Below are 114,093 nucleotides of genomic sequence, written 5' to 3'. Positions count from 1 at the left end.
TATAATAAAAATCCAATAATGAAATCTTATTTAAAATATCCTACAGGAGACCTTAAGCAGCTTTATGTATATTGTGTGGATTCCATAGCCAGAGCCTTCCTTCATGTGGAATTCAAATTGTTTCATGAAGTAGGCATTGGACACATTGCAAAAACTGGATGCTGGCAGCTTGAAGCCTCAGACTGTAGTTTGAGTGTCTCCTTCCTAGGAATGGATGTTCTAGCATGTTGGAAACTCTTCAACCAAGGAAAGATTTAAATTAAACATTTCATATAGTGATATGGCTGCCTACCCTCTTTCTGAGATAAATTTTTCCTCATTAAAGCTAAATGTACTTTGACAAAATATATGTGTGTACAACTGTGTATGATGTAGAAATGAAGTTATACCATTTGAGGTGATAATGCTACCTACAAGAGTCAAAACCTAACAAAAACAATGAGGCCATTTATAAAAACTTTCCTGTTGAGTTAATGCACAGGGGACTCTAAGAGACTCTCAAACCAAGATAGGCTATTGCTGTTGTTGAAAGGCTCCCGGTGTGGGGAGACTCTCACTCAAGTCTCAGGATAACAGGAGCCCCCAAGAACTTATGAGAGACTGTCCTTGCTGCAATCACAAGAGGTTTATTGACAGGAACCAGCTCACTGGGGCCAAGACTCATATTTCACGCAGGGGTAGAAGAATTCAACCCCAAGTAGCTGGAAGAGGGGTTATTTAAGAGAAGAAACCACAACCCAAAAATGGGTAGGGATGGCATCATTGGAAAATTCTAAAAATACCAGTGATCATTGAAAAACTCTGAAAATACCAGTTATAATCACAAGGGCATAACTCCCTGTTTCTCAAGATTATTCTCAAGATTATAATCTAACTTTATGGCCAGCTACTTCCTGGAACAGAGTCACTGAACCGGCTAAACCTAGATTTTTGGCTCTTTTCTTCCTGCTAGATTTTTGGCTCTATTTTTCCTGCTAGAGGGGTCTGGATTTATCAGGGTCTTTCATTGTCATTGTTTGCCTCCCAGATCTTCAAAGTCAGATCCTATTGCTGAAGACACCATGAACTTCAGACACAGGAATTGGAGGAGTTCCAGTGTAATTGACCCGAAAGCCCCTATGAGAACTGGCCTTCACATCCTCAGAAGGCAGTGTGTAAACTGACAAGGGAGAGGAGAAATGTGTTGGCTCACCCAGCTGCAGTTCTATGAACTGCAAAAATGAATGGGCCTGCTAGTTAACTTCAATGGTGCAATAGTGGCGCTTTTATCTCGGGGAAACAAACACCTGGCTAAGGCATATATGTCTGGTACTGCAAACCTAGACAAATAACCTTGGCTGAAGACTGTTGGAGACCAGCTTCGACAAGTTTACCACTTACTATGGTAGGGGAATGAGAATGAGAAAAATAAGGAAATAGAATGAAGACGTGGGTGAAAATAAAACAGAAACAGGATAGTACTGGGAGGGAGTTCCAGTGAATATGAAAATGCCCACGTTTAATTTTCAATTGCTTAAAATACCCAGGAAAATAATTGTTTTGGTCTTGTTTTGTATTGTTTTAATTTTAGGCTATTGTGGGAGAAACAGGAATGATAAGCCATGAGGAGTTAATGATGTAACTTTTGAGTTTACAAAGTAAAGGATTTAACATAGCCCTCAGCACTGGCATTAAAGAAGAGAGAGGCCTCTTAGGGAAAGGTCAACATTTGCTCAATATGTGAATTTTGGATTGTTACTATTATTATTATTATTATTTGTTTTTTTGAGGCAGGGTTTCTCTGTAGCTATGGAGCCTGTCCTGGCACTGGCTCTCTAGACCAGGCGACTTTCTCTGCCTCCGGAGTGCTGGGATTCAAGGTCTGTGACATCACCCCCCAGCATGGATGTTGGATTCTTAAGAAAGCCTGCCTTTTTGTTTCAGAGTATTAGCTCTTTAAGGACAGGAGTTCCCCACTACTCGTTGATGCTGCATTAAGGTTTGATCACAAGTCAACAGTGTACAGATATCGACCAATGACCCTTTAACTCAGGATAAACTAGAAACAGAGACTGAACCCCAATCCGACCTTCAGAAACCAAGTCTGTTCTCATACAGAAAGAAGACCCTGGAATAGAAGAAGTGAGGGGAGATGCAGCTCGGCTGGGATGTCTCTGCACAACAGGCAGAGAACAAGCAAAACTTCTACTCTAACCCTGCTCTCACAAGACCCCAGCTCCAGTCCAGGTCAGTCTGGAATCACTATAGAGCAGACACGAGTCACATGACTACAACCTGACCAATGAGGAAGTTGTGATTGGCTACCCAATCTGATTGGCTCATTTCTGCATATATCACCAATCCGGTCGCAGATCAGAACCCACAGCAAGAGGGTTGTGGCTAAGACTCAGTTGGTGACAGTTATGTGCTGTTGAAGGCGGGGCTGTTGAAAGGGAGGGAAAAGGGAAGAGGGGGAGTGGGAGGGAAATAGGAGGTGGGGAGGAGGTGGACATTTTTGATAAATAAATAAATAAACAAACCTAGATCACATACAGGTACAGAAACTACTTTTGTTTTCCTAGAATCACATCACAGCTGTATTTAAAAGTAAAAATAGGCAAATCTAAAAAAAAATAGTGGAAAGAATACACATTAGCCACGATCCACTTTTATGAAATTATAATGTGATGTTAAAATTCATAGAGATTGCACCACAATCTTCAGTAATTCACAGTGTGCTTTCAGAACTTCTGCCCGAGCAGCAGCCTCCATGTTCTTGCCGTCTCTCTCTATGTCTCGGTCAGAGTTCCATGCAGAAGTTGATAGACATTCCTTTCATCTTCTGTCTGTAGATTTCATCAAACTTCTCATTCTGGGCCACTGTGAAGTGGTTCTTCCAATCACCCACAGTTCCTAAAAGATGAAGCCCAGACAGGAACATCAGCCTCTGATTGACAGACTCCGTGGCCCTGAGGAGAGTGTGGAGTACCCACTTTGGAGCTGTCATGGCAGTCACCCAGTTCCTCATTTCCTTAGCTCTCTTGTCTGAGAGGCAGCCCTAGTGGTCCCTGTGCAGGGCGCCAGCTTCTAAATCAATTGGACAAATAATTTAAGGGCACTTGGTGACCTGGGGTCCTGGCTCTCTGTGGTATACATATATACACAATCTCAGTTACAAAACGAATGAATGGCAGACATATAACCATACCCGGGGTCTTCAGCTGTTATTATGCTGCCAAAAGATCCGGTGATATCTCATGTGTATATTTTCCTTATTTCAAAAGCAAGCAAAATCAACCAATAGTGATAGATGAGGACTTTGTTCTCTGTAGAAAGAGATTGACTGGAAAAGACATTAAAGAAAATGTCCCAAGGTGATGGAATTCTTTGGTGACTTGATTCAGATGTTGGTTGCTTAGTTGTTTACTTTTTAAAATAAAAAAATGGTTGAACGGTATAGTTAATTTCTGTGAGCTATTTTTATGTAGATTATATCTCAATGAAAAAGAATTTGGTGATAATTACAATGAGATACTATTTTTCAACAAGCGTTGATTGAAATGATTTTAGATAGGAAAAAAACTCTTTGTAATACCTGTGATTCTTGTGGGATATTATTCAGTTTGATGAACAAAAGTGTTTATTGTAGCATTAACCATGAAAATTGAAACACAGTATTGTTTCTATAATTAGAGAAATAATTGGTGAATGACAGCATGTCTGACAAGACCGCTACAAACAGCAATAGCTGAGATCTGTGTTCTTGGACCTGGAGAGATGCTCCATATTCCCATAAGCAAAAATATATAGTGTACTTACATTTTGTGTTTGAGTGAACAATTTTCTATCAAGGCATCTATATTTGTGTCTATGGGCCAAGGCATATGAGGAGAAAGCAAATACATAGTGTGCAGAAATGGTGAGTGTGGTTGGGCATGAAGAAAGGCTACTCATCAAATCCTCACTGTTATTAAGGGAGAAAAGAGGTGGAGCTGCTTTATTTCAGGGGCCTGGGAGACTTCACAGACTGGAGGGACCATGAAATTAATGAACTCAAGCATGGAAAGAAAAAGGAAGATGTTCTAGAGCAACATGTGAACCCCAGGTCCTGGTTGTGCTGTGGTGGAAAGAAATGTGCATGCTATGAGAAGGACGGAGGGGCTTGGTGTTTCTAGTTTCTTGTGAAATGGATTTTAGTGAGGCTCTGTGTGAAATGGTCAAATCAGTACTATTTTCTAAAGTTATTTAATGTACTAATTTTTAGGAAAACAGTAACACTGTCCCCTTAAAGCTGGATCATCTGTGTCCAACAGAAATCTTCCCTCAGGAAGAAGGAGGCAGTAAGAGATGGTTCACAGCAGCACATGTTGAAAGTCATGAGCCTGAACAGCTTGGGGTATTGGTCCAAATGAAGTCAAGCACAGAAGTAGAAGCAGTGGCTATGGAGTAGGAGAAACACAGGGGTGGCACACAGGACACATGCATCAGCTAGTAGCTCTCCTTACAAGCAGGGCCTCAGAGCAGAGTGCTAACTTCCGGTTTCCAGACCCCAGGTCTGATGAGTCTACCCTCAGGCATGGCTCCCGGTAAGGTGAGCACCAGAATAGTGCTGATATTAGTTCTCTGTAAGACTTAGTTTGTAGAATCTCTGCGTAACAGGAACGGGTCTGTAGCCTTCTTAGGAGCATATTATGTGTGTTAGGGGTGCACCATCTCAGAAAGAAAGAATTCTCCACAAACCTTTTCTCATGAAAGGGGAAATGGATTGGTCCAGGAGAGATTTGGGAACCATTGAACGATTTGTCATAGGGTTCTCTTTCATTCTCTCAAATGATGTCTCCTGGACGATTTTATCCAGCACTTCTTCATCCAAGTTCTTTCCCATGAACTGCATTACCTTCCGGATTTCACGCTTTGGGTCCTGTTGGGGAAGGGTAGCATTGAATTGGACTGGAATAGAGTTTTAACATGATCCCATTTCCCCAGACATCCCTGTGAGAAACATATTCTTCAAGTAACTTCCCTGCCCCAATCCCGCAGCAGTAATTTACTTACCCTCTTCATATCTTCATAGAAGAGGAAGAGAATCTGGTATCTGTCTCGAATTTCCCACCATCCTCTTACATGGTCAAACCAGGATCCCCAATTTACTGAAACAAGAACCCGGTCAGTGGTGGCACTTGTCTAAGGAGGTGCATGACATCCTGTGGACTCAACTGTCACGAGTGGCTCTCTCCACTCAGCTCTACTGGAAGAAGAATACTGGGGCACTGAATGTTTCTATTTACCTTTCCCACTGATGAAGGTTTCAAAGTACTCGTCCCAGGTGCCTGGGTCTGGGAGCACCTGGTTCATCCTGTAGAAGTGGTAGTAGGAAACCATGCAGTCTTTGGCGTTTCGAGCCACGTAAAGGAACTTTGGAGAGGAAGAGAGGTGGTTAGAGCAGAGTGGCATGAACATGTGCTGCTTTGAGTTCTCGCTCTGGCCCAGTCCTCCCCAGGAATGCTCAGCTCTTCTGTGCTGGCTGCACAACCTGGAGGAGCGTCCTTGCCGTTTATGCTGCCTCAAGCCGGGCGCTATTAACTCATTAATGGTTAGCCCAAGTCTTGATGTCCACTTTATTATAGGAGCAAACTCTTCCTCTAGAAACTCGGCCTGTTATCCCACCGCCACGTGTCTGTCGGTGAGACTTCCAGAAACCTCAGCTTGGTTTCTGGGTGAGCAGTAGCTCTCCTGGGGTTTGCATCGTGGAACAACACCATGTCTTTTATTTTCCGGGAGCACAGGCATTCTTTCAGGTCAATCATTTTTGCATCTGTGTGTTTTTGTATACCAGGTTGTTTGAATAAGGGCCAGGCTGACGAATTCTGTTGAGAGACCTTGTCACCATCTCAGAGGTCTAACATATGCTTCCTTCAAGTCACCATGCTTCCATACTCCGATGGAGAAAGTTTTCTAAAGTTTTATGCCCCCCCTTTTTTTTCTGCTTGAATTCTGAAGCTTTAATCCTCAGGTGTTTTCACTTCCACGCTGCCTGGCATTTTGTGTCTTCCTTCCTTTTTATGTGTGTGACTTCCAGCCACACCACATCACTCTTGTCTTTCCTCGGCTCTCATTCCATCCTAAATTCATACATTTTTCCTATTCAGATGGATAATCTGAGAGTTAGGCTAGTTTTGATTTTTAATTTTAAGTGATTATATGTGTGTGAATATATTCTTATGTTCAATTTCAAAACACCATTTATTTGATGATTCTGATTACAATTGCATCTTATTTCATGTCATATTGATAAAATTTTCATTTTTGTGCAACTTTAACATTCTCTTTTCTACACGTAACAGACTTGTCTGAATTCTTTGGGCTAGCTCTGCTGTTGTGGTAGCAGACGCCCTTATGATGGTCCTATCCTTTGTGTGCTGAAATGTGGATTGTGAGTACAGTCATAATCTGGAGGCCCAAGTGAGATGACTGGTGACTCAGGCGGTGGGGGTCACCTTATACTAAGCTGTGAGTTTGCAGAGTCTTGTGTAGGGCAGGGAAAGGGAGTTTGGGAGAGGACCCATGGTCTCCTTTTCTGCCCACGATGTACATTGTATTGGTAAATTGTCTTGTGCTGTTTGAACTCACTGAGAAGCTGGCCCTGGAAGTGAGTTGTTCCACCCCCATTTCACACCCAAGCATGTTTATCTAAGTGTTCTCCAAGACCCCTTATCTTGGGATAGACTGGTCCCCTTACTCTGTGACAGGGAGGAAAGGATGCTGCAAAAGTGCCTGAGTAGAATCCTTGTGTTCTTGAGAACATCTAGAAGGGAAATTATTTCCTACAGATGTTACCTTGTTTAGTCTGTTGGGGAAGAGATGCAAGAAGTTCAGACCTGGGAAAACTCAGCCATAGGGAGAAAGCTATATATATTTACCTATCTGTCTGTCTGTCTGTCTGTCTGTCTGTCTGTCTGTATCTATCTATCTATCTATCTATCTATCTATCTATCTATCTATCTTTATTCTTATTCATTTTTTCTTTGGTTTGTTGTATATTTAAAAACTCACTTATTCAAAACCGAAAATATAGTTAATGTAAACCATTCTTCGGATCACAGAGCACAGTTCCTCCTGCTCACCTTAGCTACCCCTGCTTTCTCTCCTCATTCTTTTCTCTCCTTGTGCTTAGGCTCTGTGCCAGTTTCCTTGGAAATACCAAAGTTCATGTTGCTGAATTGCCAAGGGCATCAAATACCCTAGCAAAGCTCCATCTTCAGGCTCTTTTTCTGTCTAAATATTTTCTAAGACGCCTTATATATGGACAGATTGGATCACTAACTATGTGACAGGGAGAAAAGGGCACAGAAAAATTGAGTAAAATCCTTTTGTTCTTGAGAACATCTAGAAGCAGAATATTTCCTATAGATGTTTCCTTCTTTAGTCCATTGGGGAAGAGAAGTTTTTTATAAAATAAAATAATTTTATTTACCATCTATTTTACTGTAACTCGGGGACTTCTTTTTTTACCTTGTTTGATTTCAGTTGGACAACTCTAAGGGGCATTCTCCAGTGTCTTCATGAGTTCCAGTTTCAGTAATGCCAGAAACAGAATTTGCACACCCTCTCCAGCTTTACTGTCATGAGACAAGACCTTTGTTCATGGAAATCCCAACTCTACTTCTGTCATCTAGAAGTTTCTTACTTCTTATTAAATAGCACTTAATTTTTCAATTAGTTTTTATGTATGGGTGTTTTACCTACATGCATGCAAGTGCACAATATGCCTGTGGTACCAACAGAAACCAGTAGAGGGCGCGGAATCCCTGAGAGCCAAAGGTTCATAGTGCTATGAGCTGTCATATGGGTCTGGGACCTGGCTCCTCTAGAAGAAGAGCCAGTGCTCTTAACCACTGAGCCATCTCTCTAGACCCTTTTTGTTCTCCTTTCCTTTATCCCGGCCTATGAAAATTGTACTCTTCTCAGCAAATATTAGCTTATTGTGAGACCTCAGCTCTACCCACTATAGGATTACTCCATCCTTGTTCATGCCTAGCCTGGTCCAGCATCCTCTATGTGGCAGGAACACACTAGACTAGACATTAGGGTACTCGACAGAGTCCTGGAAAAAGCAAAATAGGCATGGAGGCTTCTGAGGCTGCAGACAATCATTTCCTCTGTGGCTCTACTTTGATTTACCCTTCTGAACAATCCTTTGCACTTTTTCTGTTCAATCTTGTCTCTGCTCCATTCTATAATACATCCTCCAGGCTATGGCTCATGTTCCCCACCCCTACCCCAGTCTGCTTCACTGAAGAGTAGAATATCTCTCAAAACTCAGTCTGGCTTCTGTCTTCACTGTGTTTGAAACTATCTAGGGAAACACTCTACTGACTCTATCTTCGTGTTTGACTTTCCCGCTGTGTGTTAGCACACAGTGGTAGTGGATGGATAGTACCAAAAAAGGTATTGTCACCCAGCATCTGGAAGCATAGTTCTCTGGGCTTCCTGCCCCAGGACCCTAGGGAGCTGATGCTGTCTTACCTTACAGTTACTTGTCCAGAAAGACGGTGGCAGCAGCTGAGTGGAAAGATGGGTCTTTAGTATCCTTGGGGATGGCATCTCATTGGCTTTATCCACACCTTGAACAGATTTCAGGAGATGACTGAACAGTATGGTCGGCACATGGAAACTTCCCCTCCAGGTGATGCTCACCTTACCCATCATCCACACATGAATCTTCTTACTTTTAGTTTTTGGGGGACCCTTAGAGGGATGGCAGGTATGGTTTTCGTGTTTGTAGACTGACATAACTTGAGAGCTGGGTATGATGTTTGAATGAATTTACTTTGTGAGTTTATAGAAGATGAGGTGGAGTCTTAGATAAGCGTGTCCAATGAGAAAATCCAAACCAGACTGGTCCTCAGGCCATTTCCACCTGAATCTGGCTTTTTCTCATATGAAGGTAACTCTGAGCCCCCAGCAAGAACTCACATGCGGATCTCTAAGCCCACAGAATAACAGATTCCTTGGGTGCCCAAATTCCAGGAGAATGGCCGAACCCAGGATATCAGAGATCCACTCCCAGTGTGTACCACTCAGCTGTGCAGTGCACACAGCTTCAATCACATGTACCCACACACATGATGAGAGCTGCACATTCCTACCCTGGAGTCCTGCTCCCCCTGCAATATAAGAACCTGAGACAGCCTGACTACAGGAAACCTTCCCCATCCCCCATGCAGTATAAGAAGGGACCCCTCCCCTCATCCTGTCACATCACCTAGATTCTTATCAGAGTCCTTCCTTCCCCGTCCCCCATGCAGTATAAGAAGGGACCCCTCCCCTCATCCTGTCACATCACCTAGATTCTTATCAGAGTCCTTCCTTGCTGCTGTCTGCCTGTATGCCCATGGTATTAAAAATTCTTTTCACAAGCCTTTCATCTCAAGTGAAACTCTTCTTCATGTTCTCTTAAACCCCAAATCTGAGAGTATTTTATGGGAGTCTCAAGAGGTTTGGTCTGTTACTTTGAGAGTAATGAGCTGGAAGCTGAGACCAGATAAGTGTGTCTTACTGAGGCAGAGCCAGTCAGGACCAGAGAGCAGGTCCTTCTCATTCCCCTGCCAGCCACAGTCAAACCGTGCTGTGACGTTTCATCTGTGGCAAAAACATGCTAGCTGACACATGATTTATGATTTTTGCACTTCTATACACAGCTCTTGTAGTGATCGGTTCTGTGAAACCGTTGAGTTAAACTGAGGTGAGGGAAAATAAAATGCAGACTCTCTAATGGGGTTTCCTTTAGAAAACCTTTTATGGAGGAGTTGGGCGTTTGCAGACTCTGCATAATGTGGTTTCCTTTCATCGAGGAGTCAGGGGTTTGCAGACTCTCCTTAATGGGATTTCCTTGCATAGAGGAGATGGGTGTCTGTACCTTCCTGTTGTCTCCAATTGCACAAGATCAGAGCAAGTGTGGGATAAGAAAATAAGAAAGAACGTCATCTTTACATACGTCTTTCTTGATTGCTGACGCACACTGGTGGGAATAAAGGCAAGAAAAGAGATGGATCTGGCCATGGCAACACATGCCTTTAATTCTACACTCAGGAGAAAGATGTAAGCAGAGCTTTGTGAGTTCGATGCCAGCCTGGTCTACATAGTGAGTTCCAGGATAATCAGGACTATGTTTAGAGATCCTCTCTCAAAAAAGGGGGGGTGGATGAGGAACAGGAGGAGGAAGAAGAGGAAGAGGAGCGATTGAAAGACAAGGCAAGGAGAAAGACAAGATGGGGGAGGAACACATAGGACGTCAGGGGCTTTTACCTAATGGCGGGGGTGGCCGTGCCCACTCAATAAAAGGGTGCCGATGCTGAATGGCTTCTCGCTGGCACTTCTCTACATCCCCGTTCTGCTCAATCATGTCTACGATCTCTTGAATCCATGTTGTCCCTGAGAAGACAGGGATGTGTGAAGGTCCTAAACCCATCACTTTCTCAAGAATCCTGAAGAAGGGGTGTGGGGGCAGGTGGATCTTGTTAGCTCTGACAGGAAGACTTAGGATCTCCATGGAGAGTAGAATCGCAGAGACAAAGCTCACCTCTTCCCAAGAACAGTGAATGGCAGAGGAGAGTGAGCTTCAGAAAACCCAGGGCTCCAGGCATCTGAGATGGACTTTACCATGGGAAAAAAGGGACAGGTTTGCCATTGCAGGGAGTTCTAACTAGGTGAGGAGTTCAGATGGCTCAGAGAGAGAGACTGGAGCTGTCACCCTGAGTTACCTGATTTAGGATAAGTACAAATGAGGAGGTCATCTGGCTTGGCCTTGAAGGCCTGAATCTGGTTCCAGTTGTCCACAGTTGCATCTCCCAGGAGGATCCCTGCTATCTCTTTCCGTTTTGCTTGTTTGCTCAATTCTGGGGTCAGGGCCATAGTGTCTCAGGGTGGAGGGTCCAGGACCTGTGAGAAAAGAACAGAATGGAATTTTTAAAATGCTGTGAGAAGCATACACTGCTGTATGCTCTTATGAAAGGGACTCTTAGCCCTAAGCACATGGCTCTGTGGCATTAGTGATATTCCCACCAGTGCACGTCCATCATCACCCTCCATCTCCAGACAACTTTTCACTTTCCTAGATGGAAACTAGGGGCCCATTAGTGCTAAATCCATGGTCCCTGGCTACCACCACTTCCCTTTCTGTTGCCTCGAATTCTAGGTGCTTTAGATGAGCAAATCGATTTTGTCCTTTTGTGAATGGTTTGTCTTGTGTAGTTTAATGTTCTTAAGCATCGGCTATATTCTATCGTGGCTTAGAGCATTAGTCTGGGGTGCGTGGAAATGGGCATGGATAAAAAGATAGATAAACGTTGTAAAGATCTTAATGAGTGTGTTTTATCCTACAGATATCAAAGAGAGCTGGTCTACACTGTATTTAGTAGTGTTTACAGTTATAGCCTGGAGGCGATGACTTAATGATGTAGGAGGGTCATCTGTCTATGTGTTAGTTTCATTGGTTAATAAAGAGACTGTCTTGGCCTTTGATAGGACAGCAGCTTAGATAGGCGGAGAAGACAGAACAGAATTGTGGGAGAAAGAAAGCAGAGGCACATAGTCACCATGAAGGTCTGGCCTAAGATGGACATAGGTTAGAATCTTCCCGGTAAGCCACGACCTCGAGGTGCTACACAGATTATTAGAACTTGCAACCCTTCAGTCAGCAGAGACCACCAGCACTGTAGCAGCTTTGTGGACTGGACAGGTAGAGCTGAGGGGCTGGGTGAGGCTATGAAACTGTGAATAGCCAGGTGAAGCCTAAGGTATAGTTCAGTAATAGAGGTTTGTCCAGTGTGCACCATTCCCAGTATGGAAAATTTGGAGCAGGGGAGGGATTCCTGAATGTTTGATTTTAGGATGATATAAAAGCCACAGCCACTCAATAGAAATCAGATTCTCAGATTTGGATCTGCTTCCAGACTTGTAGTTAGTGTGTAATCCAAACTTCTCTCCTGTTGCTGGGCAGCAACAGTGAATACAGGGGAACAGCTGATTCTCTCCCTAGTCTGGGTCTGGCAGCTTAGGTTTATCTAATGCTGGTATTTCTACTTCTGAGAACCATATGGGACAGCAAGAGGCACACAGGTGGTCTGATGGCCACAGCATGCAGGGCTGTGGGAGAAAGACAGCCATCAGAATCTGCTCCTGCTACCAAGGAGTGGTGGAGGATTAAAATACTTGATGTCTTAGTGCATTGTGTCCCCACCTGCTGTGTTGGGCCCCACATAGTAGAAGCTGGTGGAACCTGGGAAGAAGGAGGTGCAGAAGAATGGGGAGAGAGGGTGGTGCTGGAGAGGGAACAATGCTATTAGTCCCCATAGAAATTTCTAGACATTGTCACCCTCCCTTTGGGCTCTTCTTATAGTTTGCACGAGCTATGACCCCTGATAGTTTTAGAATTGGGCAGATAAACAAATGTTCCCAGGCAGCTACTTTTTCATCATCCTGCCAGGCTGGGTCAGTGTGGCCTCCTTTGTGAAACAATCTCTGTGAGCAGGAATTACTGCTCTTTTCCATTCAGTTAGCCTTTTTTGCTTCGTTTTCTAAGACAGGATCTCATGCTGTCCTCCAGACAGGCCTCAGACTCCAAGAAATCCTCCACCTTGCCCTCAGTAAATCTTCCACTGCTTATAAATTTTATAGGTCTGTGGCTACGGTCCTATGGCTGCTTGCTTATGGAAGTAACCATCTTGAGATGGAAATCTGGTCAAGTCCCTTTTATAGACCCAGCTTGAGTGGTGCCTAAAGGCTGTGGCTAAAGGAGGGCCCTGTGAGGAGAAGAGACAGTCCTAGCCAGAAAACTCCAGTTGGCTGGCAAGAGGAGAGGCTGACAGGAATGGGGTGGTCAGTGGGGGCTTGAAGATCAAGATGCATAAGGGAGGTGATATTATGGGAACAAGAGTGCATGAATTTCTAATTCGAGTACAGTTGGTGCTGGTTTCTTATGCCTTTTATTATTTTTCTCAGGTTTCTTAGAACTTAGGATTTTTCTGGCTTGGGCTAACCTACTTCTACATCAGCATGCACGCCTGAAAACTGAGAATATGCACCAATAACTTAGGTCAAGCATTTAAGATAAACTGTGTTCTTACCTTCAAGCTCTAGCTGTTAGTAATCCCAAGGCTCGACTGCCCTGGAATTCAGTGAGTTCAAAAGTACATTGAGAGGAAGCAGAAAAACAATTCTGGAGTATGGCAAGTGCAGAGGCTCAAATTCTACTGTGTCAAAAGTACCTGATCTTCAGCAGTAAGCAATCCAGAAAGCTCTGCTGTCATTGTGGTTAGCCTCAGCCTCAACCAGAAGAGTCAAGACTGCAAGAAACAAACCTGGGCATCTGTCCAAAGAGGAAGTAACCCTCATTGTATAGTGACTGCTCAAGTACAAATCTGCACTACCTTGCTTACCAGCAGACTCTAGGCTATTTAGATAAATGCTTGGAGCAACTACTCTGATCTTCCTTCTTTGTGATGACAATTGAAGTATTGTGGCCTAAATTCTGTTGCCAGAACTAGGCAAGTAAAGCTCAAACCCTAGACCAAAACATTCTGTAGGCAAACCACTCCCTGGGTGAAATCAATTGTTATCTCCCTTTTGAAGTAGGATCTTAGTTGGATCCTTAGACTTTTGTTAGAGGTAGAAAGAGATCTACTTCTCTATACCTGAAACACAAGGTCTGGATATTAGCCACACCTGTTGACAATAACCTTGAGAGAGCACAAAACTCTCTGGTCTAAATCAAGGTGGCATCTCTGTTTGAGGTAGAAATAGACAATAACCTCGAAGAAACAGAAGTAAGTTCCAACTATCTGACCATTGGTCAGGGTGGAGAGGATCTACCTCTGCGGGCCATCTTAGTGTCCAAAACACCAAGTAACCACACCCTAGGCCAGGGTGTGCAATCATAGTTGTTGTCAACAACTTTGAGCAAACTGATTCTTTGCCCTTCAGACAAGGTGAAAATAGACTCGTGTTTTTGCTCCTCCACAGAAGACGTCATGGACCAGAGAGTAGAAGAGAACCACTACTTCCATTTTTTAAAACCAATGTGATGTCTAACCGTGTTCCAAATGCATAACCTTGTACCCACAGAGAAGTGCAGCAACTGGCCCTCAGCAAAGCAGTTTCTTTTTAAATATGAGACTTAACCTGCAGAGAAGTGACTATGCCGTGCTGAATCTACACGGACGGATCTTCAGTTGTGTATTCTACGGGACATGTAAACCCGGCCTCTCAATAATGTGGTTACATGTACAATAGATACCTGACAACAGCAGTTCACATGCAAATGTGGACAGGGCTATCCCACATGGAAAAGCACTAGAAGAAGAACTACCAGTTGTCATTACCTATGAAAGGGGGAATGCATTTCCTACAGGGACAAGATCCCACATAGGTTGTTCAGTCCCCATTGGTCCAATATGGACACAGGGAGAAATGATCAAGGGTAATTGGACTCAGTAGGTTAGAAACACATGTGTTTAAGTATGTGCACAAACCACACATACACATGCTTGTTGCTCAGTAGAGTGATCATAATTTGAAGAGAAGTACATGAGGTAAATTGAGGCACAAAGGGGAATGGGCTTGGTGGAAGATATTTAGATACAGTCTTCATATGTGAAGTTCTCAATAGACCTTAAAGGAACTAGTTCCTGTTTGGGCAGCAATACTGAGAAAATGTGAAAACTGCATCTGGAAATTTGAGGACAAGTTCACCAAGTGATTGAAAATGTTTTCCCAAAGTAAAGGAAAAAACACAAGTGGAATAATTTTTGGAAGTTGTTTCAACTGAGAAATACATAATGGATTAAAATGACCTATCACAATGTAGTACAAGGAATAGTAAAAATTGGTGAAGAAAACCATGGTTTTGGTCATGATTTGTATTATTTTAATTTTAGGTTATTGAAGCAGAAACAGGAATGATAAGCCATGAGGAGTTAATGATGTAACTTTTGAGTTCACAAAGTAAAGGATTTAACATAGCCCTCAGCACTGGCTTTAAAGAAGAGAGAGGCCCCTAGGGAAAGGTCAACATTTGCTCAATATGTGGATATTGGGTGATGATGATGATGATGATGATGATTTGGTTTTTCAAGGCAAGGTTTCTCTGTACCTATTGGAGACTGTCCTGGCACTGGCTCTCTAGACCAGGCAACTTTCTCTGCCTGCTGAGTACTGGAATTCAAGGTCTGTGTCATAACTGCCCAGCATGGATGTTGGATTCATAAAAGAGCCTGCCTTTTTGTTTCAGAGTATTAGCTCTTTGAAGATAGGAGTTCTCCACAGCTCGTTGATGCTCCATTTAGGTGTGATTCCAAGTCAACAGTGTACAGATATCGACCAATGACCCTTTAACTCAGGATAAACTAGAAACAGAGACTGAACCTTAATCCGACCTTCAGAAACCAAGTCTGTTCTCATACAGTAAGGAGACCCTGGAATAGAAGAAGTGAGGGGAGATGCAGCCCGGCTGGGATGTCTTTGCACAAAAGGCAGAGAACAAGCAAAACTTCTACTCTAACCCTGCTCTCACAGGACCCCAGCTGCAGTCCAGGTCAGCCTGAAATCAGGATAGAGCAGACATGAGTCACATGACTGCAACCTGACCAATGAGGAAGTTGTGATTAGTTACCCAATCTGATTGGCTCATTTCTGTAAGTATCACCAATCAGGTGGCAGATCAGAACCACAGCACGAGGAATGTGGCTAAGAGTCAGTTGGTGACAGTTATGTGCTGTTGAAGGCGGGACTTTCAGTTGGAGGACACCAGGGGCAGAGGCAGTGCTCACAGACAATGCAGTGTGGCCCGGACTTGGAAGAGGAGTTTCTCATCTACTCAAGCAACACCAGGTACGTCCTGATTGACTGCTGTCTATCAAGACTTTTGCTTTCATGGGACCCACAATGTTATTTGTTTGTTTGTTTATTTATTTATTTATTTATTTATTTATTTATTTATGTCAAAACCACTTTGGAGTGTGGATTAGGCCATCAGCCCTTGTTCCTAATTGTGGTTAGTCAGGAGTCCAGGCCGGGATCCTGAACCACCTAGGACTCTGAGCATCACTGTTTGTCTAAAGAATCTGTGGTGACTGAGACACCCAGGCTCCTTCCCAGAACACTGTGGACAGTCCCAGGGAGACTACTGTCCTATTCTATGTCCCCCCTGGCCTGTCTTATGTTACCTCAAATTTACCTTTGGAGACTGGCAAGTCATACATAACAAAGTCATCTTCATTTGCAACTGTTTTCTGGAAAAAAAATAAATTTCATTCTTGGAACTATGGACTTTCTGTTCTGTATCCTCTTTATATGTTTTATTTGTCAAAATTTATATTAGAATTGTTCTTCTGCTATTAAGTGATGAACTCATTTTGAGCACGAACTTGTCCTTGTTTCTGTGTTGTTGACCTTGCTAGAAGGTTTCAGTTTCTTTCATTAAGGATTGTCGTATATAGGTACATAAACTCTTCCCTTACACCTCCTGTTCATTTTACACTTAGGGTTATTTTACAGTATTTATTTTGCTGTGTATGTTCATCAGTTTGTGTTACAACCCAGACACATGGAGTTCAGAGGGAAACTTGTGGCTCTAGGTGCTGTTTTCCCAACTGGGGGATAAGGGAGGACGCTGACGTCAGCAGGTCTGGCAGTGGCTGCTGCAGACTGTGTAGAACATGCTGTAAAGTGTCTCCTTCACCCTTACTGGATACTTGGAGGAACATTAGTGTTAATTTTTTCAAAGTTGGGTAGAATTTATATATGAATACATTCATATCAGTCTTTTATTTTATTGATATTTCATCACTGGAAATCTTTTTATACTAATGTATTTTGACTATTCACTCCTCCCTGCTCTATTCCTCCCTGACCCTCCTCAGCTCCCCCCCCACTTACAGATATGATTTATCTCTTTTTCAGTTAAAAAATAAATAAAACAAGAGACCAAAAAATAAAAACAACCAGAATAAGCATTCAAGACCTATAAGATGCTTAAAGGAAGAACAGTGAGCCCCAATTTTGTACCAAAATTTATTGGTTCATTTTGAGTTTGACATTAAGTTATTGCAAGGATTCTACCAAGAGGAGTAGTGAGGATACCCAGTGAGAAACCACTGGAGATAACTTACTCTTCCTTTAACATCAGGAAACAATTGCAGATGTCTTCTTGGTTAAGGTTGGAACCCTGTGTCCCCTTCCTCTTTTCAGTGCAAGAACCTCCATCTGCTTGAACCTTTGTATACTTTTGTGTATTGCTACAGTCTCTGAATCCATGTGTTCCTCAGTCGTGTTATATGTGGAATACAGGGTTTCTTTGTTTCCTTGGCATCATCTACTACCTCTGGCTCTTAGTGTCTTTCTATCTCCTCCTCTGAATAGCTCCCTCAACCTCGAGGGAAGATTTTCATGAATCCATCCCATTTAGGACTGCATATCCCAAAGTCTCACACACTGTCTACATTGTTGTGAGTCTCAGTGTTAATTCCATCACCTTCAAGAATGGGCTACACTGGAACAGGCTGTTTGAGACATACATATATACATATATTTGCATACATACATACATACATACATACATACATTCATATACATCTAGATATAGCCATATATCATTAAGGGTCATTTTATCACTGTGTCCTTTAGCAGAATAACAGTATCTGGTTTCCCCCTAGGCCCCTAAATGACCTTTTCAGTTTCTTGGCCCCTTTATCAGTGTCAGCTATGGCTTCCATCTCCTGGAGTGGCCTTCAATCCAATCAAAAAGTGGTTGCTGCCATAGTATTTGTGCCACTATTGTACCAGTCCACTTTGCAGATGGGTCACTGTTGTCCTAGGGTTTTAGCTGGATGATATTGATGATTATCTTTCTGCTCCAGTAACATGCAGAGTACATTCCTGTATCATGAACGTCAGTCAGTGGTGAAGCTTCTAGTTATACACCAGCTCAACTTCTCCGTGTTGGCTGACACACACGAGTGTAGTCTTCATCAATAGGGCATAACAGTAAGGTTGCAAAATGAGGTAGTGGGTTTTCATGGGGTCCTTTCCCAGATATTCAGAAAGATAGAATCCAATCATGTCACTGGACCAAAGCTTTTTTCTTGAGATTTTTTTCAGTGAATATTGAACTATGTTTCTCACTATTGACCTGCTTAGGTTTTTATTTGCCCTCTGTTCAGTTTTGGTAGGTTACCAAAACTCTGTTCATGTGGTAGGTTACATGCTCCAGTTTTATAATTCATATGATTTTAGGATTTAAAATAATACTTCCAGATAAGGGAACATGAGAACAAGTGTGGTCAGGGACACCACAGGAACACAGCCCAAACAATCAATTGACCAAAAATATGGGGGCCTTTGTGGAATGGGGTCTTATGTAGGTTCTCTGTGTATATGTTATGGCTGAGTAGCTTGTTGTTATTGTGAGATTCCTAAGAGTGGGAGTGGGGGACATTGGGACATTGGCTTCATGACGTCATGTTATCAGGAAACATCATGCCCGTTACATCTGCCCTCAAAGAAACATTGTCAGATTTCCAAAAAAAGCAGTAAAAGAAAAGAATGTAAATTGAATAATCATGGATGAAATTGTCACAAATATTAAAAGATTAAGAAAAAAATTTGAAAATTCAAAATAAATTATAAATGCACTTATGGCTAATATTATAGAATTAATATGGATTTCTGAGAAATGTTTCATGAATTGAGTTAGCATGAATGCAAATGACTACTAACTATTGCATCATGGTATTCTACATTATTTAAGGAATAATTTTCACTATGGTGTTAACAAGTGAGATATCATCATATTCACCAAATTATCTCTAGTAAAATATACAGTTTGGGAACAGGAAAAGTAGGTATTCTGATAGCATAAGCTTTTTGATGATTCCTTTAGAATCTGGGAATGGAAAGATTTTCTTGGTATGTAATAAATAAATTAATAATTTGTATTCCTTTCCCTCAGCATAAACAGCAGCTGCTAAACTGTGCATCGTGATCCTTCTGGTCCCTCTGATTTAGTTATGTCTTCAGGCATGTTGATTCTGTTACTATTTGTAATCTATAATTTCATTAAGAAATTATCCCAAGTATTCATGGTTATATGATTTCTAATGTTTCAGCTGTTGAGAACTTAGTAGTTAAGAGGGTGGCAAAATTTATTCCCAAGACTGCTAATGAAATTGTTTGGCATAGATTTACTAATACATTTTATCTTCAAAATCGTTTGTAGAATAGATATGCTATCTCCATGTCAAAATAAAACAACTGTTCTGTGCCAAAAATTCTTCTACATGATTCCAGTGAGTCTAGACATTTTTTTTCTGTAACAGAGTTTCTCTGGCTGTAGACTTCCACTGTGTCTTCTCCTTCTTGATCACTTTGGGGTCTGCTCTTCCTTTTCAATAATCTAGTTTTGACGTCTCTGTGTGTTCATTGTTGTCCATTTCCTTACATTCTGTTGTCATCTTCAGAATGTTTCCCAGGTACTTATTTGGATTTTAGTTTATTCTTATTTTTCTGTGACCCAAAAGTTTATTGTAAGTTTGCTTCACAAGTCTGTCCTTTTTCCACGTAGTATTTGAAAGTCATAAACGTTACCCATTGACCCAATTCTCTTTATTCTCATCTGATTTTGTCCAGTCGGTGTGGAAATTATGAAGAAACTTCTGAGCAAGAAAATAGAGGCTGTGACAATGCAGATGGACCCAAAAAGCAGTGCCCCTGAAGAGGAGATCCTCACAGATCCTTCATGACCTTGTGTGCAATGCTGTTCTCATGACTGTAGTGAACTGTGCACACCATCTGAGTGAAGATGTGTTGGGCCTGCTCCTCCTGCAGACAGCCCACTTTCTCTGTGTGGCTCACTAGATCTCCGTGAACAGCATGCTCCATCACCATATAGGTGTTCTCTTTGGTACTGATGATGCGGAACAGCTAGATGATGTTTGACTGGTCCAGCACTTTGAAGATGTTGAGTTTTGTCACATTTTTGCAGTTATTCTTCTTACTATTTCCCAGGATCTTAACAGCAACTTTCACCTTTGTATGGAGGGGGCAGGCTGGCTTTACCTCAGCAAGGGTCTCTTTTCCAAGAGTCCTGAGTATGATTTAGGGATCCTATTTAAGTGATAAGCCTTTCTGATTCTCCATGACTCTATGTATAATGCTATTCTCATGACAGTAGTGAACTGCACACACCATCTGAGTGAAGATGTGTTGGGCCTGCTCCTCCTACAGACAGCCTCCTTTCCTAATGTGGCCTCCCAGATCTCCCTCTGTTGCATACTTCATTATGTATTAATGGTCTCTATTATGTCTATTATTGATGATGTGGCACAGCTAGATGATGTTTGACTGATCCAGCACTTTGAAGATGTTGATTTCTGTTATTTTGCTGTAGTCATGTGTCCTACCACTTACCAGGATCTTCACAGCAACTCACACCTCTGTGTGGAGGTGGCAGGCCAGATTCACCTCAGCAGAGGTCTCTTGTCCAGGAGTCCTGAGTATGATGTAAGGATCTTTTTAAGGGATAAGCCTCTCTGCAGGTTGAGACCTGAAGTGGGTATTTTTGTGGTCTGACTGAGACAGCAGATCTGGGGGCCCTACAGGGAGTCCAGATGGCAGTGTGCTTTACTACAGAGATATCCAGCACAAAAAGAGTTAAAACCTCTACCGTAGGCTTCTCCAGAGGAACACATAGTAAACACGATATATATCCCACTTATGGCCTTCCCTAGCATCGTTCTAAGAGTGGAGCCTTGTGTAAAACCCCACAAAAGCTGTCCGTGAATTAGAAGAACCTATGGACCAGTCTTCATGGACCTAGAAGAGCAATGCTCATTCATCTTTCTGTCCTATCAAGGTCAAGTCCAAAGGAAAGTTCTGTCCCTTTGGGGGAGAGGTGAATCCCCTCCACCGTCTTCCTCCCAGGTCTGCTGTTGTGTTTGCATCCTGCCTTTATCCCTTTGTCACTCTCAACACAGGAGACACAGTCCCGCTGCATTCTGGTTCAGTCTAGATGTTGGAGAAAGGACCAGTTACTCTGTGATGTTTACCAGAACCGTACTTGTCTCTTGACAGGACAGTGACTGCAAGGTAAACAGAAATGGGTGAAAGTGTGGATGGGATGCTGGGAGGTTGTCTCACTTTGGAAGGTGGGTAATGCTTGCCTGTCCTGGACACAGTGGATACATGAGTCAGTCAACAGTCTGGGAACTATGTTATTCATACCTCACATACATCAATGATCAGGCTTAGAGAGAGTGTTGACTATAGAGCTGGGGTTCCCGCCCGGTTGTTTGTTTAGGAGGTCTCCTGTCAAAGTTGGCTATGGGGTTGTCATGGACATTCTCCAAGTAGGCTTCTGCTCTCTGCAATATAGAGTGGACACTCAGAAAGGAGTGAATGCCAGGACTCCAGTGTGGGTCTCAAATGCTGAAGGTATCACTGAAACTACTAAATTGAATCCTGTTGTATGAGAGAGGTTTATGTTCTCTGTTTATCCTTGACACTGGTCTATGGACAAATAAGCATATGGCTGCAAAAGCCCTTTTCAATGCTGCCCTTTTCAATTCCCAGGAAGGTGGTTATTGGGCTCATGATGCAGAGGCGTAGTGAGAGACAACAGACGAATGGACTCGGAGGGATTTTTGGGATAAGTTATGACAAGCAATGCATCTCTGTCCTCTGGCCCTCTTGTCCCAAACTATTATGGAGGAAAAGAATGTGGAGAAGAGGGTGAATATCTTCTTACACCTGTATGGGAGGACAATCACTCTGCTACAGGCCAGCTACTTAGTCTGTAATTGGCTGAAGACCATTGAGCACAAGGATGCAGACAGCCTTGCAAGTAAAAGCAGTTGTGAGACACTGATGCTCTTATGTGGTCATAATCGCTATACATCAGTGGGATGTTTCAGTCCTAATGTACTTTACTGAAGCTAAGGCCTGGGAAAGGAGACTTGGGCACTATGTCCAGGTCAGTGATTCCCAGGAGAAACAGCCCAAGAGAATCACTGGCTCCAGACCCAGGAGATGGTCTCAGTATAAAGAGATGTGAGGTATATTTCTGTTTATACTGAGAATTGCCTTGGGTCTGATGGTGACTTTGTGTGTCCCTTCTACTCAGGGAGCCATGTTGCCTTTTACCTGGGAGAATAGAAGTCAGCTAAAAACTAGGACTCCACACCCAACTCTTCCATCCTCCACTGCTGCTCTGCGGGATGGACAGGAACAGGTGCACTCAGTACCAGCTATTTGTAGCAGGAACTGAACACACATCATCCCCAAAGCTGTCCTCAGGTATCCATCGTGCAGAGGACAAAGCTGATTCTTTGAGATGTTATTTTGAACAAAGTATATTTGATTTGGAAACTGATTAATGTTTGCCCAGTGACCTATTGACTGAGCTATGATGACCATATTGGTAATGTTGGATCCTTTGTGGTCTCATAGGTCACCTCCAGATCTCTAGTCTCTGTCCTTTCTCTTCTCATATCTGCAGGCTCTTTAGGACTTGTTCTATTGTGGATGCTTATTTTCACCAAGGATGTGTCCTGTCTGATGTAGGCAATTGTAAGTGAGATAAGGTGCAGCAAGCAGAATGCCCATGTTTAGGCATGATGTTTGGATGCTGTAATTAATTCTTTGTTCTCAAACCCTCCTTCCTGCAAAATATCAGTGCAGCGATGAGATATCACTTCCTGCAGTTAGAGGTCCCTAAAGAGACCATAATGAGGTTGGCCTAGGGAAGGGTACATTGGAAGACAATGGGCATTATTATACGTGTCTTATTAGTCCCTGAACTGCATTAAAAGTGAACCTGCCGTTATCCTCCTAGGGCAGATTTCTTGTGCTTTGGGCATATGGAATCTTAGACAGCTCTCTCATTGGTCTCTAATATTCCTTCTCTTGTAGGTGCCTGATCACATCCTAAAAGACACACCTGGGGAATTCCTGACCGGAGGATGTGCACACTCAGTACTAGAGCCAGTGATGGAGGAGAACACTCTTTTTGCTGGAAAACGAGTAGGCCCTTTCTTGAGCTCTCCAATTCAGAAGGTCCTCACAGGTTCAGGAGGACATCCTGGGTAGGGCAATCAAATGAATTCTGTTGCAGTATTCAATCACAGACCCCCCCTCAATTATCTGCAAAATCTGGGGGTGACAGGAGGATCAACGTATGGAACTCACCCGGCGGACGTTCTACTGTGGAGTCCTTGTTCCACTTCGATGCTGTGCATGTTTTGACAGTGCAGAAAGGTGACCTATGCCTCTCTTTTATGACAGACGCCCCAGGAAACCTGCTTGAGCAGATAGAAAAATTGCCCCAGCAGAACGTGTGGGAACTAATGAGCCTCTTTGCAAAGTATTGGGACAGCATTGCCTGTGAAGGGCAGTGTCCAGGGGACCCTTTTCCAGGCCATCAATAACGTGGTGTACTTGAGGTCCTCCACTTGTATAATATGTCATTTGTCTTGGAGAAACAATGAACAAATACTGAAATACTGATGTAGAATTCCAAGAGAATGTATTCTAATTGACATTCAGAATAGTTTAGGATGTCTAGAAAAAGACAAAGGAGTATAATCTCTCAGACACCCCTGTTTCTCAGCACCCGTCACTGTTGTGACGGACCTACCCACATTATGTCAGCTAATTTTCTCAGTGGCATCCAGGGAAAGCAAGGCAGTGAAAATGGTCTGCCCTCCAAGGGCTGCAGGATAACTATGCAAAAGCAGTCAATAGCAAACCCATTAAAAAACTCAACACAATCTCAAATGTTACACCTGCCCCAGATCCAAACTCTATGATGTTCATGCAATAGATGCAGAAGCGGCCTACACAAGTTTCTGCTCATAAGGAGGAAGATCGGAAACAACCCAGAGAACACTAACTGTTCTCATGTGAGCTCTGCAGCCACCACACAACAAATAGAGAGACTGGAGAACGGCTTGAGGAGACAACTCCTCAGGACATCGAGAGAGAGCCTGTCCTCTGACTCACCCCAGGAGAGAACAAATTCCTGTTCCAAGCCAAGATGGTGGTTTACCGCCTAGCAGTGTCAGTGGTGTCCAGGCAGACAGGCAGATGTGCTCTGTGCACCGCTCTTTACAGCCACGCAACCCCCAAGATCACTGCTTAAGGATGTGGGACAGAAGCAGAGTGATAACTTTCCAAAGCTGGGGTCGTGCACATGTCTGACTGTCAACTTTTCCCGAAGCCCAGGAGGAGGAGGAGGCTGAAGAAAGGAAATGTATAGGACTTTCTGGAGCTGGTGAGTCTCCATGTTGCTGCTTCTGGAGCCCCCAAATCCTAGAGCTGCACATTCCCCAGCCCTGCTCCACACCCATTGCTGGATGCAACCCTGGCAGAACCAACACCCTCCTCCTTCTTCACAATGAGTGTAAGGCACCAGGCTGTGCTGTGCTAGATCTGCCACATACCCCAAAGTACTACGTGTCAGGTCCTGATGGACACCTATGACCCACATTCCACATATACATTTAGTACTTACCTGACATACACGCTCCTTCCAAATACAATCCTCTAGGTATGAAGACATTATTGCAATTCCTGTGCAGATGCAGGCATGCATACAATGCTAAGCATCAACCCTTACCTAGCCTCTCACTGTTTTATTGCCTGCATACCCTTCTAGTTGGTGGTGGGGAATTTAGCATGGCTGAAAATTAGCAGTGCATTGGGGGCAGTAACACAGGTTAGGAAGAGACACCTACTTAGCATTGCCTGATGTTAGTCACAGTCTGAGGATCAGTATTGTAGACTTCAGAGGTACGTTTTACATAGTATTACTCAAGGGCTCAGGTAGGTGGTGAGCAAGTCCTGAAATCAAAGAGTGAGTTTCAGACTGCCATGGTGATGGAAGGAGTGTCCTGGTGACTTGATAACAAGTAGAGCACTCATGAATTTGTCAACAGGATGTCATTCCATGTGCAACCATAATGTGATAGGGATTTGACAAATGGTAGGGAATGGAACACTCTGTAGTGGTGATGATCTTGTACATACCATCAAGGGTGTTTACACATATGTAAAGTGGCCAGGGAGCACGACACATAGGATGATGTGCAAGCTCCACTTATCCCCTGTCAATCTGTCATACAGTTTCCTTGTTAAGATATGTGAGGCCCAATAGAGCAAAAAGCCACAGACCTCCTCCAACATCTGCACCTCCGCAATTGAGTTGCAATTCTAAATTCACAAAGCTTGACCTTACCCACTCCATCAAGAAGGATATTTTCTATATTAATGTCATGGTGTGTGCAGTGCATCTTTGTTGGAGAAAGTGCACTATGGACACACGTTGATTATTGTTCTATTACCTTCTTATGATAGTGTCTCTCACTGAAGTACAGCTCTTCTTCATAGGGAGACGGAGACCAGGAGGGCTTCCATGGACCCTATTTAAGCTGGCTGCCTCTTGTAATGATGGCTGACCATATTGCTCAATTGGTATTTCAGAATATTGATTGTTGTTTATAGTTTGGTCACCTGGATACTGAACAGGGTATCACCTGTTCAGGTGGTACAATCTGTGGAACATGGTGTAGCTTCTGCATCTCTTACCTCTTTTTTTCCACATCCTCTTCCTGAAAGTGATCTATGCTATTGGAGAGCTGATTCATTAGATCTCTTCTTCAAGGGGAGATGGAGGCTAATAGAACCCAAACAGGCCCTATTTAACCAGGGGGTCTCATTGAGCAGATGACTGTCCCTATAGTTCAGTTGTTGTCAATCAGGATATTTTTTGTGGCTTGTTTAATATTTGGTGCCTGGGTGCTGATCAGGGCATCAACTCGAGGACAGACTCTATGTGAAGCATGGGGCAGCTTCTGCATCCCTTGCTTCTTCCCTCCACACCCTCTTCCTGAAAGTGATCTTCCCAACCTCTAGACTGAGTGAAAACCTGGTTCACTAGCTCTCTTCTTCAAGGAGAGAGGGGTCCTAAGAGGACGTATAGGGATCATATTTAATCTGGATATATCTTGCTTATGGCTGGCAAATTAGCTGAATTGATAGTTGAGAATATTATTGCTGTTATTAGTTTATTATTTAGTCACATGGGTGCTAGACAAGGCACACCTGCAGCTTGGAGTAGCTGTAGAGCAAGGTGTGGCTTCTGCAACCCTTGCCTCTTTCTTTACACAGTCTTCCTGAAAGTGACGCTTCCCAACTTCTTTGCTGATTCATTTGCTCTCCTATTCAAGGGGAGAGTGATGATAAAGGGATCTGTGTGGATCATATTTAACCAGTGTGTCTAATGATGCTGATGACTGTTGCCAATGTTCAGTTGGTAATTCAGAATATTGATAGTTGCAGTTAGTTTATTATTTGGTCACCTGAATTGTGGACAGGGTGATTCCTCCAGGGAGAAGTTCTATGGAGCATGGTGTTGCTCCTGCATCCCTTGCTTCTTTGTTCCATACCCTCTTTCTGAAAGTGAATCTTCCCAGCTTCTGCACTGATGAAATGCTGGCTCACTAGCTCTTTTCTTCACGGGTAGAGGAAGGCTAAGAGGACATTTAGGAATCATATTTAATCAGGACTTGTCATGCTGATGGCTGTCCTCAGAGCTCAATTGGTATTTGAGTGTATTGATTGTTGCTGTTAGTTTATTATTTAGTCTTTGCCTGTGTCTTAGAAATGACCCAATCTTTTCACAGGTATAGCCAATGTTGTACATATGCTGTACGACTCTGGGAATGATTTCCTTATTGTTATGTGGCACACGTTGCTGAACGTGGCACAGCCAATGTTGTTGCACAAGTTGACTTATTATTAGCCTTTACCAGATGTGGACCATGAATAATGATGCAATGATAGTGTGACAAAGTTTTGACAAATGGTAATGAATGGGACACAGTGTAGTGGTGATGATCCTGTGCATGCCATCAAGGGTGGTTTCTACACGTGTAAAGTGGCCAATGTCCATGCCATGTAGCATGATGCCCAAGCTCCACTTATCACCTGTCAAACCATCGTAGGATTTTGTTGCCAATTTCTCTTGGACCATATAGAGTAAGGAGCCACAAACCTCCTCCAACGTCTTTCCCTGTTCAAGCCGAGTGGCCATAACAAAATCACTAAGCTTGACCTTACCAGTTCCATGCTGGATGATATTCTCGGATATCATGATGTGCAATGTGTCTTTTTGAGAAAGTGCACTGCTGACATAACCTGATGGATGGTTGGTCTAGCCTCCTCCTTCTTTAGATTGCCTATCTTCATGAGGAACATCTCCAGATCTTTTCTTGGAACATACTCCATGACCACATAAGTCATTGTGTATCATTGATTTGAAAAAAAAAATGTCCTATGTAACTTAAGTGTGTTCTATAGAATGATGGATGTTTACTTCAGATAGAATGTGAGTCAGAGAACTGTGTTGTTCTTGAAGGATCTTGGCAGCCAACTGTGCATGTTTGGGTAGGTCACAGACATGCATCACGTCTGTGTGTCAATGACGTGAAAAAAATTGAACTCTGTTGCTATGTTTCAAGGAATACAGGATGTGTGCTTCAGAAGTGCTATGAGACAGAAGACTGTGTTGTTTCTGAAGGACCCACCTGTGCATATGTGGGTGGTCGCAGGCAAGCATCAACTCCCACATGAACCAGAACCTAGAGATGTTACGATCCTGACATCCTTTCCAAACCTGTCCTCTTCCATTGGCTGCCCATGATGTTGAGCTCAACTTAAGCCACTGTATTTTGTGGGAAATTTTAGGACACGCAATGCTAGAAAAAAATTCGTGTAGTTTTAGAATGGAAGATTATAGCTATGAATTTTCTGTCTTGAAATCTGAGATATGCCAAATAACAAAATGATGCCTTTTCAGGCCCTGAGATACAGGAAAAATCTGGGGGATAATTTACATAAAGAAACTGAACAAGAGTGTAGCAGCACACGTTCAGATTCTAGGGTGGAGTCCATACTTAGACACAGTGATCTTGAACTCTTCTGCTATGCACAGTGTAGCTACATCTAGAGATTTTATCATAGACAAGAAGGCTATTCCACAAACAAAAAATGAAGTTTTTGACTGTGGATATTAGCAAGAAGAGGGTGAGCATTTATAAATGAACCAATATTCGTCACAGTGATGGAGTGGAGGAAGTGAAATTGAGCAGAAGAGTATGACCACAGTGCTGTACAGGCATTCACGGGAATGTTTTGATGAACTTGCTCTGGGTAGGGTAGAGTCAAAGGTACAGCCAAAGAAGCACTCTCTTAGCAGAGCCAAAGAAACCCCGCTGTCCCTGAAATCACAGCCAAAGAGGAGAGCCGAACCTGAGATCAGAGCCCCTTCAGTGACCCTGATATTAGATTGAAAATGTTAAAAGGGGTCAGTGAATGAAACATGCTTTAGACCAGAAACCAGACGTAGAGAATGCATTCTTATTCTGACAAACTCAGCACAAAAACTAACCAGTCTCTGCACAGGAAATCCATCCAATCCCCGCGCACAAAACAAACGAATCCCTAAGCACAAAATCCAGCCATTCTCTTGAGCTGTCAACAGATCTGACATTGAATTTTGACCAATTTCTACTCTGAAAATCTTCACCCTGTAAGCACTGGGTTGAGCTCTCAGAGTCCAGCTGAAGAGAGGGAAGAGGGATTGTATGAGCAAAGGGGTGAGGTTTATGGTAGAGAAACCCACAGAGACAGTTCACCCGAGCTAGTGGGAACTCACTGACTCTGGACTGATAATCTATAGAACCTACAGAGGACCAAAGTAGTCCCTCTGATTGTGGTGGACAGTTGTGTGCCTTGGATACTTTGTGCGGCCATCGGGAGTGGGACTAGACTCTATCCCTAGTGCATGAACTAATTTTTGGAGCCCTTTCCCTATGGCGGATGCTTTGCTCAACCCTGAATCAGGGGTTGAGCCTCAACTTGTTATGCCAGACTCCCCGTGGGAGGCCTTTCTGAGGAGTGAATTGGGGTGGGGTCTGTGGAAGTTGGTGGGAAGTGGGAGAAGGGAATGGGGAACTGTGTTGGATATGTAAAATGGAAAAACTACCTGAGTAAATTGGGAGCATGAGGACCATGGGAGAGGATTTAAGGGGAGGGGAGAGGTAGGAAGGGGAGCAAAGGAAAATGTAGAGCTCAATAAAAATCAATAAAAAAAGAAAAAAAGAAAAAAAGAAAAAATATTTCATATGGATGGTCATTTGTACACATGGACCCTGAAGTGCAGTTGATGGTACAGTTTGAGGAACTTTATATTGTAGAGCCTTAGTGGCAGAAGGCTGTCCTGAGTGTGTCTTGAGATGGGCAAGCTATTCTCTGTTCTCCCTACTTCCTACTTGACGTTGGGGATGTGACACTCAAGGCTACTGCTTTTGCCTTCAATCTTCCAGCTTCTTTCTTTCCACTGTCCCACCTCCATGGGCTCTCATCCTTCCATAAATGAGCCAGATATGTTTCTTCTTATGACCCCATGGTTATGAAATTTTACCACAACAGAAATGTATCCAATGAGCATGGGTCTATCAAAGAGGGTTCCTATCCGTCCCTCCTGCACCTGAGTTGTCCTGAAGTCATGGCAGATTCTTTGCTGTCACACAGTCATACATTGAATGTGTCTCTTCTACTTATTCCCACCAGAAATTCAGTGACCCTGCAAGTAGCCTCAATTACAGATCCCTTCTTCTGTCATTGTAGCACAGGCCTGATATTAATGAAGCCTGCTTTTTGGTGGTGCTGGATCTCCTGATTCCAGAGAAACTTTGAGGTTCGTGGAGACAAGCTTTGTCTGATGGGAATGAAACTGCTTCAGACTCCCACTCAGTGTGCATCATTACTAGAGTCCTCGTGCCTGGATGGAGGATCTTTCCTCACATCATAGACCCTCTGTAACCTCCCATCTTTCCTTGCTTCCCCCTAAGAAACAAACTCATATATAAAATGAAGATTTAGAAGAATCAATGGAAAACTTAAACCTCTAAATAATAAAACTAATCAACACAATGTGAAGGAACCAATGGGTTAACATTATATTATTATCAAAAAATTCACTGATGAGGTCAGCAATATAAAAAGTAACTCATAATCCACAATTTTTTTTGCAGTTCATGAAAGTGAGGGGTGATGTAGGCAGAGGCTGCTCGTTTGTTCCTGGCCACCCAGATTGGAAAAAAATCATACAGAAAGTTTATTAATTACAACATTGCTTGGCCATAGTTGAGGCATATTCCTGACTAACTCTTATGTCTGAAATTAACCCATTTCTATTACTCTGTGTATTGGCGTGTTGTGGTGGCCTACTGATATGCTTCTGTCCAGCTTCTGTCTCATGTGATAGATCTATTGTGTCTCCTTGACTCTGCCTACTTTCTCCCAGCTTTCAGCTTAATTTCCCCACCTAGCCCTACTGTTCCCTGCTATAGGAAGAAAGCAGCTTTCTTCACTAAGCAAACACATTCACAGTGTACATAGGGGAATCCCATATCACTTCCCACTTTCTAAGTAGAAAGGAAAGTTTTAACTTTAACATAGTAAATTTACATATAGTAAAACAGGTATCAAGCAAGAATTTTAGTTACAATACTTATATCTACTTTATCTTTTAGCATATCTAAGGAAAACTATAACTATCTATTCTTCAACTCCATCAAAGACCCCAGAAGGATATAATAATGCCTAAGTTAGCAGGAAGTGCATTTTAACAACTCCAAAACTCTAGAATTGACAGAGACACCTTGCTACCTGGACAGTCACTCAAGGTTCTTCTTCAGTGTTGCAGCATTTATCTTTAGCCTAGCGAACCAGGTTTTCACTCAGTTCAGAGGTTGGGAAGATCATTTTCAGGGAGAGGGTGTGGAAGAAAGAGGCAAGGGACGCAGAAGCTACCCCATGCTCTACATATAGTCTGTCCTGGAGTTGGTGCCCTGATCAGCACCCAGGTACCAAATATTAAACTAGCAACAAAAAACATCCTGATTGATACCAACTGAGCTATGGGGACCACCATCATTACAAGAGGCACACACCCTGGTTTAATATGATCCCTGAAGGTTCTCTTGGCTCATCATGAAGTGAAGCCCAGGCAGGAACTCTAGAGAGGAACTGAGCAGAGAGCATAAGGCTACACTGCTCACTGTCCTGCTGTCCATGTGGGCTCAGCCTTAGTCATGGAGCCCAGGACCTCCTGTTTGGGGTGGCACCCACCGTGGGCAGGGCCCTTACACATCAGTCACAAATTAAGAAGAAACGCACAGTCATGCCCACAGGCCCATCTGATGGACACAATTCCTCATCTGTGGTTTCTTCTCTCAGCTGACTGTAGTTTGTGCCATGCTGACAACGCCTTTCGAGTGCAAACATTAAAATCAGCGTCTGCAAATCTTTACAGCATCCCTTATTCTGTTTACATCTGACCAAGCCAGAAATGCAGTTTTATGAACTAACTTTTACAGTTAGAGGTTGTTAAGTACAAATAATTTGAATTAAACTCTCAACATATGTCATGCTCATTCTCTATGAATTACTTAATGAATTACAACAGCAGAAACAAATTAGAGTTGTTCAGTTGATTCCCAAGCTCTTGGTGACCCATATGCTAAGGAAAAGTGCCACACACACAGTGTTGATTGAGATACTGGAATCTAGAGAAAGGATTCACCAGGAGTGAGGTTTTAGTTGAGGGTGAAGTCCCACCCACGTCCACAAATTGCAGTAGGAACCCAGGTGGGCCAAGCTTTCTTGCCAATTTTAGGCATGGTCTGTTCACCTGAGGTAGAGTGTTTCAGGGGCGTTTCTGCATCCAGGGCAGAGCTTGCAGAGATGACAGGTGTGACTCTGGGAAGGGAATGAATGCGGCCCACCTGCTTCGCTGGAGCAATGGGTTAAATAGAGCTGAGATTCCAGGCTTGATGCCTTGTGAGTGCGCTCAAGTTCGCCACGGGCCCTTCTTTCCATCTGCCTGAACCCGCAGTGGAGCCTAGAAAGGTGAAGGTTCTGTTTCCACTCCTCCAGTCTCCCACAAAAGGTATGCATCTGAGAGAGCCTGAACCTTGGTGCTAGCTTACAGGAACAGAGGGACAGAGGATCAGAAAGGAAGCTTTGTGATCCAGACTGAGGGAGCAACACCGAGATGGTGGTAGAGTAGCCTATCTGACTTCTTCAAACCATGGTGTCATTAAACCTTGTTCATAGAAGAAACGGTTTAGGATTACTTTTCCTAGAAGATTTACTCTCTAAATAGGCACACGTAGTGCAAGCCACACAAAGCAAATGTGGAAATTATTAAATGGCTGTCAGCTCATGGTCAATGTGTTTCTTATTCTGCTTAGTATTCTGCAGAACTCTGAATCCCGTGGTAGTTACTTCCAAACGTGGATTTCTGTGTTTAAATTTCAATGTATTCGTATATATTGAGTTTTGTGTGCACGAGTTTCTCTGCATAGTTTCTGTGTTTGTGTTTGGGTACGTCCATCTGCTGCAAGTCTTTAACTGTGCATCATGGCCAGGTGCGCCAGAAGGCAATGTTCTAGTCTTTATCCCATGTTCACACCTGTTCCCTGTTGACCAACCCTTTCATGCACCAGAAGTCCCTGGCAGGCGTGGGCTTTCTCAAACACAGGAGAAAGAGGTTGACGTCTTACCTCCATTCTTACACACATGTAGACAAATCCACATAAGCCCAAATAGTAGGCATTCCCAACCCCATCCACATACACACAGACATAGGCACCCACAGGCACACACAGACACACACAGAAGTGATTCGTCCAAGAATGTAGCCTCTCAATTCAGTGTGAGCATCCAGACTGACCTGCAGGCACTTCACCACTAACATTTAACACAGGACATTGATGGCCTCTGTTCGGCTGTGCATTGAGATGAATTCCTGATAAAGTCAGCGACTGAAAGGTAATCACATCTACAGGTCAAAGAAAAGTTTATGAGTTATTTTATTTCCCCAAGAAGCCTTGCAAAGAAAGTACAAATGTCAGAAGCTACACAGTAAATACAACTCAGACCATGTAAGTATTTTTATATTTTCAATTCAGAATTTAAATTCTAAAGCAAATAGTTTATGTTAATGTATGGAATCAATATTATACGTGACAATAAATTGCTGCTTTTGTTATTCCAAAGTGTTCACAAACAATGATAGGAAAATTGAGTCCCTTGTGCTCAAGGTGTTTACAGACAGGTGAATCTATTAGTCACCTTTGAGGGAGGGCCTGCTGCTGAGGGTCAGGCTGGGAAAGGCAGGAGAAGGGACTGAAAACAGCCAGAAGTGTCTTGCTCCTGTGCTTGACAGACTGTGGAGTGCCAGCAAAATCCATGGTCCTGAATCCTTCATTTCTCCCATCAATCCTTACAGTAGAGGCTATCAATCTGTGGGTTCTGACATTTTGGCACTCCTCTCTCTCCAAAAATAAATTTCCATTATGATTCATAACAGTTGCAACATTACAGTTATGATGTAGCAACAAAAATGATTTTGTGTTTGGGGATCAGCACAACATGAGGATCTGTATTAAATAGTCACAGTGTTGGGAAAGTTGAGAGCTACTGCTTAAAGTACAAGCAGGGCAAGGTGTAACATTGTTGAATTAGCACAGGACTCAGGGCTGGGACTCTCCAAGCCCTGCTCCTCACCAGCTGCTGGAGGACAAAGAAGTGGCCCTGTCTTTGAGATGCAGAGAACTGTCCCTTGGCCATTTACTTCTCCAATGCCCCATGGAAGCCTGTGTAATGTATTTGTCAATAAAGTAGAAACACAACCAAGGCATGGAGTTTAATAAGAACGTTAATGTCTTAAAATACTTTCAGAATGAATAAAAAAATAACTGAGAAGTAAGTGATTTTTAAAGGAAAATTGTGCATTTTAAATTAATAGAGATTTTTAAAACAGATAAAAGGAAAATGAAACGAAAATCAAAAAAATGTGTGTAAAAGATTTTTTTCTTACTCATGAATGGCTTCCTTTTTTTTAGTTTACTAGATTTTTTTTTTTTTTTTTAAAAATACCAATCCTACCTATCCAAGAGCATGGGAGATCTTTCCATTTTCTGGTATCTTCAATTTCTTTCTTCAAAGACTTAAAGTTCTGGTCAAGTTGGTCGTTCTCTTCCTTGGTTTTTGGTATCCCAAGATATTTTGTTATTTAGGGTTATTGTGAAAGGTGATGCTTTTCTGATTCCCTCTCAGCTTCTTTATCATTTGTATACAGGCGGGCTACTGGTTTTTTGAGTTGATCTTGTATCCTGCCACATCACTGAAGGTATTTATCAGCTGTAGGAGTTCTCTGGTTGTTTTGGGAGTCATTTTTATACACTATCATATCATCTGCAAATAACGAAAGTTTAACTTCTTGCATTCCAATTGGAATCCCCTTGATCTCCTTTTGTTGTCTTAACTGCTATTGGTAAAACTTCAAGAACAATGTTGAAGAGATATGGAGAGAGTGGACAGTCTTGTCTTGTTCCTGATTTTAGTGGAATTGCTTTGAGTTTTTCTCCATTTAATTTGATGTTGGCTGCCGGCTTGCTGTATATTGCTTTTATTATATTTAGATATGTTCCTTGTATTTCTGATCTCTCCAAGATCTTTATCATGAAGGGATGTTGGATGTTGTCAAATGCTTTTTCTGCATTCAATGAAATAATCATTTTTTATTCAGTTTATTTATATGGTGGATTACATTGATCGATTTTCGTATGTTGAACCAGCCCTGCATCTCTGGGATGAAGCCTACTTGGTTCTGATGGATGATTTTTTGATGTGTTCTTAGATTCAGTTTGCCAGAATTTTGAGAATTTTTGCATCCATGTTCATGAGTGAGTTTGGTCTGTAATTCTTGTTTGAGTCTTTGTGTGGTTTTGGTATTAGGGTAACTATACCTTCATAAAAAGAGTTTGGCAATGACTCTTCTGTTTCTATATTGCTATTATGTGGACCACTTTGAGGAATATAGGTATTAGCTCTTCCTGGAAGTTCTGATAGAAGTCTGCAGTAACACCATCCATCCCTGGGCTTTTTATGCTTGGGAGGTTCTTGATGACAGCTTCAATTTCTTTGCAAGTTATAGGTCTATTTAAATTGCTCATGTGGTCTTGATTTAATTTTGGTATATAGTATCTATCTAAAAAATTGTCCATTTCTTTTATATTTTCCAATTTTGTGAAGTACAGGTTTTTGTAGTATGATCAAATAATTCTCTGAATTACCTCAATGTCTGTTGTTATGTCCCCCTTTTCATTCACGATTTTGTTAATTTGGATGTTCTCTCTTTGCCTTTTGATTAGTTTGGATAAGGGTTTGTCTCTCTTGTTGATTTTCTCAAAGAACCAACTCTTTGTTTCATTGATTTTTGTATTGTTTTCTTTGTTTCTATTTCGTTGATTTCAGCCCTCAACTTGATCATTTCCTGCAGTCTACTCCTCCTGGGCGAGTCTGCTTGCTTTTGTTCTAGAGGTTCCAGGTGTGCTGTTATAGTCATGTGAGATTTCTCCACTGTCTTTATGTGGGCACTCTGTGCTCTGCACTTTCCTCTTAGTACTGCTTTCGTAGTGTCACATAGGATTGGGTACGTTGTTCCTTTATTTTCATTGAATTGTAGGAAGTCTTTAATTTCTTTATTTCTTCCTTGACCCAGGGGTGGTTCAATTGAGCACCGTTCAATTTCCATGAGTTTGTAGGCTCTCTGCAAGTAGTATTGCAGTTAAATTCTAAATTTAATTCATGGTGATCTGATAAGATACTGGGGGTTACTCCATTTTCTTTTGTATCTGTGGAGTTTTACTTCATTACCGAGTATGTGATTAATTTTCGAGAAGGTTCCGTGAGATCCTGAGAAGAAGGTATATTCTGTGTTTGGATGAAATGTTCTATAGATGTCTGTTAAGTCCATTTGATTCATGACATCTGTTATTTCTTTTAGTTCTCTGTTAAGTTTCTGTCTGGTAGACATGTCCATTGGGGAGAGTAGGGTGTTGAAGTATCCTTCTATTAGTGTGTGGGGTGTGACATAGGATTTAAGCTTTAGTAATGTTTCTTTAACATGTGTGGGTGCTCTTGTGTTGGGGGAATAGATGTTCAGGGTTGAGACTACATCTTGATGGATTGTTCCAGTTATGAGTATAAAATGCCCTTCTCTGTCTCTTCTGATTGATCGTAGTTTGAAGTCCATTTAGTTAGATATTAGGATAGCTATACCTGCTTGATTCTTAGGTCCATTTGATTGGAAAATATTTTCCCAACACTTTACTCTTAGGTAATATCTGCCTTTATCCAGCAGAAGGCTGGATCCTGTTTTTGTATCCGTTCTCTTAGCCTGTGTCTTTTTATAGGTGAATTGAGTTCATTGATATTAAGAGATATTAATGACCAGTGTTCGTTAATCCCTGTCATTTTTTGGTGGTAGTGTTTGTGTATTTCCCTTCTTTGGGTTATGCTGGTGAGGGGTTATCTATTGTCTGTGTTTTTGGGTGTAGTTTTCTTCCTTGGTTTGGAGATTTCCTCCTAGTATTTTCTGTAGGGCTGGATTTGTGGATAGGTATTGTTTAAATCTGTTTTTGTCATGGCATACCCTGTTTTCTCCATCGATGGTGATTCAAAGCTTTTCTGGGTATAGTAGTCTGGGCTTGATCCATGGTCTCTTTGTGTCTGCAGAACATCTTGATCCATGGTCTCTTTGTGTCTGCAGAACATGGTCTCTTTGTGTCTCCAGGACCTTCTGGCTTTCATGGTTTCCATTGAGAAGTCAGGTGTAATTCTGATAGGTCTGTCTTTATGATTCTTAACCTTTTTTCTTTGCAGTTCTGTGGAGGGCCGCAATCACATTCTCCATTGCTTCAAGGGACAAAGGTAGAGATTGACCTCTGTGACCTCAAGGTGTGGTGGTACACGCCTTTAGTCCTGATGCCTGGGAGGCAGAGGCAGATTGACCTCTGTGACCTCAAGGTGTGGTAGTACACGCCTTTGGTCCCAATGCCTGGGAGGCAGAGACAGGCAGATCTCTGTGAGTTCAAGGTGTTGTAGCACACGCCTTTAATCCCAGCGCATGTGCTTGGTAACTCTCTACTGCTGCGTCCCTGCCTACTTCCGAGGTATCATCTGGGATAATGGGCAGCGGACCAATCCAAGAGTGACATGTCAGAAGCGAGGACTGTTTCCTTTATAAGGGCTGGGTTCCCCTCATTCTGGGTCTCCGCAATGTAAGCTTATGCTCTCCCTCTCAAGACGCATTAAAGCTTTGCTACAGAAAGATCCTAAGTGTCCCGCGTCATTCTTGCGGGCGAGACGGTAGCGCGGGACACAGTTCTTAATATTCTTTCTTTATTCTGTATGTTTTGTGTTTTAATTATTATATGGTGATGAACCTTTTTTTTGTTTTTGCCAAGTCTATTTGGTATTCTGTAAGGTCCATGTACCTTCCTAGGCATATTCTTCTTTAGATTGGGAATGTTTTCTTTCATGGTTTTTGTTGAATATATTTTCTGTGCCTTTGAACTGGAGTTCTCCTTTTTCTATCCCTATTATTCTTCGGTTTGGTCTTTTCAGGGTGCCCTAGATTTCTGGATGTTTTGTGTTAAGAACTTATTTGATTTAATGTTTGCTTTTTACCAATGACTCTAGTTCCTCTATAGTCTCTTCAACATTTGAGATTCTCTCTTCCATTTCTTATATTTCTGTTGGTGATGCTTGCCTCTGTAGTTCCCATTCAGTTTTTCCATATCTAGAAATTCCTCTGGTTTATGTTTTCTTTATTGCTTCTATTTTAGTCTTCAAGTCTTGAACTAATTGAACTCTTTGCTTAACTGATTTGATTGTTTTTTTTTCTTGGTTTTTCTTGGGTTTCTTAGAGAGATTTATTGATTTCTTCCAATTTTTTTCTTTATCATTTCCTCAATTTCTTTAAGGGAATTTTTAATTTCTTCTTAAAAGGTCTCCATCATCCTCATAAAGTTACACTTAAAGGCATTTTCTTCTGGGTTATGATGACCGAGTCTTCCTGTTGTATGATCACTGGGTTCTAGTGTTAATATGTTGCATTTTAGGTTGTTGAATGAATTCTTGGATTGGTGCCTACCCATCTCTTCCTGCCATTTGTGCCAGAAATGTCTTTGCGTCTTGATCCAATCCTTGCAGTGGCTGTCTGTGTCTTTGCGAACTGTTCTTGGTCTGCTCTGTACTGTCACTGTCTGTGTCTCAGAGAACCACTGAGATCTCTCTTGACCCTCTCTGTTTGCCTGCTCTGTTGGTTTGCCCCCTTGGCCCACTCTGCTGTCACATCTTGTGTTTCAGAGTTCCTCTGTTGGTCCTCTCTCTTGATTCTCTCTGTGTAGTATCAGGCTGTGTTTCAGAGTTACACTGAGATTGTGGGGGAGATAGGAGTGTTTGGGGGGTGGAGTGGGACTTGTAGCTTACAAGGTCTGATGGATGGGATGGGGGTGTTGGAGCAGCCTACCTCTTGGTCCTCTCTGTGTAGTTGCAGGCTGTGTTTCAGAGTTCCACTGAGTTTGTAGGGGAGATAGGAGGACTTGGGGGTGGAGTAGGACTTCAATCACTGTATTTTATTTAACAACATCCTCTCAGGCTCAACCAAAGGAGAGTCATCAGAGGGAAGTTTTTACTATATAAAGGTTATTTCATCTATAAGTCTAGGACAATGAAACTCTAGGTGGCCAACAGTAGTTTGTATAAGGGAAGCAAGAAGATCAGGCTTTTGCAAGAAGCACATAGACTTCTAGGGTCATGGCCAGAATTATGCAGTGAACTATCCATCAGCCTTGCCAAAAATGGGTTAAATACTACATGGCCTTATCACAAGGAGAACTTGTTCATGCTATTCTCAGGACCTATTGCCCTAGAGAAGTCACATGGTCCCTGGCAGAGATCCTTGAGGTTTTAGTTTTTGGAAACTTTCTGTTCATTTGGGTTTTCTATGGTTTGGATTATGTTTAAGTTCTTTTGTGGAATATGTATGTATGGGTCCACTCATGCTAAGGCACACAAGTGGAGGTCAAAGTAAAACTTGCAGGAATCAGTTTTCTCCTTCTTCCATGAGGATTCTGGTAACTTAGGATGTTGGATTTATTGTCAAGTGCCATACCTTTATCCTCTCAGTATTGCTTTGGAGGATTTTTAAGCCAAATCTGCCTTCAGCCTATGAATTCCTTTGTACATAAATACACCGGTGAATTTAGCGAACAGGTATCCAGTGCCGAAAATACATCACCTACCACTCCAGAGTCTAGGACACCAAGACAATAGGCACAACCATCTCTGGAAAAGCTCATGGCAGATAGAGGCCCATTAAACAACTCACCAGTCACACATATAAATTGCAAAGTGTCACAGGATTGCAGAACAGGTGACGCTACATTCCTGCCTGCCAGCAAAAGAACGCATTCACAGATACTGTCCTGTCTTGTTAAAGGTAGCGGCTTCACTCCAGTGGTTGACAAATTACAGTAACCCTAAGAGATGTATTCTGGAAACAAGTTCCAGAATAATACCAAAGAAAGGAAATGATAGTTACATATTTGTTTCTTTTTGTCCTTTATTGATCAATTTTATTATAAAGAACAATATCAAAACACACCACTAAGAAATGTAGATTTTTAAAGGCCTGAGTGAATTTCAGATGTTTCAATGTAGACATCTTCCCCTCAAATGTCTTCCTGGAGTTGATGTCCACAGGCCGTCTTTTCCATAGGCCGTCTTCTTAGTAACTTAAAGGGTGCATCTGGCTTCTGACCCTGAACCCTAGCATAAGTCCTCTTGGGAGGTGGTTGCATGGACAACTTCAGCCTCTATCATCTGTTCAGAGGCATCTTCCACTTCCTCAAAACCCCCAGGACACCTGCAGAAAAACTCCCAAGGAGTATCGAGGCCATTTTCAGTTTTCCTCTTACAGACTGTTCTGCCAGTGTTCATCCATAGCTGCACACTGTCCACCATCTTTAGTCTAGCCAGAGACATTCTCTCTACAGTTAGCCGGGCTTTTCCTTTGCAGTCCACATAGGAGAATCATATTCTTTATTTGTATAGAAGCTGTTAACATACTTACTACATATCGCTTCTGGGAGGTATCTCTGTCACCCATTCTTCCACATCCAATGTACCCACCCCACAGTACAGAATGAACTGAACCAGCCATTCCTCACTGGCTGCTAGCTACACATCACAGTATAAACAGGCCTGTACCAGTGTCTTCAGAGTGATAGAATGGAAACCAAGATTGTGCAGCTTAAATAACAGGAAGGTTTTTTTTTCTTATAGATCTGAAGGCTAGAAGTCTACTATCAAAGTGTGCACATAGCTATTTTATCTTTCATTTCCCTTGGTAGATGTTTTATCCAAGTTTACCTGTTACACTGGGCTAGGACTCTAAAGGAGTAGCTCTTAACCCATGGATGACAGCCTGGAAAAAAACACACATCATAAAACACACATATTTACATTATGATTCATAACAGTAACAAAATTATAGTTATAAAGCAGCAACAAAATAATTTTGTGGTTGGGGGATCACCACAACATGAGGACCCATATTAAAAGGTCGCAGCATTGGGAAGGCTGAGACTGCTCTAAAGACATTGCTTTTTAACTTACTAACCTCTTAAAGGTCCCATTTCCAAACACTCTGATGTCCTGAGTTGCAAGGAGTTAGGATCTGAGCCTGAAAGTAAGTCAAACCCTGAGGAGCCCATTGCACATAGCAAGGTCTCTATCTGACTGGAAACTTGGGGAGATTTGGGTCCAGGAAAATAGCTTTTAAGACTGCACCTCAGCCTGAGATTCCTCTTGATCTTGGACAAAGGGATCCTGTCTGAGTTTATTTGTCAGTTCTGTTTTCTGCTCAACATGCAGGTGAAGTTGAGCGCTGAGAGTGAAAGGCCTTCTCCTCTATGCCCCCCTTTCTCCCCACCACCACAGAAACCAGTGCCTGTTTTTCTGCCTGACCTTACAGATGTTACAGCTTGTCTTAAAGCCCTACCTGTAGAGCTGCCACGGAAAGGACGTCTCCATCATGACTGCCCAACTGGCCAGAGTCAATTGGTTGTAGTCCAGCTCAGGATCCCTCAGTTAAAGTACTTTGGCCCAATCTTGAGGAAAGCTGATCCCACTCACACCCCTGAGCCCATGGTGCTTTCCTCTCAGACCTGCTCTTTTATCCCCATTCCAAACTCGCACAGAAAATAGGCACCCGGAATGCATGAGCAACACTCAACTCCTTGTGTCAGGACCTTCAGTCTTCATAGAACAGACTATTAAGGTATTTGAGAGAGTGTGCCCAATCTTCTGGGTATTGGGCTATTACCTCAAAATGTTTACCATTGCCTCTAGACTGTGCTTTATTGCTTGTTTCGTTTCTTATACACACTCACCTACAAGCCAAGTTCTGTTGCAGGCAACTGCATTCTTCTCTTTTCTCTCTGTGGGGAAGGAGGAAATCAGTGGGAGGTTACTCCTAGCTCTCTTCCTTCTGCCCATTCATCACAGGCTCTGATCCTGTTCTACCTCTTTTAGAGCTGGTAAACAATTCCTTAATCCTCTTGTGACTGCACGTGATACAGCTTATCTCCACAAGAAAAGAAATCCTGTAAATCCCCCAAACAACTGAGCCAATGAGTCTGGCCTACTTCGTAAACATTTCCCATCATGAGAGAAGCAAATACTCCCTGCAGGTGTCCAAAAAGTAAGTCAGTCCATGCCAACAGGTGTTTGCATGGAAAAGAAGTCCATAGGCAAGGCAGACTTGATCCGAGATTTGTTCTTGCTCATGGACAATGCCAATCTGTAATAATGTTAAATAATGTTAGTCATTGTAATGTTCCCATAGTCCTTGCCAAAATATTACATGCAAAGCATATATATATATATGTATGTATATATATATATATATATATATATATATATATATATATATATATATATATATTAGGCAAATGTCTATCGAACCTTGCTCAGGGATTGAGAAAATGCTCAAAGCAATTATTTGACTGCAAAAGAGAGTCTGAGCTGATCTCACCATTGCATTTCTGTCCCCATAAATGATTCCTCATCAGAAATCACTATGCTCTTTGTTCAGTGGAAAACAAATCCCTGATTTTAAGCATAGTATTATGAACCCTTCGATAAAAGCTTTTTGATTTAGAATGAAGCCCACACACCGCACAGCACCTCCCCCATTCTTATTTACCGTCACCTGTCTTTCTGCGCTGGATTAGAAACTGCTCATCATGACACCGATACTCACAGCATGTCTCGCATATGGAATGTACTTGTTCGTTATTACATACATAGATATGTGGAGGTCACTTGGATGGGTAGTTGGGGTTAAGATCTCATGTCTGCAGCATTTGACTAAAACTGAACCGCCCTCCAGTTTTGAACTCTCTGAGTGATGAGCATCCTGTTTGCCTCATAGACCTTCACAAGAAGCTCATTCTTTTCAGCTGTGTACAGATGAGCATGGCGGTCTAGCTACTCTGGTCTTTTCCTTCTCAAAATGCTCTCTACTTCCTCTTTGCAAGTCCAGTGGGAAGTTCTGAGGCATTTGTACATGAACAATAGAACTCACAGTTAATGGATGCTCTAAAACACTTTTTAGAATGTCGAGTGTTGGTCAACATCCACAGTGTCACTGAACAGTCAGAACAGTTTGCAGCCATGGCTGATAAAGAGAAAATATGATGTTTCTTCCACTCTCCTCCTGGAGTCGGCTAAGATCAGACACAGGTATTCTAGATGATTTAAAGAAATACTTTTAGAAAATATTTGACTTTTAAAAATGTTTAAGTATAACTTGGTAGGTTACTAAGATTATTACTAAGATTATTAGTTTAACATGGGGAATTTTGAAGTATAGTTCATTTAGATCATTATTTTAACTAATCTAATTTTGTTTTACCTAATGATCAAAGATATCAGATTTTATTTATTCAGCATAAAACTTAGAGCTAATCAAATCTAATAGTGTTACACAGAGAGCTAGAGTGGCCAAGAGACTTTGGGCCTCAGGTGTCTGTGTTCTGATCCTGAATCAGCTTCCCAACTCCAAGTGGTGTTTTGAAGTTCTCAAACCTTAGATTCCTTACCTGAAAAATCAGAATATTTAGTGGGCTTTGGTAAAGACTTTTAAGTTATAATAAAATGATAAAGCACTCAGAATCCAGGTTCAGTGTGTATCAGTCTTTAGTGGGTTTGAAGGGGTCAGTATTTGGCTTATTTTATTGGGGGATGACAAGATCTTTGAATGATAATTCTCAAAAAAAATCAACAAGAGCGGACATGGAAAAATCTTACATTACATTTAAAAGTGTAATTTTTAAAGATTTTATGTGATTTAAACTGAAAGTGGAACATCAACACAGTACTAGGAGCAAAGTGGGTATGGCCTACGACACAGACAAAGATAGTGGGTTTAGTAAATGACCTTCACAGGGGCTGGAAGCAACTGCGTCCGAGGAAGGACTTCCAGCGTGTGCATGTGCACCGCCCACTGAGAAAATAACCCATCCTCCCATCCTTGGGACATGTATTTAAGTGTTTCATATTTCTTGAAGTTACACATTTTTGAGGCACGTTCCTTCCTATCCAGGTGACTGGCAGGTTCCTTTGGATTAACTCTTTTCAAAGGCGGGCAGTGGTGTGTCTGTGTAATCGCTCACATACAGCGCTCATCTCAAAGAGAAGTAAGCACGAGTGGTGGCCACGGTCCTGGAACAGATTCAGGTCACCTTGAATTCCATGGTCCAGTACAGCAACATGTAACAGAATAAACAGAGTTATCAATCAAGGCAATTTTTGAAAATGTTGATAGAAACTCTAAGCAGACAGTTACATAAAAGGAGGAAACCTGGTGTAGACCTGAGGTACTGTATAATGGTTGGGGAAGCTGGGTGCTTTGTTGTGTTAGTGCATCCCAAGGGGGTTTATCTGTGAGTCATGGAATACTAGATCTGTCACAGATGTGGGCAAGGGGTGGTTATTTAAGGGTCTAATGATAGCCCAAGATGAATTGCAATTAGACTCACGACCTGCAACATTCCAACATCACCCCCATGGCTGAAATCCTGAGTAGTTAATTAGCCTTGGAGAAGGTTCAATAGAAGATATGGTGTCTAATATCACGACTCCTTCCAGAGCCACGAGACGACTCAGATACCATTTTTTTATTGTAAAAAATGATCTAACAGCTGAGATAAAAGCACTTAGAAAAGAAAAAAGTCTATGAAAATAGCTGTGCTTTTTGGTGAGGAAGTAGCTTTCCTTTGATGGGTGGGCCTAACAAAGCCTGTTGTGGGAGTAACTTCCGCTGCCTCAACCAATAGTAGCTGAAATACGAGCCCACAGTGCAGCGGGGAGCGACTTCCGCTCCGTCAGCCAATAGCTGCTGAAATACCAGCCCACTGGGGCGTGGTATATTTCTCTTTTAAAAAGAGAAGCATATCCGGAATAGGCCCTCTTGGTTCCGGCTCTTGGTTCCGGTGCTTGCTCCTGGCTCCTGCTCCTGGCTCCTGCTCCAGCGACTAGGCTCCCTTCCTGACGGTTTATGGTGTATGTAAGTTTTACCCCCCCGCCAAATAAATAACCCCTTAAAACATAACTGGTGTGGGATTGATTCGTTAATAAAAGCCCTGCTATCTCTACCTGCCTTTCTTTCATTCAGTATCTTAAATTTGGTGGAAGACATCTCCCTACTTCTTTCACATAGTATTTCAGATCCAAAGAGGACAGTGGTGATATTTGCTCCTTAGTGTGTTGCCAGGACACAGGAGGTGGTGCCCAAAGCTAATTAGTGGGGTCCAGTCCATCTCCAATGGACTCCAAGCCTGCCAATGTTTGACTACCTGCCTAACAAAGGACCTGGTTCCAAGGTCACAGAAAGCTACAGGGGACCTGGGGGTGTTCACACAAAGGCAGAGGCATGCCCTCCTTTCCTCCTTTCCCTCCTCCTTCCTCTGATTGCTCTGCACCTGTGTCTGTGTAGCCTGATCCATGGCCCGCCCTAAGCAGGCTCCTATATGTAGGAAGGAAAGAATAGGATTAATGCAGAAACTGCCCACAGGGTTCCCCTGCAGGTGGCATGCATCAGGTAGCAGAATTCAAGAGCTATTCTGGAAGAACAGTTTAAAGACAGCGACATCATCGGTCAACCAGCAGGGAGCAAAGGTATAGAAAACCCCTCATTTGAAATCCTGTGAGTATTAACGACTATCTTCCTGGGTTACCAGGCAAGGCTCCCTTAAGGACAGACAGCAAGGTCAGGGAGAGGAAAAGAGGTGGTCACTGTTTCTAGCACAGAAGAGAGCAATATTTTTCCAATGATAAAGGAAAAAATGTTGTTTTGCCGCTAGCCCCAAATTTTTGAAGTCTTAGAACCAAGTCATTGGTCTTATTGTTAGGTTCAAGAGCAAGGTTTACCTGAAGGATTTGGAGAAATCCCCTTGATCAAGAACTGTCAGGTACTTCTCTGAAGAAAGACCTCAAAGCTAAATCTGTCTGCCATAAAGCAGGGCCAAGATCTCCTCAGTAGAGACACTACTAGCACAGGTTTTGTCCGTGCTCTGCCAGAGGTGCCACCCTTGTGCTAACTGTCACTCTCTGATCTTGTGACGCTGTTCTGAAAGAAACCAAAGGGGAGCTCAGGCAAGCTGACTGAAGAGTCCAGGATAGACAGACACGAAGTGGCAAGGGCTGAGCCATAGCCTTCTGTGCTTCCTTCTCACTCCTCTCAGAAAGGTCTCAGGCCTTTGCTGCAGACACCTGCATCTGACCACCTGGATTTACAGAAAAGTCTGCAGAGCTTGTTCCCAAGGGTGGTATCAGGCTATGTATCTAGGGGAGCCCCTAAGTATGCTGGAGCCTTGAAAGGCTGTCAAGACATTCCGAGGCCACGGGGGAAACTGGAGAAGTATTTTTCAGAAGTACCCGGACCCCAGACTCTCTGAAAGCTTCCTCCTTTACCTCAGAAACAGGTTGACCTGCTGCAAGCCTCCTGGGGTGTTAGAGGCACTAGGATATGTGACTCATAGGGACAGGACTTTATTGCCTGACACGACTGTGTTCATGGGCATTCTTTTGATCACCTGGTGCCCTCAAAGCTGAGTGGTGTTCTCCTCACTGGGCTTTAGTAATAAGTGTGACGTGAACAGTCCCTGAACCTCCTTGAAATCACCCTCCTGGGTCACTCCAAAGAGCCTTATGGGTCTGTTATCCTGGCATAGGGACATACAAAAGAGCATACTGACATAGTAAATAGATGGATTAAGAAGCAAGACGTATCCGTGGCCTGATGGGGAGCGTTTCCATACCCACAGGAAGATGGCTTGTACCCAGCCATCTGCAGAGATGGGAGAGTCAGAGCTTCTAGAGGGGCTCAGTTGTGATGCAGGGTAGATCTGGGGGTCCTGGAACTCCCAGAGACGTTCAGGATGAATCTCTCACCCTCCCGGAGTACCAGAGAGATGGCTTTGTACCAGTGTCATTTCCCCACAGGGGAGTTAACAGGCCAAACTGTATCTGTAGATAATAGATAAAGACTGAGCAGGGCTAGGCAAGAAGCAAATTATACTTGCTTGTCATGGATAGAGCTCTGAGGTGAGTCACTTAGCAGAAGTGGCAGGAAGCAGACCCCAGTATGTGGCATTGCACTGGCAATCATTCCGGTTACTTTATGATGATACTTGTGTGTATGTTTTCAGGGTTACCATTTGTATTAAAACACCAATTAGGGAGGGTAGGGGTCTCTGAGGAAGACATTTTCTCCCACTCTTAGTATTCTTTACCAACCAGGTTTTTAATGCCATGAAGGTCAGTGCAGAAGACTTTGCAGCACAGGGAACCGGAAATAAATGGCCTGGTTCAAACTTGCATTTGTCAAAGGCCTCTGGAGAAAAGTGGTCCCTTGGAGTTGAAGAGATGGCTCAGAGGTTAAGGGCTTCCTTTAACCTTTGTAACCATTAACCTTACAATCCTTTGTAACTCCAGTCCAGGGACATTCAACACCCCTTTCTGACCTCCTCAGGCACTGAGCAAGCACATAGTGCATAGACATGCATCCAGATAAAATGCCTAACTCATTACAAAAATTTTAAATGATGCCCTAAGTGCAAAACCGGACATTCCGCTGTAGATGAACACCTCCTCAGCACTGGTAAACAAGGTCCTGGGCGAAAGCAAGCCACGCAGTTCTTCTGCCCCAGCAAACTCAGAGATAGCAGGCAGCACAAGAACAGACTGCACATTAGTAATATCCCAAGGCTGTCTCTTATCCCGAGCCTCTGTGGAGACATATGCCTTGAACCAAGCTGTAGTACTTGCTCCTTCAGAAAAAAAAAATGAGCTTACTATCAAAACCCCAACTCATTGGGGAAAAATATAGTAGAACCTTAAGACTTCCTGAAAGAGACCAAGTCGTGGTGAATGTCTATAATTCCATATTTTAGGAGGCTAAATCTTAAGACATAAAACAGAGGGATTGCAAGTTTGAGGCTACTTGGGCTCTTCAATGAGACCAGGCCAGCCTTTTTCCAATGCTTGACATTGTCTCAAAACAAAACATACTTTATTATTTTTTTTGTGGGGATAAATGTAGTTTTTAATGATGCTATTAGTCTTTCAATTTTTTTTACAGTATCAGATTTAAAATTTAGCTATTATCTTAGGTTTTTTGTTTTGTTTTATTTTGTTTTGTCTTTTTGTATGTGTGTTTCCATGTAAAGCATAAATTTGTTCTTTCATGATCAGTGAAAAATTGTGATGGGAATTGCATTGAATCTATAGATTGCTTTGGTAGGATGGCCATTTTTAAAATATTAGTCCAACTGATCCATGCATATGGGAGACCTTCCCACCTTTTGATACGTACTTCAATTTCTTTCTTTAATAACTTGAATTTTTTATCACACAAATCTTTGACTTTCTAGTTACCCCAAGATATTTTGTATGATTTGCTGTCATTGTGAATATCATCATTTCCCTTATTTCTCTCTCAGTTCTCTTGTATTTTGTATATAGGAGGGCTACTGATTTTTAGGTGTTAATTTTGGTCCAACTACTTTGCTGAAAGTATTTATCAGCTGCAGAAGTTTCCTGATATAATTTTTATGCCCACTTATGTAATGTATACTATAATATTATTTACAAATAAAGACACTTTGATTTATTGCTTTCAAATTTGTATCCCCTTGATATCCCTCAATTGTCATATTGTTCAAGCAAAGATTTCCAGCACTGTATTGGACAGGAATGGAGAAAAGACAACTGACTTGTTCCTGATTGTAGTGGAATAGCTTTGAGTTTCTTGTCACATAAGTTGATGCTGACTGTGGCTTTGGTTTAAACTGCCTTTATTCTGTTTAGATATGTCCCTTGTATACTTAATCTCTCCAGGACTTTGATCATGAAGCTCAATGGATTTTGCCAAATGCCTTTACTGAATCTAATGGATGATCATGTGGGTTGTTTTTCTCCCTGCCTTTCAGTTTGTTTACATGGTGGATTACATTTATTAATTTGCATATGTTGAACAATCTCTGGGATGAAGCCTACTTGATATTATTTTAATGTGTTCTTGAATTCAGTTTGCAAATATTTTATCAAGAATTTTTTCATCTATATTCATAAGGGAAATTGATTTGTAATTCTCCTTTTTGTTGCATCTTTATGTGGTTTGCGTATCAGGCTAACTGTGACTTTCTAAAACAAATTTAGCAGTGACCCTTCTCTTTTTATTTTGTGAAATAATTTCTTTGAAATCATGGTAGAATTCAGTGCTAAAATCTTCTTGTTCTTTTTTTTTTTTTTTTTTTGGTTGGTAGACTTTTATTCACTGCTTCTATTTCACTAGGGGTTATAGTTCTGTTTAAATTGTTTATATGACCTTGATTTGATTTTTGTAAATTGTATATATGGAGAAACTTATACATTTCTTTTAGATTTTTTGGTTTGTTGGAATACAGGTCTTTAAAGTATGACCTTATATTCTTTGGATTTCCTTAGAATCTGCTGTTAAGTCCTCATTTCATTTCTAATTTTGTTAATTTGGATATTAACAAAATTTGTCCTTGCCTTTTAGTTAATTTAGACAAGTGTTATCAGTCCTACTGATTTTTCTCAAAGAACCACCTTTTTTTTCATTGATTCTTTATATTGTTTTTGTTATTTTTATTTTATTGACTTCAATTCTGAATTTGATTATTTCTTGCCACCTATTCCTTTTGTGTGTGACTTCTTACTGCTCTAGAGCAGTGTTTCTTAACCTGTGGGTAGCACCCCTTTGGGGATTGAAGTCCAGGAGTCACCTAGGTCCATCAGAAAATGCAAATATTTACATTACTATGGATTCATATGGTAACAAAATTACAGTTAGGAAGTAGAAACTAAAATAATTTTATAGTTGGGGGGCTTCACATAGGAAAGTTGAGAATCATGCTTTCAGGCATGCTGCTAAGTTACCAGTATGGGGTTTCCCCATTTTATGTAGGCACTTAGTTCTATGAATTTGCCTCCTAGAAACACTTTCATTGTATCCTTTAGGTTCATGTTATGTATTTGTTTTGACTCAATTTTACAAAGTCTTTAACTTCTTTCATTATGTCTACCTTGACCCAATTTTCATTCACTAGAGACTTGTTCAGTTCCCATGTGTTGGTAATGTTTCTGTTGTTGATGATATTCAGTTTTAATCTGTGGTGGTCAGGTAGGATGCTGGAAATTATTTCAATATTTTTGTATCTTTTGGTTCTTGCCTCGTGTCAGTGTGCTCAATTTTGGAGGAAGTTTCATGAGGAATATTCTTTTGTGAGAAGTAGGTATACCCTTTTGTGTTTGGAAGAAATGTTCTGTAATTTTCTGTTAGGTCTATTTGGTTTATCACTTAGCTCCAGCATTTCTGTATTTAGTTTTTCTTTGGATGGCATGTCTATTGGCAAGAGTAGCATATTGAAGTCTTCTAACTATCAGTGTGTGAGAGTCAGTATGTGATTCAAGCTGTAGTGCTCTTTCTTTTTATAAAATTGGGTGCTTTTGTGTTTGGGGTATATAAATTAAGAACTGAAAATGTCATCTTGGTGACTTTTTTCTTTGAGTATGTAGTCTCCTTTCTGATTTCTGCAGATTAGTTTTGTTTTGTTGTTGGATTTTTTCGGTCAGATATTAAAATGATAATACTCACTTGCTTGTTGGGTCCATTTGCTTTGAATAACTTTTTTCAACATTTTACCCTGAAGTGTTATCTATCCTTGATTTTAAGGTGTGATTTTGGATGTAAAGAAGGAAGGGTTCTCTTTTTGTATCCATTCTGTTAGTCTGTGTCTTCTTATTGGGGAATTTAGCCCATTAATGTTGAAATATATCAATGATCAGTTGTTTCCTGTTACATTGTCGCTTGGGCTCTCTCTCTCTCTCTCTCTCTCTCTCTCTCTCTCTCTCTCTCTCTCTGTGTGTGTGTGTGTGTGTGTGTGTGTGTGTGTGTGTGCGCTTCCCCTCTTTTGATTTTGTTGGTCTGAGATTCTTTATTCCCTGTGTTTTCTTGGGTGTATTTAACCTCTCTAGGTTAACGTTTTCCTTCTAATACCCTCTGTGGGACTGAATTTGTAGATAGATATTGCTTAAATTTATCATGGAATGTATTATTTTCTCCATCCATGTTGGTTGAATGTTTGGATGGGGATAATACCTGAAACATCTGTGGTCCCTTAAAGTCTGCAGCATCTCTGCCCAGACCCTTCTGGCTTTCAGAGTCTCTATTAAGAAGTCAAGTGTAATTCTAATAGGTCTGCCTTTATATGTTACTTGATGTTTTTCCCTTGCAGCTTTCAGTATTATTTCTTTGTTCTGTATGCCTAGTGTTTTGATTATTATGTGTCTTGGGTACTTTTCTGTACTCCAGTCCACTTGGTACTCAGCATGCATCTTATACCTCATCAGCTATCTCCTTCTTTAGGTTAGGGAAATTTTCTATGATTTTGTTTAAGATATTTTCTGTACTTTTTTTCTGAGTTTCTTTCCCTTTCTGTATTTCTATTATTCTTAGGTTTGATCTTTTCATAGTGTTCCAGATTCCCTAGATGTTTTGTACTAGGCGTTTTTAGATTTAACATTTTCTTTGACTGCTGTATCCATTTCTTCTATTATGTCTTCAATTCCTGAAATTCTCTCTTCCATCTTTTGTATTCTGTTGGTGAAGCTTGCCTCTGTGATGTGATTCCTGTTCAAGTACCTAGATTTTTCATTTTCTGAGTTTCCTCAGCCTGAATTTCCTTTATTGGTTCTATTTCCACTTTCAGATCTTGACGAGGTTTCTGCATTTCCTTCCACCGTGGTTTCACAGATTTCTTTAAGGGATTTATTTATTCCCTCTTTAAGGACCTCTATCATATTTATAAAGGTATGCTAAAGTCCTCTTCTTGTAATTCAATTATGTTGGAATATTCATGGCCTTCTATGGTAGGGTTGTTAGACTCTTATGGAAGCATATTATCCTGGCTATTATTGATCAGCCTATAGGCATCTGGGATTGGAAAGATTATAGTTCTAGGTGCTGATATCTGGTCTTGTCCTTTTAGGGACAAATGCTTTGTTCCTTGTTATGGCTTTCTCTCTGATTCTTAGGAGGGTATGGTAGCTCTGTGTTGCCTGGCAGGGAATTCTATGGTTCTGATAGATGTGGCTACTGGGAGTTCCAGGAAAATGTGCTTCTGGGTATTGGGAGCTGACACTTAGAAATGGAAATGGGCTGAGTGGGAAGGTCTAGGGGATTTAGGGGGGAGGAAGGCTAGGTGTTCCTCCAGCATCTGTTTAGTGTCCTGGAAATGGGGCAGAGAGTGGGGAGGGGCCACAGCAGAAGGCCTGCTCCAGAGCTTGGGATGAGACTGGGACATTGGACTTGAAGGAATGGAGGGAAAAGTGCAGATCTGCAGTTCGCCTACTTGCTTTGCAGGTCAGAGTGGACTGTGGGTTTCCAGGGAATGTCCGTTGAATTTGGGAGTGGGATAAAAAATTGACTAAGGAGCGAAGGTGAGGAGGGGAAGATCTGTCTGTATAGTCCACTGGAGATGGGTGCAGGGGGGTAAGGGAGGCTGCATCAGGTGTTCTGTCGCAGAGCTGGGGGTGAAACTGGGGGATTGAATCTGGGGGAGCAGAGGAAGAGGTGAAGATCTGGAATTAGCCTACCTGATTCCCTGGTAGAAGCAGCCATTGGTTTCCAGGACATTGGTTGTTTAGTTTTAATTGGAGTCCAAACACAGTATTGGCTTCTCTTTTCATCTAGACTCAAATTCTAGAGCAATCTCCTCACCTCTTTGTTTTACACATTTATAACCTTTGAGTAGCTCTCTTGTATACAGCATGTCCCACATCCCAAACTTACACTAAAAATTCTTTGTGCTCAGATTCAGATTAAATAATCTTGACAAAATGCCATTAAAATGCTGTTCAGATTTTACCCACATTGACGACTTGTAAAAGAGGCAAGTTTGAATTGAATGAAGAAATAAGGTCACGTGAGACTTTCTCAAATGTTTTACTTGCCTGTTTCAGCTTCATTCTTATTTTTATTTTTTTTCTTCTGATGCTTGTGATGGAATTCAGTCCCATGCAAATGATCGACCACTGAACAACATCAATTCTGGTAAAGGTTTATCTGATAGAAAACATTATTTATCATTTTATTATGACTACAAATAAAATTCAAATTACAAAATCATTGCAAAGGTGACATACCCAATGTTGAGTTATAATTATAATTTACTATATGATTATAATTTCCCCTGTGGTAAAAGAGGAATGGAAGGAAAAAGATTGGCAACAGGGTTTTAGCTATCTAATACTGTAATAATATACTTAAATAGGCAATAGTGTGCCTCTTTAAACAAATAAGGCAGTGTCAGATGTCTTGCTGTTCTTAGATATGTTTTACTTCATGAGTGGCAATTATAAAACAAGCTATAAGCAGAGCTTGTGCCACGTGCCTTTAATCACAGCAGGTAAGTGGGTCCCTGTTTTTCAGACCAGCCTGGTCAAGCCCCGGGGCGTGACCCTAGATAGCTATACTACATAGCTACATACATACAATGTGACATAGTGAGACTTTGTCTCTAAAAAGCAGCAGAAAAAAAAAGCCATTTGTTCATGGAGTAGGAGTGGAGGAGATGTGCAGGTTCCAAATAAACTCCCCAGGCGCCCATGGGCGATTGCCTGCTGCTGTAGCTGAGCAGAGCTCAGGTCAACAGAAGCTAGCGCAGGAAGTGCACAAAAACATTAACAAGAATGCATGAAAGAACTCTGAGAAGAGCTGACTACTCTCTCTGCACCACACACCACACATTTCCAAGGAAGTCCACAAGGGGGCAGAATTCCCTATTTCTTCAGGCAGGGGCTGTGTCCTGGCTCAGCTCGTGCCTGGAGAAGCTCCTGGGTTACAGAGCTTGTCCTCACTCCTTGGTAGCTCTCCTGTCAGCTACATGGTGCTACCTAGCCGATTACTACAAATGTAGTGGTTTAAAGCAACACAAGCTTCCTAGCTCCCAGGTTCCAAGACACAGGCCAGGCTGTTAGGGGTGAAACTACTCCGGGGAGTCTTAGGAAAGAACAAAAGGGCTGCCTGCCTACATTCTTGGCTTCAGCTCTTCCACATGGGATTTTTCCACTCTCTCTCAGCAGCTTCTTTTAGGCAGCCTCTAAATCACTATGTGGCTGAGAATAACTCGGATCTTCTTCCTTCCCATCTCAGTTCTGGAATGACAAGTGGACACCACCATGCCTGGGTGGCTCTTCACACGTCCCACCCAACGAAGTTCATATTGTAATGGCATTCACGCTCACGCTATCACAAGTTACTTCCCCACCCCCAAACTCCTCCATGTTCTCCCTATTCATCCTCCCATCCAGTCCTGGAGCCCCACTGACCTCCCTGTTGCCATGGTCTCCCCGTCTTGATAAGGCCACACAGTTGGACTCCTGCAGTGTGTCACCATTTCAGACAGGTCTCTTACACTTGGTAGTATGCATTAGCAAAATTTTCAAAAGCCACTCTTCTATGACTTCCTTGAAGCGCCTCCTGTCCCATAGTTCGTCACCTATGACTTCATGGGGAAAGCTCAACATATTGTCAATATGATTGTCACTTCAGAGCGGAAGGTGAGGACATGTTCTTAAAAGATGGTTGCCATATTTTATTTATCCCAGAGTCCTTTCTAGTTTGCAGGTCACAAACAGAATATAGGTTAATGAATCTCCTCAAGTTAAACAAAGCTGCTGTGTCAGGAACAGCCCACCCAGCAGAGCCCACTTCCTCAGGAACCAGGGTTCTAGTCTCACATCCCAGAGTTCCCAGACATTTCTGTTGCTGTCTCAGACAATGAAATGACTGGCCTTAGGAAAGGGAAGCAAGGCAACAAACTTTAATAGGAGGAAGAGAGAGGATGGACATCTCAGGGTAGGCTCCACACTGACAGGAAAGGGCTGCCACGCCACAGTCCAGTCTGTGCCTTTGGGTCTCCTTGGGTGTATAAACAGGAGCCAAGTTTTCTTATCAATGGAGTGGCCAGTATCATAACTTTGTTGAATTCGCACACAAGGTTGAGATCTGTGGGTGACAATGTGACATCTCACTCAAAAAAATATCCGAAATCTTCTAAGTTAAGTCTATAAAATTATCTCACTTACAAACCCGATACAACTGAATCTGCGTGCAAAATTCCCTGATAATACATTGAACACTTACTGCAAGTTTCATCTGTTAGCTGTTTCAGTATGTCAAATTCTTAGCCATGTAAGCACTTGCTAAACATGCCAAGATCATTCTTAAGCTTAGGGAAAAACAGAAATGTTATGGCTTGACTTATTCTAATTCTATAAATCTTATACAAAGAGGGTGTGAGTATGTGTGTCTCTGTAGCCCAGACAGGTATCAAACTTAATGTCCTCCTGTCTCAGCTTCCAGTTGCTATAACTAACAACAGGTGTGCAACAACATAGATCTATGCTGAATTTAATTCTAAGATTTTAAGAAAATGAAACAAAATTCTCTGTCATAGAAATAACTATCATATCTCAAGCCATTTTGGTTTTTTCCCAAAGAATGATGAGGTGGCTTTAGGTGGTGCTTGCTCTTCAGCTGAGTCCTACCACTGGTGAGCACCTACCGCTGGTGAGCCACCTACCGCTGGTGAGCCACCTACCGCTGGTGAGCCACCTACCGCTGGTGAGCCACCTAAAACTGTAGACTTCCAGAAGATTTCTGTCAGTCAGACTGCCGTGCTGTGACCCTTTGATGGCCACAATCCCATAAAGGGGAACCCTAAAAAGATGTTACATGAAGTAATTTCTCTATTTGTACCAGTTAGTGAGTAAACTTCTGCCCACTTGGCATACAATCCACTTCATGCTGCTCAAACCTCACCTATGAGCTATGGCACAAGCCTCATGACTCTGCCTATCTCTCAGGTCTCAGACAGGCTGTCTCTAAGGAGCCCACACAAAATGGCAGATTCCTCCAGGGTTATCTTCCTCCTTGATAGCTGTCCCCTAGAGATGCTTGTTTCTTTAAACCAAGCTCTTTTAAATGTCCCTTGGGCCCACAGTTTTACTGTTCTTGCTAAACGAACACAAAGCATGCTAGTCACTCTTCTGACCACCTGAGACAATTGCTTTCAAAGTTAAGCCCAAGTATTGGAAGTGACATCAATTCACCTTCCTACAGAATCTGCCAAGTCCACATTCTAAGATGTCCTCGGAAGAAATGAAAAACCTCCACCTGGAAGAACAGCACCTGGAGCCAGAAACCAAAGAGTTGAATGGGATCCTCATGTCCAAGATAATAAGTGATAATTGGGACAAAATCTGGAACTTCCAAGCAAAGCCAGATGACCTCCTCATTGCGACCTATGCAAAGGCAGGTGAGTGCAAGGAATGGTACCAGGCAAAGCCACTCACATGAATCAAGGGCTTTCTGACATGGGCATCCTGATTAAAAGAGGAAGGTGTTGCTGGATCTTGAAGAAGGTTGTTTCCTAATTTTCTGAGCAATTGCCATACTGATATCCAAAGGGGCTATACCAGTTTGCACATTTATACAATGGTATACAATGGAGTACTACACAGCAGAAAAAATAATGACATTTTGAAATTTGTAGGCAAATAGATGGATCTAGAAAATATCATATTGAGTGAGGTAACCCAGACCTAGAAAAACAATTATCACATGTACTCACTCATAAGTGGTTTTTAAACACAAAACAAAGAAAACCAGCCAACAATTCCAGAGAACCTAGACAACAATGAGGACCCTAAGAGAGATATACATGGATCTAATCTACATGGGAGGTAGAAAAACACAAGATCTCCTGAGTAAATTTGGAGCATGGGGACCATGGGAGGGGGTAGAAGGGGAGGAAGAGAGAAGAGCAGAGAAAAATGTATAGCTCAATAAAATTAATTTAAAAAAATTAAAGAGGAAGGTGTGGAGCTTCAGCCAAGCAGGTCCCTGGGGCCGGGGAGACATCCCGACTCCTAAGTATCATACTTTACCCTACAGGGTCCTCCTTTAATTAAGCTCTTGAAAGAAAGACAGAGATGAACCAAACCTTACAACCCCTCTAAAGACTTGGTGAAATTGCAAAATGTTCTAAAAGCACAGACACTGGGAAAGAATGGAAAATTTTCGGGCAAATCCTACCATCCAGGCCGTCCTTCCCCATTCACTTCCCTAGCGCTTCTAAGCCTTTCAGTGCCTGGATTGGCATGGACTTGAGCCCAGGCAGCCAGGTAGCGGTGCTGAGAGCACGTGTACACCCATTGAAGGAGAGAAGGAGGGGGAGAACCAGTGGTTAGATCCCAGGGAATGAAGAGGGGTTCGTGGGGAAAGGATGAGGAACACAAAGAATTGCATGCACATGAGCAGAGGGGAGCACTAAAGAACAAACCACCTTGGGAAGACAGAGGTGAATGACTAGCAGAACCCACCCACCCACATTTTTTCATCATTCCACACAATGTGATGAAATTGACAGTTTGGACGTCTGACTTTGCAAGAGGTACTTATGACAGCAAGATATAACTGAATTCCAGGAAAGGGCCATCCATCAAAGGCTCTGGAGCCTTTGCTGTCTCCAGGCACTAAGACCCATGTTCCTTGTCATCTCCACCCTGGTTGTTCACCTCACAGGCCAACATTGATTGAACTTAGGAGTTTCCAAGCAGACCTTCCAGCTGCCAAAAACAGGCTTTCCATTTCTTTCTGGTTTTCACTGGACACGTGACTTCCTGGCTTAGGTCCCTAATTTCCCCCTATCTGAGCTTAAACTGCACTTCCCCTTAGAGCAGAAATTTTGGATCAGTCCACCTTGAAAATCACGCAGTCGCCTGCAAGACCCTCTGTGCAATGGTCCCAAACATAAACACGCACTCTCTCCCGCCTTCCGTCTCTCCCTCTCCTCTCTGACTTTAAGGTAGCATTTCTCTCAGCACCTATCTGAGAAGTTTTTCGTCCCAATAAACCTTTCCACAGAAATGAATAATCCAAATCAGACTAAATCAAATCAAATTAGAGAAAGCCCAGGTTTAATGGATTCTAGCGCTCCTTGGTGACCTTCCAGTTCCCCAGAGAGGGTAGGGGGGAAGAAAGACTGGAAAACCACATGTTTATTCTCTGGGGGGCAGTTTAAATACCCTGTGGGAGTGATCTTGAGCCTCTCTGGGTAGGGGTCACCATTAGGCAGGCTTTCTTGGAGATGGAGTCTGGACTGAGGCAACTCCTAGGGGAGGGGCTTGGGAGGGAACTTTCCACCCAAACATTCCAGACTTTTTGGATATACAGATACCAGGGACTGGGGTGAAGCCTGGGCCCAAACATTCCAGATTCTTTGGGTATAAGGATGTCAGAGGCTGGGGTGACACTTTCAACCAAACATTCCAGTCTCTTTGGGTATAGGGGTGCCAGGGGCTGGGGTGATGCTTCCAACCAAACACTATCAGTCTCCATGAACCCTATATATACTTCCAGGTGTGGACCACACCTGCGCTAGTCTCCTCCCAAAAATACTTCCTTCTTGTGGCAGGCAATATTCTATTCCTAGTTCCATTCTTCATGCCAAAGTTGCCAATAGTTCTACTCAGCTGCGCTTCTCTGGAGGAAGTAAGCAACCTCCCTGTGCATGCCTCCAACACATCCCCCTCCCCCATTCTGGCCTTTTTTTTTTTTTTTTTTTTTTGGCTGTGTGTATCCCTCATGTATTGGGTTTATCTGATAGGAACAGAGACACCAAAAGTAGTGACTGGGTCCTGGCTTAAGGAAGACTGAAAACTCTGACCTTTGACCTGAGTAGCTAATTATCTAACTAGAATGGGAGGATCTCTTAATCAGAAAGGAAAGAGTCGGTGGTAGGTGGGCAAGAAGCAGTCTTTGTCCTGTCGCCTCCAAAGGACCATCAGCTTGTTAGAGCCGATGCATTGGCTAACTCATCTGCGCATCAATCCATATTTGTTTGCCCGACGCCATATTTATTCAGTCAAACTCCATTTATAGGGGAAAAGTGCTTTGCTGAATGCCAATGAGAAAGAGGACAGAGCGGACATAAGAAAGCATACACGACAATCACAGGGTGACAATGAACACAAAGGGTCACTAGTGTTTAGAGGAGCCCCCCGCCCCAACGTACACAGAATGTGTAGAGAATGTAACAGGTAAACTGAGTCTACTCGGAACCCAGCAAACCTGAATGTAGCTGAGTATATGTGTGATTGATTAAAGAGAATTGAATTGTGCCATGAGTGGGTAGAACGGAAGATAACGGGTGTTATGTGACATCTAGGTACCACCTGGACACAGGAAATTGTGGACATGATCCAAAATGATGGGGATGTGCAAAAGTGCCAGCGTGCCAACACCTTTGACCGTCACCCTTTCCTCGAGTGGACTTTGCCTCGACCCCTCAACTCAGGTGAGTTCCCCCCACTGGGGTGCAGTGGACTGTGGCCACTGTGTAGGGTCAGTTTACACCTCAGGTGGATATCACTTCTATAGTCTTCCTTCTAGAAAGCATTTTCAAACAGAAACATGAAGGAGTGTGGAAGCAGCTTAGGCCAACACACACAATTCCTTTCCTAAAGATGAATGACTTGGTAGCACAAGGCACACATCCTACGATGTGTAAGCATCTGCCTATACATGTATAACAGCTCCATGAAGGAATGGGCTATAGTTTGAAGCAAGTATGTCCCCAAAGTCTGAAAGTTAAACACCTGCTCCCCCAGGAAGGCACTAGGGAGAAGCAGTGGAGCCTCAGGTGGTCTTGGAACTTACTCTGCAGACCAGGCTGGCCTTGACTTAGAGATCCTTGAACTCAGTGATCTTCCTGTAAATGCCTCCAGAAGCTTAAGGATGTACACCTGTTTGCTGGGCCTTTCAGACCAGTGGTTGTAGAGGTCTGGGAAGCTTCTAACAGCCTCTCCAGGAACATGGCAGGAGTTGCAGTAGATCCTTGAAATATTAGACAAATTTGTGGGCTTCTGTGCAGAATTATGGAGGCCATTCATCAAAGTCCAGCAATAGGTAGAGAGTCTTCTTACCTTGGTCAGGGTTGGAGTCCTGTTGAGGTCTGGTAGAAGGGAAGGCAGTTTCCAGAATCAAGAGTCCTCAGAGGCTGTGAATTTCCTTGCTTCCTTCTGGATCTTCTGTTTCTCTCTTCTGGGGTAGAGAGCGTTTGGAGCTGTCGGCAGTCATCCCAGGTAGGCTGCTGATTGTAAAATAATGTCTAAGGAAAGAAATTAAACCTGGGGTTTATCAGAGAAGGAGATGTTTTGATGTTTCCAGTTTCTTTATAGATCACTGGTGGAAAAGAACATAGACCATAAATGGAGCCACAACACCTGTGGCTTCCCTTATGAGAGGAGCCAAGGACCCATAGTGGGAACTGGGATGGGGTTGTTCCATGAGGATGAGTGATTCAGGGGAAGGAAGGCTTGGATACAACCCGGAGTGGGAGGGAGGGCATAGAAGGACCCACTGCAGGTACAGGAAAAGCTAAGGACCGATCAAGGACAGTGGATTCAGCAGGAGTCACAGGTGAAGGATAAGAGTGTTGTGAAGACTCAGGGTCAGGGTCCTCAGCCCCTTTGGGAGACTTTTTCTACTGCTCAGATCTTCTGGATCCCATGTTTGTTGTACTCTAGCATCCAGGAGGGTTGCATTTCCAGGATATCCAGTAATGCTCAAATGTAGAGAAACTGATCCTTGTCTTTCTAGGATGATAGACTGAGCCCTGGCAGCAATGTCCATATCGAATGACACAGTATCCGTCCATCCCACACTGGAGACTGACCAACCCAATTTGCAAAGTGAACAGAGAGTTCCCTTGGAGAAGAGGACTCCACACTCTGACTCTACACCGATTCTCATGCTCTGAATTCAATTTAAAGTTTTGTGACATGCATTCCAAGGTGGAGGTTGAGAGCATCAGTGAGGTTTTGTTTTCCATGGCTGCCTACAATTAGTAATGATCAATGTAGCATAGAAACACAAGTAAGGAACAGAGACAACAGAAATGAATTCAAAACACAGGACATAGATGGGTGGCCACCAAGACAAACCAGATCCTGGGGATTTGTGGTGCTTTTCTGGTCACATCCTGGACTTAGGGATTCTTACACTGTTGCCAGCTTTTCCCACAAGTCCCCTGATTGGCTCCCCAGACTTAGTAGAAGCCTGAAACCAAAGTTTATGCTACCTGCAGGTATTCCTGAATGCAGGTACACAGGTGAACTCCATGGAATTTTTAGGGGACATCTTGGTGGGAGGTGATGAATTCCTGGGGCTGAGGAACAGCCTTTCAGGTACCTCCCTGGGACCATCAGTCTGTTTCCTTCCTAGAAGCCAGGGGTCTCCTTGGGGATTTTGCTAAGGGGTTGAAAGAAAGAAAACATCTGAGAGGCCCCAAATAAGTCAAATTGTATATGGTCTTTATTCAGTACCAGTGGGGCTGTCCCAGACAGAGTGGTGGGAAACAGCTACACCCTGCAGTTTTTAAAATATTTTTGAAAGTTTTTTGAAGGCAAAGACTTCAGTTGTGATCTACACAGAAGGCACCCATGGACAGCTGCAGCAAGCAAGTGTCATTTACAGAAGTGGAAAGATAGCAGTTTAGTAGTCAGGCGTTTCTCATAGCTTTGAGGTCAGGAACACATTGTATAGGAATTTATGGCTGCTCCAGAGACCAATTTACCCAACATAGTTCTAGCACTAAGAATTCTTAGGAACACTTTTACGAGATGGCATAACTACAGCTCAGAGCCCACTCTACAATAAATGAAAAGTTCCAGTAACATTCCTTTCCCCAGTCCTTCTTCAGATTCCTGACATGGGATCTAAGTTTAGGTAAAGGGCAAGGGATATGCAAAACTAAGGGGTCCTATTCAAGGAGTAGTTCCATCCATCAGTGTGTAGGGTCCTCTAGGATGAACTGGAAGGCTGCTATCAGGAGGGAGGAAGACATAGGCCTTCCATATGTAAGACCATAGAGTCAATCATTTGGCCAATACAATTTCCAGTGTTTAACACAACATTGGATTCATGTAGCTGGGGAGAAACATCTGGCTGAACAGTGTACTATTATTTCCTAGGTCTGGATCTGGCTAACAAAATGCCTTCACCTCGAACCCTGAAGACTCATCTGCCCGTTCAGATGCTGCCCCCTTCCTTCTGGAAACAAAACTCAAAGGTAAGACCAGCCCAGTTTTACTCATTAAAACAGACACAACCAGTGGGAACTATAAGGCAGGTGGTGCCATTGTCCCAAGGCCCACACACTCCTTTCTACACCCACCTGTCCTTCAGAATATGGTCACCAGGTATGATTGGAAGTTTCCTTCTGTGCCAGCTAACCCATGCTAAGAGAGATGTCAATGAAACAAAGCAGGGGTTTCCTGCATGAAGGTGGCCTTTTAATTTCGAACCTCTATGAAGCAGGGACCAAGAAGGACTCAAACAAAAATGCAGTCTATCTGGGGAAACCTGCATAGGAAAAGTAGAACAAGGCAGTGAACTTGGAGATCTTTGGAATCCTGAAAAATGGCCAGGAGGCCATTTGAAAACACCAGCGGCACTGCGGCCCCAGGCAATATTTAACCAAGCTGTTAAGAGTCTGCTAAAGCCAACTCTCAGAGAGCCTTACTTGCCTCAGGTCCTGATATTCCATGTTTGTAGCCAAGAACGTGCCCTTGGAAATGTGGCCTTGTCCAGAACATGACAGTTAGTTCAGACTACAGCAGCTGAAGCCATCTGCGAATAACCTTCCTACAACCAGAAACTAACAGCCCAGTCTAATGGACAGCAGTGAGAACATGTTCATCTTGTATGCAAAAGTGGTCCTCTTGGAATGAAACTTTAATTTGCTAGTGTTTAGAGATTTGATTTACCCTTATAGAGATTTTTTTTTTAATCTCATGAACCTAGATCCCAGTGCGGCACTTCTGTTTTCTAATATTTAATTTTCTTTGACACTACTCTATTGAGAGACTATACAAATGTGGACATAATTCTCACTGAACTCAAACCTCCCCAGGAATTTTTTTATCTGTGCCCCCACCATCAAGCTGATAAAGGGAAAAGAATTTGCCATTGTTGATGCCTGTCTCATCACCAAGTCTTGAAATAGATACTACTAATATGTAAAAGTGGAATCTAAACCGAATCTCAACTTTAGAATGCAGCAGAAAGTATACAGCAGAATCAGATGCCTTTCAGCCGGGTCATTAAACCTCTTTGGAAACCAAGCTGTGTGGCAACAGCTGAAGGAGCAAGCTGAGATTGCAAAGTATCTCATTGTTAGGGCAGCAGCCGCATCTCCCTAGGAAACCCTACTGACAAGTGTGTTTGGCCAAGACACCCTATTGGCATAGTTCTTAGATACAACATGCCTGTTTTCCTAAGGGTATATCTGGAGCACCTTAGATTTGAATGTTGAATGAGTGTTCATTACTGAAAGATCTTGGGGTCAGAGGTGGAAAGGGGATACTGAAACACGTTGTCCTTTAGGGCGGAAGGTTGAAAGAATTATTAACATCACCATGGACAGGCAGCACGGCTCAAGCCTGTGTGGAGCAGAGGCCCTTTCCGTAGGTCAGAAGAAGTTTCATGCAACCATGCTGTCTGATCCCTAGGCAGCAGGGGGAGGAGAAAAATTCTGGGATAGGAATATGGGACTCCAAGATGATTGGAGAGAAAGGACACATTTGGTTAAGGTGAACCTGTTGTTTAGGTGGTGGATGTTTTGCACTGGTAGCCATGCCCTGAGCCTATAAACTTTCTCAAGGAAGCGATAATATCTGCCATCCCCCTAGCATTCAAGCACCTGAGTCATCTGCTATGAGGTTAGAGATCCACAGTCTCTCCATTCTCTCTATAGGGACCTTGCCATTTGATCTATAGCAGCTGCAAGAATGAAGCTGCTAGCTGGCTGTAGAAGTGAACGCCTTTAATCCCAGCACTGGGGAGGCAGAGGCAGGTGGAATTGTCCGAGTTCAAGGTCAGCCTGGTCCATATAGTGAGTTCCAGGACAGCCAGAACTATATAATGAGACCCTCTATGGTAGTTTGAATGCAGTTGGCCCCTGTAATCTCATAGGGAGTGCCACGATTAGGAAATGTGACTTTGTTGGAGTGGGCATGGTCTTGTAGAAAGAAGTGTGTCACTGTGTGGGTGGGTTTTGAGGTTTATTATTCTCAGGATACAGCCCACTGTCTAAGACAACTTACTGTTGCCTGAAAGATGTAAGATTCTCAACTACCCCCTCAGCACCACATCTGACAGCATGCTGCCATGCTCCTTCCGTTATGATAATGGACTGAACCTCTGAAACTGTAAACTGTCTCAACTCAAGACTTTCCTTATGAGAGTTGCCTTGGTCATGAGGCCTCTTCACAGCAATAGAAATCCTAAGATACCCTGTCTTCATAAAAATCAAAGAGCAAGAGAAAAGGAAGCTGCTACAGTGGGTGTGGCCTGAGTAGCAGGGGCTCTGGGTTCTCATAAATTCTCACAGATACCTTCCTTCATTGCATGTTACTTTTGCTGCTGAAGAACCAATAATCAATCTTTCTTTATTCCTCTCTCTCTCTCTCTCTCTCTCTCTCTCTCTCTCTCTCTCTCTCTCTCTCCCCTCCCCCCTTTGGTTTTCGAGGCAGGGCTTCTCTGTACAACAGTCCTGGCTGTCCTGGAATTCATCCTATAGACCAGACTAGCCTTGAACTCACAAAGATCCACCTGCCTCCACCTCCTGGGTGCTGGGATTGAAAGTGCGCACCACCAGCACACAGTAGGGATTCACATCTTGGTGACCACATGACGCTGTTGAAGTGAGGGCTCTTTTTCAGAACTCTGAGTTTAAGAATGGAGTCAAATGGAAGCTCAAGGGCAGTTTGGTTGGAGTTTAAAAGAAAATCCCCAGGGATGGCAAGCTGTAAATATTGTCATCTGCCTGGAAGAGGAGAACGGAGAGGTGTCGGGATGGGGGGCATGCTCCTTGAGTTAAGCATGGAGGCCAGCTATATGGTGGACAAGCAGCCACATAGCAGGGGCAAAGGAAACACTAGATAAAGAATAAAGAGACTGGAGTACCAGAGGAGGCGTACATGTACTCTGCCCAGCATCCAAAAGAGAGATAATGTTGGGCCTGGGAGGGTCACACAAACAACGGAGGGAGAGCCCACCAAGTCTATTAAACCAGAAGAAAACTTTATTCCAGAAAAAGAAAAAAAATCACCATGGGACACACAAAGTTTATCAGCTGTAGCTGCGACCACAGCCAGAGATGGGCTTGTATAGCTGTGGCAATGGGTGATTTCCAAATTCCCTTTTTATAGCAAGAAACAAGCATTAGGCATGAACAAAAGAATTTTTACAATCTCTAGGTAAAACTCAGATACAAATTTCTGTTTTTTTTGTTTGTTTTTTTGTGTTTTTTATTTTGTTTTTTATTTATTTATTTATTTATTTTTTACAATTTCCATTAACAGGATTTTTCAGTTTAATTCGTGTTTGCATTTAGTCCATTGTTTGTTTCTCTCTGGCACTTCCTGACAGTGTTCTCCTGATACTGCCAGCTTTGCATCGCAGAGAAGGGTGTGGGACCATGCACAGCCAAAAAGTCACATCCATCCCATCATTTAAAGGTTAACTCAGCTCACATCAGTTGTTGGTCATGATGTGAGTTGGTCATGATCATGAGTTGCCAGGTGGGAGGGGGGTGGTTTTCTCAAGGCTGACTCCCAGTTTGCAGAGGGCTGCTTCAGCCTTGTAGACAGAGCTGCTGGTTGTAAAGTCGGGCAAGCTATTGTTAATAGTTAATCCTTAAGCTGCTGAGGAAGCTGCTCTCATTCTCCTAGGCTTACAAATTTATATTACCTTATTTATACATTCCTATATTTGAACCTACATTTCTATATTCTTATTCTTTGATTCTTCAATAGAAAAGGAGAAGAGGGAGAAGTCACTGTCTGACTCAGAAGGACAGGCGGGCCCAGGAGAGATGCATGATAGATCTAAATTACCATTTTGTGTGGCAGGAATTCTAGGAAAGAAAAGTGCATTATCTCATAAAAGGGTTAATTATTCCTACTATCTCTTCAGCAGGACTTATAAGTCAATTATTTTTTGAGACAGGGTTTCTCTGTGTAGCCCTGGCTGTTTTGGAACTCACTCTGTAGATCAAGGTGGCCTTAAACTCATAGAGATCTGCCTGCCTCTGCCTCTTGAGGGCTGAATTAAAGGCATGCACCACAGCCACCTGGCTGATTTAAGTGAATCTTAAATCCTGGATTGAATTAGGAGCTAGATTAACTCTTAAGGAAGAAAGCAGTGGCATGTTTCCCACCCAGGGGTAGATTCCATGCTTTAAGCAAGAAGACTGTGACTTTCCTTTAACAGACTTTCAGTGATGATGTGACACTTATACATCCAATGTCGGAAGAGACACAAACACTTGCTTAATCTTAACACTAACACCTTTTTGCAAAATTGGTCTTCTAAATACTAACAGCCTTCTGGATGGCAGTCCTTCTCTTTATTCACTTACATATGAGTCATAAACCACTTCAGACACTATTATCTAAGCCTTTCATTTTATGATGGTATTGTAGGCATAATGGTGTGGCTACTCACTATCTGTACCCTAGGCAACAGAACTTGGGAATGTTACCTTTGCCAAATAGGTCTCACAAGTGTCATTAGGAAGTAGTGGAGCAGTCAAAGTTATCTGGGGCCCTAGATTTTTACCACAGGTGAAATTTATAGTAGAAGCCAGCAGATGCAGAAGATGCCGCAATGAAAGAAGAAAGAGTGTGTCTAGGAAAGGGTCAGCAGCTAAGAATGCAGGCCATCTCCAGTGCTAGAAGTAATGAAAGTGAATTTTCTTCTATAGTCAACAAAAGGATCCAGCCCTGCTGACATCTTCACTTTAGCCCACGAAAACATGGCCTCAAGGACACTAAGACAATGCATATAATTTTTTCAGACACTGTATATATGATAATTTATTATAGCAACTAACAGAAAACTAATATAAGTTATCATACTCTTGGAAATTATATTTGACTCTATATTTTTAAGAACTTTTGCATATATTCTCTGTGCCTAGGACTTCTCTTGTTTCTAGTCTCTTGGGTCTTGAATACAATACCCAGCACAGGAATATTATGCAAAATAGAGTCTGAAGATTAAATCAGAAATCACTTGTTTGGCATACATGAGCCCCTACAATGTAATATAATTTGTGTGTGTGTGTGTGTGTGTGTGTGTGTGTGTGTGTGTGTGTGTAAAATGAGACTGGAGTTGCCTCACACTTTTTGGGTACCTAAGTGCTTTCATAAATATTTGATAGAAATCCCAGAAGCAAGAAAGGGAGCAGAGAAACAGTCATGCAGAGCTGAGAGTAATAGAGGAGGTATAGCGGGAAAAGCACACATCCAGGTGATTCACAGGGAGAGAAACAAGTGAGTGAGGCACTAGACACAAGCGCTTTAGAAAACACTAATAACAGAAAAGAAGCTTTGAAGTGCTACTTACAGCAAAATGCCTGGCACAAGCTACTGATGAAGTTAGGAGAGGTTTGTTTTGGTTCCTGGCTCTGGAGGTTCGATTTCAAGATTAGGGAGTGCTTGTGATTGAGCCTCTAGTAAGAATAGCATCATGGTGGGAATGGAGTTCAAGGTGAGAAGTCGAGTCTCAAAGTAGAAAGGAAAGACAGGAAGAGTGGGAAACAAGGAGCTAGGGAGACCAGGAAAGAGGGAGAGGGAAGGAAAGATCCACAATATCTTCAGAGAATAAACCCTCAAAGCCCTAAGGATCTCCCTTTAAGCCCTGTCTTTAGTGATCATGTTATGAACATGAAGCCTCATAAATGGGGTTGAGACCTTTATTAAAGATAGCCATCTGTGAGGAGGTGGTCTTCTCCCAGACAATGAATCTTCAGACAACCTTATCTTCAATTCTCCAGACTCCAGAACTGTGAGAACTTAGTTTCTGTTGTTTATAAGACACACAGCATGCAGCATTTTGTCATAACTGAACCAAAGCACCGCAGGCGGCCTCCTTATTCCCCAAGATAGTTTAGGGCAACAGCAATATTTACCATATAAACCACCATGCCTTTATGATAGAAAAAGGGTATACTTAGTTATAATGCTAAGATTACAGCTACATTACATTACCAAATGGTTTGTGAGCATATTAGAAAGGGTGCTCATGCTGATCATAAGAACACAAGCCCACCCCAATTCCTCCAATAAGTTTAGTCTGCAATACGGAAAATACCCTTAAAGAACACAAATGATAGCTTTCTATCTTGTTTCCTCTCTTCCTCCCACTCTCTTTGCTGAACAAACCTAGATTATCTATGTGGCCAGAAATGCCAAGGACTGCCTGGTATCTTACTACCATTTCTCAAGAATGAATAAAATGCTGCCTGACCCTGGTACATGGGAAGAATACGTTGAAACATTCAAAGCTGGAAAAGGTGAGCGGAAGAAAACTGTGCCCTTCTACTTCCTAACCCAGGTGCTGACAACAGACTAGCTTCTCAGCAGATATTTATATCCCTCAAGGTCTTTCAAGGAAGTAAAAGCATTTCATTTTTATCTATTAACAGTCCTCTTTTATTTAGCACAGTCATCCTCATTTGATGAGTTTTAAGGAGGTAGTGACGTTCCATCTCTTTCCTCCTCAGTGCTGTGGGGCTCCTGGTATGACCATGTAAAGGGATGGTGGGATGTGAAAGACCAGCACCGCATTCTCTATCTCTTCTATGAAGACATGAAAGAGGTGAGGCCAGTGTGATCTCCGTTGGGTGTTCCCACATCCTCATATACTAATATCCCAGTGACACCCTGGGATGTGAGCTTGCCTGCAGAAGATCCTTGAAAGACATTCTCTAAGTTTTATCTTTCCTTCCCAGAAAGCACAGGAAGACTTATTTTGACATCCCAAGCTATGTTTCATTATCGGTCTCCCAAAGTGATTGTAGAGACTTATTCAGTCATAGTAGTAGAGTGCACATAGTTGTATTTAAAAAGTTTAGCTTCCTTTTCCCTCTTCTACACCCTTGAAGTCAATCATTAACTGGGGTCTAGTCCATGTCAATAGTGGCAGAATTAGAGACATGGAGTGGGGTACTGAACTGACCCCTCCCTCTGCTTCATTATGAATGAGTAGATCACAGGTCTACTCTCAAAATCCTGTGGACTGGTGTGCTCGAGTTACAGAGCAATATCTTCTACCAAAGCCAAAAGTTTGTGATTTAACCGGACGATCGGCTCCTTGCTTTTTTATGAGAATGAGGCAAGCTACAACAGGTCACATCCCTGACTCAACTTGATAACTTTTATGATAACTTTTATTCGTTCTCTCATTAGACTTCTGATAACTCACAGTCCCTTTATCTAGGCTGTTATAGCCAATAGCCCAAAGACAGTCACACAAGCCCACCAAGCCTCTGTTTCCTATGATCTTGAAACAATCCCTGACACCCAGGAAAGGCCACCATTCCTCTCCCAAGGTTCCAGGTGTTGTCTGAGAGATATCTGTCCCCTGCTAAAAGTTACTCTCCTGGATGACAGGAGTAGAACCTGGGACAGACAGTGTCATGCACTAAAATTACCTAAGATAATTGACACCTTGACACATCCTTTTCCAAATATTGTCTATACTGACTAAACTGAATCATTAACGGAAAACCAAAATTATTTACTTTGCATACCTGTTCCACATACAGGACCCAAAGAGAGAAATTGAGAAGATTGTAAAATTCCTGGAAAAAGACATATCAGAGGAAGTTCTAAATAAAATCATCTATCATACCTCCTTTGATGTAATGAAGGAAAACCCGATGGCCAACTATACCACTCTACCCACCAGCATCATGGACCACTCTATCTCCCCTTTCATGAGGAAAGGTAGGTGAGATTGACATCCTGAGGTACCAAATAAGTTTCGTGGTCCTATCACCAAATTGTGGTTTCCCATGATGTCCCATGCTACCTGAGGTGCTTTGCTAATTGCTGTAGAGTTGAAGAGGTGACTTGGGTTCCTGCTCATCTTGGTATAGGGCCTAGGGATATAGTATTACTCTTCCTTCTGTACCTGCAGCAATCCCTGAGATTTCACTTTGTTTCAGGGATGCCTGGAGACTGGAAGAACTACTTTACTGTGGCACAAAGTGAAGCTTTTGATGAAGACTACAAAATGAAGATGGCAGGGAGCACTATTACTTTCCGCACAGAGATCTGAGAGCAATGGAGTTGGGGCTGGGGGAGGGGAGCTAGATTTTCTGACTATATTTCTTAGCCATTTGAGATTCATATTAAAGTATATTTAACACAGTTCCTCTATCCCTGAGCTGTTGGCCAACCCTGTAGGTCCTATCATATTATTTCATCAACATGTAATCAAACCCTGCACAGAATGACTTCTGTTACGGTATGTGATAATTTTCACTGATACCTACTACACAACCATGTAATTTAATGTGCTTAGGCAAAACTCATGAATAGACATACATAACAGGATTTCAACATAAGAAAGTAAACAAGAAAAGCAAAATGAATGAGAAATGAGCACTGAATATAAATTAAAGGATAGCTGATTGTCTTAACAATTATCTTTGTCTGTTGTGCAATACTGTAACAAAACACCTAGTTATTTTGTAAAGAATAAAAAATATTTCTTACCATTCTTAAGGCTGGGTGACTAAATTCAAAGAACCCGCATCAGCAAGGCCTCCCGTGATGGAATATGGAAGAGGAGTGGGGAAGGAGTTCAAATTCATGCCTTTCTCAAGAACCTGTGATAACTGTTTCCCAAGATCGTGTGCTTATGCATCCTAACTCTATTGCACGGGTGATTCAGTTTCCAGTATGTGAGCATTGGGATGCATGCAAACCACACCAGTGGTCAAGAATAAGACTGTCCCCTCCAAGAGCCATAGACTATCTAACAAAAACTCCAACATCGGCATAAAACTCTACCTTTAAGTTGTCAGGGTTGTCCAACAAATTCCTAAAACTGTTACCCTCAGTTTCCTCTCAGGGTAGAAGGTCCTTACTGCTGGGGACACCAGAGGATCTGAGTTGGATCTATCCTGAAAGCCCACACCCTGAGGACTAGCTTTGATGGCACCAGAAGGCACCATGTTAGTTTCCAAGAGAGGGAAGTAACTATTAACACTACCTAGCTATGATACCTGTGTAGCACAGCAACAACGACCGTGGCACTATAATTCAGAGCATGAAATATTGGCATGCATACCTTAATGTTAATTAATAACTCTCTATTTTGAACTCAAAACCTGCTCAACAAGAGGGAAATCCTGCCTGGTACTTGAAACCCAGTCAAATATCCAAGGCTTGTGAATTCATCGTTCTTGGAGAAAAACCCAAACTGATAACATTACTAATATAGCCAATAATTTCTAACTATAATCTAAACATTTTTCCTTATACCCACAGTAAAGGGTAGTCCTCAACCTTCGTTAAAGAAACTTCTCTTTACACCAGAGACCATAACAGAAGACCACAACCAATCAAAATGCAGAGATCATGTGATTTCCAGTCCCAACAGATCAATCTACAACTTCTACATCTAATGTTCAGACATTATTTCAGAAGAAGGGGTGGAAAGAGTGGAAGTGCCAGAGGCGCAGAAGCTTTCTGTGAAATTGTATCTTCTAGGAATGTCAGGGAGGCTGCACTCATAAAATGTTATCAGCATACTTACCTAAACGAGACCTGAAGAAGGAAGGCACGACAGATGTTCTGACAAGGACTGAGACCCTGCACATCCTTCCTCTTTTCATGTTAGCGTGTCTTTTGGTATTGTCATTGTTCCAGTCTTACTTATGCAGCCACTTCTAGGTGAGATTATTTCACAGCCAAGTTCTCTCACTCCAGTTCTTAAAATCTCCTGACTACCTCTACTGCCTTGTTCCCTGAACCATAGAGAGGAGCTGTGATGTAGAGGAATCCACTTTGGCTAGATCTCCAATATCTGTTGATTTCTGCTTTGGATACTTTTTGAGATATTTTGAATTCATTTTTGTTTCTTCTTCTTCTTCTTCTTCTTCTTCTTCTTCTTCTTCTTCTTCTTCTTCTTCTTCTTCTTCTTCTTCTTCTTCTTCTTCTTCTTCTTCTTCTTCTTCTTCTTCTTCGAACTTCTTTTAGGCTCCTACCTAATTTTTTTTAAAATAGGGGCATTTGTTTCTTTAACTTTTTGTGTTTTGAGTTTGTTGTATATTCTAAATTTAATCCTCTGTCAGATGTATAGATGGCAAATATTATCTCCCATTCTGTTGACTTCTTCATTTGATGGATTATTTCCTTAGTTATTCAGAAGCCTTTTAGTTTTGTGAGGTCCTAGTTATTTGCTGTTGGCCTTAACAAATGGAGACCTGTTCAGAAAATCCTTTTCTGCCCTTTTATGTTCTAGGTACTACCTATATTTTCTTCTGTTGGTTTTAGCATTTTAGATTTCAAGTTCAAACCCTTTCATCTTGAATTCTTTTTATCCACATGGATCTAAGGTTTTTTTTACAAGATGATACATGTGGTTCTAATTTTATTCTTCTGCATGTGGACATTCAATTTTTTCAACACCATTTGTTGAAGATAATATTCTTTCCCCACTGTATGCTTTGTTGTTGCTGTCATTTTTTTATCTCTTCATCAAATATCAGATGGCTGTAGTTCAGAGCACTTACACTTAGGTCTTCTATTTTGTTCTATTAGTCTACATGCCTGTTTTGTGCTTTGTGTTTTGTACCATATTGTTTTTACTACTAAAACTCTATATTGTGAAGTCTGGAATAATAATCCCAAGACTCTTACTTTGGTGCAGATTGCTTGCTTTTGTGATGTCTGAGCTCCAGTGCATGTGATAGGTATTGACTGCTTCCAGAATCCCCTGGGAGCCGGTGCCTTGAAGCCCTGGGCCTGCTTTATGATCCTGCTTTGGGAGTGAGGAATTTTCTTTATTCCAGACCCATTATATAAGGGTACATAAATGGTAGAGGTCTTTGTTAGTGTTTCCTGCTGGCAGAAGGGACTTTATTTTTTGTGTTCTTGGATCTGAAGTGACTCCAAGAGAATCACTGTTTTTATTCTATCCTGTGTAGTGGACCGAGTAACAGAAGTGATGCAGGAGCAACATCTATCAAAATGCTAAGAGACAGGGCCAAAGTGCCAGTGGAAGGACAGCAAGGAGGAAAGGGCTGAGTAAGGGGAGGAGCCAGGATTGGAAGAACTAAGATCCCATCCTGAGGAACAGTCTGGTTGAATTTTCTGACCGTAGTCCCTAAGCCTTTGGACTCCATCTGGAACCAGTTTGAACCTGTTGGTGTAGAAGCAGACTTTTTAAAAAACAAAACTTTAAATTTTTAAAATTATTTTATACAACCACAGTTTTCCCTCCCTCTTCTCCTCCTGTTACTTCCTCCCGCTTCCTTTCTATCTCTGCCTCCCATCCACTCCTCAGAGAAGGTAAGGCCTCCCATGGGGAGTCAACAAAGCCTGGCAAGAGGCAGAATTTTTCCTGAAGGAGGGCACACATCACTCCACTGACAGTGGTCACTAGGTCTAGTACTCATATTGAAATGTCACAGCTGCCAAAGAATCAAATTGGTCCAAAAGGGTATCAAACCGATCTAAAATTTCCGTAAGTTTTTCTGAATTCTGGAGAGACATAGAGGCTAATTGCCTCAAAACAAACACAACCAAAACCAAGCAGGCCCTCTGTTTCCAGTCTGAGTTCTGAAGACTGGCAAATCTAGAGAGGCAAGAGAAGAGTGAGGTAGCTGTTTTATAATCTAGGCAAATGCACTGGTGTTGAGGAATAAACAGTAAGGTGAGGGAGCCTTTAGGAGCTGCCAGGTAGCAGTTAGGTGTGAATAGTTGGGTGGCTACGTGTTTGATGGGAGCAGGGAAGGTGGTCCCCAGCAACACTGAGAACCAATGAGGACTCAGAAAGACTGAAAGGGAGAAGGCGAAATGGAGAAGGCCAGCAAGGCTGGTAGTGCCGGCGTGAGGGGTATTATCTGGTTTTGTGCAGCAAAGGTGGTTATGGCAAAGCTGTATTGGTAAGGTTGGACGGAAGCAACAGGAGGAGATGCAGGGAAGTAGAGGCAATGGATATACAAGGTGGCCTATGGAGTAGGCATATTCTGGATTGGGAAAGTCCTCTGAGCAGACAATGGGAGGAGAAGGTTTTGTGAGAGTTTTAGGGAACAGAAAGCTCGAACTGTTTTCTAACTGGCAAAAGGAGGTGATGCGAAACACAAATAGCCACACTGAGCTGAGCCAAAGTCATATCCCATGTATGGGCAGTATTTATTTTAATTAAGAAGAGAATCATTAGTTAAGATTAACTGTCCAAATAGCATGCTGAGGACTGTTAAAGAAACATACTGGTCATTTTAAGCGTGGATGTACTTCCTGTTCGGTGTTTGTGACCATGTACGTAGAAAAATCAGTTACTCTGCTGTTGCTGTTGGTCCTTTTGTTGTCAAGACTGGCTGATGATCTGGTCATCAGGGACCAGATGGGAGGAACCTCTTGGTCTTCTAGTCTTTCTTTTGCCAATAAGTCCATTTATGCAAGAATCAGTCAAAGGCCTTGCTTTATCATTGTCTCACTTGGACAATGTAAAGTGTGGAAGCAACCTTTCCTCTGCACTGACCCTCCTCTTTGTAGACTGGACAAGGGTTAGAGCTCACTGGTTGGGGTCTCCATAGCCTCTTTGAACAAAGTAATGGACGATGCCACGTGATTTTAAAACATTTAAAGAAATGTCACTCACTACCTTGAGACCTGGTTAATCTTTTAATCCCCTTTAATATTCTTCTCTTTTAGTCCATCTTGACCACATTAGTATAGGCCACAAACCATGGTTATTGAACACCCAGGTCAATTTCACCAATAGAGCACATTTAACTACCGCATAATATCTGAAAAACTAGATGCTTTAAATAGGCTTGGAATAAACATATTTGCCTGTCGTCGTAATTGTTGCCCTTTGACCTTAGAAACTTCAGGACCATATATATCATCTCGAGTCTCATTCTTCATGTGTGTTAAATAGCTTACTCAGGCATTTATAACTTGAATAAGCTTTCTCATTCTGGAAATGTTCAGACAGCGCAATCTTTATCAAAACAAACAAACAAAAACTTTTTACTAAAACAATTTAAATGTTTACATTTTTAGCATTTTTACTTACTGGTTTTCTTTTTGAATGCCATGAGACATAATCCATTAACAAATAAATTTATCATCTGTTCTGAGAACATTCTTCCATGGCAGGGAATGAACTAAGCAATGTCTATCCCTTTCTCATCAGTCTCTCTGCCAGGTCCTGTCTACCAAGGAGGGCAATAGACAAGCTCTTTGAGAGTTTTGGGCTTCTCACATGTATTTGCTCCAGCTGTATGTGACTGGGTATGTGTTAAGAGACAAACACACCCTTACACTAAACCCTGTCTAAGCCTTTGCATCACGACTACATTTATCCAGCATAGTTCTGACATGTGTGATGCACTCTGGTGGCCCATCTTCTGGTCCATGTTTCAGCCAAACAAACTTACTGCTAACACCGTTTCGAATTCTGAAACCATCGCATTCACTGTACGTAGTGAATTCCTGTCAACATTTTCATCACCATCCAACTGTATGTTCCTCCCACCATTGTCTCATACCCTTGGTACTTATCCTGTACCTGTTCCCAGAATTTTTTTGTAAGAATTAGAAAGCAAGTGGTTCTTTCAAGTTTAGCACACCTCTTCATGGGTCACATATAGTTTACATTCTGGGACCTGAAGGTTTGATAATGTAACTATTAGTCTAAAACAATGAGGGGTCACTGGGGTGGGTACTTGGAATAATCATTGCTTCCCAAGATGGCTGCCTGAAGTGAGCAGGGGCTATCATTTTTCCTTAAGCAATGCAGGGTTAATTTCTCCAAGTGGCTGAATAGGTGTTTCTACTGGCTAAGAATGTCATCAGAATTTAAGTAGCCAGTGTCCCTAGTTCCATCAAATTCTTTCTGCATCATCCCAATTCAATGTACAGTGTCCATTTCTTCTGAGTTGGTGCTCTTACTTTAACAGTAGGCCCCCTATTGAGGCTTGAAGTACATTGTTATTGATTCATTTGAACAATGAAAATACCAACTATACAGGTAAGAGGGTTTCTCTCAGACAAACATAGCTTACACTTACATTTATGTGCATCTTGAGATGGGAGTGTAGGTCCTGGAACTCACTTTAGGAGTAAGCAGCCAAACTTATACTTATTACCTGGCAGAAACAGTTCAAAATATCATATGTATTACAATCCAGACTGTTGCTTTGTACAGTGCTTGATTGGCATAGACAGTGCCTATGCCTTTCTAGTATCAGATCAAGCCATGGACTATAGGTGTTCTTTTTATTATTATAAATAGACTCACGAGTATCTCATGTCTAACCACATTAGAGAGTTGATACCAGACAAGTGATCCAATCAGAAATTTATCCTGAAGCCTGTTTTTCCTAAACTGCTAACTAGAGAAGTAGAAAAACTAATACATGCACCCATGTATGTACATATATACACACAGGAACACAGTGACTCACAAAGTCACAGAGGATGGAAGGTCTAAAATCTACAGTTTATATTCCAGTTTCAATCTCAAGGCCTTCAGACTTCATAGCACTAAGGACAGTTAAAAACTGTGGGGAGCAGGGTTCTAGGATGTGGCTTGTCAGTATAGCACTTGCCTAGCAGGTATAGAGTCCCATGTTTGATTCTGATAACTGAAAACTCAGGTAAGAGTTAATTGAGAGTGTTAGCCTTTCAGAATAGCTAATTATTTCCAGGCTTTGCTGATTAGATAAGACCCACCCATATTACAGAAGGTGATCTGCTTTAATCAATCTACCAATTTAAATATTAATTATATTCAGACTCTACTATCACAAAGAGAGCAAAGTAACATTTGACCAAATATTTAGGTATTCCATTGTGCAGTTAATTTGCCATAGAAAAAAGCTACAATAAACAAGACATCTCAAAGATCAAAACCACCCATATTTAACATCTTACATTACAAATTTGGTAATAAGCAACTCCAGAAGAGTTTGGGTGCCTCCTCTGATCTTTTCTTGCCTCGGTCTCGCTTTGGTAATATGTGCTTTTTCTGCAACTGTTTGCTCCACGTTGAAATATTCCATCTTACTGGAAAACACAATAAAACACAAGAAGTAACACCTCAAAAGAATTCAGGAAATCCCTAAAACATACCACATGGACAAAGTTCCATTATCTTCAGGGTTACGTGAGCAATAAGAACGGCTGAGGATACTCTTTGACCTATCAAACAGCCTCCATGTTTTTCAGAGACCTTTTGGGTTACAGCCGTGTCATGCATGATGGCACTGGCTTTCAGTGATACAACTGGAAGTTTGGGTTGTCCATGTTCCTGTAAGTAAAACCAATAAACTCATTGGTTCACCCTGTTAGGCAATGGTAGTATAATGTTACTTGAATCCATTATTGGTTCCTGATCTGTGGCAAGTAGGCATTAACTTCAGTATTACTCATGACTATTGTCATACAGCAGTATCCCCTATCTAGGATATTATAGTAGCATTGCAATCCCCTCCCTGCCCACAGTCTACTCCCATTTTTTCCAACCCTTCTTTTTGTTTACTTCCAAATTATTCTTAAAGGGTATCACCATGTATGTCATTTTCCTGTTTAAGACCCTTTGGACATCACTATCAGATAATCGTGCACTCCTTCGCATGAGGCTAGAATAGATATGTGCATAGTACCAAGACCTCCTCTCCACTCCGTGTGTTAAATACCAGTGATTTCAGACTTTCAGATAATAGAGTTCAAGAGTCCGAAACAGATTTTTTTTTGTGGATTATAGCATTTGGTGTTTTCTATATTAGATATTGAAACTGAGAAATTGCTAGACACAAGGCTAAGTTTTACTAATCCCATTTGTCATCATAATAATGGCAGCATGATGTGATCATGGATGAAAGAGCCCACCCTGTGCTACAAACATCATCTCATCATATTACTAGAGAAAACGATTTTGACCTTGTAGAACGCTTAACAGGATCTCAGTTTCTACAAAGATTTCCAGAGAGTAATTCAGAAACTGCTGCTCAGTCTTAACATCAAACAAAATTAGTGTGTTGCCTACACATCCAATCTCCTACGTTTACTCAGTCTGCTTCCCTGTCTGGGTCTTTTCTGTCCCAGTCCACATATTCTATGTCTAAGGACATCATCTCCCCAGATCAGCATTTCTCAACCCATGGGTTGTGACCACTTTCAGGGTTGCATATCAGAGATCCTGTATATCAGATATCTACATTATGATTCATAAAAGTAGAAAAATTGCAGTTATGAATAAGCAACAAAATAATTTTATGGTTGGGGGTCACCACAACATGAGAAACGGTATTAAAGGGTCACAGCTTTAGGAAAGTAGAGAACCACTAAGTTTTTCATGATACATTACTCTTTCTTCTCCTCCTCAATCTCCTCTCAACCTCCTCTCTCTTTCTCCTTCTTTCCTTAGAAAGAAAGCACTTTATTAATATCTCTGTTATTGTATTTATGCTTTTGTCCTCCCACTAGTTCTAGTTATGGATTCATCATCTTTTTTTCATGTTCCTACGTGTTTTTGCCTTTCAAAATCCAATCCACTCTCTTGCTGTCACTGATTTTCCTTTGTGGAAATGGCACTCCCTAAATGTGCACAGTTTTATGAGACTGTCAATCAAGGGGCCCTGCCCTTCCCTGGACAAAGTGTACACACATAGCCTACGCCGGATAGGTCAATACTCTGTTCTCAGATTTTAATTGTGAGTGAACTGAAATTATTTGGAGCCTACTCATGTTATGAGAGGTGCTCTGGTGATGGTTCCTTGGACACTCCTAAATGACTCCCACAGCTGCCTTACTCCCTGTCCTGGTTCTTCTTTTCCCTAAGTTCTGTGAACAATCCAATGTCTTTGCCAGTTGCTGATGTCCTAGAATAAGGTGGTCCATTCTGTCTGATACTACAGAAACTAATGAGCCGAGAGACTTAATAAATCTTTAAACTGCACTTTGTTCAGAGATTCAGCATTCTGAGCAACCAGTAAACTGTTATTCCTAAATCTGCCTTCCCTGGCTCATCTCCAGCTAGCATACTTGATAGAAAACCAGAACCAAGACAGGCAACCACTCCAAAGGTTAGTCTTGGCCCTCTGGTCAGGTGGTCAACCTTGTCTCTCACATTCATGTTAAAGTCTCTCTGTATAGTGGATGATTCACAGATACCTAAGGCTGGGGAGTCTTGCATTCCTCCGAGTTCCCATCTGTGTTACACCTAGGTTAAAAGATAACTTAGAACAAACAAACTGTTGGCAGTATAGTGTGCCTGGCTACTTACAATGTGAACATTCAGGCTCCATTCTACATAATGAGATACAAATGTGCCCCTCTAATATAAAATAAAAGTGTCCCTCAGGATCCCCATCAATGCTACTTTGTATCAAGGAACTCTAAAAAATAACCACCTGCCTCCTTGTGCCTATATAGCATATATTAAAGCAACACAAATGCAAGACCTGTAAGAGCATGAGAAAATGCAATCTTATTAACCTTTGCAAGTCAGTCAATGTAATACACATGTGTGAGCATACACATCTACAGCACTGTATATAATACATGCGCACACACATAAGTGTGTGTGCACAGAGAGAAAGAAAAAGAAAGGAAATACCAACTTTATAAAGTGAAGTTCCTTAAAATGATATATTATCATCATAATCTCCTAAGGTGATGGCATCATATCTCTATTTGGGACACCATTTGAAGATTATTCAAAGCCCACCACTGGAAGAAAAGTCACAGTTTGGAGCCTTGACTCCTTCTTTACATGTAGAGAGAATGATGTCTCAGAACTGATCAAAGTTCCTATACCTATGCAGTTACAGCCTTGTTTTGTTTATCTTCTGTTTTATGTGTGAGTTGCTTCATGTATGTCTGTGACCTTGTGGATTCCCTAGAACTAGATGATGTAGGAGAGTCTTGAGTCGGGTGGTGGGACGCAGCCAGCTGCTCCTTTTACTACAGATTGGCACCCAACGTGGTAACTAAATCCACTTAAAAATCTGAGAAGGCTTAAAAATAAGGGAAAGAGAGTTTAACACAGCTTTTTACTGTTTGTGGGTGGCGTGCTGCAAAGAAATTTCCCCGACTCAGCAGCCGTAGCAGGAAAAAAGTTGCGCAGTTTAAAAAGCGCAGCTTTCTGGGCTGTACCACCATCACAACCTCTGTCTGGCTCCTGCAGGAGACAGAGATTTTGAATGGAGCATTTGGAGTAAAGTGCTACGGCTTGCTTGATGACATTGTGGACTGCTGTGTGCCTGGCACTGCGCATGGCTCAGGGTCACCAAACGGCTCTGAGGCAAGAGCAGCTCAGCTCCACCATGCTGAACTGTGCTGGTCTCAGGCAGGAACTATTGTAATTACCATAATAACAGCATAGTTAAGGTTTAGACTGGACAGGAAACAGGCGGTACCGTATTACCCCATGTGGCACAAATTAAAGTTTTTAAGAAGTGCTTAGCATTTAAGAACTGCTCCAGGACAGTAAAGAATTACAGATTCACAATAGGACAGATTCAGACATAAAAGACCTCTAAATGGGTCACAGTGTTGGATGACTGTACGTAGGCTTGGGAGAGAAAAGAAAAAGAATATAGAGAATAAAGTAAATGCCTTAAAGAAAAAGGGTAAAGTCTTTAAAGAGACAGAGTACAGATAGTTATAGATTAAATGAAATAAAGAAAAATGAGCCACATAAAAATGGAATCCAGAGAGCCTGGATTCTGTGTATTATTGTGTTTTCTTTAAAAATTTTGACTGTGAAGGAGCTAAGTACAGAGAGACATTTCATTATGTGGGCTGCCAAGCTAAACCAGAATGGATATCATAAGGGTATTATGACTTCAGAATTTGGGTCTAAGAATATGATGCTTTGGAAAGGAGGTCCTTCTTTTGTTTTCACAGAGGATGAGACCCTGTGGATTGCTTCTATCCCAATATGGTATGATAAACCATGCCCTCCTGAAAGGTTGCTGTGAACACTTTCAGAAAATTACTTCACTCAACTGCCGACTGAGATGAACCTGACACACAGGTTATACCATGAAAGACCTGATTAACAGCGCCCCCATACAGCAGGAAGCAGTTTGGAGAGAAATAACTGCACCCATACTCCCAAATATTGTTTATAAATGTTCTTTTACATTTAAAGAGGGATATGATATAGATATGAATAATTTGCTTTGGTATAGATTTTAAGGTCAATTTTGTTATATGTATATGTATTTCTGATCTTGATTAAGATATTGTGATTGTGTAGTTCATTTAAAAATGTAATGTATAACTAGAAATATAGGTTAATGGATAATCATTGATAATAGTCAAGCTTGTAGTCATGTTAGTTAGATTTTCTAGATATATTGAGATATATTTCAGTTAGATAGGCATTCTTCATATCTTTCAAAGACTACAGAATATGGCATTTTAAATGTTTTAATAACTTAGGGCTTTTCATGACAATGAGCCACGTCTGCTCCTGGCAGCACCAATCTACTTCAAGAGGAAGATGGGCACTGAAGAGGCTCCTTATGGAGTTTGATAGCCATTTGGGCAAGAAACTGCTCTTGCCTGGACTGTTGCATAAACTGGACACAAAGAACCCACAGAGAGAGGACTGCTGAACTTACCTAAAGGTGAGATGATCTTTCGGGGTTCTTGATTCATAAAAGAGTCTGCGAGACATTCTGCAGGACACAGCAGATAATGACTGAACTGCCTTTGAAATTTCCTGCTTCATGGAAATGTCTCTGGATACTATGGGCCTGAAGGCCGAAGATGGATGCCCCAACGGTACAGAGGAACTTTGGGTGACTGTACAGGCAGCAAGATGTCTCTGTCATTTCCAGAGTTTTGGAAGTTGCTTACTTCTTGTTTACTTAGATAATATTATATCCTTCTGGAGTCTTTGATGTAGTTGAAGAATAAATAGATAGTTATTGTTTTTATTAGTTATGATAAAAGATAAAGTAGATATAAATATTGTAACTGTATTTCTTGCTTTATAACTGTTTTGTTATATGTAATTTTACTATATTAAAGTTAAAGCCTTTCTTTTTTGTTTAAACAGAAAAAGGGGAAATGATTGAGGAGGGTCGTCAGTCTTTGTGTTACTCTCATTGGTTTATTAATAAAGAAAACTGCTTGGCCTGATAGGTCAGAATATAGGTAGGCAGGGAAGACAGAACAGAATGCTGGGAGGAAGAAGGCAGTGAGGCAGTTGCCATGACTCTCCTCTCTGAGACAGATGCAGGTTAGGATCTTTCCCGGTAAGCCACCACCTTGTGGTGCTCCACAGATTATTAGAAATGGGTTAGATCAATATGTAAGAGTTAGCCAATAAGAGGCTACAGATAATGGACCAGGCAGTGTTTAAAAGAATACAGTTTCCATGTAATTATTTCAGGGGTAAGCTAGCCAGGAGCCAGGTGGAAACACAGCCCGCTGCTCCTTTCACTACAACTAGAGTTACAGTTAGGCATTATCATGTGGGTGTGTGGAACTGAACCTAAGTCTTCTGGAAGAATGTGGTAGTTTGAATGTAATTTGCCACCATAATCTCATAGCGAATGACACTATTAGGAGCTGAGGCTTTGTTGGAGTGGGTATGGCCTTGTTGGAGGATGTGTTTCACTTTGGGGGCCGGCTTTGAGATTTTCTATGCTTCAAATACTGCCCAGTGAATCAGTCAACTTTCTTTCGCCTGCAAGATATAGGGCTCTCAGCTACCATCTGCCTGCGTGCTGCGCTGCTCCTGCCATGATGATGACAGAGTGAACCTCTGAAATTGTAAGTGAGTGACCCAATTAAATGTTTTCTTTATAAGAGTTGCTGTGGTCATGGTGTCTCTTCACAGCAATAGCAACAATAACTAAGACAAAGATGAACAAGTGATCTTAACCACTGGACCATTCTCTATCAGTCACAGCCTTGAGAAAACATAAGTACATGCTATGAGACAGGCTAAGTGGAGTGACTTTCAGTAATATTCCCTAAAAGTGAAGTAAAAAAAACCAGAGAAGACAGTTGGCATGTGGGCAGATCACAAAGGAGAGGTGGGACCACGGTTTCAAGACTAGAAATTTGAAGAACCTTCGGAAGAAGACAAACAAAACTGTCCAATGGAAAAAAATAGAGATTTTCCAAAATGAAAAATCTTATTTTTCTCACTAGGCAGAGCAATATGGCAAGAAAAGGAAATTTAAGATCAACAGGAAAAGAAGTCAAATTATCCTGATTTGCAGATGACATATTATAACCTAAGTGATCCCAAATATTCTGCTAGAAAAACTCTAGACAATCAATTACAGCAAAGTGGTAGGACCTAAAACCAACTTAGAGAAATCAATATTGTTTTTATATACCAACAACACATTCACTGAGAAAGAGATCATGAATATATTCCTGTTGACAATAGCATCTAAGACAGCAGACCTCCACAATGTAAATTTCAAAAACTTGTAGAAGGATATTGAGAAAGAAAGCTAGGATGTGGAAAAGCATGTCATGTTCATGGATTAGTAGAACTAACATTCCGAGAATGACCATCCTACCAAAAGCGATTTGCAGGTTCAGTGCAATCCCAATGAAAATACCCAAAAATTTATTTACAGAAATAAAAATAAAAGTCCTAAAATGCATATGGAACCAAAAAAGACCCTAGATGTCCAAAACAATACTAATAATGCAGGATTACTAATTTAGACTTCAATATACATCTTAGAGCTAATTAGTGCCCCGACCCGCTGCTTAGTCAATGGAGACTCTAAGGGGGAGAGTGAGAGTTGAAAGGGACAAGAGACAGAAAAGATGGAGACAAGACAGGATTCCAATCAAGTCTCGTTTATTAGAGGAATAAACAGGGTAGATACAGGTCACTGGGAAGGAAGGAGTGCATTCTTACGTCAATGGGTAACTAGGCAGCTTTCATGGAAAATGTTTCAGAGGAGATTAGAGCAAAAGTCACTAATTGCAAGGAAATAGATGTTTTTAGCAACTAGTCAGAAAAAGGGGCTGCTAGTAATATCAGAAGGTTAATAAATCAGAATAATCAGTTCTTAGACTGGGAACTTAGAAGATAGCAAAAAAATTTCCCACATAACAATAATAATAATTTTAAAAATCCAATCCAATACTAGAACTAAAACAAACATGTAAATCAATGAACCAAAAGATCCAAACATGAGTGCATCCATCTGATACTTGACAAAAAGACAAAACCATACACTAAAGTAAAATAGCATCTTCAACAAATGGTGCTAGAACTGAAACCCACAGGCAGAAGAATGAAATTAAGCCCATATCTATCACTCTATGCAAAATTCTATACTGAAGTGGATCAAAGACTTCAGTTTTAAACCTGAAACGTTGAAACTGCTACAAGAGAACACGGGCAGTACCCTACAAGATTAGGTATAGAACACAATTTTCAGAAGAGGTTAACAGGACTCCAATGACCTGGGAATTAAGGCCAACAATTGACAAGTGGAACCTCATAAAACTAAAAAGCTTCTGAGCAGCTAAGGAAGCAGTATACCAAGTGAAGAGGAAATCCACAGAATGGGAGATAATCTTTGCTAGTTATTCATCTGAAACAGAACCAATATTAAATTAATAAATAAGCTAGGAATCTAAACAGAGAATTTTCAATAAAAGAAACAAAAATGGCTAAAACCCAGCTCAAAACATGTTCAGGATCTTTGGCAATTAGGGAAATGCAAGTTAAAACAGCCTTGAGACTTCATCTCATCCCAGCCATTAGGATGGCTAATTAGGAGCAACAGAACAAGGAGAACCCTCATTCAATGTTGGTGGGAACACAAATTGGCATAGCCATTTTGTAAATAAGTATGAAGATTTCTCAAACGTCTTAAAATAAATCTAGTGTGTGACCTAAATGTACTACTCCTTGGCATATTCCCAAATGAGCAGACAGCCTACTCCACCAGATACGTGTTCAGCCATGTTCACTGTCCCTCTATTCACATTAGCTAGGGAGTAAAAACCACTAAATATCATTCATTGACATTTATCTGTCATGAGTGGATAATGAAAGTGTGGCATATATACACAACGATATTCCATTCAGCTCTAAGGGAAAATGAGATCATGAATTTGGAGGTAAATGGGGTAGAACTAGAAAGTATTATCTTGAATGAAGTAACTAAGACCTTAAAAGATAAATGTCCCATGTTCTCTCTCATGTGCAGCTCCTTCAGATGAGCATCTGCACATCTTCAGATGTAAGTGTGAAACATCACGGAGTAACCACATAAACAAGGAAATTATTAAGAGACTGGGGGTGGAGATTGAAAGGGGAATAGCAGAATACAAGTGATATGAATTGAGACATGGAAAAATGGGACAGAACTTCAACTAGGGAGGGCAGAGGAGGACAAAAGAGAAGGAGGGATAAGTGACAAATAACACCAAGCTTGTTTGTAAAGGCTTAAGAAATCTTATTATTTCATATTTGCCTAAAGTCATAAACAATGCATACAAGCGTATGCCCATTCTTAGAGGAAATTATGGTACTAGGGGCAACGTGTCCCATAAGAACCACAAACTAACAAAAGCCCTGCACCAGGCACAAGAAATATCCTTTAAAACACGTATTGGGCTAGTCCAAGTAACTCCAGAAACAATGTAGGCTGTGGTTGCTGCCCTCAGTTGCCTGTCAGAGTGAAGTTATGTTCCTATTGCTGAAGATACTACACACTTAGGACAGAAGACTAGGTTGATATCAGTTAGATTTAATCTGAAAGCCTCCTTCCTGGAGCCTACCTTCCATGGTACTAGAAAATACTATGGAGACATGTTGAGAGAAAATACTGCCAAGGGAGAGAAACAATCAACAGTACTACCCACCTATGACACCTGTGATCCACAGCATGAGAAGATCCACATCATGACAAGATATCCATACAGGTGAAGTAAGTGGCACTTCTACGGTTGGTGACTCAAGAGGATGGAATCCATGCCTGGTGCTAAAGCATAGCCAACTTCCTAGATGTTGTCTGACAAGACCTCTCCTGCAGAGATGTTATACACATGTCTACTTATCCCAGAAAGGGAGCCCAAGACTGACCAAAGTATGGATACCACCAAAGTCCAATGTGGGGAACCAGTAAGTTTTATTGGGTTTACTTACAGGAGGATGGGTTGGAGGCTTCCTGACAGGAGCAGAAATGACTCAAAGACAGCTATATCACCAAAGCCCATCCCAGTATGAATGAGAACTCACATATTCTGGGAATGTGGAGTATACTGCACAGCCTGCAGACAGTTCAACAGGCTGGAGAGTGACCTTTCCAAGGGACTCATCTGGTCTAAACCTCTTAGATGCATCTTAGCTCATTTCTGTTTCTTCCAGGCAGCTAGTCTGGTCTCAGTCTTCTTTGCTTGGGTGAGAGTGACTCTCAGCAGCTGCATTGCTACTCTGGGAGGGTCCTAAAGAATCTGGTCAGTTTCAGGGTTTTTCTGAAGTTATCTTCCTACTTAAAGAGCATCTCTGTACATCGAAAGTTTCGATCTTAGAGGAAACTGTTACACAATACTAGGACTAGGGAAATCATGAATTGTAGATGAGAATCTAGTCCCACCACTTTGCTAGACCAGTACAATTCCTAACAACATTCTAAATCTTATCCTCATGCCCACATCTAAGTGTGACTATCACAAGTCATCAAAGATGCTTCTCTCTACATCAAATCACATGGAAAACAACTATAGCTAATACAGACATCAACAGACAGATATGAGCACCCAGTCCCAGTGCTCATATCTACACCACAGCTCTTGATGTATGGCTCAGGGAACAAACATCACAGTAGAGGTAGAAGAAAGATTGTAAGAGCCAGAATTCCAGGAAGTCAGTTTTGAAGCAATCTCTCATCAGAATGATTGCACAAACAAGATCGGAACAATGGCAATACAAAAGACATGCTAATGAGGAAGGGGAGAAATCGTGTAGGGTCATACTCCTGGAAAAGTAACTACAGTCAACTAATGACTGCTGATAGGAGAATTGTCTCTCTCAGGGAGAAGCTCAATAATTGGCTGTCCAAAACAAAGTAGTCAGCCCTGAAACCATATACACACAAACAAGAACAGAAGACTCATCGATTTGTATTTATATATTTGTGCACAAGTGCATGTGTACGCACACAACAATAACAATAATAGCGGAAGAAAATTTGAGAGCTGGGAGGTAGAGTTACAAGGAGGACACTTAGGAGGGACTAAAGGGAAAAAGGAAGAGGAAAGTGATATATCTTAATTAAAGCATTCAAAATAAAATGTAAGACAAAAGAAATCTTTTGCTTTCAGGCACTACCAAGAAAAGTGAAAGAAAAGTGAGGGGAACCAGCAACAAGACAGGAAAAAATACTTGAAATCATATCTGATAGAATATTGGTCAGAGAAATATGTATATGAAGAGATCTTTCAATTTGATAGTAAAAAGCAAATACACCAGTTAAAAAATAGCTAAACATACTTATTCATATTTAGGTTATTCATTTATATTAGGAAAAATGTTTCAAGCTATAAAACAAGAAAGGAAAAGGATGCTGAGACACAAGGACTCGCCTGCTTTTCCCAAGCCAGCAAAAGTGTCGAGAAAAGCACACGGCAGGAATGAGGGTGGTAGAAACCTTTCTCTTCCTATTCACGTTTTTTGCTCATGAAAATCACTTTGGGAATCAACTAAAGTCACATCTCAAACTTGTAACGTTTTCAGCCTCCCTATAGAAGACATAAACTCCTCTGAGTTGATACCCAAATCCTTAAATTTCACAGGGTCTTCTTTTCCAGCCCAAGTTGCTTGTGCCATTGAGTGAACATGTCCATCAACACTGCTCTAATCAGTGACATTGGAAGTAGACTTTGGGAGGGGAAGCTGTAAATATGTCCAGTTACTCCAAAAATTACAAACAGTATAAACAGGAAGCTAACTGTTAACATACTAATAATGGTGATGCCCAGCCCTATGTTGTGGAATACAATGATTCCAACAAACATGTTCCAGAATTTGGTAACTTCAAAACTCACTCTAATCAATAATCAGGTCATTCAGACAATAACTCAGCAGGAAAACTCTGGAATTAAATAATACGGTAAATAAAATGGACCTAAGAACCTCTGCAAAACATTCCACTCAAATATTCAAGAGTATAATTTCTTCTCAGCAGCTCATGAAACTTTCTCTCAAAATTAACTACTTTATCAGGATATAATGCAAGACTTATTGAACATAGGAATATTGAAATAAAATTCTGCATTCTATCTGACTGCCATGTATTAAATCTGCATATCAACAAAAATAGAAATAACAGAAGTTACATAAACTCATGAACGCTGAATAAATCACTGGATCAAAACAGAAATCAAGAAGGAAATCTAAAATCTTTTAGAACTCAATGAAAATGAAAGCATGACATATCAAATCTATAGGACACAGTGAAAGTAGTTTTAAGAAGAAAGTTCTTAGACATAACTGAATTGCACCATTTAAATGCATTACCTACACGGTGTCTAAACTACATCCAGATGAAATTTATATCAAGAGAAAAAAATAAACGATGAAAATGTGTGTTTAGTTGGAAGTGTCACCCCAGCCCCTGGCATCCATATACCCAGAGTCTGGAATGTTTGGGTTAAGGCTTCACCCCAGCCGTGGCATCCATATATCCAAAGAATCTGAAATGTTTGGATGGAAGTTCCATCCCAAGCCCCCTCCCTGGGAGTTGCCTCAGTTCAGACTCTACCTCCGAGAAAGCCCACCAACTGGTGACCCCTGCTCAGAGATGCTCAAGACCACTCCCACAGGGTATTTAAACTGCCCCCCCCCCCGAGAACAAACAGGTGGTTTTCCAGTCTTCCTTCCCTCTCTCCTCTCTGGGGAACTGGAAGGTCACCCAGGAGTGCTAGTATCCATTAAACCTGGGTTTTCTCTAATTTGGTTTGATTTGGTCTGATCTGGGTTATTGCATTGACGGAGCGGTTCATTGGGGCACAAAGACTTTTCAGTGTGGTGAAAGACCCTTATAATTCCAACTTTTCAGAAGGGTAAATAGAGGGGTTCAAGGCCAGGCTAGGCTCCATAGCCTCAGCTATGTGAATTTATGTTCAAAATAAGGAAAGGAAAACTATGGAAAGATCAGAAAAATATCAAGGTCTTCAGATGAAGGTGGAAGAGCAATGTAACCATGGAGAACAGTAGCAGAGGTTCCAAGGTGTGGGTAAGGAAATATTTACTGAAAGGGTGAGGTGTTGTTTCAAGTGCCAGAGTTTCCTCTAGTCTGTATAGGAGAATGGGGAAACTACAGCTCGTTATCTATATTTGGAAAGAATGTTTTATTGGAGCACAGTCATGTCCACCCACCTAGTGTGCTATGGCTGCTTTCACAGGCAATGGGGAATTGTGTAGTTGCAAGCTAACATATGATCAGTAAATCATAACACATTTGCCATATGGTCCTGCCCAAAGATGGTTGTCTGGTCCTTACTGCTAAGTTTGAAATATACCCAGAAGTCCACTTGCTGGAAACAATCCCCCTTCATTTATGTGTTAATGCTACTTAGAAGGGGCCTTGGGAAGTGGATGGGAATGGTTGAGAACAAAGGGGTGTGGCTTCACTAGGGCTTTACAAGGCAATGGTAAGAACTAAGAACCTTTGGTCTGTTTTGCTTTGTGTTGTTGCTGCCTTGTTACTGATTTAGCCTGAGGCCTTCTATTCTTGATAAATTACCCAGTCAAAGCTATTTTGTCATAGGAAGAGAAAACAAAATAAGACCCTTGCGGTGTAGAGGTGCCACCCCTGAAGGTTTCCAGAAAGATAACAGTGGTTACCAGCCAGGAAGAAGAGCTGATCGGAAGGAACAAGGGATCACATTGCCAAATGTCCGATTCTTTTATCTCACCTGTTCCCAGAACTCCATCTTCTTCTTAGAGAAGCAGGAGGCACAGACAGGCGACAGGAGCTCTCTCTGCTCAGATCTACACACAGCCCAGAAGATTACAAACCTTTTGTCTTAAGATTTTGAGGGAAATAGCAAAACAGACAAATGTCAAATCTTCAAAAATCCCAAGAAGATTGTATAAAGACTCATTGCTTTGCACACTTCATGTCTGATACAGTTCCTAGTTATCAGCCAATAATGAATGAATGAATGAATGGTAGTGATCATCAGTTACTAGAGCAATCTCAGTATCTCTTTATTTTTTCTTTTATTTATTAAGGGGGACTCCTACGAACCTGTGTCCATGTTTTTGTAGACTCCACAGACATCCCTTACCTGTTTACAGCACCTTTTGGCTTTCTAAATAGAACATGATGTCAGAAGCTGGTGGTCACCAGTGGTCCCTTTGAGTCTCACCAGAGATGCAGATGGTGCACTGTCCTCCACAGAAACCTGGTTTCCAAGAAGTCTGCTTCTGTCACTTCCTCCCACATGGAGAATTAAGTCAACTTATATGCCCTTTTCTCCAGAGGACAGAAATACAAGCATGATGTCGAGGTGTGGCCAATACTATCAAAAGTAAGATAATTAATCAAAATTCAATATGGCAATGCTGGAAAGTGATTTCCTGAAGAAAGCCACAGCAGTCACGCCAAGATGTGTCCACGCCTCCTGGATGGGGCTAGTGTGGGTGGACTCCTGTACTGCCAGGTATATACCTTGGGTTAGGGCACTCACTAGTCTGGAGGAGGATCCTGGCAAGAGACTCTCTCAGAAGGACAGGACGTGCACTCTGCCTGCTTCACTGGTAAGCACTGCTTTCCTCTCCACACCAGCTGTAAGTAAAGACAGACTAGAACACTGATTCTCAACCTCCGAATGCTGGGACCCTCTAATATAGTTCCTCATGTTGTGGTGACCCACTACCATAAAATTACTTTGCTACTTTGTAACTGTGACTTTGCTATTGTTGTGAATAGCAGTAACATAAATATCTGATAAGCAGGCTATCTGGTAGAGGCTGAAATGCACAGGTTGAGAACTGCTGGTCTATAGCCTTGACTTTACTTAATTCTTCAATTTAAATACTGCATAGAAGTTATGCTAGTAGGGCTGAAGAGATGGCTTAACTGTTAAATGCTGGAACCACAATCAAAATTATAAGAAAATATGCTGTTAAAATGTGCAAGATGCGTGGGATTGTTAGCTCTTTAAAAGACTAGAACAAATTTTCAATTTGACTAGTACGAAAAATGTCATTTGCTTTGTTGTTTGCTTAAATTTTTAGACTTATTTTATTTTGTGTGTGAATGTTTTGTCCTTGCCCAGGGAAGTCAGAAAAGGGCATGGTGCCCTGAAACTTTTCTTACAGATGGTTTTAAGTCAATGTGTAGATGCTGGGAATTTAGCCCAAACCCTCTCTAAGAGCATCCAGGTCTCTGAACCATCAAGCCATCTCTCTAGCCCCCCCAAAAATGTTTTTAAAAGTGATACTTGTCTGTAATATGAGTAAGTGGGAGACTTCTTGAGTAGCATGCATGAAGTTCTGATTCCATTTCAAGCACCACACACACATTCACACACATACGATTACACCAAAGACACCAATATGTCACACACACACACACACACACACACACACACACACACACACACACAGAGTCTTCCATACTCTGAACCATTAGATGACCTTCCTTTAACAATCAGCATGAGATTCCCAGTGGTAAAAATTAATCCCCATAGAGGAAAAGGGTTATAGGATGTAGCAAGAATCTCACTCAATCAAAGAGCAACAGTCTTGGGTTGATCCATAAGAAAGTGGAGGATTCCTTTTGTCTCCAAAAATACATTCTGGGTGTTTGGGACCTGGGATTTATCTTTCTGTTACCATAACAAAATCCTTGAGATAACTCTGGAAGAGAAATGACTTGTGTGAACTCAGAATTTCAGAGGTTTCAGTCTATAATACTTTACTCAGGGCTTTGGGGCATGGAGGCCCAGTGCAGCAGGGTAGAAACATTTGGTAAAATGGCTGCTTACTTATGGCCACTAGGAAGTGAAAGATAGAAGAAGGCCTGAGGTTCCAATATCCCCTCTGAGTCACTGTGTGCTTGTTAGTTTATGTCAACTTGACACAAACTGAAGCATCTGGGTAGAGGAAACCTCCACAGAGAAAATGTGTCCATAAGACTGGGCTTTAGAGAGACAAGGCTATGGGGCATTCTCTTAATTAGCCATTGTTGTGGGATGCATCTGTTAACAGACACATTCACTTAAGACTTCATTCACTCAGGGATTCCTACACAAACATTCCTTTTCCTTTGCTCAGACTAACTAAGCATTTGTCAAAGTGTCTATATTTTCAAAGATCTAACTTTCTTTAATTGATTCTTTGTGACTTTTTTTGTTCATTTTCATTTCATCAATTTCTGCCCTGATTTTAATTATTAATTTTCCATCTACTAATTTTGTTTTTTTCTTTCTGTTTTTCAAAGTCTTTTGACTGTAACATTAAGTTATTGACTTTAGATCTCTCAATTTTTTTCATGTAGACCTTCAATGCTATACTATTCCACTGGGTTCATATAGAATGCAAGAAGTTATTTCAATTTTCCTGTATTTGCTGAGTGTTGTTTTTGGCAAAGTATGTAGTCAGTATTGGAGAAAGTTCTTTGTCTTGCTGAGGAGAAAGTATATTTTTAATTTTCAGGTGGATAATCTGTGGTTTTAAGTACCTTTGTGCTATGATTTCATTCAGTCCCAACGTTTCTCTGTTTAGTTTGTGTCTGGACAACCTATTAACCTGTGAGAATGGAGTACTAACATCACCCAATATCACTGTGTCAGAATTAATTCGTGGATTTCGATCTACTAAACAGTATTTGTTTTTACTTAATTGGGTGTGCCTATGTTGGTTCATACATGATTAGAATATTAATATTTACAAGGCTTTTTTTGGAGAGCACCCTGTCTGTCAGAAGTGTGCTGAATATTAAAGGTCGTGCTATCCTCTTCCTGTCCTGGTTTCTAGCGGTCTGTTTCCCCTGCGGCACACTGTTTAACCTTTCTGTCTTCTCATTTCCTGGCATCTGACTGGATGTGTGGTAACCGAGGCAAGTAGGGCTGTTAGAAGTCTTAGTGGTGCTCCAGGTCATCATTGTGACCAGGACAGAAGGATTTGGAAGAGGGCTGGAGAGATGGCTCAGAGATTAAGAGCACTGACTGCTCTTCCAGAGGTCCTGAGTTGAATTCCCAGCAACCACATGGTGGCTCACAACCATCTGTGCCCTCTTCTGGCCTGCAGACATATATGCAGACAGGACGCTGTATACATAATAAATAAATCTTTAAAAAAAGAATGTGGAAGCAATGCTCACTAAATACACATCTCAGGAGAGCAGAAACAAACTATGAATTCATCTCATTTACAGTCACCTTCAATAAAACCCTGTTCAACTTAAAAAATGACACTTTTATGTGGAGGCAAGAGTTTAAGGCTACACGTCCACTTTGGGTGTGAGAATATTTACATGCAGTGTAGGAGGTCTCCACACAGGCACACATGGAAACAGGGACTTCTGCTACAGTGTGACTGTGACTTGCAAGTCAACAAAGGTAACCTCCTTCAGAAGAGAGGTGGTGAAAGACAAGTGAGTCATGAGGTCTTAGGAAGTACAGGATCAAAGGAGATGAAGGAAGCTTTAGCTGAGCAGTTAAAGCAAGTTTGAAAGTTGGTGGAAGAGATCAACACAGGATCAGTTTGATTTCTAAGGTAGCAAAGGACACCAAGGAATATTGTTTGCCTCCAAACAAGTGTATCAATCATGGGATAAGACAAGTATAAGTTAACATATACTCTAGTATTAGACTTTGTTCCATCTCTCCAGCATGTGAGTGTTGATGAATATGCTCTGGGAAGAAAGAGAAAGAACCTGCATTTATAACAACATAGTGTGTGCTAGGTGGATGTGTTCATCACCTTGTTTCTAACAGTACTAATGGGAGGTAGTTAGCATATCCGACATTTTATAGATGGAAAAAGCAAATCTCAAAGAAGGTCCAGCTTGATGTCTGAGAGCTTGCAGCCAGCTTTCTAGCTTCCTAATTACTGAACCCAAGTCTATTTATTTACTAGTAGAACAGGACCTAAGGAACTAAGGACTTGCTCTCGTGGAAGGAAAAAAAGATTTCTTCAGCAAGCCAGCAAGACTAAGTAAGACTGGTGTTCTGAAAGACCTTTTTCATTCATGTATGTTTTAAACTTGTTTTCACTACAGACAAGGGAAGGATGGGAGTTAGTTAAACCTGGTAATAACTCATTGGCTTGGCACATCTTAGCATCACCAGTCTTGAAAGGTGGAGTGGGGGGATATCAGCCTCATGCTGCTAATTTGAATAACTAATGAGCACTACACTCAGCCAGTCGTCATGGGTTGTTTCCGAGTAATGGGCAGAACATGGAGGCTTTGGGGCTCTCTCTTTTCAACTATAAACATGGTTACACTCTAGTCTTTGTACGTTTTAGACTCGCTGTCAAACTGGGGGTGGGAAGAAACCCAAGACGCATGAGCATGGGGCTCTGCTACAAAGCCAGGAACCTGCTCATAGTGGGGAGCTAGGTCGTCACAGGGAGGGAAGAGCAGGGTAGTTGCTCCAAGCATTTATCTAAATAGCCTAGAGTCTGCTGGTAAGCAAGGTAGTGCAGATTTGTACTTGAGCAGTCACTATACAATGAGGGTTACTTCCTCTTTGGGCAGATGCCAAGGTTTGTTTCTTGCAGTCTTGACTCTTCTGGTTGAGGCTGAGGCTAACCACAATGACAGCAGAGCTTTCTGGATTGCTTACTGCTGAAGATCAGGTACTTTTGACACAGTAGAATTTGAGCCTCTGCGATTGCCGTACTCCAGAGTTGCTTTCCTGCTTCCTCTCAACGTACTTTTGTACTCACTGAACTCCGGGGCAGTTCAGCCTTGGGATTACTGACAGCTAGAGCTTGAAGGTAAGAACACAGTTTATCTTAAATGTTTGACCTAAGTTATTGGTACATGTTCTCAGTTTTCAGGCGTGCATGCTGATGTCAATGTAAATTAGCCCAAGTCAGAAAGATCCTAAATCCTAGGAAACCTGAGAAAAATAATAAAAGGCATAAGAAACTAACATCGGCTGTGCTCGAATTAGAAATTCATGCACTCTTCCTCCCTTGATCTGTCTCCCTTATGCACCTTGATCGTCCCAGCCCCCAGCCCTTAGCCCCCACCCTCCACCCCATTCCTGACAGCCTCTCCCCTTGCCAGCCAACTGGACTTTTCTGGCTATGACTGTCTCTTCACCTCACAGGACCCTCCTTTTGCCACAGCCTTTGGGCACCACTCGAGCTGGGTCTATAAAAGCGACTTGACCAGATCCCCATCTCGAGGTGGTTACTTCCATAAGCAAGCAGCCATAGCACCGTGCCTGCAGGCCTGTAAAGTTTACAAGCAGTGGAAGACTCGCTGAGGGCAAGGTGGAGGACTTCTGGGAGTCTGAAGCCTGTCTGGAGGACAGCGTGAGACTGTCTTAGAAAACGAAGCAAAAAAGGCTAACTGAATGGAAAAGAGCAGTAATTCCTGCTCACAGAGATTGTTTCACAAAGGAGGCCACACTGACCCAGCCTGATAGGATGAAAAAGTAGCTGCCTGGGAACATTTGTTTATCTACCCAATTCTAAAACTATCAGGGGTCATAGCTCATGAAAACTATAAGAAGAGCCCAAAGGGAAGGTGACAATGTCTCAAAATTTCTATGGGGACTAACAGCATTATTCCCTCTCCAGTACCACCCTCTCTCCCCACCCTTGTTGCACCTCCTTCTTCCCAGCTTCCACCAGATTCTACTCTCTGGGGTCCAACACAGCAGGTGGGGAAATAATGCACTAGGGCATCAAGTATTTTAATCCTCTACCACTCTTTGGTAACAGGAGCAGATTCTGATGGCTGTCTTTCTCCCACAGCCCTGCATGCTGTGGCCATCAGACCACCTATGTACCTCTTGCCGTCCCATGCAGTTCTCAGAAGTAGAAATACCAGCATTAGATAAACCTAAGCTACCAGACCTAGACTGGGGAGAGAATCAGCTGTTCCCCTGTATTCACTGTTGCTGCCCAGCAGCAGGAGAGAAGTTTGGATTACACACTAACTACAAGTCTGAAAAAAAAATTCAAATCTGAGAATCTGATTTCTATTGAGTGCCTGTGGCTTTTGTATCATCCTATAATCAAAGATTCAGGAATCCCTCCCCTGCTCCAAATTTTCCAAACTGGGAATGGTGCACACTGGGCAAACCTCTCCTACTGAACTATACCTCAGGCCTCACCTGGCTGTTCTCACAGTTTCAGAGCCTCACCCAGCCCCTCAGCTCTCCCTGTTCAGTCCACAAAGCTGCTACAGCGCTGGTGGTCTCTGCTGACTGAAGGGTTGCAAGTCCTCATCTCCAGGCTCTAACTCTAAACATCACTAACCCGGCTGTCTTTGATGTCTACAGGATAAGACACACTCATTAAGATCATTACAACACCTATCTAGCTTTTTATCCAGGCCCATTTCCGCACACCCCACACTGATGCTCTAAGCCCTGGAGACTTCCCTGTCAAGGTACATTTTGCTTAGTTCTGCTGGAGGGCCCTAACTATGGTTGAAATGTGCTTCATCCTCCCAAACTTCTGCTGGAGCATGAGCCTCAGAGTCTTATGTTAATTAATGTTAAAATATAGACCCTTCCTCCTACACTGTGGTTTGGAAGGGGGGCTTTTGTAAATGAATCCCCCATGGCTTTACAAGGAGAAGGAAGGTGTGACCATGGAGAAAGAGAGGCACCATCATTCCCACTGTGATGTGATGTTGCCCCAGCATGTGCACAGCTGTTTGCCATTCAAGCCTCCAAAACCATGAACTAAATACTAGTCTCTCTTTTCTTTTTCTTAGTTTTTGAGACAGAGTCTCACTGTGTAACCTACCCTCAAGTGAGTGATCTTCCTGCCTCATCTTCCGAAGTGCTAGGACACAACCAGGGACTGCCGTGTTCAGGTTCTTTTCTCTGGAAAGCCTGACTTGGTTGTTTCAGAATAGTAAGACAAAGCTCACTGGTGCAGCCTTCATAGGCTTCCCTCTGCTCAGTTCTCCAACCCCTTCCCACACTACCCTCTAGATTTCACAGTTTGGACTCGTGTGTTTTACTGCTAAATATAAAGCAAATGCATAGAATAACATGTTATTATAATGTATACCTTCAGAAAACCCGGAGGGAGCAAAAACCTGTCAAAAACAACAAAGATGCATTCTTTATGCTCCCATAGGTCTGTCCTTCCCCCACTTTAAGAACAACCGCTGTTCTAACTCTTCAAAGGAACTTTCTTTTCTTTGTGCTAGGGAATAAGCCCACAGTTTTTAGTGTGCTAGGCAGGTCTTCCACCGCTTAGCTACACCCCTCTCTTTCTTCATTTTCTTTATAATTTATTAACATGAGTGATGAACATCCTTAGGCATAGTTTAGGTTGGTTTGTTGGTCTTTTGGATCTCTTTAAATGTGTCCTTTTATGATTTTTTTATATATAAAGTCTCTACCTTTAAATTGTTTCCTTACCATCTATGTGGAGGGAGTGTATCATTGTCCTGCAGGCTCATGCAGGTCTGCACAGGCTGATTTGACCCTGTGCCGTAGTCTCACATGCTCCTGTCCTCTTTACTTCCCGAACATCCTTCTTTGGATTCAGATGGTGTGGCAGTGATCTAGCAGGTCCCCTTCATGGGGAAAGCATTCTCCATCGAGGGACAAACAACGTTTGTCTTCCTTTTGTGATTTTTTTAAATACTAAGACCCAAGTTTTTATATTTATTAAGAGTCACAAGAAAGTATTATAATTACACAATTTATTTTTCATTTATTTATCAGAACAATTCTATAAATAGAAATGTGCCTTCTAGTACTATTTGATCAATTAGTACAGGAAAGTCATGACAAATTATTAATTCCCGTTTTCCAGCATTCAACAGAAGAGCAGGTTTCCGAGCTTGATCAAGTTCATCTTACTAAGTCCAAGTCCCTTAGTCTAGGCAGTTCAAACAATTTTTCATAATTCTGAGGCAAGAAGTCCCAGATCACGGTGTTAGGTGGTACATTCTCTCAAGGCCTCTGCTTGCAGATGGCTGTCTTCTTCTAAATCCTTATATGGTGTTTCTTCAGTGTAACACTTGGTGCTTCTTTGTGGATCTAAATCTAAGGAGCCCTGTATGACTGAATAAGAACCCACTCTAAAGACCTTGTGCTGACTTAATCAACCCTCAAGGGCCCTATCCCCAGCAGTCACAGTCAGAGGTATGGAGATCAGAGCTCAACATAGGAAGTTGGAGACGCATGATTCAGTCCACTGTACCCAACAATTCTTTTGCCATATAAGTACATGTAAAAGGTTTTCTGCTGCTTGCAAATTTAACAATTTAAAATGACATAAGCATGTGGTAATACACGTGGTAGCACATGTGATAGTACATGTGTGTAACCCCAGCATTTGGGAAGCAGAGGCAGAAGGATCCTGGGAAGTGTATGCCAACTTGGTGGAGGTAGTGATGCACATTAGGACCCCTTTGAGAAGAGAAGAAGGCCTGGATTTGTTAACTCAAACATTTTAATTGCTGTTGTTTTGTTTTGATGTTTGAAACAGAGTCTCACTGTAACCCAAACTGGCTTCAAACTCACAAATTTCTCTCATGTTGCTTGCCCTCATACCCTGCTGATCAGTTTGACTCCTGAAGGTCGGAAGTCTGAAAGATCACAGCTCTGGGTAAAATCAAGGTGCAGAGTTGCACTCCTGGAAGTTCTAGAAGAGCATCCCTGCTCAGCTCACCCTCTGGTCAGCCATCTTCCGTTCTGTGCAGGTGAATGGTCCAGGCTGCTGCTGAAGCTTCACCCTCAGCTTCCAGAGGCCTTGACGTCTGCTCCCCTCTGGCCTGGCAGTGGCAACCAAGTCAAACTATGCAGACTCCGGGTGCCCCACATCCTCCAACAATACTCTATTGGAGATGAGAAGGGGAGGATCTTTGGGAGTCATAATGTTGCATACCACCATTTTCATTTGAAAAGGACAAAAATACATGAACTAATGTCAATTCCTGGGTGATACATTCATCCTTGTGTGTTTGGGATTATTGCAAGGGTTTTTGAAATTTGAACACAAACATTCATACCTACAACTTAGAATGAGGCAATTTTAAAAGAAACATGATGTGATTTTTCAGGCATGCTAACTGAGGTCCTGAGCAAGTCATTGATCCTGTGACTCACTGTAACATATTTAGAAAAATGATAATTATTTCTTCGTGTTAAAATTATGAAGTGAATTAAAAGAGAAGAGAAATTCTGGCAGGACCTAAAATAAGGAAGTATCAATGTTCCAAACCAACTGAGGTAGCTTACACTTGTCACCTCAGCATAGAGGCGGCTGAGGCAGGAGGACTGTGAATTCAGTGCCAGCCTGGGATACACAGTGAGTTCTGGGGTATCTTAGGATGACCTGCCCTAAGTAAGACCCTGTCCCACGCTTACCCCCAAAAGGAGAAGGAGGAGGAGGGGGCAATTAAATACCTTGAAGCTCTGCTCAAGCTGACTACACCACATCTCAGCGTGTCATCCAAAGTCCACCCTCTCTGCCATGTTACTATAACTGCTGCTTGTATTTGAAATGTTTTAAAAAAAATAATTGGCTTTTCATTTTCTAAAAGTACTGTGTCTGTTCTATAGTACTCAGCTATCTCTGGGAGTCTGAGTAACCCTGAAAGCTGGTCCGGCAAAACTGGACCCACTGTTCCTTCTCTTACTTCCTGGAGTGACTGAGCCACTTTCTTTCATTCAATTTCCAGCACCTGTTTACTCCCACACTTTCCATAAAGGCCTTTCCCTCCTAATGATCTGTGACTCAAGTTATGTTAGCATTAAGATGAGGTTATGGTCAAAGGTACTCAGCCCAGCTCACTGTAACAGTCACTTACTGTCACCTTGTCATTTCTCTGAGCAGCAGCAGGGAATGTCTTCTAGAATTGCAATTTTCATTTCATCTTGAGTAACAGAGGCTCACTCCCCCTGCTCTATGTTTTTTCTATTTTCAAGTCTTCTAGGCATAGCAAACAACAGCAAACAAACTGTACAAAAACATGCATCTCTCCAAAAAAAAAAAAAAGATAAAATAGACCAGAAGCACATGAGAAGGTATTTGTCACTAAGCATGTAGAAAGTGCAAAACAAATCCGTTGGGATGGATATTTGTCAGTTACACTACATGTTAGTGACAATTAGAGCGTACTGTAGCCTGCTGGTGGCCATTCACATGATACAGCCACTGAAGGAAGGTGCTATTAGAAGTTCTCAAGAAATGCAAACATACAATCCTGCAACTGTGCTTTGAGTTGTTTACCTGAAAATATGAACATGGGGGCTTAGATATTTCTGCATTGTGTTTGTAGCGGCATCGTCCAAATTACCTGAAGGCAGGCAATCAAGTGACCATGGATAAGCAAATGGATAAACAAAACGTAGTACAAGCAGGCGTGCAATAATCGTCAGCATTAATTAGGAAGGAAATCTGATGACACGACAGAATATAGCCGATCCTTAAGAAAATTAAACAACACAAGGCAAACCATTCACAACAGGACAAAATCAACTTACTTATCCAAAGCATCTAGAGTTCGAGGAGACAGAAAGGGAAACGGTGGTAGCCAGGGGCCGGGGATTTAGCACTAATGGGCCCCTAATTTCCATCTAGGAAAGTGAAAAGTTGTCTGGAGATGGAGGGTGATGATGGACGTGCACTGGTGGGAATACCACTAATGCCACAGAGCCGTGTGCTTAGGGCTAAGAGTCCCTTTCATAAGAGCATACAGCAGTGTATGCTTCTCACAGCATTTTAAAAATTCCATTCTGACTATGACACTGGGACTTGTTTCCTCTGCATATACTGGATTTTGGGGATCCAGTCTGTTTGGACACTCACCTTCCTGGACCTGGAGGGAGGGGGGAGGAACTTGAACTTCCCACAGGGCAGGAAACCCTGACTGCCCTAAGGGATGAAGAGGGAGGAGGAGAGGGAGTGGGGGGAGTGGGAGGGTGTTGGGAAGAGGGGCGGAAATGGAAACTTTTATAATTTAATAAAATTACTTTAAAAAAAATTCCATTCTGTTCTTTTCTCTCAGGTCCTGGACCCTCCACCCTGAGACACTATGGCCCTGACCCCAGAATTGAGCAAACAAGCAAAATGGAAAGAAATAGAAGGGATCCCCCTGGCAGCTGCGACTGTGGACAACTGGAACCAGATTCAGGCCTTCAAGGCCAAGCCAGATGACCTCCTCATTTGTACTTATCCTAAATCAGGTAACTCAGGGTGACAGCTCCAGTCTCTCTCTCTGAGCCATCTGAACTCCTCACCTAGTTAGAACTCCCTGCAAAGGCAAACCTGTTCCCTTTTTCCCATGGTAAAGTCCATCTCAGATGTCTGGAGCCCTGGGTTTTCTGAAGCTCACTCTCCTCTGCCATTCACTGTTCCTGGGAAGAGGTGAGCTTTGTCTCTGCGGTTCTACTCTCCGTGGAGATCCAAAGTCTTCCTGTCAGAGTTAACAGGATCCTCCTGGCCCCACATCCCTTCTTCAGGATCCTTGAGAAAGTGATGGGTTTAGGACCTTTACACATCCCTGTCTCCTCAGGGACAACATGGATTCAAGAGATCGTGGACATGATTGAGCAGAACGGAGATGTAGATAAGTGCCAGCGAGACATCATTCAACATCGGCACCCTTTTATTGAGTGGGCACGGCCACCCCAGCCATCAGGTAAGAGCCCCTGACTCCCATTGTGTTCCTCCCTTTGTGTCTCTTTCCTTGCCTTGTCTCACAATCGTTCCTCTTCCTCTTCTTCCTCCTCCTGTTCCTCATTTCCTTCTCCCCCCCCCCACCTTTTTTTGAGAGAGGATCTCTAAACATTGTCCTGACTATCCTGGAACTTGCTATGTAGACCAGGCTGGACTCGAACTCACAGAGCTCTGCCTACAACTTTCTCCTGAGTGCAGAATTAAAGGCACGTGTCGCCATGCCCAGATGCATCTCTTTTCTTGCCTTTATTCCCACCAGTGTGAGTCAGCAAGGAAGAAAGACGTATGTAGAGTGAAGTTCTGACTTATTTTCTTATCCCACTCTTGCTCTGATCTTGTGCAACTGGAGACAACAGGAAGGTGCAGACACCCATCTCCTCTATGCAAGGAAACCCCATTAGGGAGAGTCTACAAACACCTGACTCCTCGATGAAAGGAAACCCCATTAGGGAGTCTGCATTTTATTATCCCTCACCTCAGTTTAACTCAATGGTTTCGCAGAGCCAGTCATTACAAGGGATGTGTATAGAAGTGCAAAAATTATAAATCATGTGTCAGCAAGCATGTTTTTGTCTCACAGATGAAACGTTACAACACGGTTTGCCTGTGGCTGGCAGGGGAATGAGAAGGACCTGCTCTCTGGTCCTGACTGGCTCTGCCTCAGTAAGACACACTTGTCTGATGTCAGTTTCTGGCTCATTGCCCTCAAAGTGACAGACCAAACCCCTTGAGACTCCCATAAAATGCTCTCAGATTTGGGGTTTAAGAGAACATGAAGAAGAGTTTCATTTGAGATGAAAGGCTTGTGAAAAGAAATTTTAATACTGTGGGTATACAGGCAGACAGCAGCAAGGAAGGACTCTGATAAGAATCTAGGTGATGTGACAGGATGAGGGGAGGGGTCCCTTCTTATACTGCATGGGGGACGGGGAAGGTTTCCTGTAGTCAGGCTGTCTCAGGTTCTTATATTGCAGGGGGAGCAGGACTCCAGGGTAGGAATGTGCAACTCTCGTCATGTGTGTGGGCACATGTGGTTGAGGGTGTGTGCACTGCACAGCTGAGTGGTACACACTGGGAGTGGCTCTCCGATATCCTGGCGTCAGCCGTTCTCCTGGAATTTGAGCACCCAGGGAATCTGTTATTCTGTGGGCTTAGAGATCCGCATGTGAGTTCTTGCTGGGGGCTTACAGTTACCTTTATGTGAGAAAAAGCCAGATTCCGGTGTAAATGGCCTGAGGACCAGTCTGGTTTGGATTTTCTCATTGGACACGCTTATCTAAGACTCCACCTCATCTTCTAGAAACTCACAAAGTAAATTCATTCAAACATCATACCCAGCTCTCAAGTTATGTAAGTCTACAAACACGAAAACCATACCAGTCATCCCTCTAAGGGTCCCCCAAAAGCTAAAAGTAAGAAGATTCATGTGTGGATGATGGGTAAGGTGGGCATCACCTGAAGGAGAAGTTCCCATGTGCCGACCGTACTGTTCAGTCATCTCCTGAAATCTGTTCAAGGTGTGGATAAAGCCAATGAGATGCCATCGCCAAGGATACTAAAGACCCATCTTTCCACTCAGCTGCTGCCACCGTCTTTCTGGACAAGTAACTGTAAGGTAAGACAGCATGAACTCCCTGGGGTCCTGGGGCACGAAGCCCAAAGAACTATGCTTACAGATGCTGGGTCACAATACCTTTCTTGGTACTATCCATCCACTACCACTGTGTGCTAACACATAGTGGGAAAGTCAAACATGAAGACAGAGTCAGGACAGTGTTTCCCTTGATGGTTTCAAACACAGTGAAGACAGAGGCCAAACTGAGTTGTTAGAGATATTCTACTCTTCAGTGAAGCAGACTGGGGTAGGGGTGGGGAACATGAGCCATAGCCTGGAAGAGGTATCATAGAATGAAGCAGAGACAAGATTGAACAGAAAAAGTGCAAAGGATTGTTCAGAAGGGTAAATCAAAGTAGAGCCACAGAGGAAATGATTGTCTGCATAACAAGAAGCCTCCATGCCTATTTTGCTTTTTCCAGGACTCTGTCGTGTACCCTAGTGTCTAGTCTAGTGTGTTCCTGCCACATAGAGGATGCTGGACCAGGCTAGGCATGAACAAAGATGGAGGAATCCTATAGTGGGTAGTGCTGAGGTCTCACAATAAGCTAATATTTGCTGAGAAGAATACAATTTTCATAGGCCGGGATAAAGAAAAGGAGAACAAAAAGGGTCTAGAGTGATGGCTCAGTGGTTAAGAGCACTGGCTCTTCTTCTAGAGGAGCCAGGTCCCAGACCCATATGACAGCTCACAATACTATGAACCTTTGGCTCTCAGGGATTCCGCGCCCTCTTCTGGTTTCTGTAGGTACCACAGGCATATTGTGCACTTGCATGCATGTAGGTAAAACACCCATACATAAAAATTATTTTTTTTAAAAAATAGTGTTATTTAATAAGGAATAAGAAACTTCTAGATGACAGAAGTATAGTTGGGATTTCCATGAACAAAGGTCTTGTCTCATGACAGTAAAGCTGGAGGAGGGGTGCAAATTCTATTTCTGACATTACTGAAACTGGAACTCATGAAGACACTGAAGAATGCCCCTTAGAGCTGTCCAACTGAAATCAAACAAGGTAGAAAAAAAAAAGAAGTCCCTGAGTTACAGAAAAATAGATGGTAAATAAAATTATTTTACTTTACAAAAAGCTTCTCTTCCCCAATGGACTGAAGAAGATAACATATTAGGAAATAGCTGCCCTTCAAGATGTTCTCAAGAACACAAGGATTTTACTCAATTTTGCTGTGCCCTTTCCTCCCTGTCACACAATTAGTGAACCAGTCTATCCCTGTATTAGGGGTCTTGGAGGATACTAAGACAGAAAAACTGCCTGAGTATGAAGCTGTGCCAGGGTATTTGATGCCCTGGGTAATTCAGCAACATAGACTTTGGTATTTCCATGGTAACTGGCACAGAGCCTAAGCTCAAGGAGAGAGAAGAGTGAGGAGAGAAAGCAGGGGTAGCAAAGGTGAGCAGGAGGAACTGTGCTCTGTGATCCGGATAATGGTTTACATTAGCTATGTTTTCAGTTTTGAATGAGTGAGTTTTTAAATATACAGCAAACCAAAGAAAAAATAAATAATAATAAACAGTAAGCAGCATGTAGACAGGAGAGAGAGAGACAGAGAGAGAGAAACAAGGAAGATATATACATAGATAGGATAGATGATAGATAGATGATTGATAGATAGATAGATAGATAGATAGATAGATAGATAGATAGATAGATGATAGATAGATAGAGCTTTGTCCCAGTGGTTGAGCTTTCCTAGGTCTGAACTTCTTGCTTCTCTTTCTCAACAGACTACACAAGGTAACATCTGTAGGAAATAATTCCCCTTCTATATGTTCTCAAGAACACAAGGATTCTATTCAGGCACGTTTACTGCGCACTTTCCTCCCTGTCACAGAGTAAGGGGACCAGTCTATCCCTGTATAAGGAGTCTTGGAGAACACTTAGATAGGCATGCTTGAGTGTGAAGTGTGGGTGGAACAACTCACTTCCAGGGCCAGCTTCTCAGTGAGTTCAAACAGCACAAGACAATTTACCAATATAATGTATATCGTGGGCAGAAAAGGAGACCACGGGTCCTCTCCAAAAATCCCTTTTTCTGTCCTGAACAAGACATTGCAAACTCACAACTCAGCATAAGGTGACCCCCACTGCCTGAGACACCAGTTATGTCTCTTGGGCCTCCAGATTATGACTGTACTCACCATCCCACATTTCAGCACACAAAGGATAGGACCATCATAAGGGTGTCTGCTAACGGAACAGAAGAGCTAGACCCAAGATCTTCTGACAAATCTGTTACATATGGAAAAGAGAATGTTAAAGTTGTACAAAAATGAACAATTGTATCAAAATGACATGAAGAAATAAGAGGCAATTTTAATCAGAATTATCAAAAAAAATAAATGGTGTTTTGTAATTGAACATATATAATATGTCACACACATATGTATGTATATATATATATATAATCACTTAAAATTAAAAATCAAAACTAGCCTAACTGTCAGATTATCCATATGAATAGGAAAGAAATGTATGAATTTAGGATGGAATGAGAGCTGAGGAAAGACGAGTGTGATGTGGTGTGACTGGAAGTCACACATAAAAAGGAAGAAAGACACAAAATTCCAGGCAGCATGGAAGTGAAAACACCTGAGGATTAAAGCTTAAGAATTCAAGCAGAAAAAAAAAAGGCATAAAACTTTAGAAAACATTCTCCATCGGAGTATGGCAGCATGGTGACTTGAAGGAAGCATATGTCAGACCTCTGAGATGGTGACAAGGTCTCTCAGCAGGGTTCGTCAGCCTGGCCCTTATTCAAAAAACTTGATATATGAAAACACACAGATGCAAAAATGAATATCATGGAGGCATTTGGGTGCTCCCGGAAAATAAAAGACACGGTGCTCTTCCATGATGGAAACACCAGGGGGAGCTACTGCTCATCCAGAAATCAAGCTGAGGTTTCTGGAAGGATTACCGGCAGACACGTGACAGTGGGATAACAGGCCCGAGTTACTAGAGGAAGAGTTTGCTCCTATAATAAAGTGGACATCACGACTTGGGCTAACTTTTAATGAGTTAATAGCGCCTGGCTCGAGGCAGCATAAACGGCAAGGACGCTCCTCCAGGTTGTGCAGCCAGCGCAGAAGAGCTGAGCATTCCTCGAGAGGACTCGGCCAGAGCGAGAACTCAAAGCGGCACATATTTATGCCTCTCTAACCATCTCTCTTCCTCTCCAAAGTTCCTTTACGTGGCTCGAAACGCCAAAGACTGCATGGTTTCCTATTACCACTTCTACAGGATGAGCCAGGTGCTCCCAGACCCAGGCACCTGGGACGAGTACTTTGAAACCTTCATCAGTGGGAAAGGTAAATAGAAACGCTCAGTGCCCCTGTATTCTTCCTCCTGTAGAGCTGAGTGGAGAGAGCCACTCATGAACTTGAGTCCCCAAGATGTCATGCACCTTCTTAGACAAGTGCCACCACTGACAGGGACCACGTAGATGGGGCTGGTTTCTTTCACAGTGAAGAACCCCATCCCTCAGCAAGCAGCCCCTTTCTACTTCAAAGGCCTTTTTCCCAGGTTCCTGGCCTGTAGAGCTCCCCTCCTCCTAGGTGTCCCTGTCACCATATGAGGTGCAGGTAATTGTGCATAAGTAACAGGAAGGACTTTAGTTTGCCCATTAGGGCAAAACCCCTAGGACTCACCCAAAGCATGTGACCTCGGGATAAAGCAGCTCAGTGTTCTGGGACTATATCAGACACAAGATTTTTCCTTCCGCCATGTCTCTAGCCTCTGATGCCCTTTAAGTAGAAGAAGAAAGAAAGAAAGAAAGAAAGAAAGAAAGAAAGAAAGGAAGGAAGGAAGGAAGGAAGGAAGGAAGGAAGGAAAGCCTGACTCTCAGAAGGTTTGTGTTCACAAAAGCTGTCCTTGTTTGTTTCAGTAAATTGGGGTTCCTGGTTTGACCATGTAAGAGGATGGTGGGAAATTCGAGATAGATACCAGATTCTCTTCCTCTTCTATGAAGATATGAAGAGGGTAAGTAAATTACTGCTGCAGGATTGGGGCAGGGAAGTTGTTTGAAGAATATGTTTCTCACAGGGATGTCTGGGGAAATGGGATCATGTTAAAACTCTATTCCAGTCCAACTCAATGCTACCCTTCCCCAACAGGACCCAAAGCGTGAAATCCGGAAGGTAATGCAGTTCATGGGAAAGAACTTGGATGAAGAGGTGCTGGATAAAATCGTCCAGGAAACATCATTTGAGAGAATGAAAGAGAACCCTATGACAAATCGTTCAACGGTTCCCAAATCTGTCCTGGACCAGTCCATTTCCCCTTTCATGAGAAAAGGTTTGTGGAGAATTTTTCCTTCCTAATTCTGAGAAAGTGCAACCCAAATACACGTATTATGCTCCTAGGAAGGCTAGAAACCCGTTCCTGTTACACAGAGATTCTACAAACTAAGTCTTACAGAGAACTAAGGCCAGCACTATTCTGGTGCACACCTCACTGGGAGCCATGCCTGAGGTTAGACTCATCGGACCTGGGGCCTGGAAACCGGAAGTTAGCACTCTGCTCTAAGGCTCTGCTTGTAAGGGGAGCGACTGGTCGATGCATGTGTCCTGTGTGCCACCCCTGTGTTTCTCCTACTCCATAGCCACTGCTTCGACTTCTGTACTTGACTTCATTTGGACCAATACCCCAAGCTGTTCAGGCTCATGACTTTCAACATGTGCTGCTGTGAACCATCTCTTACTGCCTCCTTCTTCCTGAGGGAAGATTTCTGTTGGACACAGATGATCCAGTTTTAAGGGGACAGTGTTACTGTTTTCCTAAAAATTAGTACATTAAATAACTTTAGAAAACAGTACTGATTTGACCATTTCACACAGAGCCTCACTAAAATCCATTTCACAAGAAACTAGAAACACCAAGCCCCTCCGTCCTTCTCATAGCATGCACATTTCTTTCCACCACAGCACAACCAGGACCTGGGGTTCACATGCTGCTCTAGAACATCTTCCTTTTTCTTTCCATGCTTGAGTTCATTAATTTCATGGTCCCTCCAGTCTGTGAAGTCTCCCAGGCCCCTGAAATAAAGCAGCTCCACCTCTTTTCTCCCTGAATAACACTGAGAATTTGATGCGTAGCCTTTCTTCATGCCCACCCACACCCACCATTTCTACACTCTCTGTATTTGCTTCTTTCCTCGCTTTCCTTGGCCCATAGACACAAATAAAGATGCCTTGATAGAAAATTGTTCACTCAAACACAAAATGTAGCTACACTATATATTTTTGCTTATGGGAATATGGAGCATCTCTCCAGGTCCAAGAACACAGATCTTAGCTATCGCTGTTTGTAGCAGTCTTGTCGGACATGTTGTCATTCACCAATTATTTCTTAGTTATAGAGACAATACTGTGTTTCAATATTTATGGTTAAAACTACAATAAACACTTTTGTTCATCAAACTGAATAATTTCCTACAAGGATCACAGGTGTTACAAAGAGTTTTTTCCTATCTAAAATCATTTCAATCAACGCTTGTTGAAAAATAGTATCTCATTTTAATTATCACCAAATTCTTTTTCGTTGAGATATAATCTACATAAAAATAACTCAAAGAAATTAACTATACAGTTCACCAATTTTTTATTTAAAAAAGAAAATAACTAAGCAACCAACATCTGAATCAAGGCAGCAAAGAATTCCATCACCTTGGGACTTTTTCTTTAATGTCTTTTCCAGTCAATCTCTTTCTACAGAGAACAAAGTCCTCATCTCTCACTATTGATTGATTTTGTTTGTTTTTGAAACAAGGAAAATATACACATGAGATATCACTGGATCTTTTGGCAGCATAATAACAGCTGAAGACCCCGGGTATGGTTATATGTTTGCCATTCATTCGTTTTGTAACTGTGATTGTGTATATATGTATACCACAGAGAGCCAGGACCCCAGGTCACCAAGCTCCCTTAAATTATTTGTCCAATTGATTTAGAAGCTGGCGCCCTGCACAGGGACCACTAGGGCTGCCTCTCAGACAAGAGAGCTAAGGAAATGAGGAACTGGGTGACTGCCATGCCAGCTCCAAAGTGGGTACTCCACACTCTCCTCAGGGCCACGGAGTCTGTCAATCAGAGGCTGATGTTCCTGTCTGGGCTTCATCTTTTAGGAACTGTGGGTGATTGGAAGAACCACTTCACAGTGGCCCAGAATGAGAAGTTTGATGAAATCTACAGACAGAAGATGAAAGGAACGTCTATCAACTTCTGCATGGAACTCTGACCGAGACGTAGAGAGAGACGGCAAGAACGTGGAGGCTGCTGTGCAGGTAAAAGAAGTTCTGAAAGCACACTGTGAAATACTCAAGAATGTGGCTAAATCTCTATGAATTTTAACATCATATTATAATTTTATAAAAGTGGATCATGGCTAATGTGTGTTCTTTCCACTCTTTTTTTTTTAGATTTGCCTATTTTATTTTTAAATACAGCTGTGATGTGATTCTAGGAAAACAATAGTTTCTCTACCTGTATGTGATATAGGTATTTATTTATTTATTTATTAAAAATTCCACCTCCTCCCCACCTCCCATTTCCCTCCCACTCCCCCTCTCCCCTTTTCTCTCCCTTTCCATTCCTAAGAGCAGTCAGGGTTCCCTGCCCCGTGGGAAGTCCAAGGTCCTCCCCACTCCATCCAGGTCTAGAAAGGTGAGCATCCAAACAGACCAGGCTCCCACAAAGCTCGTCCATGCAGTAGAATCAAACCCAATGCCATTGTGTCCTCATTGACAGCCACATTCAGAGAGTCTGGTTTGATCACATGCTCCATCAGTCCCAGTCCAGCTGGCCTTGGTGAGCTCCCATTAAAAAAAAAACAAACAAACCACAAAGTGTAACATGAGGGCCGGGCTCGTTGGGGTTTCTGTCCTGCCCAGTCCCCCAGTCATTTAGTCCCAGAGAAAATCACACAGAGGCGTGCGTAAGTTATAAAACTGATTGGCCCATTAGCTCAGGCTTCTTGTTAACTCTTGTAGCTGCTATTAACCCCTTGTTTTTATCTATGTTAGCCACATGGCTCGGTACCTTTCTCATCTGGGCAGGTTACATCTTGCTTCTTCCATTGTTTGGGCAGGACTGGGAGAAGAGCTTCCTTCTTCCCAGAATACTCCTGTTCTCATTGTGCCACCTCTCCTTCCTGTCTGGTTTTCATGCTTATACTTCCTGCCTGGCCAACCAGCATTTATGTAAAACATCATTAACAGAATACAGACAATTCTTCTGTAACAACAAAGTAAACATTATATTTTGATGAAAGTAGAATGAAGGCATGGTGCTCAGTTTGGAGCCGACTGGGTTTGGATCTACAGTCATGCCATCTGAGGAGCAAACTGTAACCACACCAAGTGTGTCTCTCATCTAGCTTCCATATTTGCCTATTTTAACTGAATCTGCCTGTATTTGCTGGCCAACAAGCTTATCTCTATCTCCTGCTCTGTTCTATGTTGAAAAGGAACAGATCATTTTCTGGCTAGGTACCACTTACCAAACTTGATCAGATCAGCAATTTAAACATACCTGAAGCCAAACTCCAGATTGCTTCCCTGTTCCTTCACCACCACCTTAAGTCTAAGTCCATCTCCCCTCCTCCTTCTTTCCTCCTTTCCTTCCTTTCCCCTCCTCTTCCTTTATCAATCCTCTGCTGCTCATCCACCTTTCTCTGACTACCCAGGTGCTCACCAAATCACCAGAGTGCTCGTCACTGGGTCAGGGCTGGGTATATCTTAGACAGCAGTGTTACAAGGGAACAGTTTTCATTTGGAGACCCAGAGGAAACAGCTTCCTGGTGACACCACACATTCAGTCATGAATATCACAATTAAAGAAGCTTTTCCCCACACAATAACAAGTCTCCTTCGTGTCTTTTTTAACATTTGTATTTCCTGAACATTTGATATAAAGTCAGCCATGGGATACTTAGTATATGTTTCACATTTCCTCAGCAAGAACAACTTTTTCATGATTTCTCATCCTATGGCACCTGTCACCTGTGGTTTCCTCTCCTACTTTATGGCTGGAGAACACTTTGTCTTTATATTTACAAGTTGACAGGCATTTGTGGTGTGTGCAGTTTGGGGTTCTCATCCACCATTCCTCTGTTGATGTGTGAGGGTTCGTTATTTCCATATCCATCACGGAATTCAGACTGTTTCAAATGTCAGGTATTTTATAACACTCCCCTTTGTGTGTGTGTTTGTGTCCATGTGTACTCCTATCGAATCCAGAGGAGGACACCGGTGGTACTCTGTGTCATCACTTTCCAGTCTATTCCCTTGAGACAGGGTTCATTGATCATGGTGGTAACCAATGGACAGCAAGTCCCAGATGTCCTCTTCTCCGTAACCCACAGACTAAAGTTATAGGCTTCTGGATTATTCTATATATTCTGGGAATGGGAACTCAGGGCCTAATGCTTGAATAGCAAGTGCCTTACCCATCAAGTCATCTCCCGAGCTCTAACTTTCTGCAAATCTACTGGAAATCTAGCGCATTTCTGTTAGTTATTCCCTTGAAAGTCCAGATGAAATTGGTGGTCCACTTTTATCTGAGGAGGGTCTCATTTACCACTATCTTCAAATGCCAGTGGCAATCTATATAAGCCAATTATAAATTATACACAATTCAAAGTTGTGTATAATAACCACAAGTCTTCAGGAATGTGCAGCATATCAGTAGAATTACTACAAAAACTACCATGGACAAAACACTAGCATGCACACAATTCTGACAGGATGAGCATGCAGGATGTGTTTTCTCTAGGACAACTAGTTCACTGAAAAAACTGACAGGGTTCCGGAAGTAATTTGAAATATTCAAGACACATCAGTGCATCAAACAACCCCCAAATATCACTGAGCATTCTTTCAACCTGGGACATAACATTATTCTCTGTCTGGAAAGTCAACCTCATCTAAGACAGTCAAAGACTCTTAGCAGAATAAAGGTAAGGCACTTGCCATCAAAGCTAACAGTTCCCAGAACTGAGTCCAATTCCCAGAACCCCCACAGAGGAAAGAGAGAACAAAATATTGCAGAGTTGTTTTTTTGACTTCTATGTGTGTGCTTTGGCATGAGTGCAGACACACACACACACACACACACATACACACACACACACACCCCACAAAAATGTAAATTTAAAATTTACCCAAAGCAAAATATGAATCCTAAATTAATATAATAACATAAATCTAATAGTATTTTCTTGCACTAAATGAAAATGAAAGGAATGAAAATAAAAGGAAGGAAATAGTTAAACACAAAGGTAGATAGTTATAGTTATGGTTATGCTAAAAATAAAGTAGTTGTAAATATTGTAACTGCAATTCTTGTTTGAAACCTGTTTACTCTCTGTAAATTCACCATGTTAAAGTTAACGCCTTCCTTTTTACACAGACAGAAAAGCAGAGGTGATGTAGGATTCCCGTCTGTATGCTGTCAATGTGTTTTGTTGTTGAATAAAGCTGCTTTGGTCCTATAGCAGGGAAGAATAGAGACAGCTGGGAAAATAACTTGAAGCCAGGAGAAAGTAGGCATAGTCTAAAAGATGTTACACATCCACTGCAGAAGCTGGAAGGAACCATACCCGTAGGCCACAACAATGTGGCAATACACAGATTAATAGAAATGGATTAAAACATGAGTTAGTCAGAAATTTGCCTAAACTATTGGCCTAGCAGTGTTGAAATTAATAAAGCTTCTGTGTGATTATTTTGGGTCTGAGTGGCTAGAAATGAATGAGCAGCCTCAGCCTACATCTTCCCTCAGTTTTATGGACTACTGGAATATTTGTGGATTATTACAGTTGTTTTTCATATTTCTGAATTCATCAGTGATTTTTTCCCGTTTTCCTTTTTTTTTTAATTTTCCATTCAAAAATTTACACTTCCTCCCCTCCTCCTATTCTCCTCCCACTCCCCCACTCCCTTGAGGGAGGGCGGGGAACCCTGCCCTGTGGGAAGTCCAAGGTCCTCCTCCCTACATCCAGGCCTAGGGAGCTGTGCATCATATAGACTAGGGTCCCAAAAAGCCAGAACATGCCTTAAAACAAGTCCCAATGCCTTTATCAATGGCTTCTCAGTCAGCCCTCATTGCCAGCCACAATCAGAGAGTCCGATTTGATCACATGCTCAATCAGTCCTGGGCCAGCTGGATTTGGTGAGCTCCCATTAGAACTGGCACCCTGCCTCAGTAGGTGGACCAACCCCTCGCTGTCCTGACTTCCTTGCTCATCTTCTCCCTCTGTCTGTCCTTCATCTGGACCTTGGGAGCTCATTCCATTGTTCTGATGAGGGTCTCTGTCTCTATTTCCATGTGTCGCCAGATGCAGATTCTATGGAATAGAATTCTATGGAATAGAATTGAATTCTATGAAGATAATCATCAGAGTGATAGTGGGGCAAGGATAGTTCAGGCACCCTCTCCTCGGCTGCCCAAGGACCTAGCTGGGGACATCCCCATGGACACTTAGGATCCCCTCTACAGCCAACGCTCTTGCCAACCCTAAAATACAAGATAATTTTAACCCATTGGTTCTTTCAGTTTTTGTTGCATAATCTCATTATTTAGACTTTTAAGTTTTCCATTGATTCTTGTGTCTCTCCTTGTTATATATGAGTTTGTTTCTTTAGAGGGATGGAAGGAAAGATGGGAGGTTACAGAGGTACTGTGATGCTAGGAGAGATCCTCCATCCAGGCACGAAGACTCTAGTAATGATAAACACTAAATGGGCGTCTGAAGATGTTTCATTCCCATCAGACAAATTATGTCCCCATGAACGTCAAAGTTTCTATAGAATCAGGAGATCCAGCACCACCAAAAAGCAGGCTCAATAAATATGAGGTCTGTGCTACAATGACAGAAGACGGGATCTGGAATTGAA

The 114,093-nt window shown here is 42.1% G+C and overlaps 3 protein-coding genes and 1 long non-coding RNA gene across 9 annotated transcripts; 3 read left to right on the top strand and 1 right to left on the bottom strand.

Annotated features, from left to right (window-relative positions):
• Positions 1–2,671: 2,671 nt before the first annotated feature.
• LOC125411199 (sulfotransferase 1C2-like) lies at positions 2,672–13,334 on the bottom strand. Its single transcript, XM_087898124.1, has 8 exons — positions 13,107–13,334; positions 10,743–10,920; positions 10,288–10,413; positions 8,506–8,603; positions 5,268–5,394; positions 5,035–5,129; positions 4,720–4,900; positions 2,672–2,892 (listed from the first exon to the last, which is right to left on the bottom strand). Exons 2-8 carry the CDS (start codon positions 10,891–10,893, stop codon positions 2,780–2,782), a joined length of 891 nt encoding a protein of 296 aa, XP_087754250.1. The 5' UTR covers positions 10,894–10,920; positions 13,107–13,334; the 3' UTR covers positions 2,672–2,779.
• Positions 13,335–15,749: 2,415 nt separating this feature from the next.
• Positions 15,750–29,173, top strand: LOC125411554 (uncharacterized). The gene is made up of 3 exons (XR_015735468.1): positions 15,750–15,867; positions 19,663–21,120; positions 22,942–29,173. It is a non-coding gene; the product is annotated as an uncharacterized LOC125411554 (long non-coding RNA).
• A 2,766-nt stretch (positions 29,174–31,939) lies between these two features.
• Sult1c3 (sulfotransferase family 1C member 3) lies at positions 31,940–70,244 on the top strand. Of its 4 annotated transcripts, none has more exons than XM_087898118.1 (8): positions 31,940–32,044; positions 55,730–55,925; positions 58,839–58,967; positions 61,645–61,742; positions 67,907–68,033; positions 68,244–68,338; positions 69,288–69,468; positions 69,690–70,244. In XM_087898118.1, exons 2-8 carry the CDS (start codon positions 55,754–55,756, stop codon positions 69,800–69,802), a joined length of 915 nt encoding a protein of 304 aa, XP_087754244.1. In that variant the 5' UTR covers positions 31,940–32,044; positions 55,730–55,753; the 3' UTR covers positions 69,803–70,244. The 4 variants fall into 4 exon arrangements, with proteins under 4 accessions (XP_087754244.1, XP_087754243.1, XP_087754242.1 ...); XM_087898117.1 differs by lacking the exon at positions 31,940–32,044 and adding an exon at positions 44,428–44,584; XM_087898116.1 differs by lacking the exon at positions 31,940–32,044 and adding an exon at positions 45,009–45,195.
• Positions 70,245–90,383: 20,139 nt separating this feature from the next.
• LOC125411590 (sulfotransferase 1C2) lies at positions 90,384–109,577 on the top strand. Of its 3 annotated transcripts, XM_087898123.1 has the most exons (10): positions 90,428–90,481; positions 94,431–94,672; positions 98,369–98,582; positions 100,893–101,070; positions 101,400–101,525; positions 103,081–103,178; positions 106,381–106,507; positions 107,083–107,177; positions 107,312–107,492; positions 109,324–109,577. In XM_087898123.1, exons 4-10 carry the CDS (start codon positions 100,920–100,922, stop codon positions 109,434–109,436), a joined length of 891 nt encoding a protein of 296 aa, XP_087754249.1. In that variant the 5' UTR covers positions 90,428–90,481; positions 94,431–94,672; positions 98,369–98,582; positions 100,893–100,919; the 3' UTR covers positions 109,437–109,577. The 3 variants fall into 3 exon arrangements, with proteins under 3 accessions (XP_087754248.1, XP_087754249.1, XP_087754247.1); XM_087898121.1 differs by lacking the exon at positions 98,369–98,582 and having other exon boundaries at positions 90,430–90,481; XM_087898122.1 differs by lacking the exons at positions 94,431–94,672; positions 98,369–98,582 and having other exon boundaries at positions 90,384–90,481.
• The last annotated feature ends 4,516 nt before the right edge of the window (positions 109,578–114,093 follow it).

Source organism: Myodes glareolus, chromosome 18 (genome assembly GCF_982192425.1).
Source record: "Myodes glareolus chromosome 18, mMyoGla1.1, whole genome shotgun sequence".
NCBI classification, from domain to species: Eukaryota; Metazoa; Chordata; class Mammalia; order Rodentia; family Cricetidae; genus Myodes; species Myodes glareolus.
The sequence above is the reverse complement of the archived record's forward strand: the minus strand, read 5'-3'. Positions and strand labels throughout refer to the sequence as shown.

Excerpts from the sequence above, each read along its gene's own strand:
- LOC125411590 (XM_087898122.1), top strand. The coding sequence starts at position 100,920 with ATGGCCCTGACCCCAGAATTGAGCAAACAAGCAAAATGGAAAGAAATA. Across the intron at positions 101,526-103,080 it reads ACGGCCACCCCAGCCATCAG|GTGTGGATAAAGCCAATGAG; the intron begins GTAAGAGCCCCT and ends AATCTGTTCAAG. Across the intron at positions 107,493-109,323 it reads TTCCCCTTTCATGAGAAAAG|GAACTGTGGGTGATTGGAAG; the intron begins GTTTGTGGAGAA and ends TTCATCTTTTAG.
- LOC125411199 (XM_087898124.1), bottom strand. The coding sequence starts at position 10,893 with ATGGCCCTGACCCCAGAATTGAGCAAACAAGCAAAACGGAAAGAGATA. Across the intron at positions 8,604-10,287 it reads ACGGCCACCCCCGCCATTAG|GTGTGGATAAAGCCAATGAG; the intron begins GTAAAAGCCCCT and ends AATCTGTTCAAG. Across the intron at positions 2,893-4,719 it reads TTCCCCTTTCATGAGAAAAG|GAACTGTGGGTGATTGGAAG; the intron begins GTTTGTGGAGAA and ends TTCATCTTTTAG.
- Sult1c3 (XM_087898116.1), top strand. The coding sequence starts at position 45,022 with ATGGCCCGCCCTAAGCAGGCTCCTATATGTAGGAAGGAAAGAATAGGA. Across the intron at positions 58,968-61,644 it reads GCCTCGACCCCTCAACTCAG|GTCTGGATCTGGCTAACAAA; the intron begins GTGAGTTCCCCC and ends ATTATTTCCTAG. Across the intron at positions 61,743-67,906 it reads TCTGGAAACAAAACTCAAAG|ATTATCTATGTGGCCAGAAA; the intron begins GTAAGACCAGCC and ends GAACAAACCTAG.